At 56.1% G+C, this 136,944-nt stretch overlaps 6 protein-coding genes and 3 long non-coding RNA genes across 17 annotated transcripts in view; 4 read left to right on the top strand and 5 right to left on the bottom strand.

The window, feature by feature from the left end:
- The window catches only part of PIGM (phosphatidylinositol glycan anchor biosynthesis class M), a 3,346-nt gene extending 2,921 nt beyond the window's left edge, over positions 1 to 425 (bottom strand). The window contains exon 1 of the mRNA XM_036091458.2: positions 1 to 425. This exon is cut by the window's left edge and continues 2,921 nt beyond it. Within this exon, the coding sequence (XP_035947351.2) occupies positions 1 to 12 (12 nt within the window). The 5' untranslated portion in view covers positions 13 to 425.
- Positions 426 to 7,554: 7,129 nt separating this feature from the next.
- KCNJ10 (potassium inwardly rectifying channel subfamily J member 10) lies at positions 7,555 to 36,389 on the bottom strand. 2 transcript variants are annotated; one of them, XM_036091460.2, is made up of 2 exons: positions 36,209 to 36,389; positions 7,555 to 10,471 (listed from the first exon to the last, which is right to left on the bottom strand). In XM_036091460.2, the coding sequence occupies exon 2, from the start codon at positions 10,469 to 10,471 to the stop codon at positions 9,332 to 9,334; it is 1,140 nt and encodes a 379-aa protein (XP_035947353.1). In that variant the 5' UTR covers positions 36,209 to 36,389; the 3' UTR covers positions 7,555 to 9,331. The 2 variants fall into 2 exon arrangements, with proteins under 2 accessions (XP_035947353.1, XP_077934601.1); XM_078078475.1 differs by lacking the exon at positions 36,209 to 36,389 and adding an exon at positions 11,402 to 11,421.
- A 2,976-nt stretch (positions 36,390 to 39,365) lies between these two features.
- On the bottom strand, positions 39,366 to 46,691 carry LOC144382633 (uncharacterized). The gene is made up of 3 exons (XR_013449997.1): positions 45,344 to 46,691; positions 43,333 to 43,425; positions 39,366 to 39,499 (listed from the first exon to the last, which is right to left on the bottom strand). It is a non-coding gene; the product is annotated as an uncharacterized LOC144382633 (long non-coding RNA).
- On the top strand, positions 44,851 to 51,305 carry KCNJ9 (potassium inwardly rectifying channel subfamily J member 9). Of its 2 annotated transcripts, XM_036091464.2 has the most exons (4): positions 44,851 to 44,985; positions 47,284 to 48,149; positions 48,384 to 48,499; positions 50,974 to 51,155. In XM_036091464.2, exons 2-4 carry the CDS (start codon positions 47,303 to 47,305, stop codon positions 50,977 to 50,979), a joined length of 969 nt encoding a protein of 322 aa, XP_035947357.1. In that variant the 5' UTR covers positions 44,851 to 44,985; positions 47,284 to 47,302; the 3' UTR covers positions 50,980 to 51,155. The 2 variants fall into 2 exon arrangements, with proteins under 2 accessions (XP_035947357.1, XP_035947356.1); XM_036091463.2 differs by lacking the exon at positions 48,384 to 48,499 and having other exon boundaries at positions 50,974 to 51,305.
- On the bottom strand, positions 50,950 to 62,356 carry IGSF8 (immunoglobulin superfamily member 8). Of its 3 annotated transcripts, none has more exons than XM_078078474.1 (7): positions 62,078 to 62,356; positions 58,669 to 59,046; positions 57,524 to 57,985; positions 56,753 to 57,160; positions 56,122 to 56,535; positions 55,687 to 55,817; positions 50,950 to 51,602 (listed from the first exon to the last, which is right to left on the bottom strand). In XM_078078474.1, exons 1-6 carry the CDS (start codon positions 62,133 to 62,135, stop codon positions 55,702 to 55,704), a joined length of 1,836 nt encoding a protein of 611 aa, XP_077934600.1. In that variant the 5' UTR covers positions 62,136 to 62,356; the 3' UTR covers positions 50,950 to 51,602; positions 55,687 to 55,701. The 3 variants fall into 3 exon arrangements, with proteins under 3 accessions (XP_077934600.1, XP_035947341.1, XP_035947342.1); XM_036091448.2 differs by lacking the exon at positions 50,950 to 51,602 and adding an exon at positions 55,295 to 55,556; XM_036091449.2 differs by lacking the exon at positions 50,950 to 51,602 and adding an exon at positions 55,295 to 55,547.
- A 478-nt stretch (positions 62,357 to 62,834) lies between these two features.
- LOC144382634 (uncharacterized) lies at positions 62,835 to 65,334 on the top strand. Its single transcript, XR_013449998.1, has 2 exons — positions 62,835 to 63,349; positions 63,648 to 65,334. It is a non-coding gene; the product is annotated as an uncharacterized LOC144382634 (long non-coding RNA).
- A 9,627-nt stretch (positions 65,335 to 74,961) lies between these two features.
- Positions 74,962 to 98,678, top strand: LOC118535180 (sodium/potassium-transporting ATPase subunit alpha-2). 3 transcript variants are annotated; one of them, XM_036091445.2, is made up of 23 exons: positions 74,962 to 75,110; positions 79,595 to 79,699; positions 79,881 to 79,940; positions 81,281 to 81,484; positions 81,967 to 82,080; positions 82,339 to 82,473; positions 83,165 to 83,282; positions 85,053 to 85,321; positions 86,162 to 86,360; positions 86,463 to 86,572; positions 86,718 to 86,852; positions 87,502 to 87,691; positions 87,816 to 87,991; positions 91,212 to 91,348; positions 91,815 to 91,965; positions 92,051 to 92,219; positions 92,431 to 92,585; positions 92,825 to 92,948; positions 93,123 to 93,268; positions 93,468 to 93,598; positions 95,583 to 95,684; positions 95,782 to 95,873; positions 96,744 to 98,678. In XM_036091445.2, exons 1-23 carry the CDS (start codon positions 75,099 to 75,101, stop codon positions 96,770 to 96,772), a joined length of 3,063 nt encoding a protein of 1,020 aa, XP_035947338.1. In that variant the 5' UTR covers positions 74,962 to 75,098; the 3' UTR covers positions 96,773 to 98,678. The 3 variants fall into 3 exon arrangements, with proteins under 3 accessions (XP_035947338.1, XP_035947340.1, XP_035947339.1); XM_036091447.2 differs by lacking the exons at positions 74,962 to 75,110; positions 79,595 to 79,699; positions 79,881 to 79,940; ... (2 more) ...; positions 82,339 to 82,473; positions 83,165 to 83,282 and adding an exon at positions 84,686 to 84,801; XM_036091446.2 differs by lacking the exons at positions 74,962 to 75,110; positions 79,595 to 79,699; positions 79,881 to 79,940; ... (2 more) ...; positions 82,339 to 82,473; positions 83,165 to 83,282 and adding an exon at positions 84,714 to 84,858.
- Positions 98,679 to 105,302: 6,624 nt separating this feature from the next.
- On the top strand, positions 105,303 to 133,606 carry LOC118535179 (sodium/potassium-transporting ATPase subunit alpha-4). Its single transcript, XM_078078675.1, has 22 exons — positions 105,303 to 105,359; positions 105,518 to 105,577; positions 106,757 to 106,768; positions 107,008 to 107,211; positions 107,724 to 107,837; positions 109,669 to 109,803; positions 110,052 to 110,169; positions 112,474 to 112,742; positions 114,171 to 114,369; positions 114,559 to 114,668; positions 114,825 to 114,959; positions 118,238 to 118,427; positions 118,565 to 118,737; positions 122,636 to 122,772; positions 123,169 to 123,319; positions 123,816 to 123,984; positions 125,273 to 125,427; positions 125,587 to 125,710; positions 126,915 to 127,060; positions 129,885 to 130,015; positions 130,120 to 130,221; positions 133,382 to 133,606. The coding sequence occupies exons 1-22, from the start codon at positions 105,303 to 105,305 to the stop codon at positions 133,497 to 133,499; spliced, it is 3,009 nt and encodes a 1,002-aa protein (XP_077934801.1). The 3' UTR covers positions 133,500 to 133,606.
- On the bottom strand, positions 119,216 to 121,987 carry LOC144382514 (uncharacterized). Of its 3 annotated transcripts, none has more exons than XR_013449525.1 (4): positions 121,807 to 121,987; positions 120,415 to 120,881; positions 119,895 to 120,001; positions 119,216 to 119,746 (listed from the first exon to the last, which is right to left on the bottom strand). It is a non-coding gene; the product is annotated as an uncharacterized LOC144382514 (long non-coding RNA). The 3 variants fall into 3 exon arrangements; XR_013449526.1 differs by lacking the exon at positions 121,807 to 121,987 and adding an exon at positions 120,941 to 121,232 and having other exon boundaries at positions 120,415 to 120,659; XR_013449524.1 differs by lacking the exon at positions 121,807 to 121,987 and having other exon boundaries at positions 120,415 to 121,232.
- Positions 133,607 to 136,944: the final 3,338 nt, after the last annotated feature.

Raw genomic sequence — 136,944 nt, 5'->3', positions numbered from 1 at the left:
GCTCGGGCCCATGACCGCACGGCGCGTCAGCCGCTCGGCCCCAGCCCGGAGCCGCCCTCGGAGCCCCGACCCTCGCTCGCCGCCCGCGCCTCAGGCGGCCGGCGCATCTCCCACCCGCCCGCAGCCAACCGAAACGACCGCGGGTCGGTAGCTTCCGGCAGAACGCCCCGCCCCCGTCCCGCTTCCGGCGGGAGGCACCGCGCTCTCAGTGGCCCGGCCGAGGTTGCCTTCCTCCGGATTGGCTGCGTCGCTGCCGCTCCTTCCTCCGGCGGGGGCGGGACTTCCGGTCCTTGCGGGAGGTGTGGTCCACCGGCCCTGGAGGCCCGCGGCTCTCGTCGCGGAGCGGGGCGGCTGTTCTCTTCGCGTGACGCCCCTTCCCGCGCCGCAGCTCCGTTCCGCGGAGACGGAGCCAGAGACGGACGGAGCGTCCAGCCTCGTCCCCGGCCCCGAGCCGGAGACCCGAGAGTGAGATCGCTTGCCGGGCGTCCCACCGCCAGCTCGCCGGTAACCGGGGCTCGTGGGCCGGGCCGAGCATGCGTGTCGCGTGCGTGCCCGGGGCGTATCCTTGTTTTGAAACTGCACCTGTGTCCGCACTCGAAGCGAGCTGGGGGCCGGTGTCTTGTACGGCAGCCCCGGGTGGAGGGGGGGGGCGAGGCCGGAAGGGTGCCCCGGGGCCTCGCGGCTGCGGACTTCGCTCTTCCTTGTGGCCCGGTTGCCTTCCCGTCCCCAGCCAGCATTTGACCTTTCAGGCCTCAGCTCAGACGTTAACTCCTAAAAGCACCTCCTGGCTCCGCTGCCTCCTCCCCACCGAGGGTGGACAGACTGGGTGGCGGGGCTCCAAACTCTAGACGGTCATTCACCCAGAAGACCCTGCCCGCTACCTAAGCCCTGTCCAGTGCGGCCTGCCAGCCCAGTGCCCGGCCCTCTCTTCTGGAGTGGCCATTCTTTATTACAGCATTTGTCGCAGTGCCCTGTGACACCTGACTTTTTTTTAAGATTTTATTTATTTGAGAGAGAGCACGGGGTGGGGGGCGGGGGCAGCGGCAGAGGGAGGGGAGAAGCAGACTCCCGGCTGAGCAGGGAGCCCGACGCGGGGCTCAGTCCCAGAACCCTGAGATCACGACCTGAGCTGAAGTCCGACACTTAACCGACTGAGCCACCCAGGCGCCCCGACACCTGATTTTTTGTTTCCCTTTTCTCCTTTTCTGTCCGGACACTTTGAGGTCTTTGAGAACAGAGATTATCTTGTTCTTTTCTGAACCTCAGTGTCTAACACATTAGCAGACTTACAGTAGGCACTAGGTAGAAGTTGAATTGATTTTGGATGTCCCTCTCAGGCCAGAGTCCCTCCAGAGTGGCATCCTGGGAGTGCTCCCAACTCCCAGTCCTTTTGTCTTTCCAATATCCTTCACCTATCTCAAGTTCTGCCCCCTTCCCCCGCCAGCTCCAACCGCTGCTTCTCTGAATTTCTCACCGAGCACTCCTGCCCGTTAGCTCTTTCCCTTCTGTGGGTATGTGTTGCTCTTAGTCTGCAGAATTACAAATGCCATAATTCATTCTAAGTAATATTCACAACCTTTTCAATGAGATTGTGGGGTTTTTGAGTTAGGGATTATATTTTACCTTAGTTTTTTTTCCAGTTACTCATAATAATTTATTGCAGTCTTAGGCACATTATAAATGTTCAGCAAATACTGACTTCATTTTACAGATTGATCTGGCTTCCTAGGGGAAGTTTTCTTGACTAGAATAAAGAGAGTAGATGACTCCCTTCAGCCTCAACATGCAGCTCCCAGGATTACACCACCCCCCCCCACCCCCCAGCCCCTGCCTCATCCATCATACAATTTACATTAATCCTTTGGATGAACCATGTTAATCATATATGTTCCATATTCATATTCTGATATCTCTTTCTCCTTTTATGTGCCTTAGTGTAATTATATGCCTCATGTTGGTAGGTAGTTTTTCTTTTCTTTGTTTTTTAAGATTTTATTTATTTATCAGAGAGAGAGAGAGCACAAGCAGGGGGAGCGGCAGGCAGGGGGAGAAGCAGGCTCCCCGCTGAGCAGAGAGCCCGACAGGACCCTGAGATCATGACCTGAGCCGAAGTCAGATGCCCAACCAACTGAGCCACCCAGGCGGCCCGGTAGTTACTTTTAACTATGTTTTTTTTGCAGCACACTAGCTCCACATAGAGTGGTAGCACGTCACCATGCTGATGGTGATGATTCCCAACAGCTAGCTCTGTTGGAAACTTCTTTGCAGTGTGTCAGGCATTGTGCTAAATACTTACAGGTAAGGTGGATACGCTACCTTCACAGATGAAGAAATCAAGACTTCCGGAGGTGACATAATTTTCCTAAATCACATCATCAACTAATGGCAGAGCTAGAACACAAAAGCAGTTCTCTTTCTAACTACTGTGTGGCTAACCTGTAAATAAAATGTTGATGATGAATTTTTATTTCTTTCTCTGCCTCCTCTCCTTTGGTCTCGTCTGAATCTTTCAGATATTTGCTCTCACTGTGACTCTAGCTCTGATCATTCTCTCTGCCAGTGATAGCTAAGTGAGGCTTAGTCCCAGAGAGTAGGGGATATGGAAGGTCCGTGTCTGAGGATTAACTAAGTAACGGCTCCTCTGGCGGCGTTGGTTTAGGTAGCGTGGCAGAACGGCCTCAACCCATTGGACCCTACAGAGCTTACCCATTAAATAGGTGGGAGGCACCAAATTGGGCAGATAAGGAAACAAGAAACAGTTAATGAAACGAAACTCCACTGGGGTCACTGAAGTCAAAGGCGTGAGATACAGATAGGAGTTGTGGGACTGAAGAAGGGACTGGGGTCCAGGAAAATAACTTGGACAGGGAGGTCCGACTTCCCTTGCAGTTTCTAGGTGGGACAGAAGTATTCCAGGCTCTAAGGAGCCCGTACTGAGCCTTGTGCACTGGGCTCAGGGATTCTCTTTCTTACCTCTTTCCAAAAGAGCTCCAGTTTTTTAGATGCTCAGCGGTTCATTACCTCTTGAGCTATTACGTCCAGTCCTTCGATTACCCCTTTCACTGGCTGCCTCCAGGCTTCTGCCCTGGTACGGCCAGCTACACACGTGCGTAGCTTGTCCCCAGCATCCTTAGCCAGGGCCTTGAGCTTGGTCACTGTACTGTTTTGCTCTCTTTAGCTTTCCAGATCTATTCTCCATCTTTTTTGCCCTGTTCTGGGCAGCATCACCCCGTCTTCCCTGCCGTCTGGCTCCCCATGAGAATGAGCCAGTGGGAGACGCTAGCAGATCTTTGGCAGCGGCTGAGTCTTGCTGCCTAAGGCCACGGCTTCCACTGGAGCCACAGCCCCCTCCCTTGGCTACAGTTCTCACCAGTTTCCAGTCACCATCCCGCCAGGTTTAAGACTGGTAAAGGCTTTCCTGCTGTGGGGAGGCCCTGGGTGCTTCACCATCCCTTGTGGGCTTATTAGCCCTGCCTACATCTTTGTAAATAATCCCTCCATTAGATCCCATCCGTATTAGCTCTTTGAGTATACCCTCTGTTTTCTGTGGGGTACCGGCTGATTCAGTCACTGTCCTGGTTTTGTTTTTTATAGGTCTTGCTTATATTTCCTGCTTTGTAATTTCTTTGGAATCTATTCCTAATTCTTTTCATGCTCAGTGTCCTGTACCTTAGTCCAGACCTTCAACAGCTCCATTTAATAATATGTACCGACCACCTCCACTACACTAGGATCTCTGGCAATTACCTTTCCCCCAAGCTTTTGAAAGTCTCATAACTGGTTTAGTGTCTCCTGTCTCTCAATTCTCCCGCTAGGTTGATATTCATAAGCAGTACTTTAATTAGATTCTTTCCTTCCTCAAATATCTTCAATGGCTCCCACTGCCTATTGAAAAAAAATAATAGACCATTTAGCCTGATATTCAGTCCCTCCATGACACTGCCTTTTCAGTCTGTTCACCTTTATAAAGCCCTCTCTTCTAGGTTTATAACCCATCCTTTACATAGTATGCCTGTGCTTTCTTCCTACAGTACTTTTCCTCGTACCGCCTACAGAGAATCCTGTTTCTCTCACTTACCTAAATACTATTTGTCCTGTGGTGCTGGACTCTAACCTCAACTCCTCGAAACTCTCCCTAGACCTTAACGAGTGGAAATTCTCTCTCCCCTTGCAAAACAGTGGAGCTTTTTGTCTGTTCTCTTTTTTTTGACAATCATGTCATGCCTTGTGAAATATGATACCTAAATCTTCTATGGGTATTTAACAAATATACGAGCTGCACTGTGTACTAGCTGTGTGAACTTGAGACATATTTCTTCCCTCCCTCTTCCCTTGCTTCTGCTACATTTATTGAGCAACATACATGCAGGTCCCGGGCGAAGTGCCAGGCTCTGCTGGTGACCGAATGCTGACGTGAGTCCCATTCACGTGGCACTTAAAGTCTAGCGAGTGAGACAGACATTAGTCCAGTAAATTCACAAGTACAATTGCTGCTCTGGTAAGTGCTATGAATGATGGGTATGCAGTGCAACCATAGCTTTTAACAGCGTTTTGGTCTGAGATGGGCGTAGTAAGAGTGAGCAAGGCTGGGGTGGGCAAGCGGTAAGGAGTTCCACAGAAGAATAGCAGGTGCAAAGCCCTTATGGTGTGCATCGTATCCTCCTTCTTTCTTAGTTGAGTGGTACCTTCCACATAATAGGAACTCAGTATTTGCTGATTTTTTCTTGAATCTTAGGTCAAATGTATTCTAACTAGATCTCATAGATCGATACCTTCCCTTGCCTAGTGCCTGTCCCCGTGAGGAATTTCCACGGGCGTCTCACTCTTAGAACGTGTCGTTGATGGTATACCTGGCCCTTAGTGTGTGCGACTTGTAATATACCTTGTTTTCCTCACAAGTTTGCAAGTTTCTTCAAAGTATAAGGGACTGTATATTTCATGTATCCTGTATCTCGTATGTCTTATGACCCATCCCTAAACTAGTGTTTCCTAAACATGTTAGATCAGTATCTGTTGATGATGATAAGAGACCCCGTTTTCTCCCCCCTCCTCCCTCCATCCTTCCATTTCTGGGGAACAGGAGTCAGTGACTCTGGGATGTGTTACCTCCTGTCAGAGAGGGTTCAGGACTGGATATTGACAACAGATCTTTTTCAGGTAAGCGATGGATAAGAGTAGAAGAGAAATCCATTTCTTTGAATGTTGGGGCAAAGTGCCCAACAATGAAACAAATAGGCTCATAGAGGCTCGAAGATATATAAGGAATGTCTGCACAGTAGCATGGAAGGGAAATTGGGCACGTGAATCACTGGCTGAAAGGGACGAAGCCCAGGATTCAGAGCAACTTGACTTCCGGGATTGAGCTGAACCAATACTCAGATTTCTGAGTTTTAACTTTTTTTTTTTTTTTTTTAAATCCTTTAAAAACAGTGTGAAAAGGTATTTGCTAAAGGATCCTAAGGTTGATGATGGAGCTACGGGAATGAGGGAGGGAGTGGATGATGGCAATGAAGGGGGAGGGCCTGGCCATGTGCTCAGTCCTCCCAGCTCAGCCTCACTCGACCCTCCATTCTTAGGTAGGCCTGTGGATTCAGGCCCCAATACTAGGATTGGCTTCTATTTCTAAAAGATGCTGGAGTAAAGAACAGAGATTCGTCCATTTTATTCAGCAGCTTATTCTGAAGAGACTAAAATTAAGTAAAATAAACCAAACAAGCTCACGTCTTTTTTTACTAGGTAAATTTGACCTGGTTTAGTCTTTAATGTGGTGACTGGAAAAGCTGTCCCCGGGCACTCGTGCTTCGGTCGAGCTAGCCATGACCGAGCTGTTTATCTACAGCAAGGGTGGCGTGTTACCTGTTACAAAGAAACTAGGTTAACCAGCAGGGGAAAGGACCAGGGTAGCAGCCTTGGGGAGGGGGCAGTATCCCCGACTTGTAGCAATATTATAGCTGGCTTCTTTGCTCAGGTTTCATGGGGAAATCCTTGGATGGTCTTATTAGCTGGCAGAGATGGGTGGTGGATAACGAGGCGGAGCAGAGTCAGGATTTCCAAAGCCTCTCATGGAGCCGCACCCTCCCCCGGGGCAGCTGATAACCCCCCACCTCCTGTTTGCCATGCCCCCCCACACACACAAACCCAGTGCCAGGACTGGGACTCTTCTGGCACAGAGAGCTTTTGGGCTGCTTGCAGCCATGTAGTGGGCCGGGCCTCGGCCTTGGGCCCATCGTGAGCCCCACACCTCTACAGTCCTGGTGTTTGGAAGCTAGGGTCGGGGCGTCCCATCAGTGCCCCCCACACACCGAAGCACTCAGCTCCTGGACAGCCTTCCCCCAGCGAGCTGGAGCTGCCATGGCCCCCAGCCCTGTGGAGGAAGGAGACATACAGTGTACTTCAAGAAAAGGACACAGAAGGTGCTTTTATTTTAAAAACCAAAAAAAAAAAAAAAGTGCTACAGTGACAGGACGCCGCGGGGGTGGAACACGCAGCGGAAGTGGGTTCTAGATGCCCGTGGCCCCAGCGGCCGCCCGCTGCGTTCTCCTCCCGTCTCCCTCCTCCTGGGCCTCAGCCCGCATTATCGGAAGCCTCAGTGGGCGTCTCCTCACTTAGGAAGAGCAGCTTCCATGCCTCCCTCTCCCGTCATCAAACCCGAAAGCCTCCTCAGCTATCTCGCTTCCACCTTGAAACCAGGATCACTGGTCAAAAGTCTGGAAATCCGGGGAGTCCTGCCCCAAAACCAGAGCAAGATGCCTGCCCCCACGCTAACATCTCCCTTCTGTACATTCAGTGTATTTGGTCCTATACACATCTATATACATCTCTCTACATATATATTATCTCTGTCTCTTTCTCCTTAGGTCAACCTTCCATATGTACCATGTCCTACTTCCCGAGCCTCCACCTACGTCTCATCCGCTGGTCCAAGGGAGACTCGGGTTTCATCGATTTCACTGGGTCCCTCAGCAGCACCCTTTGTCATCGTCACACCCTGAGTACCCTCCCCCATCGGTTGTTTTGCCCATCTGGCATCTCCCCGTTAACATCGGTGCCTAGCGCCCTCCTGACAGTCCAAGTCTGCAGGGCCCATTTCTCACCAGACCTGGCTGATTTTCAAGCTTGTCCGACAGCCCGAAGAAGGATTTCAGCTCCGAGGAAGAGGCCATAGTGTAAAGAGCCGGTTGGGGAGGGGGGGGGGGCGCTGTTCTCGGGAGGATTAAGGGAGGGTCAGCCAGGCTGTATTAAAAGGACAGAATGACTTAAAGTGCAGCTTAGAGCAAAGTCTGGGGTCATGGAGGAGAATCAAAAAGGTTAAGTCGGAAAATGTCCTCATCCTGTTATGTGAGAATCTGAGCAGTCTGGGGGCCTAGAGTCGACAGCAGGGGACTAGGGAGAAAGGATTTCCCTCGGGAGGGACGCAGTTGTGCGCAGAAGAAGCTAGTGGAGGATGGCTTGCTAATGGATAAGAAGGTACGCGCACGCACGCACACACTCTCACTCCAGTACTTTGGGCCTTTACACATGGGAAAAAATCAGGTAAGTCTCATGTTGAATAAAGTTGAGAGCCCAGAAACTGGCTTCTGTTCTCTGTGTCGGATTTTCAAGTTTTTCTGGTTCTTGTTTTCTTGAGAGCTAGGGAGTGTTGGTGGGGTTTGCGGTCAGTGAAGAATGAAGGGTCTTCCTTTTGAAGTCGTAGTTAGCCAAGTTCAAGGAAAGAGGCACATAAGAGGATCTTATGTGGATCTTGTGGTGACCATGGGTCCATCCTCAGAACCGTGAGAGTTTCTCTGTAAAGCTCCGCACGCAGACGCACGTACACATTCTGGGTAAGTGTGTAGCTTGTAACAAGCGACTGAGTCCACCTGAACAACCCGCCACTTGATTCATGCACGGACTCTCCACCGAGCCACTGTGGGGGCGAGGGGGACAGTTCCTTGGTACCTAAATGAGACCAGGAGGCACTCTTGGGATTTGGGGCTTTAGAGAAAGTTCTGGTGCCCGTATGCCCTTCTTGGCCCCTCCCACAGCCCCCACCGGGGAACAAGGAACAGCCTGAAGTTGATCTCCCGAAGTGTGCCCTTTAACACACCTGAAGGTGGCTTCGTGGCAGAGGAGAGTGGAGATGGGGCTGGCACCCACTTTATCCCAAGTGTCAGGAATGGCTAAGGGAGACCCAGGTTATTTGGCCAGGAGGCGTGGTCCCCTCCCCTCCCAGCACTGACTAATGAAATAGCCTGCACCGTCAGAGGGGCACAGGTAGGGGTGACAGCCTGTGTCTGCCGGCCACAGAGTTCTGCCCTGGCCCAAACCCTAATAAAGCACCCCCAATTCCCAGAGGCTCCACACGGCAGTCTGGAAATCTGAGAATTTGCTCATCCTGCATGGTAGGGTTGATGTCACTTTCCTAGGGATTCTGGGCCCTGTAAGTATCTGGAACATCATTTCCAGACCTTTCTGTGGGGCCTGGGAACATACTGGCAAGGCTCATCCCATCCACAGGTCACCAGGAAACGAATCCTCCCAGGGCTGTGTGCAGAATAGGGTCAGGTTTTGGACAAAAGCTCTGCATTAGTCACTCCACGCTGAGGAGTTCGGATTCCAGGATGGGTGCAGGTGTAGTGGTTGTGACTTTCAGATTTCCTGGGTCAGCCTCAATTCTCTGGGAGCAGAGGCAGCGATGAGAGAACTGGGTATCTGAAGAGAGGGTCCACTTGAGAAAATAGAAAGAGGAAAACTGGAGACCAGGATTCTAGGTTATAGTCCGAATTTGCCAGCAGAAATGAACCACACTATGAAAAACTCGGACTTCTTTCAACAGGGGTTGGTAGAGAACCCAGGATAAATGAATTCCAGATTCCCATATTTCTAAGGGCACAGACCCCAAAAGGACTGTCAGAGTCTTGCCTTAGGGAACTAGCTGTGTGGGAAATTAGAGGCGGGTGGGGGCTCCAGCCTCACGTCACCGAACTTGGTGGTGGTGGTGGTGGTGGCGGGAGGTGGGGGGAGTCTATCCATCCAACTGCAGTGATCCTCCTAATGTGAGTCTCCAAGCATGGCTGAGGCGTTCTAAGTCACTTCAGCCTAATCTTCCCTCTCCTTCCCCCATCCTGGTGTAAGGGAGTTGTGCATCAGGTGGAAGTGGGGTGAGGTGAAGGGGACAATGGAAGGAAAGCTCGGACTCCAGTTGGCCTCGCCTAGCCACAGGCCACCAGGTTGAAGCAGAGGGAGTGGAGGATGGGTGCTTCTGGGACTCCCCATAAGCCTGGGTAACAGCCCTCACCCAGGATGCCAAAGAGGGGAGACCAGAGGGATGGGGAGGTGGGACACCAGGCCATCAGACGTTGCTGATGCGCACGCTAAGGGCAGCGCCCTCCTTCTCAGCTTGCTCCCGTAAGGACTCCTCCAACTTGAGCTTCTCGGGGTCTCCGTAGCGAACAGTGCTGTCGCGGAGGCCACTAGGAAGGGCCACTTTCACAACTTGGTCAAAAAGGCTGAAGTCAGCTATGTATTTGCCACTGGCAGACAGCGAGATGGCAGGTGTGAACTCATAGCCCCAGAGGATCTCCTCCGGCAGGTAGGAAGTGCGCACTTGGCAGGTGGCACTGGTGGATTCCACCGTCCCGCTGAGGATCAGCACCAGCTCGAAGTCACCCTCGCCACTGCGGAGGGGCAGGTCTTTCAGGGGACTGGTCTCATCCACCACATGGTAGAACGTGAGGGGTAGAATGAGGAAGGGGCTGTCAGAGGCCGTGTCGACTTGGAAAGCCACATTGACCTGGTTGAGCCGGATGTTCTCACCCTCTTTGGTCTGGTGGGTCTGAAGCAGTTTGCCTGTCACCTGGCAGCCAATGAGGAGGCTCTTACGCATGTTGGCAACTCGGATCATGAGGCAGGGCTTCCCGTCGTGCGCAGCAACGACCGCGTGCTGGCTGAAGCGGATGGTCTCCGCCCGCTTCTTGGGCCGGGCGATCTTGGCCAGGAAGGTGCCCGTGATGAAGATCTCCAGGATGGTGGTGAGCACCAGCTGGGCGATCAGGAGCACGATGGCCAGTGGGCACTCCTCACTGATGTAGCGGAAGCCATAGCCAATGGTGGTCTGGGATTCGAGGGAGAAGAGGAAGGCCCCGGTGAGCGTGTGCACCTGGACCACACAGGGGGTGTGGTTGGCGGGGGGGCCCAGCTCCAGCAGGTCCCCGTGGGCCACCGCGACCAGATACCACACCACACCAAAGAGGAACCAGGTGCCTGCAAAGGTTGCCGAGAAGAGCAGTAGCTTGTAACGCCACTGCATGTCGATGAAGGTGGTCCACAGGTCCTTGAGGTAGAGGAAGCGCTTGTCAGCGATGTGCTCCATTCGCACGTTGCTGCGGCCGTCCTTGGTCAGCACTCGGCGCCGTCGGACCACCGGGCCCACGAGGGGCCGGCTCTCCGTCTGGGTGGTCTGACTGTAATACACCTTGGCGACTGACGTCATCTGCAGGGAGCAAGACAGCATAATGGAGGTTACTGCAGAAATCCGGCCAACGCCTAGCCACCCCCCGATGCGAAGGAGGAAGTCACATCCGTTTGGTGCCGCGGACTTGTTCTTAGCATTATCCAGTGTTTATGAGCGCTTGCTCTCTGCCAGGCGCTGTGCAAGACCTGGTGAGTCAACAAGAAAAAGGACATCATCCTTGCGCCCCAAGGACTCACAGCCTAGTGAGCGAGACACATTCAGTGAGCAAATAACCACAATGCAGTCTGATACTTGCAATTCTTGGGAGACACAGAAAAGAAAGAGTCATAAGCTCACAGTTCTTTGAAGGTGGGGCAAGAAGAGAGGGCTCTACTGGTCTCTATTCCCCGCAAAACCAGTTCTGGGAAGATCACTCACTCTGAAATAGGATCCCTCCCCTCCCTCATGAATGGCAGAGCAAGAAAGACTATCCTGTTGAAATCTTTCCAGGCCAACCCCCCCTTAAAACACACAAACCCTTAATTTCACCACCTTTCCCCCAGCCCCAAGTCAGTACTCACTAGTGATGCCAAGATACTCATCTGGCTCAGGAAACAGCAGAAACCACCCATCCTTCTACCTTTCAAGATGCCCTCTGAGCCCCCAGACCATTTCACTATGTCTTATTATGATTACTATTATTCCTTTATCATCACCATCACTATCATCATCTATTTGCATCATGTGGGGGAAACTCAGTCTGGGCCGGTGGTGGGGTGAGGGTGGGAAGAGCACAGACAGGACCCGAGCAAAAACAGCTGAGCCATGGTGAAGGAGAACCATCACGCCGAGGCCTCCTGGCGGTGCGGGAACGTTTCCCCAAGGACTGGGGGAAATGCCAGGTCGCCGTGGCAAAGTCACCTTGACCGAGTGAAGTAGGAGAGTTCGTGTATATTAGTTAGCACTTACGTCTGCACGTGCTCAAATTCAGGATTGCTGTTCGTCCTGATAGAAGAAAGAGGGACGAGTCTCTGAAATAGGAGACAGCTCGCTTCCTACAAGGTGCCATCACTCCTGCCCAAGGAGTAACTTGTACTTTTCCAGCAGAGAAAGGATTTCAGTCACTGGAGCCCTTGGACTCTGGATCTGGTGGCCAGACCTTCTGGGAAGAAGGAGGGTGATCTCGGGGGGCAGGGGGCGGGTGGTTGGTCCTTGTAGAACAAAGAGGCTCATCACATTCTCTGTTCCAAAAAAATCTGAACCATTGCATTTTATCATTCTTCACACTGCTCCCTTACCCCATCTTCCCCACGATCTGACACCTGGAACACGAAACCCTTTGGGCCCATTCAAACACCCACCCAAGTAGGCACTAGGCTGGTGATCACCAATGGATGAGAATCCCGGAATGTTCAGAAGCAATCAGGAGCCCGTTTTGCCAGCCTCCACCCACTTGGAACTTTTGTCTGAGACCACTCAGCCAGACCTGGATGCCATCCACTTCCCAAAACCCTTAGCTGCTTGGGAGCAAAGGAAAGCTCTATAATTCTGAAGTTTGAAGAATTATTATGTAGAGCCCAAGTAAAGCCCCATTCAGTGCTCTGCAGTAGCAATCATATTAAAAACAACGACATGCACAGCACCTACACCTCTCTACCATTTCACAGTCTACAGATCAGCACGCCTTCTCATCCGATCCGCAAACTGGACAAGATGTGAAACCTCCAAGAGATTCTGAGGAACTATTAGTGGACAGAGAAAATGCTGCAAAGCTGTGGATGAGTGAACATAATTTTAATTTTCAAAAAGAAAAACAAGATACATTTCACAAACTACAAACAGGTAGATATTGACCCAAGGCAAGAGTCTAGAATAGAGCATTAAGACTGTGAGTACGTGGTGGCTCAGTCGTTTAAACGTCTGACGCTTGATTTCAGCTCAGGTCAGTCATGATCTCAGGGTCATGAGATTGGACTCCATGCTCAGCTGGGAGTCCGCTTGAGCTTCTCTCTCTCCCTCCCCCTCTGCCCCTCTCTCTCTGTCTCTGTCTCTCTCTCTCTCTTTCTCTCTCAAATAAATAAATCTTTTTTTCTTTTTAAGATTTTATTTATGGGCGCCTGGGTGGCTCAGTTGGTTAAGCGACTGCCTTCGGCTCAGGTCATGATCCTGGAGTCCCTGGATCGAGTCCCGCATAGGGCTCCCTGCTCGGCAGGGAGCCTGCTTCTCCCTCTGACCCTCCCCCTTCTCATGTGCTCTCTCTCTCATTCTCTCTGTCTCAAATAAATAAATAAAATCTTTAAAAAAAAAAAAGATTTTATTTATTTATTTGACAGAGAGAGACACAGCGAGAAAGGGAGCACAAGCAGGGGGAGTGGGAGAAGGAGAAGCAGGCTCCCCGCTGAGCAGGGAGCCCGATGTGGGGCTCGATCCCAGGACTCTGGGATCATGACCTGAGCTGAAGGCAGACGCTTAACGACTGAGCCACCCAGGCGCCCCTCAAATAAATAAATCTTTAAAAAAAAGAAAAAAAGATTGTGAGTATGTGAGTACTTGGGCAGGTTGGGGGAAGGGCAGTTATCGGTAGGACCCAGCATGGGGGTTACCAAGAACAAGTCACATCAACTAAACTAACTTCCTTCCAGGACAAGGTTACTAGATAAACAAGTCAGAGAAATGCAATAGATAAAGTGTATCTATGCAAGGTTTTTGACAAGATCTCTCATTATGTCCTTGGGGATAAGACCGAGAAAAACGTACAGAATGCTACTCTGATTTGGGGGACTAAAACATACAAAAATCAGTGGTATTCGTGAGTGGATCATGATAGCCTGGCATCTATTTTCTAGTGATGTACCAGAGAGCTTTATCTTTGGCCTTACCCTATTCAATGTTCGTAACATTAATTTTATTCAAAACTATAGGACACATGGCCATCAGTTATGTGGATGACACAAAGCAGGGATGGATTGCAAATACAAGGTCTGGGCAGAATTAGGATCCAAAAGGAGTCAGAGGGGTGAGCCAATTCTAACAAAAAAGATAGTTATTGTGTATGTGTGTATGTATTGGGGTCCAAATATTACCTGAGCAATTCTGGATCAGAAAGGTGTGATGCATTTTGGTTGCCAAAAAAGCAATGCTATTTTAAGCTACTTTAGGCAAATTAAAGTATGTAGAATAAGGAGGTTGTTGATTCTGCTCTGATCTGCTTATCCTGTACCTGCAGTTTTGAGTCTCAAAGGACAATCAGGATATGAGAGGATTCAGAACCAGATCATGTAAGAAACGGCTAAAGGAAATGGGGAAGTTAGTTGGGAGAAGAGACGCTCTGAGGGATACGAGTGGCTGCATGCAAATATTTGGTTTGAAGGGCTGTCGTGTGAACAAGGGTTTGGACTTGTTCTTTGAGATCTAAGAGGAACCACCAGGACCAATGAGCTCACACCACAGGAAGAAAGATTCCATATTGATATGACAAAGAACAATGTAACAATCGGGACATCCAAATGTGGAAAGAGCTTCTCCAAAGGTAGAGTGTGCTCTGTCCCTGGAGGGGTTCACGGGCAGGATGGACAAGCACTTTGCCAAGATTCTGTAGAGGGAACTAAAGCTTGGGACGGAGGTTAAGGACTGTCTGTAAGCTTTCACCCGCACTCATGGACGATCGGGATGCCTGCCCCCTCCGCGCCATCTCCACTCCACACTTCCTGTGGTGACATTCGGGGATCCGTCATCAAAGTCCCAGCTTTGTTCGTGCAGAGGAAAGATTCCACATATCTTGAGGAATGGAAGCTCTTGGGGCCCAAGGGAAGGCTTGCTTATCATTCCCAAAACGATAGTCTATGATTATATATCACATGGCAGTTCTTAAAATATGTAATTTGACCCTCACACCATGAGCTAAGTACGAAAGTCATCATTAGAATCAGGTTCGGAGATTTGCCCCAAGCAGATTAGTGGTAGAGTTGGACCAGAACCTGGTCTTCCAGCTCCTGGTCCAGAACCTTTTTTTTTTTCTTTTCTTTTTTTTTTAAGTAGGCTCCACACCCAGCGTGGGGCCCGAATTCACAACCCTGAGATCAAGGATCGCACGCTCCACTGACTGAGCCAGCCAGGCGCCCCCAGAACTTTTGAATTACAGCAACTGCTTCTGGGTCCCCCAGGTTCCTCCCCATGGGTCTCATGGTCTCAGGAAGTGCCTTGCGGTGCCCTGTAGGGAGGATCACAGCCGAGCCACAGAAGACAGCCTGGAGCTTCCAGAGCCCCGCATGGGGCTGCAGATTCGTGGCGCTGGAGATTTGGGCTCCCGGCTAGAACTCTCTGTTGTGATTGCCGCCTCCAGCTGGGCACCTGCTGGTGTGCCATCTCCCAGAGCCAGGCAGCTTTGCTCTCCGCGGTGGCCGAGTCGGAGCCATCCACCCCCCGCTGCGCCCCGCCCCCAAGCTGGCCGGGCTCCTGGGAAGGGAGCGGCCCCAGCCCCGGACACCGGCCGGCCGCGCTGCCCCACCTGGAACACACACACGCCTCCCTCTGGAGGGTGCTGTTTCCCCCGAAACGGCCCCAGCCCCACAGCAGGGACAGTGTCTGAAGACACAACCAGCCCCCGCGTGGCAAAAAGACAGAAACAGAGACCATCCGCTTCATGCTCTAAGAATTGTACGAATGACTATTTCTCGGAAACAAAGGCCGGTCATGCCCACAGGGGCGTCCGGCCTGCGTCCTCTACAAACAGCACTCTCACCTCCTGCTTCGTGGCTGTAGACGGGCCTAGCTTCCCCTGAGGGCCCACGAGTCATTTATTCTCCAGGTCGAACGGGTCTTCAGAGCCCTTCTGGCGTACAGCTCTGCGCTGGAGCAAGGACACGCTGCTCTTGGGACTCTCGTGACTAAATTGATCCATGGCTCCCCACTGCTTTTAGGAGAAGCTGCAAGCCTCTGAGCACAGCCTTCAAGGCCCTTCATGGTTTGGTCTCTGCCTACTCATTGGCTTTGTTCCTGCCGCTTTTCTACACGCCCCCTGGACCCCAGCTCTGCAGAGCCTGCTATTTCATCCTCCCTGCCTTTGGACCTGCTCTCACACTGCTCCGTGCCTACCCGCCGACCTCCTGCTCAGCTTTCAGAACGCAACTCAAGTGTTAGTTGCCCCCTTTGAAGCCTTCCCGGACCATCCAAGAAATAGCAGGTGTCCTGTGTCTCCCTGGCCTCACCCCAGCGTGGCTTTATGAAGCCCGGTCTTGTACACATTCCTATTTTAGAACATCAGAGTGCTTTGCAATGGCGTGTTCACCATTGTGTGTCGCCTGTGAGCCCTTCACTTGAGGCCCCGGCCTGGGACTTCCACTGTCTCCCCAGTATCGGGGACAGTTAGTTACTAAAGCCTGAGTGTGCAGGAATGACGCCCGCAGGCCCATCTGGACCGAGGCTCGGGAGCCGGCGATGCCGCGCTTCTGGAGACCTCCAGGGGGAGCCACGGCGCCGTGGGAGGGAGCCAGGCTCCAGGCGGCCCCACTACGGCGGCAGCCGGTTACAAACACTTCCTTCGAAGGCGAGAGAAAGCAAGTCCCTGGGGCATCAGCCCGGCTCTCCTCTGGGTCAGCGGCAGGATGGAGAGAGAGAAAATGAGCTCGTAAATGGTTGTGGGCATTGGGGTGGACCACGCCAGGTAAGGGGCTGGAAAGGATGCTTCGACCCCCTCCCAGGAGCCGTGAGGAGGCATCTTCTCCAAACTGTCAGGCTGGAGGGGCAGGGAACACACCCTGAGCAAAGAGCAACTAGCCTGAAAGGAGCTCTGCGTCCTGATTCTCACTGCCTTCATTCTCGAACGTGAACGAATCCTCCCTCCTCCCTGCTGTCCCTCTGGTTTCCTAAATAGTTAACGGGGCCACCAGCCTCTGGGTTACCACGCTCACACTCCCGGGGCCACCAGGCTCTCCTTCCTCGTGTCAACATCCATCTGATGCCGGGAGCTGTGCCTCTTCCCTTAGTCTCCTGGCCTGACGTCGGGTCCTTTCCTCCTTTTGGCTGAATCACCGCACCAGCCTCCACGCAGCTCCTGCCCGATCTTTCCCGCCTCAAATCCTTGCGACACTGCGACCGCCACTCTTCTCATGTCACGACCCCACGAGGCTTTATCCAGTTTCAACGCCTACGAGGTATTCAGAGGAGAATCCTTATTTCCTGACTGAGGAAGCCGAGGCTGGGAGAGGTGATGGGACTCCGTGAAGTGTCCCTCTCAGGTCCTCCATCTTCCAACCCTCCACTTTTCATTACACTGTCACCATCTCGGCACCTTCCCCGGCTCAAAACATGCTAACGTCGCTGCACCATCGATCAAGGATCGGGCATAAATGGCCTTCCCTGATCTGCTTCCAAACCCTCTTCCAGCCTTATTTCCCACCTCTTCTCTCCTATGGTGAGCTTCTGGCAAACCAACTGCTCCCTGGTCCCTGCGGAACGCACCCATGCGTTCGCGCTCCTCTCCCTCCCTGGGCTCCCCTCTCTCCTTATCCCTACATACCCAAGATATCCTCCAGAGCCCAGTTCAAATGACCCCTCTTCCGTGAAGCCTCTGATCCCCACAGCCTTAAGTAGCACCTCCCTCTTCTGAGTCTACACACACACACACACACACACACACACACATCACCATCTGTATGTTTTATGGGACATCGATCTGGCACATGACCTCTCTTCTACTACAAATATGCTTACTGAACTAAGGATTCAGGCATAATACATTTTCATGGCCCTGACATGTGATTAGCAGAATGTATGACACATAGTAGGTGCTCCAGAAGTATTTCAGGAGTGAAGGAATGAGCAGAAGGGAGAGAACTGGGAACAGACTGCACCTCCCGCAGGGTGGGGGCTCTCATCCTGCCCGGACAGCACTTCACTCTGGTCCAGAGCCTCTCCTCTGAGGCCTTCACATCCGTCCTTCTTGTCTGTGTCTTCTCTCGATTTTTTACATGTTTTCTCTTTTTCCTGAACACATGGAAACCCCCCAAACTAGTTAGCAACACTAACAGACGTGCAAACCAGCAGAGATGTCCTGGTCTGTGGTGATGTTGCCACCGTAGGAAGATCCGTGCAGTTTCAGCTGTGGGATCACGCATTTACATGACACTTTCTTTAGCATCTCCTGGGTGCCAGATTCTAAATAAGACCCTAGAGTTGGGGCGTTGAGTTAGATGTAGATTCTGGCCTGGAGGACCTTCCAAGCCAGTAAGGGAGGCAACCATAACAGAGGCAGAAAGTGGCAAGTACCCTAGACAAGGTATCCTGGAGGTCCTAGGGGAATCTGCAAAGGGAAAGGTGACGTTTAGCTCCAGGGAGCAACCCCATAAGAATGGTATTATCCCCATTTAGAGCAGGAAACAAGTTCAGTAACGAACAACCAGGGGTTGCTGCATACCTGGCTGTCTGACTCAAGAGAAAGACTTTACAGAGAAAGGTGACATTGAGACTGGGCCTGAAGGTTAGGCAAGATTGAGACACATGGAGACGGGGACCTGGGGGGTCAGAGAGAAGGCGCTTCCAGGGAAGGGAAGGGAGCAGTATGAGCAGAAGCTGTAAGCCTGAAGAAAATCCAGAGCCAGCCAGGGAGCAGGAACCGTTCATTTTGGCTGAAGTGTTGGGAGCACAAGAAAGACCCTTAATAGGACAAATTGGGACAACAGTGATGTGCTCCCATCCCCCAACACCTCTGCTTTGTGGCCAGCCTCCTGTGTTTAAAGGTTGGGTCCCCAGATGAGGGGGACTGGCAGCAGTCACAGTGTAGGGTGTGGGCGGGGCATCCTAGGCTCCTGCAGGGATGAGGGGCGGGGCCTTGCCTCCCCCCATGGGGCCCTAGCTGGTGATTTTCCTTTTTTGGCTGTAGACTTGTTTCCTCTTCCTAACCTTCCGTTCAGGGAAAGGGGAGGAGACAGAGGGGGCGGGCCTCCCCCCCCCCCCCCCCCAGCACTTCACATTTCATCGTCGGGATGAGTCTATAGAAGAGTTTCTGCCTTCACAATTCCCGACGAACCCGGGGTTCGGGGAGCCCGGGCCACACAACTGACCAGCAGCAGAGCCCAGATCAGTACCCTTTGGCTGGATTCCAAAGTCCTTTCTCCTCGAGCTTCAGGCTAATACTACAGTGAATTTGCCTTCACTGAGCAAATTCCACACTCAGCCACCAGAGAAGGTGACACCTCGACCTGCTGGGAGGTTAGCCGGGGCCGGCCGGGCTGGACATGTCACCAGCACTGACGCCCAGAGAGCATCTCATGACTGGCAGTGATGCTCTTGTTGTGTGTTTGCTTTATCCCCTTGTCCCCTCTCCTAGGTTTGCGTGGCATGTCCCTCCTGTCCCCATTTCCTTCTCGGACTCTGTCCCCAGCTGTCTTCCCACCTCTTCCTCCGTCTGCGCTGCCTGCTTGCCCCCCTCGTACTTGGTGCTGGCCCACACTAACGCACGTTACCCCCTCCGTCCTTGTCCCCTTCCTCGTGGCCTGCTCACTCCCCCACGTCTGAATGGATTGTCCTTCAGCCTCCCGGATCCCGCTCTGTGAAGACGGTGATACGCAGGCAGAGCGTGCTGTCCCGCTCATCACAGCGCTGACCTTTGAACTCCCTCTCACACTCTGCCCTCCTGTCCTCCGTCTACACCCCCAGGCCCAGGGGTCTGCATCGGTGGAGGCATCCTAAGCCCCCCAGCCTCCTGTTCGCCCCCTTCTTCCCTCCGGAAAAGAGCCTTTTGATTTAGGGGTTTGGAAATGGGATCAGTTTCCTCCCGGACCGGAGGGGCTCCCACTCTCGCTGTGAACCAGTCCACTCGGGTGAGGCTTGGAGGCGGTCCTCAACCAGCCACTGCGGCGTGTGCGTAAATGACTAGATGGACAGAAACAGGCAGTCGTGGGGCCAGCTGGCTCTGTGCCGGTCACTGCCCACCGCACCCCGGTGCTATGTGTCGGGGAAGCCCTGTGCACAAAAGGAGGGCTTTGAGCACTATCAGCCCCGGAACCCGAGGCCAGGCCCATCAGAGAGCAGCATTCTGGAGACGGCGTTCGCGAATCGGCCACCTGGACCTCTTAAGACCCTGCCAGGAACTAAGAGGCAGTGTTACCTGCTGGGAAGGGGGCCGGACGGGGAAGCAGGAGACTTAGGTGCGAGACTCAGCTGGGCCACTGACCAGCAGTGACCTCGAGCAACGTCTCAGCCCATCAGGCCGCTATTTCCTTAATGGTGGCATAAGGGCGTTGTATTCGGTCCACTTCTCAAACGAGTGTGCCAGGAGGGACTCCAAGCCACAGGATTCAGGGTAATGTATTTTTCCTGTGATATCAATTTTCCTCAAAGACTTTGAGGGAAGATCTTATTTTCATGTGAAACAAACAACATATGAGAGAGTAGAATGAAAACAAAACCGATTTCAAGGATGTCCACTGTGTGACCCATTACGGCTCATCGCTGTATCTTCTTGGGTAGCTCTCCCTCCCCTCTGCCTTTCAGGACCAGTTGTGGGGTGGGTTTAGGGGGCCCTGTGTTGGAGGATTATCAAGGTCCCTTCCCACTTTAAGACCCCATGTGCAGCCCTCCCCCTCCCTTGGGGGAGAGAGGAAATGGCCACTCAGCCTCCTGTCCCCAAACATATCATCTCTTCTTTGGACACTAACTCCAACTTGAATAGTGACCCTGGAGGCTTCCAAGGAGATCTGCTGCTTTGGGGCCTGAAAAGAAACTTTTCTGGGCTTCCGGGTGTTCTTAAGGAGACAGGGGGAGAGGACAAGGGGGCCGGGTAGGAGAGGGAGGCCAGTAAGAAAAGTGTCCCGGGTTATGTAAGCCCTCCAAGGCTGGAAGAAGAATGGAGTTGGGTTTGGGGTTCTTTCAGACAGGATGCCTTTATTCATTAATCTCCCTCCCGTCCTGCCCCAGAGAAAATAAACAAATAGAAAGAGAGCCAGATGCACACAAATCTTGAGGTGGGGAAAGGAGGGCAGTGTGTGTGTGTCCGGGGGCCTGCTTTTCCAGCTGAGTCACTGTTGCCTCTGTCTGCCACCCCTCGGGCTCCTTCCCCATCCCTCCCATCCTCTGGCCTCGGCCTGACACCAAGGCCCTGGCCCAGGGAAGAATAGGCTTTTCTTCCCTTGTGTCAACGTTTGGAAAGTTCTCATAGTCTGATCAAAAGAAAGGATAAAAGCCTTCAAAGCATTTCCTGGGAGCCTGTGACCCCTGTCTGGCCCTTCTGACCCCTCTGTGTGTTTTCCGGTCAAGAGAGGGAGGGACACAGAGATGGGGCCATGTCAGCTGCTCTCCTCGGTCCAGGCAGCACCCCTGCGTGTCAGAGTGCGCTGATCAGGAGCACTGCCCCTTCCTCTGCCCCGATCCCCAGGCAGCGTCTCCTGTTCCCCTACAAGAAGGAAACCATATTCCTGCAGAGAACTGCCCAGGGGGTGGGATCTCGGGGGTCCCCTCTCTCCCCAGCTAGAGCAAGGATGACTTCCTGGTGCGTGCCACAGATGGGCACCGACTCTTTGATGCACCTGCCTCCCCACCCTTCGCCCCACTCGGAGCACACTCCCTCCCCCCGTCACCCCCCCCCCCCCACCAGGGTCTGCTCCTACCCAGCGTCTGGGGCAGCAAGGCTGCGCATCCTGATTCTGGCTGAGGAACCCGGCTCTGTGCAGAGTTCAGCTGAGGACAAAGGATGCACCGCTGCCCCCTCAGCCCCAGCTCCGGCCATCCCCAGAGCCTCCTGGCCTGGCCCCATCCGGGTCCTCACCTCCGAAGAACAACTGCCCCCAGATGTCAACCCACCCCTCCTCGCCTCAACTGATGTGCCAAAAAAAGTCAGAAGCAATGACATCAATATGAATAATGTATTGTTTGTTATCTATTGTTATCAGTAAGACATGAGATACTGAAGAGGCTCCCAAGGACACTGGGGGACATCTCTGAGGGTCTGGGCGGGTGGTGTAGAAACAGGGCGAGGACCAAGATGTCCACTCGAGATGTCTGCTTCATGTGGCAGCCGGCCCTGAGTCCCCAGCCAGCCCTCACCTGGCCGGGGCTCCTGAGCGTCTCCTTACGGGAATCTACACCCAGCTGATCCCCCAAGATACCGGTTGAGGGCATCATCCTAGTTGAGAGATTGTGTTCTTCCAGACAGACCCCATGCTACGCCACCGGCAGAGGGGCAGAGGGGCAGAGGGGCAGAGGGGCGTCCAGAGAGCAGACAGCTGGAGGGGAGGGAAGGAGAAGAGGGGGTCTCGGGATCCGCCCCTCAGCCGGGAACAGGAGATGACCTCCCCGCCGCCAGGGGGCAGGGCTCCCCAGCCCTGGGCGCTCTCCTTCCCGCGCACCCCCCCCCCCCCCCGCAATGCCCCTTCCCAGCCCACTCCTTTTAACTACTAGGTTGAACCATAAGAAATTGCCAACCAGGGGCGCCTGGGTGGCTCAGTGGGCTGAGTATCCGACTCTTGGTCTCGGCTCAAGTCAGGATCTCAGGGTCCTGAGACTGAGCTGCGTTGGGCTCCCAGCTCAGTGGGGAGTCCGCTTGAGAGTCCCCCTCTGCCCCTCCCCCCCACTCTTTCTCTCTAAAAAAAATTGCCTATCAAAAGAAAAAAAAACAGGTCCCATGTCAACAATATCAAATGGTTCAATCAAATATTTAATAGCAATAAAAATAAGATCAGTCTGCGCGGACTACAAAGCACATGGAAGCCACTGCACGTGGTCGCGGGGCCGTGCGGGGGCAGTTAGCGCTGCAGGGGGCGCTCTCAAGGGCACAGCTGACCTTCGCGTCCTCACAGCCAAGGCCGTTCCTCAGCCTCGACCCCAGCCGCCTGCAGCCCTTCGCGACCCCCTCTCACGGCCCTGTCTCCCTTCCTCTGGGGCTCCAGCCCTCCCTCCTCACCTCTGCCCTCGGTCTGGAGCATTCCAGCATCTGTGTGCTCAGATTCCTGTCCTCTGGCCTCCAGAGGGAGTCTCCTCTGGGGGTCCCCCCTTCACAGGGTCGCCCCTGGCTTCCCTCCAGCCCCGCGTCCGGGTGGGTGCTGGGCCTCATCGGTTCTGCCTTTGTGGGCGTCTCTCAGTCTCCCTCAAGGCTGCCTTAGTCCAGCCTCGGATTCTCCTTCACCTCCGTGACGCGCTGCGGTGACCTGGTCTCCCTGCCCGCCCCCCACCCCACCCCCCCGCCGCTCCCCTGCCTCCCCTGCGCCCCTCAGCTGCCCCGGGGCCTTCTACAACCGCTGCGTCCCACCGCTCAGCCCGAAATCCCTGAGGGGGTTCCACAGCTTTGCTAACTTTCCGACAACCTTCAAGCCCCCCCTTTCCGCCCCCATTCTACCCTGATGGTCACGGCCGCAGCTTCTGGCGCTTGTCCCTGAGCTCCCCCTTCTGGGGGTAGAGCGCCACCATTCACCCTTGACCGTGGCCGGCATCCCGGCCGCTGGTGCCCACGGGGGGCTCCGGTTGTTCCTCTGCCACATCCTCAGTGAAGCACCTCCGGCCCGACCGCCCGCGAGCGCCTGGAAGGCGGGACCGCCTTAGTTCTCTGTCAAGCTGCCCGCCCCGCACTTCACCTCACGGACTGGCAGAGAGGAAGGACCCAGAGCGGAGATGACAGAGACCAGGGTCTGACTCGGGGCTGGGGCTGTCACCCACGCAGCCTGCGGGCCATCGCGCTCCCCGTCCCTCGCCCCTAACACGTCGTTCATCGCCTCTTCTCACTGAGCCTCGGAATGTTTCTCAACATGGTGACAACAGAGAGCCATTTTCAACCAAACGGAGTTAGCCTAACCGATGAAGCCTGTTTGTTATCGTGGCATGTCTGGGTCACGGCCAAGTCCCTCTCTGTTCTTCTTCCGCACTAGGGCCATCCTGGTCTGTGTCGCTCACCAGCTGTGGGAGCTTCAGTCAATCTCTTAACCTCGTAGGGCTCAGCTTCCTCACCGAAGGAGGCAATAAACCCTTCCATTGTATGGTCGGGATTACATGAGATAAAGCGGGTGAAATCTCTAAGGGCCTTATGCAAATAGAAGATATTACTACTATCCTACTTTGCAGGTGAAGGGAAGTATCTCCTGAATTAGACAAAGCAGGGCTCAGTGAGGCAAACTATCTTAGGACGTTTAACGGCTAAGCCTGAACCTCTGTCTCTCAGCCCCGTGGCCCTTCACTCTCCATGTGCCGGTGAGCTTGATGACACGCAAGCTCAGCCCTGCCCTTCATTCTCCTCTTCCAGGCTGACAGTGACTTGTGGGGTACGACTGACTATAGCCCCAGAATCAGAAGATGCTTCCAACCCACTCTTCTTCGTCCCCCTTCTTTGTCATTCCCAAGATGAGGCTCCCTCCAAAACCCTTCCAACCTGCCAGGAGGGAGGAAGGTGTGCAGGGAAGAATGCTGAAGAGCCACGTTCCTCAGTGACTCCCTCCTTGTCCCCAGCCTTGGTGGCTCCAGGCAACTGGCAAGCTTCTCGAAGCCCAGGATGGCCGGGCCCCAGGAGATAAGGGTTTGGGTGCAGAGGCCAGCGGGCCACTGAGCTGTCACCAGATCCACAGCAGTCTGAGAAACTAGTCAGGGGCCAAGCTGGTGGGACCTGCTCCTTAGGGTCCCGGGGACCAGTGGGGCTCCCAACCTGAAAGATGACGGGTGTCGGGGGGAGCTGACTAGACCCCATCCGAGGGCCCCACTTTCTAGTCTGGGGTCTTAGAAGTTGTGCCGGCTGTGGTGAGGAGGGAGGCTGGGCCCTGGGTGGTGGAGGGTCCGAGAGGGAAGGGGGCAGGGAGGCAGAAGAGAAACTCCCCCGAGTGGAGGCACGCTCAGGAGCAGCTCCTATAAGGGTCATGGTATCTGCCCCACTCCTTCCAGGAAGGACCATGCCCACCTTCCCAAACAGGAGACTTTTTTCTGAATTGATTCTTGACCTGTATTCTGTTCATCTTTGTGTCCTCCACAGTGCCTAGAATAGAGCTTGGCTAAGTATTTCTTTCTTTCCTTCTTTCTTTCTTTCTTTTTTTTTTTTTTAAGATTTTATTTATTTATTTGACAGAGAGAGACACAGCGAGAGAGGGAACACAAGCAGGGGGAGTGAGAGAGGGAGAAGCAGGCTCTCCACCGAGCAGGGAGCCCTATGTGGGTCTCGATCCCAGGACCCCGGGATCATGACCTGAGCCAAAGGCAGACACCCAACAACTAAGCCACCCAGGCACCCCTTGGCTAAGTACTTCTTAAAAGAACCCATAGGATTGCTATTCCACGTGACCTTTTCCTCCCTGAGGTCCCTTCCCTGTGTGTGACATGCTTCATCCCTGGAAGTCCTTCCTCCGAGCTTCCCATCAAAGTTTTGACTTTGTAACAACTGGGGGCACTGACCCTGTCTCCCCATCAGCCTTTACTCTAGGTGAAGAGCTGCCTTTTCCGTAGCTTCCCTCAGCTCTCCTCCATCACACTCCCTAGATGCTCTCTAGTGAGGGACCAGATGGGGAAACTGAGGCCAACAGTGGGGGCACAACGCTCAGCAGGAGAGCGCCCATGCCAGAAATCCAGAATCTCCTGTGGGAGGTAGATCCTTCTTCCACAGTTCCCGGTCAAACAACTCTGGACTTGAGCTTCTCCCTGGACCGAACAAGTCCCCCTGGTGAGCCCAGCGCTTCTTGTGCCCATGTGACCAAGGACAAGAGGGCTGAGCTTGGGAGAATGGGAGGACAAGCCGGAAAGGGAGGATGTGGGGGAGTGGAAGCAGATGACCCACCTCTGAAGTCCCAGAATTACAGCTGGGAGAGTCTGGGATAACCCGTCCCTGCTGACCTCCCCAGCATCAGCGTCCTCTGGCCTGTCTCCGCCCTCACAGTGTCCTCTGTCCAGTCACATCAAGCTCCTCTCAGGTCTTGGACAGGCCATGCCTCCTCTCACCAACAGCTCTTGGCAAACAATGCGGCCTCCTCCGGGAAGCTCTGTCCCCCTCCCCACTACCCTTCTCCCAGGCCTCAGCTCACACGCCACTTTGTCCCGGAAGCCTCTGCAGAAGTGCCCCCTCAACCCCGTATGGGTTGCCCCCTCCTTGCAATGAGCCAGGCTTTGCCCGCAGCACATCATCCTGTCCTCCCAAGAGGTTGGTAATGTCACTGCCCGCGAATGGTTTGCAGACCAGACTCAGAAGGTTAGCCGACTGGCTCAGGAGGACCACTAAGGCTGAACCCCGGTCTGTTTTCGGTGAAGTACATGCTTTCCATCTTGCCTCCGTAGGGTCACAGAGTGCGCATGTGGGGAGGCCCTTGGGTCATCGCAATCGATTCCCTGGTTTCACCAAAGAGGAAGCCATGGCCTGGGAAAGGCCAGTAACTGGCCAGTAGCACGTGTGAGTTTTGATCAGAATCAGAGCAAGAACCCTGACTTCTTCCTCGTCCCAACTCCCCCTCCTACAAGATCCTTTCTTGACCCTGGGGTCCTGAAGGGCCAGCTGGCGTGGAGCCAACCTTGGAACATCACCCACTGAGCTCTTCCCTGTCCAGTCACGGCCATAGCCCCTCCCATCCTCAGGTCTCCAGAATCCCCTCGGCCTCGCAGCTGCTGGCCCGGAATTAGGCCAACAAGGAGAGCTAGAAGAAACTGCGAAGTGCGGGCCCATAGGGAGGGGACGGATTCAGTGGTGCTCTCTGCTGGGGCCTGAGAAATATTCCAGAAAGCTGGAAATCCCACGGCCCCCAGGAGCTCTGAGTGTCATGGGAACTACCTCCCAGGCCACCCAGCCTCTGTTCAACGAGAGACCAAAGGTGGACCCCTCCCTCTCCTCAGGGAGAGTGAGCACTCCACTTCTTTCATCCTTCCCCTTGGCCTGGTCATACCTTATACCCAGGAAATGCTTCCTGTTACATCTAAATGTACTTACTGCTGTCTAAGCAATCTATTCTTATCTTTACCCTTGGTGGAGACGGAGACCTAGGGTACCCTGTTCTTATGATGCAGATTTAGGGAACTGAGCCACCTTTCCAGACAGGTCTCAATCTCCTTTCGTCCTCATGGCTCCTGGTTCCATGTACAGAGAGCCACCCCTGACCCTCACACAGGGGAGTCTAAGGGGGCCCACCATCACCTGGGAGGGAGTCTCCCTGTCCACCCCCCATCATTCCACTTATTCCTATCCACCTCCCCCATTTGAAGACAAGAATGGGGCAGGGGTGGCATGAATACACAACCTAGACACGTGCAGGTTCTAGATGTATTTAGAACTAGACTCAGAAGTGGCTGCCCCCCATCCTCCCTCTTGCAATGGCTGACAGCCCAAGTGTAGTGGGGCGGGGCGGGGAGGGCTGATGTTGTGCTTCCGGCAGCCCTCGCTCTCCAACAGGGGACATGTGAAGGGACATCTGGAGGCCGAAGCACACACCAGAGCATAAGAGCTGGGGGGGGGGGGGTGCTCCTGCATGAAGAAGACGGATGCATGAGGTGGCTTAAGCAGAATCTGGCTGCCAGAGGGGCAGCCTTCGAGGGAGTGGGGGGGTTGAGGAGAAGGGTCCTGTGCAATTCTGACGGAAGGGAAACATCGTGGCGATCAATGTTCAAGGACCCTTGCAGAAGAGCCAACCAGTATCAGCGCCACCGTCCATCTAAGGGACTAGCTGCTGCCGTGACCCTGTCCACCGCCCCAGGTCTTGGGGTCCTGGTGGGCCCTCCATCTCTTCCCTTCTTGGACTGCCTGCTCCAGGCTTCCAAAAGATGCCTAGGGCCAGAACAGCGGGGCGGCCTGGACATCCCTGCAGATCCTTCCTCAGACAGAGGGTATCAGCAGGCAAGGTCAGAGCCAGGCATCACCAAAGGCTTGGAATCAACAGGGATCTCAAACTCCAAAGCCTAGCTACGGAGGTCCCGGGGTTTCTCTCTCTAGCCATGCAGAATCCGTGACAGGAGTGGGGCCAGCGTGAGGGCAGGGAATGAAAGGAGGTAGGCTCACCCTGCCTGGAAACAGTGGAAGGGTCAAGGTGACTTTCGGAGGTTCTTTCTAGACCCAGAGTCCCTTGGAAGGTCCCTGGGCCGGCTGTCCTGCCTACTCCCTGCCCTACCACTCCCCCAGCTCCTTCCCAGGGAGGGTGGGTACCAGACGGCTCTGTTAAAACTCCACGTGGGGGCGGGTCACCTAGTGAAGCCGAGAGACAGATGGTAACCCCCCCACCCACCCCAGGAGAAAACATACACCTAGAGGCCACACACCTCCCTTCCAGTCCTAGTCTTTTGTCACCCCTCAGGGCCTTTCTGTAAAATAGGCCGTGACATGGGGCGCCTGGGTGGCTCAGTCGTTAAGCGTCTGCCTTCGGCTCAGGTCATGATCCCAGGGTCCTGGGATCAAGCCCCACATCGGGCTCCTGGCTCAGCAGGGAGCTTGCTTCTCCCTCTGCCTCTCTCCCTGCTCATGTTCTCTCTCTGTGTGTCTCAAATGAATAAATAAAATCTTAAAAAAAAAAATTTCTTTAAAAAAAAAACCAAAACAGGCCGTGACAGGCTATGACACAGGGTGCACTGGGCAGATGAAGGGACAAGGGGCAGCCACACTGGGCCTGTGCCGGGCAGGCTGGCTTCCATCATCCTGCAGAGCACCCCGTCCCCCCGCGTGCCTGGCTCAGCTGTGGGCCGGGGGTGCTGGCCACTGAAACCCCGAGGTGGGGTGAGGCGGGAGCGGTGCTCAAGCGCTCAGCGGCGGAGGCCGTGCCCATGGTTAACGTGTAAGCGGTCCGGTCTGGGGCAGCGGGACATTACCCGCCCCAGGGCTACATTCTTGAGGTCACAACAAGTGCAAACTTGTTATAACCTGTGTTGGAGCAGCAGGGGGCAGCGAGGGCAAGGGGGGTGGAGGCTTGGAGCCGCCAGCGGCCAGCCGAGGGGTGCCCAGGGGAGGCGCGGGGTGGGGCCCGGCGCGGCCGTGCAGGTGCATATGCTCGCGGACGGCGGGAGGACTGCGGGTCCGGGCCGCGGCTTGGCCTGCCGTGTCTGAGCACATCCGCCGCAGCGTGCGTGTGGGGTCCGTGTGGGTGGTTGCACAGGTGAGCGCGTGCCTGTGTGTCTGCATATATGAGCCCGTGGAGGAGGAGCAGAAGTGGCAGCCACGGGCCCAGGCCGGGCATGTGGAACGGAGGAGTGGGCGCTGTGAGCGCCCCTTCCCCTTCGCTGGCCTCGCGGAACCTGCATTCCAGCTCCATCCACAGACGGCACCCCCATCCCCACCCCCTGTGAGCTGGGGCCTCTCCCCACCAGTGCCCATCTCCCCAGCCTGCCCTGGGAGTGGGGGGGGTCACCTCCTGGCCCCGGGCCCACTCCCCCACACTCTCTTGGCCCTCCGGACACTGGGGCGGGTCAGGGTGGGGGCGGGGGGAGGCTTTGAAAGCAGGTGACTGTTTGGGGGAACTCAGGGACAGAGCCCCCATTGTGCCCGCCCCAGAGCCGCCTCAATGGAGCTCTCTGGCACAAAGGGGCTTTGACAATGGGCAGGCCATTAGTATGCAGAGCCAGCCCCTCAACCCTCTCCCTGTCCCACAGCCCAGAGGAGGGAGCCGGGGCTGCCGGCCCTGCGGCCCTGCCTGTGGAGGCAGGGGGGTGGGGCAGGGCTGAGACTGGAGAGATCTTAGCCCATAGGGGCTCCCCTAGGGAGACAGCAGAGGGAGACTAGCCTAGGGCCCCCAGACCAGCCCCTGGCCACAAAGACCCTGGCAAGTGGAAAAAGCCACAGGGACTGGTAACGATGGGGGAAGGCAGGCTGTGGGGACCAGGCCGGGGCCTGGAAAGAAGCAGGTGGACAGTCTGAGCCCACCCACTTTTTGCCTCAGCTTAACCATCCATTGCAGGGAATTGTGTGGGCAGGGGAGGAGAACGGAACAACGGACAGCTAGGTCTCAAACCTAAGCCCGCCAGGTCTCTTGGGGGCTGCAGGTGGGATCTGAACCACCACGGGATGCAAAATTAGAGTGTGCTCAGGGTCTGGGGCATCCGGGGTATCTGGGCTTCTGACGAAGGTGGTGCCCGCAGCCCGGCTCACGGGCCTATGGCTGAAGGGCCAAAGAGCCAGGACTAGCTCACCTGCAGGGTGTGGGGAAGAGGCTTCTCTCCTCCTGCCCAGTGGACCCCAGCACCCCCCACCACCCACCACTCGCTGGGCGCCAGGTACTGCCCCAGGGCACCGCGGCTCAGCGGGCAGGGTGGGGTGGCCAGGGCAGGGGCTGAGGAGGCCGGGACCCGGGAAGGGGCTGCGGGCAGCGAGCAGGGAAGAGGCGCCCCGTGAGAAGCAGTGTTGCCCAATCAAGACTTTCTCTGCCCCGTGCCAGAAACCCCCAGCGAGGGCTGAGGCCACTTTACAGAACTGCCCCCCACGAGGCAGGACAGAGGGATCTTCTGGGCTTAGGCACCTCTTCTCGGGCTCCCTTCCTCCACTTCTCAGTTGTTTGATGGCAGGAGGTCCTCCCTGCAATCTGCCCTCAAGGCTTCCTGCTGTACCGGCCTGGGCCCTGGATGGCTCGCTTGCTTCCTTCTCCCTGTCAGGACTTTGGTTCTGCACCCCACCCCCGCTCCCAGAAGAGTCCGGTCGGGGGGACGTAGGGCTAGCAGTTAGAGCTCCTGGGTTCAGGGCCAGCAATCCTATTAACCTTCCCAGGACCCGGCACAGGTCCCTTTCCCACCCTGGGCTGGGAGCCCCCCTCAGCTACGCGAGAAGGGCCGCCTGCGCCGCCTCACACCTTCGGGGCCCCGGGGATTCAGGGGCAAGGCTGTGGGAGTGAGTAAGAGCTCACGTTATGTAGCCCCGCTCTAAGCCCTTTTCTAGAATTATGTCAGGTAATTTTCAACAACTCTAAAAAAAGTAGGCACTTTCTTAAAGCCCCATTTTATAGATGAGAAAACAGAGATGTGGATGATTTGCCCAAGGTCACATAGCTAGGGAGCATAGAACTGGGCCCCACAGGCTAAACCACCCCATCCTGCCCCCCGCACCCCCCCACCCCCTGAGTGAGCACGCTTAGCGGAGCCTGGGCAGCCGACGGAGATCAGCCAGGACACTCTGCTTGCCCGGGGGTTTTTTGAAACTGTTTTCTCAAGTTCCTCTAGACTAGCCATTCTCAAAGTGCGGTCCAGGGACCCGGGGGTTCCTGAGACTCTCTCAGAGGCTCTGTGAGGTCAAAATTGTCTTCATAACAATGCTAAATGTTATTTGCTTCCTTCGCTCTCATTGTCTCATGAGTGTCCAGTGGAGTTTTCCAGAAGCTAGGTGACACATGATATGGCAACAAATTGAATGCAGAAGCAGATACGAGGCATCATCTGTCTGCCGTGCAGACACACGTTCAAAAGATCTGTCAAAACGTGAGACACCGCCACTCTTCTCACAAAACTTTTTGTTTCTTTGTTTTTCTATTTTTCATTAAAAAGACATCATTTATGTGGACATGCGATGGGTTTGGGGTTGCTTTTAAAGGAACTAATAAATATTTTAAGCCTCCTCAGTCTTCATTTCTAACACACCAATAGATGTACCCCAAGAAACCAAAGCTCTCTGAAGCCTGCAGTAATTTTTAAGAGTGAAAAGGGGTCCTGAGATGAAGAGGCTTGGGAAGCAGTGCCCTGGACGCCATCAGACTCTCTCTCTCCTCTTGCCAGTTGTCTGTGCCCTTGTTCATCAGAGGGCCAACCGGGGAGGGTTAGACGTGGGAAGAAGGTATGTGCCTGGGTCTCCCGTTTGGGACGAGGGTGGAGGATGGAGCTCAGGGACAGTCCCAGGGAGAATGCAACGCTAAGAGGTCAGGCCTGTGCCCCCCTCCAGGAGGTGTCCCCACAGGTCTGCCAGCCTACAAGCCCCTGCCCAGAGGTGTGCTCAAGACAACAGGGTGCACCAGGCTGGGCTCTGACCTTCGCCCTTTCTCCACCCTGGAGGCCGGCCAACAAGCCCGGCATCAGGCGGGGGCAGACCTCCCTGGTGAGAAGAGAAAGTCTCAGTGGATCCCCACATGCGTTTTTGTGTTTGGGCCAAATGTGCTTAAAGGACTGGAAATGGGGGTTCTGGGGTCTGCTGCTTAAAATCTTAGGGTTAAGCCGTCTCCACAGATGGGCCCGTTGGCAGAGGGGGGCTTTTCTTGAAGTTCCCTAGAGAGTTGAATAATAGGGTCTTACATACATACATCCCACTCCCAGACACTCATAAACCTCTAACGTCAGGGTCCTCCCCCCAGAATTAGCATCCAGGAAGGTTTCCTACCTAGAGTCAAGCTGGTCGGAGGGCACTCTGTTCCTAGGAGCTGAGGGGTCCAGGGAGGGAAGAGATGCCTTTGCTTCAGGGGGTTGGAAATGTGCAGGGGTGCCGGGGCACAGCCCCATCCCAGAGGAGCCCCCGTGTAATGAAGGAGACAGAACGTCCCCTCCCAACATTACCATTGCGTTGAGCATCTGGGCAAAGTAACAGACACAGGGACAAAGGACAAGCAGAATGCTGAGGAACAAGGGGTACAAGATGACAGGGCAGCTGGGGAAATGGGGACGGGGATGTGTGGGAGGGGTGGACCCTGGAATGGGAAGGCCCCTGTGAGGGCCCAGAGGGAAAGAAGAGGTGTAGCTCAGGGACTGCCAGTGGACTCACCCGCCCCCCAGAACAAGGTCTGAAGAGGGCAGTCCCAAAAGGTAGGTTGCTGGAGGGGGGGTGAGGAAAGGCTTCTATAAAGTATCTTGAAGACCGTGATTGGGAGTTTCCATGAACAGGGATGTCTGGGTAGGAAAGGGACAAGATGGAATGGGTGCTTCGTGGTGATAGTTCTAGTGGAGGGAACAGTAAAGGGAGGGAGCCAAGGAGAGAGAGGGGCTGGAGTCAGGGAGGCCATTAGGGAGGCTGCTGTGGGCACCCAGGCTGCCCGGGGGACAGAGGAAGGGGCGGGCACATAAGCCTGAGAGGAAGGGAACGTGGGTGCAAGAGGGACAGGCAGGGTCACGCGGGATGGGGGAGATGTGGGGTGGGGGCAGAGAAGCTGGGTTCGGGCTGGAAGGGAGAAGTTGCTCCCGACGGGCACACAGACTGTTTTAGGGAAGCGCAACAGCTCAGTTCACACTTCTTGGACCTCAGTTAAAGACGGAACACATCCGCCCAGTGCAAACAGGGAAAGGAGCCACGGGTGAGGAGACCCAGCCCACACGATGGCCCATCTGTGGGAATGAAGACAGGAATCCTCCCGCCTTCCCAAACTCTGGAAGGGTGGAGGTACCGAAGCCCGGACTTGATGGCCGGACCGCAGAAGAACCAGGGAGTGGGCAAGGCCCAGGAGCCAGGAAGGGTGGAGGTACCGAAGCCCGGACTTGATGGCCGGACCGCAGAAGAACCAGGGGGTGGGCAAGGCCCGGGAGCCAGGAGAGCCCACAGAGTCGGCTCAGAGAGGGGGGCCCCACAGCAGCAAGCGCGCTTTTTAGGAGCCAAGCATCCCAGGCCCTTCACGAAGTCTGACTCTTTTAATCCCCAACTATGATCGGCCCCATGGTAAGGACGAGGAGCCTGGGGGGGGGGGGGGGCTGCAAAGTGGCGGAGGCAGGACTGAAGGCCAGCAAGTCTGACTGCAAGGCGGTGCTCTTCATGGCTCCACCGCGGCCTCCCAGGCAGGGTCCGAGCAGGAAGGAGCCCGGGGACAGTGTGTCCGAGTGGCCGGCCTTCCAGGAGCCCCCCCGCCCCCGACAGCTGCCGGGTCATCCCTGTGCCGATTGCTGATCGGAGCTTCCCAGCTCCCCTCAGAAGCCTTAATGATGGGCTTGGGGGCTTAGGAGTTTGGTTTTTTTGCTCCAGAGGTGGTCTCCTGTTCTTTCCCAATCTCCATTTCAGATTTCTTTCCTTTAGCGGGATGTGCTTCCTGAAGTCTAACCTAAGTCCTTCCAGCTGCAGCGCCACCCCTGTCCCGGGCCTTCTGCCCCTGGAAGCAGAACAGAATGGCCTTACGCTTTGACATGAGGTCTTGAGAGACCAGAAATGCTCCTGCCCCGCTCTCAGCCCCTGCTTCTCCCGGCCACACCGGTCGGTTCCTACTTCTCCTCACATTCCAGAGCCAGCCTCTCCTTTCTCCCCACCGCCTCAAATCCAGAAGCTGGCAGACACCCACGGGAGAGTTTTTCCCACAATCCCTTTCTCTTTGCCCTTTCAAGGTTCTGGTGGGGGAGGAGGTGAAGAGGGGCTGCACTGTGGTCACACACGGCAGCAACACGCATGTGAAACCGGGATGAAGGAAGAAAAGCACTGAACTCAGCCTGTGGGAGAGACGGGGGGACGGGGCAAACTCACGCACGAAGCTCAGAGTCCAGGAGCCGCCCCCCCCGACTACCCTTCACTGGGCACTAAACACTTGGAGTCCAAATCTGCCTGCTCTCCATCCTTCTGCGGTTCCATCTCAGTGGCCTCTCTGCCCCTTCCAGGGCCTCACCACGACCCCGGACAGCTTGGCCTCAGCCTGGACAGTGGCACTGACCAGTCAGGCAAGAGAAGAATCTAGGCCGGAAAGGGGAGGGAGAGTGGAAGTTTTTTCCTTCCGTCCTACATAACCCTTGGCAGGAAAGTTGGGGGCGCCATTGCCCAATGCCTCTTTCTCTCCCCACCAACGCCAGGGGGCTCAGCCTATCTTCCACGTGGTGTGCAGAAACCAAGCATCCTGCCAGGAGGCCCAAGAGGCCTTTTCTCCTCTGAGGAAGTGGGTCTTTCTGTATGACTCACCCCAGGGCCCTAAACCTCTCATCCCACCAGTCCCAGGATGACCCCAGAGGACGCCGTCTGAGCCCACCCAGATCCCAGTGTCCCAGCCTCTTCAGTCCCTAGGGAGGACAAGGGAAGGAGGCCCCTGGGTCTTCTGCCAGGCCCTTCCCTTCTAGCCCCAGCCAGAGAAGCGGGAGCTATAAACGAGCTCGTGAGTGGAGGTGCAGGGAGGGGCAACACGCACCATTCCGTGGGGCACAGGGAAGAGGTGGGGAATGCCAGTGGGCAGCCAACTAACCCTCCCATGCAGACATGAGTGACCGTAGCCCAGATGTTGGGAAGATAGGGTTTTTTTTCTTCTCGGGGTAGGGGGCAGCAGTGGGATTCTGCATTAGAACCACAGAAGGAACGGGCCCATAACCCTGCCCACCCCCACCCCTCCATTCCGTGGAGTCATTGCCATTTGATACCCACTGAGACAAGTTGGCTGCTCCGGCTCCGGCTGGGGGGGGGTGGGGGTGGGGGACAGCTCAGAAAACAGCAGCTCCTTTCAGGACCCAGGCTGGCAAGGGCTTGGGGAGGCTGGACTGGCCCAGATCACCCCCCAACACCCCCTCTCTCCCTCCCTCGCCACCACCACCAAAGGACAGAGGGGCGGGGAAAAGGGAGTTGGCACTGCCCGGGCCATGCCTATTCCCCCACAGAGCAGCCCTGGCCCCTCTCCCTGGCATGATGCCGTCCCTCCCCCTCCCTCACTTCCTGCTCCCTGAGGAACTAGCTAGGAGCCAGGACACCTGCTTCCTTCTACACGGAGCCCCCCATACCCAGCCTACACCCTGAGGAGGCAGACCCTACCCCTCGGCCCAGGATGGTGCCCACCATTGTGAGAACATGTTCAGAAAGTCCTAGAGATTAGGGAGAGGTTTGGAGACGGAACCCAGTGGAACTCAGTAGCCACCGCTGCCCCTCCTCAGGCTGATTTCTTGACCCTCCAGGCCCTGCTGAGCACCCCTAAACAAATGGCCCTCCGTCTCCTTCTTCCTCCTGCCTGGAACTCCCTAAAGCAGTCCCCGTGGGGAAAAAAGGTCAAACACCACAGCCAAGAAAGACTGGCCAAAAATTTTTTAGCTAGAATTTGTGTGGATAAGCAACATAATCAGGCTTTGAGCTTTGGCCTCCTTTTGGGTCCAGATTTGTACCCTGGCTTCTCCGCCACCCCCACTTCCCATCTGCCTCACTCTGGGGTGCTTTGGTAATAGGAATGAAATCTTAAGTGACCAGAGGCCCGACTCCCACCTTGTCCCAGTTTTGTCCTTCTACCCATTCTACCCATCCCAGGACTCAGCTCTCTGCCCCCAAATCAGGAAGCTCCAACACTCGTCTCTCTCCTAAGGCTGCTGCCCTTGGTCAGTTGCTGGCGGGAAGAAGGAGCAGGATGGGGAAGTCATCTCCACCTGGCCTTGTACTCCAGTAGGAGCTGCCCTGCTGTGCTCTTCCTAGGGATCTTCCTGACACAGCTGGGAGGACAGGGGCGAGAAGTGGGGAGGGGGAGCTCAAAGAGCCAGGCAAGTGGGAGTGGAGGGAAGGGGCGGGGTGGGCAGGGGTCCCAGGCACACCAGGCTCTCGGGGCTTCCTAATCCAAGCTGTATGTGTCTTTCTTCCCTTGTGTGAACTTGTGATCAATGGGTGTCACTATGGGAGTGTCACTGTGTGGGGAGGGGGGACGGGGCTGGCCTGGGAGTGGGAGTAACCTGATGATCCTGGGAAGAGGGGGCGCTGTCTGGGGTGCCCGTGTGGGGGATGCGGTGGTCACTGTATTCCTTGAGAAGGCTGTGATGAGATGCCAGGCCTGCCTCCAGGAAAGCCCCTTCCTCAGCTTAATGCGCGTGAGGTGACCAGCTTGGGTAAAGTTTCCTCCTCCGGGAGTCCTTCCCAGGAGGGTCCGTTTGGGGTAGCCAGAGGTGGGAGGCTGGGGAACAAGCTTGTACCAATGAGGCCAGACACGGTAAGGACCGAAGGGCTAGGGGGCCCGATATCTCTGGGAGTGAGGTGGACAGGGGCCGGCCGGGGGGGCAGCACTCCTCCATCACGGCCAGGGGGCTTACCTTGGGTCCGGGGTGGAGTGGCCCCTCGGATGCGCAGTGGGACGGCCGGCCAGACAGACCGACGGGGCGGGCACGAGCGAGGAACCGAGCTGAGCGACGGGCAGAGCCGGGACTCTTAAACCCGGAGCTGGGATCAGATAAGGGCTGGTCCGGGGGCCAGGGCCGGGGTCGGGCCGGCCGGGGGCAGAGCTGGGCCGGGCCGGGCCGCCCCCTCCCTCCGCAGCGCCGGAGCCAAACTTTGTGTGAATGGAGGGGCCCGGAGGGGGCCGGCGCGCGGGGGCGGGGGGCTGCGGCAGGGCCAATGGGGACGTGGAGCGCCAGGCCCGGGCTGCCGGGATTGGAGGGGCCGGGCCGGGCGGGCGGGGCGCAGGGGGCGAGGACGCGGAGCCCCAGACGGATGGAGGCGCAGGGCAGAGAGCCGCGCCCGAAGAGCGGGACCCAGACAGACTCCGGGAGGAAGCGGGACGCGAGACGATGGGCGAAGCGATAGGGGCTGCGCTGGCACGATGACAGGGGGGAGAGGAGGAGGCGGCGGTGGCCGTGTCAGCTTCGGGGAGCGGGCGCGGCGCGGCGGGGCGGGCCGGGTTAATGAGCTGGAAACGACCTCGGGACGGCCGGGTGGCCCTATGCGCCGCGCGCAGGGGCGGGCCGCCTGGGCTCCGGGGCTCCGGCGCTCTGTCCCTCAGCACCACTGCCTGGCCGGTCACCGCCCCCTAAGCACTGCGTGCGGTCCCGGCGCCAAGTGCGCGGAACAGCCTCCCCCGTCTGCAGCCGGCTCGGTCCCGGTACGGGAGGGCCGATGGGGCGGGGCGCGCAGCGCAGGTGCGGAGGCGCGGAGGCCGCAGAGAGGGCGAGGTCGCTCTACTTAGGGGGTCCTGGCACGTGTGGGGCCTCTGATAAGGGCCCTGAAGAGTGCTGAGGATTCAGGTCCCGGGAGATGGTGGGGAGGGCGTTTGAGGCAGAGGGACCGGCAGTCACAACGTCCTGGGGTGGGGTGGGGAGACTCAGAAGTACAAGGCTGCGTGGGAAAGAGGCCCACACTGGCCCCCTGGACTAGACAGAACTCAGGTGGTGGTTCTCAACCTTTTCATCCCCAAGGACTTCTTTCAGTATCTGAGTGCGCATTTTGCGAGGTTCTCATCCACAGTCTCCCACCCTTGGCATTTATTAAGGAAAGAATTATTTCCCCATTTTTGTTCACCATCGATATTTAGATATTTAACTACTAATCAGTAACCAGTATTACCATATTGAGTAGATATATATCTTGCAAGAAAACAAAGAAACTTGACATTGTTAGTTTAGTTCTGCCTCTAAAAGCCATAGGATGGGTAAATGTACCTTGCACATAGACCCCCCCTGGGGGAGGGTAGCAGGCCATGGTGGGGGGGACCACAGGCAGAGTGTTTGTGTTGGGGAAAGACCTGGAGTAAAGAGAGAACTATGCCAGTTCAGGGTCAGCTCTGAGTTCCTGGAGGCGAAGGAGGGCCACGGAGGCTCTTGAGCAGAGGACAAAGTCATAGCAGAATTTCAGGAAGATAAATCTGGAGGTGAGCCAGAGGGTTTGAATGAAGGGGAAACCAGACAGCAATCCCAGAATCTTCATCCTCCCTCACCTCATCTTATCTAATCAGTGCATCAACATTGTAAAGCCCCTCGGGCCTGCCCCCCTTCCTCTCTGCCGCATCACTGGGCTGTGGTCCAGGACACTGGGCACCTCTCACCAGGATTCCCAGCAGTTGCCTTCAAACTAGTCTTCCGACCTCCAGTTTCTTCCACTCAAATAATCCTGCAGATCATGAAGTCCTGTGTTTAGGAGTAAACACAATAACGTACATCTCTCTGAAACACAAATCTGACCGTGCCACTTCCCCATGTAAAAGCCTTCAGTGACTGCCCACTGTCTAGAAGGAAAATCCAAATTCCTCTCCATGGAACAGAAGGCCTTCCATGGTCTGGTCCTGGGGCCGTTCCAGCCTCATCCTGCACCACTGGCCTGCACGCCCGAACCTACAGCTGCTCCCTCCTCCAATACGGAAGCTTCAGTCTTCTGTTCTCCTTGTGTCCTTGTTCTTCCTGTGTCTGGTGCGCAGCCTTGATCACTGACATCGCCCCGGCTACCATCTCCGAGTTACACCAAGCCTCTATCTTCAGCCTGAGGCTTTCTCTAGAGCCTCACAGTCCCAGCTGCTGGCAGGGGATTTCCACGTCCGCTGGACAGGCCCCAAACTGAACTCATCATCTTCCTCCCCAAGCCTGGCAATCCTCGTGACTTCTTTATTTCTGTGTTTCTCCTGGTCAAACAGATTTAAAAACGAAGTGATCTCTCCTCTTCACCCTTCCCTCTGCTCTATCCCTTGCCATGTCAACTAAGCCACCAAATCCTGCCAGGTCTCCCTTTGCTGTATTTCTCTTGGATGTCCCTTTCTATTTCAAGGCCACTACCAGAATCAGGAAGGTCACTAACAGCCCAGGACCTGGACCCACCCTTCACCCTCTCCTCCATTCTCAAAGGAAGAGGCAGCTTGTCTTCATCATGTCGGTCCCTGTGTTCTTCTATCAAACCCCAAACAGGGTGCCCCTTGCTTACTAGGCACAGTCCAAGCTCCTCGACACTTAGGGCACTCCTCTGAGAGGACCGGGAGGAAAGAATCCAAGGGTAAGAGCAGAAGAGAAACCTTGTGGTAAGGGAGAAGTCTCTGGAGAAGTTCCTTCCAAATGGTCTTTGCCTTTCCTGTGTAGCAGAAGAGCCATTTGCTAAAAATCAGGGTGCGGGTGGGACTGGGCAATTGAAAAGAGGTTAGAATTTCTACAACAGGCGGGGTGCAAGACTGTGGAAAATACAGAAAGCTGGAATGGAACTGTAGGTTTCTAACTTAAAAAGAGTGATTTAGGGGCGCCTGGGTGGCTCAGTCGGTTAAGCGTCTGACTCTTGATTTCAGCTCAGGTCATGATCTCGGGGTGTTGGGATGGAGCCCCGCGCTCAGGGGAGTCTGCTTGGAGATGCTCTCCCTCTGCCCCTCCCCCCACACTCTCTCTTTCTCAAATAAATAATCTTTTTTAAAAAAGAGTGATTTATTTATTTATTTTAAAAGATTTTATTTATTTATTTGACAGACAGAGACACAGCAAGAGAGGGAACACAAGCAGGGGGAGTGGGAGAGGGAGAAGCAGACTCCCTGCTGAGCAGGGAGCCCGATGCGGGGCTCGATGCGGGGCTCGATCCCAGGACCCTGGGATCATGACCCGAGCCGAAGGCAGATGCTTAACAACTGAGCCACCCAGGCACCCCTAAAAAAAGAGTGATTTAAATGGAGTTTTGTTCTTATGTTCTATAACATATATACGTATATCCACCATGTATATTCCTTTGTACACATTGTCAAATGACTGTTTTTAATTTTTAAACCTTTTTACAAAAAAAAAAAGTCCTAAGTACACTTGGCTGGCTCAGTTGGTAGAGCATGCGACTCTTGATCTTGGGGTCAGGTCATGAGTTCAAGCCCCACGTTGGGCATAGAGCTTATATGTATAAAAAAGAAAATCAAAAGGAAGTTCTAAAATAGTCACTAGGAGCCCAATAGGGAACCAGTGACAAAGGGCATGGGACATTAGTATTTGTGAGTGTTTATGATGCAAGATAGTTGTATTACTGAGATGGGAAAGCAAGCTCCTGAGAGGCTGAGTGGCTTGCCTGTGGAAACATAGCTAGAAGGTGTTAGTTTTGGAACTTGACTCCACATGTGTTTGACTCCAAAGCTTGTCTCAGGGTAACACTAGAGTGAATCTACGTGGGTTAAATAGAATCTTAATCGTCAACATGCGCACAGGTTAGTATGAAAAATTGGCCAGGGTTGTGAAGTCCATGCCCACCACATAAGATCATCTCCTGGGACCCACGCCGCAGCCATGCAGTGAGGACCCGTTCTGGACCACCTCTGAATGGTAGTTAGGAGAACCATCTCTCTTTGAAGACCTCCCTCTTCTGTCAGCTTAGCAAATTGTGTCTTTCTTATTCTCAATTGCTCCTTTTGGACCCACTCCTTCCAACTTTGGCCTCATGTCTTCTTTGACCTTGTTCTGGAAAGGGTAGAGATGACTCTATCCGTGTTCACTACAAGATTCCGAGCAACATTTTAGCTGAGCAATTTCCATGAGTAGTGGGTACCTCGTAGCGGGATGATTCAGACCACAGATGAGAGCTGCAAGAGAGGGACTGAGCTACAGTGCCCCAGTCACGAAAGGACTGTTACTTAGGTATACATACCCTCTGCCTTCAGTAAATGCAATATTCACAAACTCACCTTTACAAGACATAAGTTGGGGGATGCTCAATCACATTACTAAAGGATTCTTTCTAGAAGTTCTTTAACGAAGTGGTTCCTCTAGTATCTTTCCAACTGGGTCCAATGGATAAAAATTCCATTAATACCCAATACACTGTGGCAGTGGGAAGGCAACAGGGAATAAAGAAACAAGCAGAGACCAGGAGCTGTGATGCCTGGCTCTTCGTCCTGTCTGTTCTCTTAGGACCCATCCCTGACCTGGAAAGTGAGCACTAATTCTGGACCACCTCTAAATGCCATGACTTTTAAATCCTGGTCAACCTGCACCCAGTCCTATCAAGCAAGATAGACCTGTTTATGAGAAGACTCTGATCGGGGTGCCTGGGTGGCTCAGTTGGTTGGGCGTCTGCCTTTGGCTCAGGTCATGATCCCAGGGTCCTGGGATCAAGTCCCACAACAGTGTTCCCTGCTCTGCAGGGGGGCTGCTTCTCCCTCTTCCTCTGCCTCCCGCTCCCCCTGCTTGTGCTCTCTGTCAAATAAATAAGTAAAATCTCAAAAAAAAAAAAAAAGAAGAAGAAGAAGGAGGAGGAGGAGGAGGAGGAGAAGGCGGCTCTGATAAGAAGAAGAAGAAGAAGGCTCTGATCCTCCAGCTGTGCTGGAAAGAGCCAGAAGGCCAGCAAGTGCCTCAGACTCAGGTGCCCAGTGGGATCCCACCTGTCCTGGTGCTAAGCTCGGCTTCTCCCCATGTCGCTCTAACCTCCGGCTGCATCCACTGCTTCAACCATATCCTCTCTCTGCTCTGAGTTTTCTAGGGCCCCAACTCCCTTGAATTTGTGAAAATTGTTACCGTTTCTGCCAGATTGGCCTCGCCTGCTCCATTAAACTCATATCCTCAACCATCTCCTGTTTTCCCATCATACTTCCTCTCCCACCTCCAAGATTTTACCCAAGAAGTCTCATGATCTTGCTCAAAGAAACCTTCCCAGATTGGTTGGTCCCAGGGCTCCCACGTACAGCTGCATAGTTTGTGGACTGCACAAAGGCACTCACTGAGGGGGCAAGCTGAGAACTGAACTGCATCAGCTTGCCAATCCTTGCACCCTGGCTCAGAGCTGTGCCTACTAGAGGGATTCCCCTTTTTATTTCTGCCCCAAAGGAGCACTTGCTCTCCAAGCTACATGCCATAAGGAATGCACCTGCCCAGAGCCGGCTCCTTTTTCTACTTGGTAACAAGGTTCTTTATGGACCACCGACGTGGCTCCAGCCATGCCCCTCCCGCCCTCAACATTCTCAGGTTCCAAACCCAATCTCCCACCATGACCACTGTACTGGTATGTTTTACTAATTCCTTGTAAAGTTGCTTTCTCTGTCACAATACCTGAAAGCTGGGATCTTGCCTATTTTTCTGTACCCTGGAACCTAAGAAAACTTTTTTTCCCCTCCCTCTCTTCAAGCTCAATGATAAACAAGGAACGGAAGTTAGAGACCGGGTGAAGTCCAGGACCTGCAGGGGTGGGTAAATCAGGGGCGGGGTGGTGGTCAGCCAGACTGAGGCAGGGGGCTGGCTGGCACCCTCTCGATGGCCCTGCCAGCCCCATCACCCCCCCTCAAGAAATGGGGCCAGCTCTATGCAAATGTGCTCTTGCCCAGGGGTCCGGTTTCGTCTCTCCGAGCTCCTGGCACAGCAGAACCAACGTGAGCAGCCGCTTGGCAGGACAGAGAAGGGCAGGCTAGCAGTCCCAAGGCTCAGGTGACAGGGCCAGGCCCAGGAGACGGGGATGGTTACTGGGGCTTTAACAGCCCTCCTGATGCCAATCTCGGGCTGAAAACTCGGTATTTCCACTTGGAACAAGAAACATGGGCAAGAGGGCTGGGGACAGCAGGGCACTGTACCAGGAGTGCCCCCTGCAGGTCTCACTGGGCGGCGCCAGAACAGAAGAACGCAGCACGGGGTGGGTGGGGATCTCAGGAGTCGCCCGGGAGGAGGATGACAAGGAGGAGAAGGAAGATCTAGCTAGCATTTACCGAGTACTCGCAGTGTGCCAGGGATTGCCTCATGTAAGCCTCATGACAACCCGCAAGAGAGGGACAATACAGTTATTCTCATTTCTTGGTTGAAGAAACTGTTCAGAGAGGTTAAGCAACCTGCTCAAAGTCACCCAGCTAACAGTGGACATGATGTGGGAAACAAAGGCAGAAGAAAAATTATTAAATTTCTTTACTACCTAGAGCCCACTGACAAGTCCTCGAAACAGACACAGTGACCTTCCCCTAGGGACTCAACTGCCTCGATGTTAATACTTTGCTAAGGGCAAAAGGCGATTCTAGTCTGAGCCCCGCCCCCAATCCTGTAAGTCTACTTTAATGTATAAGAATTCCTTTGGAAACTTCCTTTATCTCTAAACCCTCCAAGATATGTGTTGGCAATCATCCCCCAAGCATACGGCCCACCGATACACATCTGAAGGGTCTCATGCCTCAGGTTTTATTAGATGGTAACAAATGACCTTTTCCCAACAATAGCTAGCCCTCTCAAGGTCCTGGAAACCTTGCTTCCAAAATTCCTTAGAGACTTACACTATCCCTAACCCCCTCCCAACTTGAAAGTATATAATGGGCCACTCCTCATGACCCCATTGCAGTCCTTTCTGCCCAGGGGTCCTGTCCCCGTGCTTTAATAAAATCACCTTTTTGCACCAAAGACGTCTCAAGAATTCTTTCTTGGCCGTCGGCTTCGAACCCTAATAAGGTCTTTCCTACATCAGACAGAGTTGAGACTTGAACCCAGATCACTGCCTCCTGAGATTATATTACTCAGTACTACCTTTTCCACCTTACCAGGTCATTCCAGCAACTTCTAACCCTCCGGTGTCGATTTCTACATCTCCCTGCTCCTCTGGCTCATATCTTCTTATTCCAGCTTAAAGGAATCTGGAGAAGAACAGATCAATATCTTGGGTATAATGGCACTAATAATAACACCTGCCATTTGTATACCACTCTCTGCTTTTAATTATTTCCCTGGGGAAAATGAGCTTTGAAATATTTGTATTTCTCCAAATTTTGTTCTGATTTTTATCCATGTTCCTACACCTATTTCCATAGTTATGATCAACTTATAAGAATATTTGTACGTGCTGCTTTTTCATGCAAGAGTGTGCCTCCACGCCCATTTACATATATGAACGTAGTAACCGATTATGTTCCTATGTCACAGCTATTCCATTACTGAGGCCCGGTGGCTTTGTGAAGAGCACGCAGTGAGGCAGGGACACCCATGGGTGAGTCTGACTACGATCTCTGCCTCTGCGACATTTGGCAAATCGTCTTTCTCTGTTTTAGTTTCTCATCTATAAATGGAGAAGATCATACCCATCTCATGGGGCCCCTCCCTGGGCTGTTAGATGAGTCCTCTAGTTCATAGCTGCTGCTCGAGGAATTATCAGCGGTAACATTAGCATTATGTGTTTGCGTGTCTTTCTCCCCCACTAGACCACGAGCTCCACGTGGGCAGAGACCAAGTCATTTCTGTAACCACCCCCACCCAGCACATTGCCCGGCACTTGGGCTCCACCGAAGTTCGTTGCATGAACAGTTTTAAGCCCTAATCCAGGCTTTTCTCTCTGTAGGACGTTTGGGTTGTTTCTAGACTTTTCGCTGTTAACAAAATACACTTTAAAGCCCTTCTATTTATGTTGCCTCATTTGATCTGCACACCCCGTGAAGCCGGCTGAAAGGGGATATTTGCACGTATCCATGCCCTGTGTAAAACAGAACAACTGTGGTTCAAGGAAACGAAACAAATCCTTTGGGTCACGTTACAAATCAGTGACAAAGATTAGAACCCCTGACCCCACCTCCTTTCCTTGGGTGAATCTCTTCTCTCTCTAGCTACGTCCTTCTGGATCAGGGCGCCCTCTTCAAAAATGGGAGACATGCTGGTGTCTGCCTGAGAGCAGTACTGCACCCAGAGGCCCCTGCTGGAGGTCATGAGCTGCCAGCTCCCAGGTGGCCCTCTGAATCCCCAGGAGACCGAAGGCCTTATTCCCAAACACATCAGGGCCCGCATTTTCTCAGAGCAAGAAGCTTCTCAGGGAAGAGCGTGCTGGCTTTTCTTTTCTTTTCTTTTTATTTTTTTTTCCTGAGGGGGTAAGGAGGCGAGCTCTGAGTTGTCCAGGAGGAGGGACTTGGGCTAAAAATAGCTATGGCGTGTGGCTCAGCCTCTAGTGGTACCCAGGACTGGGGAGGGGAGGGGATGCTCTAGAGCTGTCGCCAGACTGGTTGCTGTGGAAACAAGAGAGGAGCAGGGGAGCCTGGGAAGTGCGGATGACACAGATAGCAAGTCCTGGTCAGAGCTGCCGCTACATTTAGGAGAAACGGCGGTGTCTGTGGCTCCCACCCTCCAAGGGGGCCGGGGAAGGGGTGGTGTCAGGGGCATGGACGCTACCCCCCAGGGGTCTCTGCTGCCGGCTCCTCTCCTCTCCACACGCTGTGAGTTGAGTTGCGGGGGACTTGGGTTTGGGCCCCTAAATCCAAGGCAAGTGGGGGCTTGGGAACGGCTCGTTCCTGAGGGAGTTTTCACCAGATCCCCTTCCAAAAAATAAACCCTCTTGCTGGCCAGCACTCCCTAGGGGGAGAAAGGGCGATCCAGGAAAATGTGGCACTGGGGTCTTCTGGAGAGGGGTCACAGCATGCACAAGAACGAAGAAGGAGTAGGCTGGAGGAACAGGGATCTTTGGAGGGAAGGTGCAGAAATCAAGTCTATTTCACACCTTTACTTCCCCGTTGAGAAATATGCAGCCTCCACTCAGGAAGACAGGAGAGGGGACACAATCAAAGTAAGGCTCACCTAGATCCCCGGGGCAATGGAGAGCAAGAGAGATCTGGCGGTGATCAGACCGTGGGGTTCCTTCCCGCCCCTGGGCAGAGAGATCTGTCTAAGCAGGCAGATTGGGAGTCAGATTACCTAAGACCCTGGGCAAACATCTGGAAGCCCACCTGGGGCTGACGCTAGGATAAGTGGGACCCAGGTACTCTTCTGCATGACTTGGGGTGTCTGAGCAGTCCGTGCTTAGAACTTCTAGAGGACATCCCTGGCTGCAGGGAGGGAAAGGGAAGCCCACTGTTGTGGGAGGGGAAGACCCTAATCTGCATTGGACCCTGTGTCCCCTGACTCCTCTTGGAAAATAAATGTGGGGGGCGTCCCTAAGCTCCAAGCTATCTTTTTTGGGTTTTCCTCCTGTCCTCTCCCCCAGTATACACACACACACACACACACACAGATCCTCCCAAGGTCTGGCTGCCCAGCACCTCATTCCAGAACTTAAATTCTGGAGACCCGGGTTTGGAGTTGCATATCCAGGCGGTCTCTCCCCAGGACCTGGTCAAACATCCAGGCCATCTGTGATCCTTGTCACATTCCTCCCAGCCATTCAGCCCTCCCCCACCCCAGCCAACCCAGGTTTCCCTGGAATGGGAGGACAGAACAATTCCCAGGAAGAGGGGAAGGCTGAAGAGAACCAAGTCCTTCCTCTGAACCTTTCCTTGTAGGGGTCTGGGGCCTAGGGAGGGGCTCTGGACCTCTCTCTCAGGGCACATTGTAGCTCAGGTCGCTCCTCTGGGGGAAGAATTTGAAGCAAAATCAGGTGGGCTTCCCTTGGAATGTGAGCTCTGGGGCATATGGTGGGGGGGATGCTGTGCTTAGGGTAGTCAGAGGGAAGTGGGAGGCTGCAGGCAAAGAACCGGAGGGAGTGGGGAGATAAATGTGGGTGCTTAGTGCTTCACTTGCTCTGATGGAGGAGGGCTCGTGAGGAACAGACTAGACGGGTATACAAGCCTGACTCCTGGTGAACTTTGTGCTTCCTCTACCTGGGCTGTCCGTGTTGATCTCCTACCTCGCAGCCCTCCTGCCCCCTTTCAGGCTGCTTCTACGGTGGAAAGAACCCAGGGGACAGGGGGCAGACACCCAACAGCGACTGGGGGGGTCCTAGTGCTCCGGGAGGACTTGGAGTGGGCACGTCCTAGGGTGGGAATGTTCAGCCCTTGCCCACTGGGTACGTTGCGCTGCCCTTCCGCCCCCTGCACGTCTTCTCCGTCAGCTGGCGGAGAGCGGACAGCTGTGGGAGGGGGCCGAGCGAGCGAGGGGCGCGGGGAGCAAGGAAGAGGACTGCGTGCGGGTGTCGCGGTGAAGTTCGGGGTAGGGGGGAGCGGGTCCGGGGACGGCGCAGGCCGCAGCCGGGGTGCGCGCGGGGGCCCTCGGGCGGGGTCGGGGGGGGGTGGTCTGTGTCCCGGGGCGGGGGAAGGGAGGGGAGGGGAGGGGAAGGGAGGGGAGGGGAGGGGACGGGAGGGGAGAGGAGGGGAGTGGACGGGGGGGGGGACGGGAGGGGAGGGGACGGGAGGGGAGAGGAGGGTAGTGGACGGGGGGGGGGACGGGAGGGTAGTGGACGGGGGGGACGGGAGGGGAGAGGAGGGTAGTGGACGGGGGGGGACGGGAGGGTAGTGGACGGGGGGGACGGGAGGGGAGAGGAGGGTAGTGGACGGGGGGGGACGGGAGGGGACGGGAGGGGAGGGGACGGAACGGAACGGGACGGGAGGGGAGGGGAGGGGGAGGGCAGCGGGCGGCCTCCGCGGCGCCCCCGGCTCGGGGAGTGAGGGAAGCCCCCCCCGCCGCGCCCCGGGGTGGGGGTGGGGGTGGGGGGCCGGGGGCGGCGGCCGCACGGGGCGCCCCCCGGTGGTCGTGGCGGCTGGGGGCGAGCCGGGGCTGACGCGCCGCGCGCTCCGGTCCCGCAGGCCCCCTGCGGCCGCCGCCATGGCGCGGGCCGGCGCCCCCCGCTCGCCGGGCCCCGAGCCGCCGCGCCGCCGCGGCCGCCAGCGCTACGTGGAGAAGGACGGCCGGTGCAACGTGCAGCAGGGCAACGTGCGCGAGCCGGGCCGCTACCTGACCGACCTGTTCACCACGCTGGCCGACCTGCAGTGGCGCCTCAGCCTGCTCTTCTTCGTGCTCGCCTACGCGCTCACCTGGCTCTTCTTCGGCGCCATCTGGTGGCTGGTGGCCTACGGCCGCGGCGACCTGGAGCACCTGGGCGACGCGGCGTGGACGCCGTGCGTCAACAACCTCAACGGCTTCGTGGCCGCCTTCCTGTTCTCCATCGAGACGGAGACCACCATCGGCTACGGGCACCGCGTCATCACCGACCAGTGCCCCGAGGGCATCGCGCTGCTGCTGCTGCAGGCCATCCTGGGCTCCATGGTGAACGCCTTCATGGTGGGCTGCATGTTCGTCAAGATCTCGCAGCCCAACAAGCGCGCCGCCACGCTCGTCTTCTCGTCGCACGCCGTGGTGTCGCTGCGCGACGGCCGCCTGTGCCTCATGTTCCGCGTGGGCGACCTGCGCTCGTCGCACATCGTGGAGGCTTCCATCCGCGCCAAGCTCATCCGCTCGCGCCAGACGCTCGAGGGCGAGTTCATCCCGCTGCACCAGACCGACCTCAGCGTGGGCTTCGACACGGGCGACGACCGCCTCTTCCTCGTGTCGCCGCTCGTCATCAGCCACGAGATCGACGCCGCCAGCCCCTTCTGGGAGGCGTCGCGCCGCGCCCTGGAGAGGGACGACTTCGAGATCGTCGTCATCCTCGAGGGCATGGTGGAAGCCACGGGTGCGGATGGGGTGGGGGGGGGTGGGGGCGGGGGGCGGGGGGGGGTGAGGATGGCGTGGGGCGGGGCGGCGTCCCCCCGGGGGCCGCGAAGTCGGGGTCCCCGGGAGCGGGACCGCCCCGGAGCTCACACGCAGCCAGAGCTCGCTGCGGGGCCCACACGGACCCGAAGCGTGGTGCCTCCGAGTTCATCTGGTCCTAGCGAAGGCCACTTCTTGTGATCGTGCTCGTTTCCAGACAGGAGACTGCCCCGAGGAGAGGTTAAGACAGCTGTCCCTGGTCGCCGGGGAAATAGGTGGATAAGGAGGGGCAGTCCGGCTGCGGGGTTTGGGGTTCCGGGGCTGGAAGAAGGGGTAGGTTCACGGGTTTTCCACTGCTGAGAGGTCCAGGCCCCTGAACTTGGTGGTGAGGGTCTTCCATGGCTCAAATTATTCCTAGCCTGGACCTTAGGAACAGGTGGACAGCCGGTCTTTCTTCCGCCTCAGTTTCCCCACCCATCAAAAGACTCTCAACTTCCACTGACAAAGGAAGTGGATGGTCTTAGCATTTCTGGGCCCGTTTCCAGAAGGAGCTGTCAGCACCCCTGTGATGTCAGTAACTCAGGCCTACACAGTGAAGGGTCTGGGAGCAGGTCGGAGAGGCCAAGGCACGGGCACAGATGCGGTGCTCTGACACTGGACATCTGGACGCGGGGGGAGGACAAGAAAACCGCAGTGGGTGACCACAGGGCCATGAGGTGTGGCCTGCGCTGTGGCCTCTGCTGGCTTCCCAGGCCGGTGCCCTCAAACGCCTTTCCTGGCCCTGCCTGCCGAGCCTCTCTTTCACCACCCTCTGCCCCAGTGCTCCCCATTGCTTCTTTACCACCCCCCGCCCCCGGCTCCTTCTAGTTCCTGCTCTTTCCCCTAGTCACCTGGTCACCTGGGCCCTTTCCTTGCTGTCTAGCCAGTTGTCACTCTCCTGCCAGGCCCCGAGGCAGCTGCTGTCCTTGCGGAGAGGTCCCTGCCCAGCCCGCTTCTCCTGATACCCCAGCACCTCCCTCTGTTCCTCACAGACCTCTCTCCCCAGTGTCCCTTCCTCCTCTCCTGCCCTTCCCCCACTGGACACTTCCTATTCCAGCCTTCACACCCATGTCCCCAAGATGTGTCAGGGCAGGGCTTGCAATGCCGAGAGCCAGTCTCTGGTTAGCTAATGTTCAGTCTTCATTCTCCCTTGTTCTGAGGTGGGTGTGGGCTGGGGGAGAGACCCGGGGGGTAGAAGGAGGATCGCCTGCCCTGGTGGGTGTGCGCACCCAACAGGGTGCAGACGACTGGGGAGGGGGTGTGGAGGAGATAGGGATGGGAGCTCATCTGACTTTTCTAAGGGACAAAGTTGGAAAGGATGGCAATATTTTGGGTGAGAGAGTCAGGATTCAAAATGCTTTTGAAAAGCAAGGATAATGAGCCAAAACCCAACAAGATGACATTTAAAAGGAATAAATATAAAATTCTACATTTAGGCTTTAAAAAAATCACTTATGTAAGCACCACATTGAAAAGCTCTGGTGAAAAAAAGCACCGGGGGTTTTAGTTGGCCACAGGCTTGATGTCGCAGTGCTGCGATACAGCTTCCAGAAATGTTTACGTAACGTCATCTTGGGCCCTATTAGCTAAAGCCTCATGGCCAGGAGAGGAGGTGGTGAGCCCTCTCCTGTGCATGGATCAGGCCACAGCTGGAGATTTATCATTTTATTTATCATATATATATTTTTTAATCATACTGAAAGTGCTGAAAGGGTCCTCCTTGGCCATTCAGGTTTGCAATCGAGAAAGTAAAATTTCTGGAAGCCAGGTCACATAAGGAATGGGGGAGCCAGGGATGTTCAGCCTGAAGAAGAGAAGACATGACGGGCCCTGAGGTTCCTGAATGGGTGTCAAATGGCACTGAGGAGGAGCAAAAGCAAGGGGTGGAAATCCTGGGGAGGCAGATTTTTGCTCTTTTTTTTTTTTTTTAAGATTTTATTTATTTGTCATATATAGAGAGAGAGCACATAAGCAGGGAGAGAGGCAGGCAGAGGAAGAAGCAGGCTCCTTGGGGCGCCTGGGTGGCTCAGTCGTTAAGCGTCTGCCTTCGGCTCAGGTCATGATCCCAGGGTCCTGGGATGGAGCCCCGCATCGGGCTCTCTGCTCCTCGGGAAGCCTGCTTTTCCCTCTCCCACCCCCCCTGCTTGTGTTCCCTCTCTCGCTGTGCCTCTCTCTGTCAAATAAATAAATAAAATCTTTAAAAAAAAAAAAAAGAAGAAGAAGCAGGCTCCTTGCCGAGCAGGGAGCCCAATAGGGGACTCAATCCCAGGACCCTGGGATCATGACCTGAGCCGAAGGCAGACGCTTAACCGACTGAGCCACCCAGGTGTCCCCAGATTTTAGCTCTTATTTAAGAACAACCGATTAGAGGTGTCACACTTGTGAGGTGGTGAGCTCTCCATCCTGGGTGGTGATAAGTACCAGCTCGATGCCCATTAGTGGGATGCTCCAATGGGAAGCCCTGTGTGGAAAGGGAAGTTGGACTAGATGATCCCTAAGGTCAGTTTCAAGGTTAAGCTTCTCTGATGGGCAGAGGAGGGGAGAGATGGGCTGGAGGTTGACAGAGTTAGGACGAATGCAGAAGAGAGGGAGCTGGGCAGGTATAGGAAGGAGTTGAGAAGGGGGAGAAGACGGGCTGGACCAAAGGGGGGTGGGGGACCCTTGGGGAGGGAGAGAGGGAGGGGTGTGGGAATAGGGTTGTGGAATGAGAGCCAGGAGAGGGAAGCCTGGGGCTGGGATCCCCCCCTGACCCGTGCCCCTCCCCCCAGGAATGACATGCCAAGCTCGGAGCTCCTACCTGGTGGATGAGGTGCTGTGGGGCCACCGCTTCACATCAGTGCTCACCCTGGAGGATGGCTTCTATGAGGTGGACTATGCCAGCTTCCACCAGACCTTTGAGGTGCCCACACCCTCGTGCAGCGCCCGGGAGCTGGCCGAAGCCGCTGCCCGCCTTGACGCCCATCTTTACTGGTCCATCCCCAGCCGGCTGGATGAGAAGGTGGAGGAGGAGGGGGCCGGGGAGGGGGCAGGGGGAGAGGCTGGTGCTGACAAGGAGCAGAACGGCTGCCTGCCGCCCCCAGAGAGCGAGTCCAAGGTGTGACCCGTTTCCTCCAGACCCCTGTGGCAGGGCCAGACACGGGTACCTGGGAGCTGCATGTCAGAGGTGGAGGAGGCAGGCAAGAGCCCTGGGAATGTGCTGAAGCTGGAGCAGCCCCTCAGATTCTCAAGCCTAGAATCCAGTGGAAGGGAGGGGTCCGATTTCAGGGAGCGTGGGGACAGGTGAACATACCAGCCTGTGTTTGACCTTCACATCTGTTCAGGGGTGGATGGATGGACAGAAGGATGGACTGCTGTGGGCCGGATGGGGAGGTGGTAGCAGACAGAGGGACGCTGGGGGCTAGGTAAACGGACAGACAGAGGCGGTGCACTCGGGACTGCTGCTAACCCATACAGCATCTTTGTGCAAATTCTAAAAAGGCACCCTTTACCTCCAGGCCGATGCCACCCCAAACCAGAGTGCACGGCTTGGGGAGCAGAGTGTGGGCTGGACTTTAGTCCCCACTCATCTCCTCAGCCAGCCTCCCCGTGTATGGCATACCTGTCTCAGTGGACACAGTGGCCCGAGCTGACCCAGAGGAGAGAAGGCTGGATGGAGAGGTGGGCCGAGACGAGGGTGCCCTCCCTGCTCCACCCCTACCACGGTGACGGGAGAGCAGGAGGATGGAAGCCTGCAGGGGTGGCCCAGCAGGGTGTGAATGACCTTGCCCCCCCTGAGTGCAGGAAAACAGGTGGTGTGGCCCCAGAGCGGGGCCTGGGAAAGGAGAACCAGGGATGGCTATTCTCTGAGAGTGGAATGAGACCTCGTAAATAGCACTGCAGAGGCAGGAGGGGGAGAGGGACATTCTGAGGAGGAAGACGGGCCAGGGGAGAGACCCAGAAAGTGAGTTCACTAGAGCTGGGAGACGGGGGCCCGCCGGAAAGCAGAATTTGTCTGGGGGCACGGTGAGAGGGCCTTCCCAGCATTCACTGGATGCACACCGAGTACAGAACACGGACCCCACATAGGTGGGGTGGGCATTCAGAGGCCCCTGTCCCTATCCTCAGAATGCAGTGCACCTGGGAAAACAGAGGAATAAGCCCCTGTGGCAACTGAACAAGATATGGTTCAGACGGAGCCTGAGCCATCTCTCGGAGCAGAGGGCAGGAGGGTTTGGCGATCAGAAATCTAGGGAGTAAGGCACAGAGAATGAGTAAGCCAGCAGTTATCAAACTGGTGTGTGCGTCAGAGTCACCTGGATGGCTTGCAAAAGCAGACTGCTGGGCCCCACTCCCAGAGCTTCTGACTCAGTAGGTCTGGGGTAGAGATCAAAAATTTGCATTTCTAGCAAGTTCTCAGGTCATGCTGATGCTGCTGGAATGGGGGCCACACTTTAAGAACCACTGCTCTACACAAAGACTTGGGAGTCGTATCAGAAGTAGCTGAGGGGGAACTGAGGGAAAGCTGAGGAGCAGCTGAGAAGCTGAGGAGTAGCTGAGGGGGAGTGAGGGGTAGATGAGGAGAAGCTGAGGGGTAGATGAGGAATAGCTGAGAAGCTGAGGAGTTGCTGAGGAGAAGCTGAAGAGAAGCTGAGGAATAGCTCAGGGGTAGATGAAGAGAAGCTGATGGTAGCTAAGGAATAGCTGAAAAGCCGAAGCTGAGGAGTAACTGAGGGGGAGCTGAGGAGAAGCTGAGGGTAGCTAAGGAATAGCTGAGAAGCTGAAGGGAAGCTGAGGAGGAGCTGAGGGGGAGCTGAAGAGAAGCTGAGGGGGAAGGAGGAGGAGCTGAGGAGAAGCTGAGAGGGAACTGAGGAGGAGCTGAAGAGAAGCTGAGGAATAGCTCAGGGTAGATGAGGAGAAGCTGAGGGTAGCTAAGGACTGGCTGAGAAGCTGAAGGGGAGCTGAGGGGGAACCGAGGAGGAGCTAAGGAGAAGCTGAGAGGGAACTGAGGAGGAGCTGAAGAGAAGCTGAGGAATAGCTCAGGGTAGATGAGAAGCTGAGGGTAGCTAAGGAATAGCTGAGAAGCTGAAGGGAAGCTGAGGAGGAGCTGAGGGGGAGCTGAGGGGGAGCTGAAGAGAAGCTGAGGAGCTGAGGGGGAGCTGAAGAGAAGCTGAGGGGGAAGGAGGAGGAGCTGAGGAGGAGCTAAGGGGGAACTGAGAAGCTGAGGAGGAACTGAGGAGTAGCTGAGGGGAAAGCTGAGGAACAGCTGGGGGTGGGGGAGCTGAGGAGAAGCAGAGGATTGCTGGGGGAGGAGACTGAACTATAAAGGGTGGACTATCATGAGTGGGAAAGGGGACCCTGAAACCCAGGCTGCCGAGTTTAACTCTGGGCCTGAGAACTCACCCATCAGGGGAAATAGTGCAGTGATAAGCTGGAGATGGTGTTTGGGGAAGATGAATAGGCAAGATAGGGAAACCGAAGCAGTCAGGAGTCCTCGAGGGGGCTCCTGGGCAGGGGCTGGGGGCTGGAGCAGGAAGGGCATCAGCGGCCCAAGATGGAATCCCTTGTGGGACTTAAGAGGCAGGACTGAATATGGGTGACACGCGAGGGAGAAGCAGGGAGGCCAAACATCTGGCTGCGTCTGTGGCCTGTTGTCCGCCCAGCCGGGCCAGCAGGCCCTGGAGACGCTATTCCCGTCCTACCTCCACCCCCTCCCTGGTCATCGGAACCACCAGGGGCAGCCCCCCAGGACGGTGAGGGGAGAGCAATGACAGGCTGGGATAGGACTGAGGCCAGCGTCAGGCCTCCTGGGAGGAAAGCGATTGTCCAGGCAAGCGCGTACTCCCACAGCACTGGCCCAGCAGTGACCTCCACTTCCGGGTCCTGGCCACAGCCTGCTCCTGTCCTTTAATAAAAGACTGAGCCCCTCGGGGGGAAGCAGCCCTGTCTGCTCCATTCCAGGCTGGGAAGCCACGGTCCTGGGGGTCCCTGGGCCTCCTGAAAGCAGGAAAGGGGGTCAGAGGGGGCTGCCAGCACGGGTCCCCCCAGAGAAACATCTTTGCCTCATGTCACAGGGCTACCTGGGTCACCATCAGTCAAAGATGAGGTCACTGAACCCCCGCATCGGCTGTTCCCTCAAGAACAAATAGTGTGGGGCAGGGTCATTAGGCTTAATTCAGTGAAACAGGTGAGTCTGGACAGGAGGGGTGGCTGTTTGTATCCATGCCACCCAGTTACCGCTCGGGGCACCACTGGGTACAGTGCAAGGAGTCGGGAGCCCTGGGGTGTGCTCCTGACACTGTCACTAATTAGCTCTATGACTCTGGGCGAGGTACACCACTGCTCTGGGCCTCAGTTTCCCCTTCTGTAAAAAGAACACTTAGCACACTAGTAATGCTCAATAAATGTTTAAATAACTGAATTAAAAGAGGTCAACTGGGTGCCCCTTAAGGTGCAGAGCAACTAAGAATTCTCAGATCAGAGAATCTTGAAGCAAAGACAAATTCAGGGGACCCCTGGGGCACTGGAGGGGAGGGGAGCCAAGACCTGGGGGGCGCATGCCGGCTGCGGGGGTGGGGACACCTAGGCAGGGGCTCTGTGGACACACAGGCCCTCCCCGACTGCTGTCCTCGCCGCCACCCAGGGGGCCGTGCTCTGGGGCTTCTTTTCCCCGGCTGTCAGACAGAATAATGAAGATCAGGAGGAAAAAGGCTGAGGCCCCAGGGCCTGGGAGGCGTCAGGTCCAAGAGGAGGAGGACCAAGAATGAGAAGGCAGAGTGGTGTGGGCAACTAGAAAAGGCCTCACCCAGAGGCCCCTGCCCTGCAACATGGGAGAGGGCTGGGAGAGGGGGCCGGGCTCAGTGAACTCACCCCCTCTCTGTGCTCCCCTCCCCGAGCAGAAGTCCCAACAGGGATTGGCAAGGCACCGACAGCTCGGGCAGCAGATGGGACCCAGGTGTCCCCTCCTGGGTGGGTGGCACGGCCCACAGAGGCCAGATGGTGTTTGTGGTGGGAAGGGAGGCCTGGGTCATGCAGAATAGGTTGTCAAGCCCCCAAGAGCCGCCCTGCCACACACCTCAGCCCCAGGGCAGGGAAGACACGGCTAGCCCTGGATTTTATAAAACAAGTTTATTCACATTTTAGAAAAACTAAATCTAGGACAGGGAATGGCCTCCCTATGGGCTGGGCATGAGATCAAGAACAGAAGGCCAGAGGGAGGAGTCAGGAAGGAAGGAGTGGGGGGTGGGGGCCATGTCCCCCACTCTGGGTGGGGGAGGTCAAATAAATTAAAGGAAGGGGGACAGAGGGAGCAGGTAGCCAGGCAACCAGAGGCAGTCTTGGAGCTGGGCGGGCAGACAGTCAACACCTGCAAGAACTGGACAGTGTGGGTGCGCTGAGGACAGAGCCCCGACGTCTGCTCCTTCCCCGGCTGGGGTGGGGAGGGGCAGCTCACCTCAGGACTCGGGGGGGGGGGTGGAGACGAGGTTGGGCTTCTTCTCTCTCACCTGCGCAGCGAGGGATCACCGTTTTCGCAGCCTCTTCATGAAGCAGCAGGTGATGGTGCCAAGGACGGTGGCGCCGGTGACTAGGGCGACCCCAGCACCCACCAGCAGGGGCACAAACAGGGTGTCCAGGGCTGGGTGAGAGTGGACGGCTCGGTTCAGCCTGGGGGCCTCCGCCCTGCCTACTGCCACACCTGTTCCCCGCGCCTTCCCTGCTGGGTTGTGGGCCCCACGTCCATGCACAGACAGCCCGCCCCTGCCCCTCGGCCCTGACTCCGGTCAGTGGGGATGCTGGGGCCGGAAAGGGCTGAAGGCGGGTGTCCGAGACTCTTGGTATGGAGTGATGTGGAGGAGAAGGGGGACAGGAGCAGGAGAAGCACGGGGAAAGGGCAGCAGAAGGGCCCGGGCTGAACGGGGGGGCGTGGAGGGGTCACTCACCGTGCGTGTAGGGGTAGACCGTGACGGGCCCCGAGCGGGCACTGCCCGCCTGGTACCAGCTATAGTCAGCGTGCTGCACCCAGGCGCTGGGGGCGCAGTGGTACACGCCTTCGTCCTCGGGCCCCAAGTCGTGCAGCCGCAGCCGATGGCTTCGGGGCCCCACCAGCTCCACGCTGACAGGGCCTCCTCCAGGCCGGACCCCCAGCTCCGCCACACCGTCCTGGCCCACGCCGCCCACCAGCTGGGCGGGGCCAGAGCTCAGCTCCCCGTCCTTGGGCCGCTCCACCCACCAGCTGGCAGCCAGCCGCAGCCCTGGGGGGCCGCCCTGCACCGAGATGTTGCAGAGCAGGGAGGCCGTCTCCCCACGGTACACGGTGCCTCCCGCCAGCCACGCCGCGGCCTCCAGCACCACGCCTGCGGAACAAGGACGTGGGGCCAGGGGGGCGTGGGGTTAGGACCGCTGGCCAAGCAGCACCCCAGGGAGCTCAAGGGGCTCCCAGAACCCCGAAGAAGAGGAGCGGGAGAGAGGGCGTGGTGGCAGCGGATGCGGAGGGAGAGAGGCCCAGAAACAGAAGGAAAAGGTTCCGCAAGCCCCGACCCCGGGACAGGCCCCAGCCACCGCCCCCCTCACCTTCCTCCCGCACGTGCACGGGGAGCGGCCGGGAGCGGGCACTGGCTGCTTCTCGAAGCCGAGCCCCAGACCCTCGGACGTAGGCCTTGGCGAGGCAGCGGTAGGTGCCCGCATCACCGGGCCTGGCAGCCCCCAGCCGGAGGCGGTAGGTTCTGGACGCCACCTTCTCCATGGCAATGTGCCGGCCCTCGTAGCCAGGGCCCAGGCTGCCCACACCCTCTGTGTCCAGCTGGGCTACCAGGCGGCCAGGCCCTGGCGCCCCCGCGGGGGCCATCTCCCAGCCCACGGAGTAGGCGGCGTGGCGGCCCGGCGGGGGCAGGGCCCCTGACACGTTGCACAGCAGTTCCAAGGGTTCCCCTGGGCCGATCCGACGCTCCCCAGGCCCCACTGCCACTGCCAGCTGGCTGGCTGAAACACAGGACAGGGAAGGGGTGTCACGGAGGCGGGAGGGGGCACGGAGCATGACTGCCGCGCTGTAGTTCCTTCCCCCCGCCCCAGCAGCACCGCGAGGTGGCCCTCTGCCCCTCACGGGGTACGGCCATCCCCACCACCCAGGGCCTCTCGCCTCTCAGCCATGGCCCTCCTCTCTCCACACCCAACTTCTGAGCAGAGAGAACCCGCCAGGGGAGGGAAGGGACGCTAACAGGACCGGCTCCCTCGGGAAGACGGGCTCCCTGGAGTCAGGCAGTGACCATCGGTGCCCCCCTCGGCCACAGCCCCCCCCCGAATACCAGGGCTCCCAGCTCCCACCGTGGGGGGTGTGGCACTCACACAGCGTCTGCACGTCCACGTGGGCCAGGACCGCTCTCTTCTCCGCGATCTGGGCCCAGCTGCCATCGGGGTCCTGAATCCACTCGGCCGCCGTGCAGTGGTAGGTGCCCGCGTCCTCCGCCTGGGCGCCCCCCACCACCATGCGGTACCGCTCGGCCCCCTCCTTGCTCAGCCGCAGCTCCCCTGCGGCCAGCCGCTCGGCATAGGGAGCCCCGGCCTCCACGGCCAAGTCCGGCCGGAGCCCCACCACTTCCTGCAGAGTGGCTCGCCCCACTGGCGCCTCGGGCACCGCTCTCCCGAAGGACACCGCCAGGTGTGTGTGTTCCTGCGTGCTGGTCCGCGCCACGCAGCCCAGGGCCAGCTCCTGCCCCTCGTGCACTGTCAGCCGGGGGGGCGACGTCGGGGCCTGGCGGCCTCGGGGCCCCGGGGGGGTAGCAGACACCTGCAGCGCATCTGGAAGAACTGCACAGAACAGCCGCAGTGAGGGAGGGCTGCGAGCTGGTGGCCCTCGTCACCCCTCCCTGTGCACAAGCTGATTCCCTAAATGGACCGCGGTTAGCTCCTACCGGGCAGAGTTCATCTTGTGTTATCTCTTCTGTGACCCAGTGGTGCCGGGCACACACCAGGCGCTCAATAAATGCTTGCAGAAGTTCACAGCCCAGCCCATCGCCTACTCACCCATATGTTTGGAACTAACCCCTGTCAGGACCACAGAAAAGTGGCTCTGTCTGCCTTCTCAGAAGACAAAGAAACAAAAGAGAGCAAGAATGTCACATGGCCTCACTCCTCCTACCCTACCTCTGCTTCGTCCCCCGCCACCCCCAGTTCTGCATCCCGGAGTCTCTAGGAACGGAGGCCCTTCACCCTAGCGGGCTCCCCCCAGCAGCGAATGCAGGGGACCGGCTCCCCCTTTCCCAGGAGGTAGCCCCACAGAAGAGGAAGGCCGATGGGCTGGAATGAAGAGACCTTGGTTAGAGTCCCGGACTGGCCCCTAACTTGTTGGGTGATTTTGTGCGAGCCACACAACCTCTCTGGGCCTCAGCTTCCTCCGCCACAAAACCTGAGGGGCGGTTAGGCAGGTCCCTCCAGGCCCTGACTCTGGGCCTTTGGGGCGCATGGGCCTGCGCCCACCTCAGGGCCGGTACCTCTGAGCTCCACCTTGCCGCTGTAGCTGCCCAGGTAACGGGCGTCCGTGGAGGGCGTGTAGCACTCGTAAATGCCCGCATCCTGGGCCTGCAGGCGGGCAATCTTGAGCGCCACGGCGTCCCCTTGCAGACGCTGCACCCGCACCTCGCCGGCTGCCACGCGGGGCCCGAAGACGGCGTACGAGAAGCCGGTATCCCTGGTACTGACGATGCCCAGCGCAGCCTCGGGGGCCTCGGGCCTGTAGAAGAACCACTCGAAGTTCTGCTGGGCAGGGCCCTCGTAGCTGCTCACATTGCAGGAGATGGAGATGGCCGTGCCAGCCACGCGGTACAGGGGCCCCTGGGGGACCAGCACCTCCCGGGCAAAGCACTGCGCTCCTGTAGGGGAGGACAGGAGAAGCTGGAGTTGCCTGGGTCCCCACTGTATCCCCCGCTCCCAGCACCACTCTGGCTGCCTGCCCGATAAAGGAGAGCAAACCTGGGGAAGGTGGGGACCCAACCGGGGCCCTGCCCTGGGGACAGGGAAAGGATGCTGCTGGGAGGTAAGACACCTGGACCCCGAGTGGGTTATAGACCCGGCTTTGCCTCAGAACCCAGAAACATCCCATTTCTGGCAGGCCAGAAGTAAGGCACCTACTGGCAGAAAGAGGCCCATCTGCTCTGCCTCCTTGATTTCAGCTGTACCTTGATTGCCTCCCACATCGCCCCCCTCCCAGCCGTTCTGGGCCCGGTCAGTGGGGCCTTCCAGCTAAGGGATTCTGAGGCCACATGGCCCTCTCCTTTGTTTGAGGGGAGTTGGCAAACTCTTGCACAGAAGGGCTGGTCGGCTCAGCTGTGTCACCTGGACCAGGGGACTCCAGACAATAGAGCCAGTGGCCCGAGCAGGACAGGGCACAGACCCAGCCAGTTCTCACCACACAATGCCCTCCCCCCTCCAGCTGTGCCATGAGCTCACTGCTGCTCCCACCCCACGGGGCTGCAGAGGCAGCTGAGCCTTATGGGGCAAGAACCAGCCTCTGCCCTGGCCTCTGGAGGCAGAAGGTCCCCACCCCTCCCCCCAGGGCCTGCCAATCCTCCTGGCTGGCCCAGCTGATGCACAGTGCCCCCGTCCCAACTCCCTAACAAAAGCCTTCATTTGCATATGGTGTGCGTTCACTTACATAAGGTTCCCTCTCTGTTGAGAGGTGCAAACCCCAGCTGTCCCTTCCCATCTTTCTCTCCTCAGAGAGGCCAAAATTCTCTCCTTCATCCTGCCCCAGCAGATACTCCTGAGTCCCTCGGAGGGCCCTGCTTCTTCCTTCTCTCCTTCCACCCTTCCATAGCCCCACTGGATAAGATCCCAGAACTCCAGGCCATAGGAAGGAGGGCTGGGCCAGCCCCCTGCCTCCATTTTACAGATGAGAGACGTAAGGCAAGAGAAGTATAATGTCTTGACTGAGATCCTACTATCCTTAGATGGCTTCCGCAGGCCCCCGCGGAGGGACAAAGCCAGGGAGGAAGATGGGAAACTCCCAGGGGAGGCCGGAGGGGACTGACCTCACCAACCAGAATGTCTGTCACTCCCAGGGGCATACCCAGGGCCTTTCTGCAGAGGCTGGAGGAAAACACGAAGTATGTGGTCAAACTCTGTCCTCCAGCCCCTCCAGACATGCTTCCCTCGACCTTCCCACCTGAGCTGGGCTCTCAGCCCCTTCTTCCTGTAGCTGAGTCCAGGGAGGAGGGAGGCACCTGTGGTCGCTTGGTTAAAGCACATGCTGGGCCTCCGGAGGTTGGGTCCCAGCCACATCCTCATGCCCAGCTGCACTGACACATCTCTCCCTCTCCCAAGACAGTCTCCACTCTGACAGCGAGTGAGTGTGTGACTCAGGAGGGCCCTGCCCCAGGGCATTTCATAATCTAGGCGATGGTGGAGACAGATGAGCTGACACCTTTGGGCCTCCGGGCAGACTCTGCTCAGAAGGGCCCCCTCCCACCTTCCTGGCTCCAGAGCTGCTGATGCTTGGAGATCCCCATGGGAAAGTCGGCCAGCCAGGCCGCCCCAGGAAACCAGCTGCCAGGCAGCTCTCTCCCCAGCCAGAGAGGGGAGGTGGGGCAGAGACCTGCTTTGGAGTCAAACGGATCTGGGTTCAAATCCAAGCCCCAACGCTCACGAGATGGGCGCTCTGGAGCAAATCACTTCACCTTCCTCCTCTTCAGAATGAACCTAAGCGCCTGCACGCAGTGGGCACTCAGATCTCCGCGGGCTCTTCCATGTCTGCGCACCACACTCTCCCACCTCCCCTGGGCTCCTCCACGCCACGCTGCCCACTGGGGACAACCGGCTACCTGCTAGGCAACCGGGCCCCACAGCAACTTCCTCCTGCCTCCCACCCAGGGCCCCGAGGAGAGGCCTCGTTCTAGTTCCCCAGGGCCCATGGACCTATGGAGTGGGGGGGAGGCTCTGCTTGGAGCTGCCCTGGAGCTCTGGTCTAGAAACAGGCCGCTGGGGTGACGTCAGCCTGTGCCTTGACGATGGCAGCTCCGAATCCGGGTGGCAAGGCCACCCCCACTCTGCACTCTTACCGCGAGGGCTTCAGTCTCCCAAACATCTTGTACAGGCAGCCTCCTGTCTCGAAGCCGTACTCCTCCCCGGGCCAGCCCCGAAGGAACCCTCCAGTTCAGACCAGAAGCAGCTGCACTGCCAGGTGCTCTCTCACGCATCCATGCAGCGGTGACCAGAACACCTCACCAGGAACACCCACCCCCACAGACCCAAGGTGCTTGGAGATCCCAGTATCAGTCTCCATGGAGCTTGGTTTCTCCTGAGGCAGGGAGCGGGGAATAAGGGGGTGTGACGAGCACTAAGAGGCTACAGAGCCCAGTGCGACCTGAGAGAGGGAAAGTGGGCAAAGGGAGACCCGGCCCAGGGTGGAGATGGGGGTGACAGGGGGAACTGCCCCAAACCTCAGATGATGAGGTCTGGGGGGAGGGGAACCATCTGGGGAGACTGAACTTCAAAGATCACGGGCAGAACCGGCCCCTGGGCCTCCAGCCAACTCCGGGCAATTATGAAGACGGGCCAGCGCTGCCCACGCAGGGCGGGCACCCAGCGCTGGGCCTCAAGCTCAGTGTGAGGCAAAGGGAGTCGCAGCATTTGGGCGCAGCGACCCCAGGACCTGAGTATGCCGGCTGAGAAGTGGGGCTGGCCCGGCGGCCTGGAGGTGGCACCTCGGTGGGTCCTCACTGGGCCCCAGCCGGGGGCAGCCACTCAGGGTCGCTGGGCGCTGAGCCCGGGGAGGGAGGCTCCAGGCGCCCCTGACGGAGTAGCGGGTGCTAGGGGCTCCGAAACGCTGGGGAGGCGGGCCGGGCTGGGCGCCAGGTGGCAGGCACCTGCCGGCGGGGTGGGGGGCCGTGGCGGGGGCCGGCTTACCCAGCATTAGCAGCAGCAGCGGCGGCGGCAGCCGCGGCAAGGGACCGAGGGCGCCCATCCTGCGCGGCCGGCTTTGGGGAGGCTCCGGGGGTCGGCGCGGGCTCTGGGTGGACGAGGACTGGGGGGGCGCATGCCCGGGAAGGGGGCACGAAGCGGAGCAGCGAGGCGTGGGTGCACGGAGCCGAGGCGAGCGGCGCGGGAGCTTCCAAGTCCCCCCCTTCCCCCTTCTCTTCCTACCGCTTTCCCTCCTTCCGCGGCGACTCGGGAGACCGTTCGCGCCCCGCCCCAAGCCCCGCCCCGGCCCCGCCTGACCCTGGCCTCGCCCCTGGCGCCCCGGCTCCGCCCCGCCCCGCCCCGATCTCGGTCCCAGCCCCGCCCCAACCCCCCCAACCCCCGGACGCCGGACCCACAGCGACCTCTGTTCTGTCTCCGCCCCGCTCCCCGACCCCGGCCCGCTCAGACCCCGGGCCCCGGGCCCCGGATCCCGGATCCGATCTGACTCCGGCCCCGGGCCCCGACCCGCTCCGACCCCGGACCTGCCCCGCCTCCAGACCCCGGCCCTGCTCCGCCCACCTCGGTCCGGGCTCCGCCCCAACCCCGGCTTCAGCCCCGCCCCAACCCCGGACCCCGGCCCCGCCCCGCCCCCACCTCGGTCCCGGCTCCGCCCCTACCCCGGCCGACGCAAAGGGGCGGCACCTGGGCTCCGCCAAACCCCTAGCCAGCCCCCCACCCCCACCCTGCACCTGCCGGCCTTTCTCTCTGAGAGTTGGGTGCAGGGGCCTCGGGGTCGGTCAGGTGACCGGCCACGCACTTAGGATCCAGTCGTTTGCCCCGGGCCGCTAGGCCTCGCCGCAAGCCCCGCTCGAGTGGGGATGGGCGGGACCCAGGAGTTCCGGAATGCGGAGGGCCTGGGCTGAAGGGCGCCGCTGGGCCTCGCCAGGTCCCGGGAGACCGGTTTGCCACCCCTCCGGCAGAACCAGAGGGAGCGGGTCGGGGGAGGGCGCGCAGTCACTTCTTGGTTGGGGATCCCGTCAAGTTGGCTAACCCTTCAACCTGCTTTCTTGTCGGCACCTTGAGGTGGGATGACATCCATCCCGAAGGGCTTTTGTGACCATTAATTGAGATAATGTACGTGAGGTTCTTGGCACGGGATAACACGGAATAGGAGATAGGGAATTACGGGGTTTTGTTTGTGTTTTTGAATGATTCTTTGAACTGCTTCCTGAGACGTTCTGTTCAGCCTTAGGAGCAGTGAAGCGATTACGTGAAGAGGTGTGTTTCCCATGAGGAGAGACAGACATCCCTGGCACTGGGCAGAGTGGGGCGTGCCCTGGAGGTGGGAGGCTGGGAGAGCTCTCTCTCCCCTCGGCCCGAGAAGGTGGGGAGTGGGGAGGCGCAGGAAGGGTGGGCCCAGATAGGAGAAGGGACAGCCAGGTCTGCAAAGCTGTCTGCCAATGGGGCGTCCCTGGGAAGCGACCCCAGAGCTCATGTAGCACCTTCGCCCTCCAACCCCCTACCCGCCTGGGCTCCTACTCTCCCCCTCTCACTCCCTCCCCGCCCCCTTTTGCAGAGGAGGAAACTGAGGCTCCAAGAGGAAAAGTGGCAGAGGCCAGACCAGATCTTCCTTGGATGCAACCGTGCCTGGCTCACAGGAGGTGCTCATCTGAAGCCACATTCAGAGACCAGAGAAACTCTGAAGCAGAATGCTAGTTTGGGCAAAGGACAGCCCTCCCAGTACTTCCAGGACTGGCCCAGGAACAGGGCAGCAAGATGTCTTCCTCCCACTTGGACATATTCACAGCCTGATTTCTCCGGTCCATTTCACCTAAATCTATCCACAGGTCAGACTGAGCTATGTGAAAGCGGAAAGGCATAGGGCAGCTTTGGAGGAAAACTACTCTTCCTTTATTTGGGAGTGGAGTGGACTTACTGCTTTCTGATGCTTGAGAGATGGGAGATGTTGCCATTCATCATCATCCCGATAGATGCCTACATAGTAAGGCCCTTTTGGATATTATTTCTAGTCTTTACAGCACATTTTACCAGATGGTGTCATTTAACAGATGAGAAACTGAAGGTTCAGAGACGTTAAGCATTTTCTCCAAGGCCACACAGCTTTTAAGTGGCCAATGTCTGATGAGCTCAGGCCTGTCTGTCCCCAGAGCCCCAAATCTTCCCACATCCCACTGTCTCTCTTCCCAAGCTTCTTCGCCCTATACACGTGGTCATTCAACAAACACTGATTAGGCCAGGCCTGGTACCGGACACTGGAGATGCTGTGGTAAGCATGGCCGGCATGGTCCCCTGCCTTCAGGGAACACACGGTTGTTCCCCGGGGGGCCATACCATAAGCGAGTAATAACCAACCTCCCAGTATGGGCGTTATGAGAGGGGACACTCAGGTTGCTGAGAACACCCTACGGCTTGGGGCTGGGCGGGAGCTGGGGCAGGTAGGTGTTGAGGGCTGGGCTGGTGTTTCGGGTGGGGCTGAGGCCCTGGGAGAACCAGATTCTTCCACACGCCCCTCCCCAGACTGGGAGTTCTGGAGGCTGCCAGCAGGGGGAGCCCGCAGCCCAGGCCTGAGTCCAGCTCAGAAGCTTACGTAACTGGGACCGCTGCGGGGAGGAGATGAAAGCCCAGGCACCAGGCGTCACGCAACGGACAGACGACAGACGCATGTACCCACCATAACACAGAGCAACCCCGTACAGAGAGACGTCACTCACACGTCCCAACAGAGAGACGCGCACACACGCACGCACTCCGCAGAGGAGGGCCGTAGCCTGCAGACTGGACAGTGCTCCTGTCCCCTCCCCAGCTGACCCATAAAAAGCCACACAGGCGTGCCCGGCACCGTGGCTGATGCTTGTGGAGGGGTGAGCTGAGAAAGGAGGAAGCGGCCTGAGACAGGAGGGAGGGACCTGGGATGGCGGAGAGACACCCGTGCGGGCTCCAGCCGTGGCCATGGGGGCTGTCATCACGGTGCCATCACCAGCTGCCCAGTCACCCGCTAGGTACCCCCAGGGGGGGCATACATCAGACATCAGGCCTCTGTTCCACGGGCTTACGTAATTCCCCTTCAAGAGGACGGATGCGCAAGACACCGAGGTGGCCGTGAGGTGTCCTGAGTGTCGCTGAAGATCATTACGACCTATGCCTCAAGGCAGCTCCTACTCTGACGGCAGCATCACACATTACGGTCACAACCATGAAGACACGGTTCTCTGAGAGGCACATTCAAAGGCAGGACCGTTAACGTATTCGGACCTGTGTCAGGTGCGTATTTTCATCTCACTTAAACCCTGGCCAGAACCTGGTGCGGTTAGTGCTGTTTTTATCCCCGTGAGGAAACAGGTGTGTGGAAGCTTCCGAGCACGTCCAAGGTGAATGGACCGGCTCCTGTCCAAACTTGGACTTGAGCGTCGGATCGTCTCGGTGTGGAGGGGCCCGTGCTCCTGCCCCCGGTACGTGGCTTCTTGGAGACACGTGTGGACCCAGCTGGGGACACAGGCGGTGCCTTGAAGATAGTGACACACGCATCGAAGACACAGACGCACGTACGCACCAGGCATCAGACACGCGGAAACGCCAGATGCACACGAAGAGTACTCAGCACTCTCTCTCTTAAATGTGTATAAATCCCAGCTCGGTGCAGCTAAGGGTCACACAGAAGGACGTCCTGTGATCTGCGTGTGTTTGTAAGGCCCTGACCCATACCGTCTGATGAGCCCTATTTTCCCACCGTCCCGAAAGGGAAAATTCTCTGCCGATCTGCTGAGAGGCTCGGGTGAGAGGCTCGGGCAAAGAGATAAGGCAGAGGTAGAGCCAAAACCTAGCTCACCTCAGCTCACGTGGAAACAGACAGCCACCCGGGGACCCTGGCGCACACTCGAGAACCACAGAGCCGTCTCCCGCACCCACACACACACACACTGGACTCTCTCCCTCCTTCCTCCCCAGCCGGGCACTGCGCCCTCATGGTGCACCCCCCAGGTAGCTTGCGTGTGTGTGTGTGTGTGTGTGTGTGTGTGTGTGTCTACTCCCTGAACCCTCCTCTTGTCTGGCTGAGCCCACACTCCTTCCCCACGTCTCAAACCCCACGTGGAGAGCTGTTCAAGAACAGAGGAGCCCCAATACCACTGCTGGCCTCTGCACGACCTGGCCCGAACTCCCAGGGAGGCCCCGCCATTTCTCTACCCAGGATTAGCGCCAGCCGCCACCCACGCCTGAATGCCAAGGATGGATCCCTCTGAGCTGGAATCCCCTTCACCCTCCCTCCCTGACAAGTCCCTGGTTCCCCAGTCCCAGAGTGTTGGGTGCCTGGGCTCCACCCCAGAGGCTCCCCCATCCGGCTCCTCCTCTCCCAGCCAGCTGATGGAGCAGACACCTGTGTGGAGGGTAGCCTTGAGCTGAGGCAGCCCCCCTGTGTGTATCTCTTCTTCCCCAAACCAGCAGCCTGGGGTGGGGGGGGGAATGGGGGAGCGATCCAGGGCAGAAGAGGGCAGCGGTGTTTGTGGGCTGCGTCTTACAGATGAGCCCCAGGGGACAGGAGGTGGTTAGCGCCAGGTGGCTGCCTCTGAGTCACTGAGGTTGAGCCAGGGCCAGATTGGGAGAAGGGGTCATTTATGAGTTTGCGCACACCCAGCTCTGAGCGAGATGAGGCGGAGGCCCCAGTTGTTGCAAATACTTCCCGTGCACCTGCTTTTTGCTGGGCTCCACACTAAGCACCCTGCGCTCACTCAGTCCCCCAGCACCCCATGGGGTGAGTGCTCTTGTGGCCCGTTTTGCAGATGGGAGAGGGGGGCCCAGAGAGGTTATGTAAGTTACCCAAGGTCACCTGGCTAAATGGCAGCACTGAGATTCAAATGCAAACTGCTTGACTCTGGAACATTCTTCTTCCTCCTGCTTCCCTAGCCTGCGCGCACTTATTCATATACACACATGCATGAGTGCATGTGTGTGTGCGTGTGTGCGCACACACACACACACACACACACCGGGTGCCTATACAACCTTTTGAAAGAACTTTTCCACCAGTATAATCTCCAGCTCCTAGCACACCGTGGATGCTCCATAAATATTTGTTGAATAAATGGGTGTGATGCTGGAGGCCCAGGTAAAGGGGACTCAGCAAGAGAGTGTGTGTGTGTGTGTGTGTGTGTGTGTGTGTGTGTGTGGTGGCCCCAGGGGTTTTCACACACACACAGCCCTCTAGAGCTGGAATGGTATTGAAGGCTCCCTCTGACTCTTTAACGGTCCTAGCCCGTTAAAGCACCCTGGGTGGGGAAAGAGAATGGAACCAGGGTTCGTGGGATTCCCTGAGGTGGAAAGGGGTCTTCACTTTTCCGTCTCGTCAGAGGATGGGGGACACGAGGAGAGGCCTGGGAAGAGCATATGGGGACACACAGCCACTGAGCCACGTGAGCCCTCTCAGCTCCCGCTCGTCCCATGCTCTCCCCAGGCCCCCTCCTGACAGCCCCCGGCTCCTGCGCTGCGCACACCTGGACTCTCCAGGAGCCTGGCACCCCTTGGCCACCCTGGCCCAAGAACGGACAATTCCCCTTTTTCCCTAGTCCAACTGAAACAAGGGTGGAATTTTTCCAAAGGCTCTTTATTGGGAAAACAAACCCTGAAATAAAAACTACAAAAACAAAGCAGCAGATGGGCCAGCAGGGGCGAAGGCGTGGGCCATGGGAGAGCGGGACCCGGAGTCCTGATGCTGACATGACCCTCCCCTGGCTCCCAGCACCCTGTCCTCAGCTCTTGGGTGGCGTTTCCCACTCTGCCTCGCCATTCCAGGCCTTGTTTGTATCTGCCTCTCCATCAAGGCCACGGCTGGCTCTTCTTGGCTCTGCCCCCACGCCCAGCACAGAGCCTCACAAGGAGGGGAAGCTCCATGGACATTGGCCAAGTGATTGAGCAAATGAGTGAGCAAGTGGTGAGTGAGAGGGAGGGAAGCCAGGTGCTTCCTCTTGGGTGGCCGGATCACCTCCAGGGAGGGCGAGGGCGCTGTTCCTGCCTCTGGAGTTTGTCTTACCCTTGAAAAGCAAGGGCACCAGCACTGAGCATGTGCATCCTCAACACCCCCCTGGGAGTTAGGGCTGTTAAGGAAACAAGCTCAGAGAAGCGAAAACTCTTGCCTAGTGAGCGGCAGCTCCAGGCGTTCTAGACCATGCTGCCATGCTCCTCTGCCCAGGACGGACCATCCTTCCGCAAAGGAGCTGGTGTCTGGGGGAGCGACAAGGGTGCAGGTCCAGCCAGATGGCAGGACGGGGTGACGGGGTGACAGCTCGCTCCAGGTGGGCACTCAGGCACAGGGCGCTGGTGCTGAGGAGGCTGAACCTCCTGAACCAGATGTCCCAGAGCGAACGTGGGACTTCTCTACCAAACAATTGCCTTCCTTCCGGAACCTGAGTTTAGTTACCTTTGCACCCACGTCCATCCTCCCCTTTCCAATCCTTTCTCCCTCACCATGACATACGATCAGATGCCAAATCCTGAAAGTCTACCTCCCAAAGATCTTTCTCATCTGCCCTTTCTCCTCATCGTATGGCCACTGTCTTGTTGCGGGCCATCACCTCTGGGCTGAATTACTGCCAGAGCCGCCTACCTGTCTCTTCCTTTCAGTGTGACACCCCCCCCCCACCACCCATGCACACACACCTGCAATCAAGTGAGCCTTCCTAGAGCATTCCGCCCCTGCTCAAAATGTGGAAATGGCTCCATACTGCTAAGAGCAATATTTCTCAAACTTTCTGGTGGTAAAAATACAGATTCCCACGCCCCACCACTGCCCCCGGGTATCAGAATTTCCAGGAGATGTGCCTCCTCTTCTGTATTGTTAACGAGCTCCCCAGGTGACTGTTACCACCAGAGCCCTGTAGGAATCACTGGTATTTAGAATGGCCCCCGTGAAATGGCTCGCACACCCATTTCCAGTGTGGGCTCTCGTGTTTCTTCTTTGCCCACTGGGTGCCCCACGCCTCTGTGCCTGAGCCCACGCGGTTCCCTCTACCTGGCACGTGCTCTAACAGCACAGAAGTTCCATGTGCAGTTTCTGGAACCAGCCTGCCTGGGCTTGAGTCCCAGCTCCCCTGGTTGGGTAAGCTCAGGATCATTGTGCCTCAGTTTCTTTATCTAGAAAAGAGACTTGTTATGAGGACACAATTAAGTAATGCGTGGAAATGGCCTAAGCGCTAACCTGGTGCTTCAGTAACTGTCACTCTGATGAGCTAGAGATCCTGGGGGCAGTCTGGCTCTGTGGCTCTCACCCCTGCGTGCACATGGAATCCTCTGGGGAGCTTTTGGGGACACTGATGCCTGGGCCCCACCTCTGACCAGTTACAGTGTGGCCGTGGGGGGTGAGGCTCAGGCGTGAGACCGTAAGACACAGGCAGGGGTGAGAGCCCCTACCCAGTCACCCAGCCAGCCCCTCACTTTATTGATGGGAGTCCGAGGACTACTCAGGTTCACAGCAGTTAATGGCAGAGTTAGTCCCACATGGCCAACCCCTGCCCTCGCCGCAGTTCAGCCCATGGCCCACCTTGGCTCCTGCTTTTTTGGGGTGGGGGAACGCCAAGGTGGGAGATAGAGCCCAGGCCCACCCAATCCCGCTTGGCAGACACGGAGGTGAGGAAGTGAGGGAGCTGGAGGAAATGAGGAGTCGTCCCAAGGGCTAGGGCCTGGCCTTGGGGAGACCCGGTCAAGGGGCAGGGTAGCAGGAGAAAACCAGGGTGACTAAGTGGCATGGGACTTGGACAGAAGGAATGTGAGGGTGGGAGCCTTGTTTGCCTTGCCTGGAATAGTCTCTGCAGCACTCCACACGGAATCGGGCAGCCAGCGCTCAGCCGGCCCTCAGCAAACACTGGAAGAACGTCGGAATGACACAGCACCCCAAAAACGAGCAAGGTCTACCGACTGAGTCATGGGCAGCACTCACATTCCCCCAGAGGCAGCGCTGAGAGCACCCAGGCAGGAGCACAAGAGTGAAAGCGTCCGGGACTTGCAGAGAAACCAAGGCACAGAGGAGGCCAAACTCCCTGAAGCCCCTAGGAGGGCTCCTTATGTGGGAACAAGGCTGGGCCCCCTGTGCCAGATGTTTGCAGGGCATCCTATCCTGGCCAGGCGTCCGGAACACCAGCGGGGACAGGCAGACCCACAGAGCCGCATCCTGGGCCAAGTGGAGGGGGCCTGGTAGGGGAAGCAGGAGGTAGGAAGGGGGAGGCTGGGCGCCAGGCTGCCTCTCGAGAGGGGGAACAGGGAGGCGGGGTGCTCTGGGCCAGTGGCTGGGTCAGATCTCTGGCCAAAGCAAACCTGCCTCAGGGGGGCTGGAGGGCCTCTCCCTCCCTGCCCGGATGGAATCAAAGGAAACAGGAACCCTAGAGGGCCCAGCTGTGACCCCTGACCCCCAAACTCAGCAAGGTCCATTAACCCCATGCACCCCATCACCCCGAACATATTTTTCCAGCCCAAAGAATCTCTGGAAACAGACTAATCTGGTATTTGCTGATCAAATGCCAGCCAAGAAATGTCAGGTTTCTGCAGCCTCACCCCTAGCCCTGCCCTCCTCCCTGTCCCACCTCGCACAGGGGCTCTTGGTAAGAAACAAGGTAATCCGTGTGCAACCCTGAGCCCCTCCCTGCTTCCGTGCCAAGAGTCAAACTGATCACACTCATTTCTGTGGGTCACGCTGATCAACAAAATAGGGGTACCTGTCCCCTCAGCTCCCCCTCTGAGCCCCGGTCTCCAGACGGTGAGTTATGGCACAGATAGAACTACACGTAATTTCTCCCATTCACCTGAGCTCAGCCGCGAGCTGAAGAGAAGGTAACCTGCAATTGGGGGGCTGTCAGGTTTTCCAGTCCTGCTCCTTGTTCTTCAGAGGAAGGAGAAGGCTAGAGTAGGGGCGCCTCTGATCCCAGGTCACTCCACAGCTTGGGCCCAGCAGGACCAGCTTCAGGGACCGCAGGCAGGACATGTGGGAGGACAGAGTGTGCCTGGGCCCCTGTGCTCAGGGAGGAGGGCTGGCTCGGGCACCCCGAGCTATCCAAACCCAGACAGTAGGGCAGAGGGCAAAAAGAGGTGGGACGGGAGCCGAGGCAGAGAGATGGAGGAAAATTCTGGGTGTTCTTACCTCCATTTTCTTTCTTTATAATACGGTGTTAACAATAAAAAGGATAATAAAAATCATCTGGGGGAAAGATTAAAGATGACCGAAGCAAGGAGAGCCCGAGAAAGAGGGTCTTAGAATCTATTTCGAGTTGATTGGAAAGGAAGACCAGAAAGAACACAGAGGAGCAGGCAATAAGGGAGGGACGGAGAGAAAATCCAACACTGGCTTTGTGGTCCAGTGGGGAAACTGAGGCAGCAGCAGGCCTCAGACAGGCACTCTGTGGCTCTGAGCCCACCCATTCTACCACAAGGTCGCTGCCACCTGCCGGAAGTGGGAGGAGAGGCCCGGACAGGAAGGGAAGTGAAAGGGACTTTTTTTGGACGCTTGTCATGGCCACCCCAGGCCTTTCCAGGTTTCCCATCCATGCTGCACCACCCCCCAGGCCTGTCTCCCCTTAGAAGGAGAAAATTCCTTCCGTTCCCAAGAAGGCCCCGGAAGCCTGGTGGGGGGGACAAGAGCCCAGGCCCTGAAAAAGGGAGGAAGAATCTTTCAGGGGATGGAAGAGGGAGAAAAAAGGAGGTCCCTGGAGAGGGCTGGCCTCAGGAGGACTGCTGAGCTGGGCCTAAAATGGGGACTGGGGCTGAGAAGTGGAGTGAGGGGCGGAGGAGGGACAGTGCGGGGGGACAGGGCCTCCCGAGCGTCCCTCCATCTCCCCTCCCTTCCCCACTCCCTTTCATGATCTTGAAACAACCTTCAAGTCTGGGCTGAAGGCCCCAGGAGGCTAGTCACTTAGGAAACAAAACTGTTTCTGGGCGACCTTGACAGCCCATCTGCAGCCCAGCGGCCTCCCCACCCCCTCGTGCACACACTTTCTCCCAGGGACGCTCACGTACACCGCGCTGGCCCTGCCCGCGCACGCACGCTCACACGACCCGACACGCCGGGACCCAGACGCTCCGTCTTTACTAGATGGACCGCACGTCCAAACCAGTGTTGGCCTCCCCAGTGCGCAGAGCTCCTCCTTCTGAATTTCCATGTGGTACACTCCCACCGCCCCTTCCCCACACACGGGTGCCCCCACAGTCATGCCCCTCAGTCATAACGCACACACACGCACACGCACCCCTGCTTCCCACGTCTCCCCGTGCCAACCAAACACCTGACTCAGGACCACCCATCCTCACCGACCTCTGCCCTTCTCCCAAACCCACTCTCCAGCCAGGCCTGGCCCTCCACCTCCGGCTTCCAAGTCTTCCCTGCTCTCTGCTCTGTCCCTCTTACTTCCAGGCCCTTGATCCAAACCGGCCGCCGGCTGTCTTCACAGGCACTGGCCCAGCCCAGGCCCCAGATCGAGGGACCCGGAGTGTACACCCCACTGATGTCCTGGATCTGAGGTCCACGCTGGAGCAGAAGGAGGTAGACTCCCAGGGCCTCTCACCCAGGCGGGGAGGATGATCAGGGACGTTTGGGCAAGGAATGGGCCCCGGGGTGTCCTGTCCAGCCTTTCTTTTGTCTGAGCCCCAAATGTGTGCGCAGCATCGCCCTTGGGACCGCACTCCAGTCCCAGTGCCAGGTATGGCCAGAGCCGCCACCAGGCTGGATGCGCAGAGCGAGGGCACAGTCCTTTCCGGTATGGGCCTGGCCACGGGACCAGAGCCAGGGCCTTGGAAGGACTGGGCAGCACTGGGCAGTGCCGGTGGGGGTGAGGGTGGGGGAGCGAGAACTGAGGGCTGGGTGCCTGAGACCCACACGCCCGCGGGCTCTGGGCTGGCTTTCTCTCCCCATCTCACCTCGCACCCTGGAGATCGTGGGACACAGGGAAGAGATTCCAAGCCCGGAACTAAGGAACAGCAGTCCCCTACGCCCCAGGTGGCACTCTCACCCCCCCTCCAGTCCAGGGCAAGGCTGACCCTTGGGCTGCCCCGCTGCTGTGCGACCCAGCCACCTGCGGGCTATTCCTGCAGGGACTTCTTCCCTGGGCCGTCTCTCCTAATGTCCAACCACAAGCCTTCGTGCTGTGTCTTCGTCGGCTTCTCTCTCTCTCCTGTCCACACCAGGGCTTGGACTGGGATCTGCTTTTCCCTTATTGCTCCCCCCCACTGCCTGGTCTCCCCCAGGCTCAAATTCAAGGTCAGTCGAGGGGCCCAAGGACAGAAGGTGTCTGCCCCACCCTGCCCATCCCGCCAGCTGTAAACCCAAGAGGAGAAGGAGGGCGGAAGCGGGATGTGACCTTCCGGATCCCTGTAATGGAAAATCCCAAGCGCAGGAGGGGGCCAGTTATTTGGGGAATTCAGGCCTGAGCCCTGTGCCCTGAGAGTGGATTTGCTGGAGAGGTCGATAATCCCTCTGTAGGGAGTTCCCTCCGGGGCCCGAGAGGACCGGCCCAGTAAGCGGGCACCTCAGGCCTCATCTCCTCCTTCCTTTCCTCCTAGCTTCTTGGGGCTCAGGGATCTCAGACCTGCCCCCACTGCACTGGCTTTCCTCCACTCCATCTCTGTGCCCAGAGAAATGGGGACACTCCAGGAGAATCCTGTCCTCCTACTGCTCCCAGATGGCGGGGGCAGGAGTTTTCTTCTCTCTCTGCCCCTGCTGGTCTCCCCTTCCCCTCTTTGCCCCTCATGCTTTGGCTCTTTTATTAAATGGTCCTGTTCCAGCTCTTCTCTACCCCTGTTTCCAGCTGGTATAAGGTTACAGATGCCCCTTCCAGCCCTGAGGCCCCCTCCCCACTCCCAGGGACTTCTTCCAGCTTCTCCGGGGCTTCACTGCAGAGAGACCTCTCTTCGGTCTCACCTCGGACCTGCATCTATGGTCTAACCTCGGGCCTGCATGCTGCAGATTAGCTAGCCTTCCCCTCACCACTGGAAGAAGGAGGCAACCACCGCCTTTCTGGTTCCCGGGCCTGGCACTTGCTATAACGTTGACCTCCATATACCTCCGAGAACTGCAGTTTCCTCTCTGGCTTCTCCCCAGCCACCTGCCAGCCACACGCACGGAGCCAGCCTGGGGCCCCTCAACAGAGAGTACGGGAGTGGCGTGTCCACTCGGTAACAAGGGGTGAACACGACCAGAGCCACATCAGCATGGACCTCGGCTGGGCTGGCTCCAGGGCTGTCCCCCTGCTTGCCTGTCCCTCCCCCGGCTGCCTCCCGGGCCCCCCCGGAGTCATGTTCTCAAACTCAGGAAAGGCTTCTTCAGCTGGAGGGCTTGCGGAGACCCTTTCCCCCTCAGTCTCCAGACGTCGTGCTGTCTCCTGAGGCCCGCTCTGGGGCGCCTCTTATACAAGGGAGGCCCTGGGTTCCAAGGCTGACTACTTCCCCCGATTTCTGTGTCCCCACAATCTCTACATAGAGGGAACAGTCTCTGCTTCTTTCTCTGGGAGGTTGGGAGTCAGGAGCCCTGCATTCTGGTTCTGTTTTATCCATTCAAGTTGTTTGTCTCTCTGGGCCTCAGTTTCTCCAACAGGAAAACAAGAGAAAGAGTGGGACCACATGGCCCCCGGCATCCCGGGATGCTGTGAGGACTGTTCCCCCTCAGCCTGTCCCCAAGGGGCACAGTTCCAGCCCCAGCCTTGCTGCTCGCCTCTCTTAGTCGTGGCCGCCAGGGGCCAGGGGAGGATGGGGGGAGCCGAGGGGAACACACAGCAGGACAAATGGACTGTCCATGGTCCACCCGCCTGTTGCTTAAGGGGCGGGAGGGGAGGAGTCCTCAGGGATCCTGTTTCAACAAACGTTTCTTTCCCGAGGAGGGGAAGGCGGGGGAGAGGGGGAGAGGGACCTATTTAAAGCTACCCTGTTGCTTGCTGCCGGCTCTGTTTGCTGGGGTCTCTGGCCATCCCAGACCAGAGGTGTGGGCTGGGGATCCTCCCGGTGACCTGTCCAGTCCAGGTTCCCTCAGCCACTCTGCCCCAAGATGGGCCGTGGGGTGAGTATCCCAAAGAGAGGGGTCACTCTGTAGGGAGGAGGAGGGCTCTTTGGAGGGTGAGGGAGGCTGGGGGAGAGAAGGATGGGGTGGGGAGGGAGGGGCAGACAGAAGCCAGGCTATGGGGCAGCATGAACTTGGACTGATAGTCTCCCAGCTACAAACGCTTGCTCGGTCCACAGGTCCACGGCACTCAGGTGCCCACAGGCACTCTGCTTCCCCACTCCCCAGGACGAGCCCCACAGCCCTCCACCCTACCCTGCATCTCTGTCCCTGTGTCTCCCACATCCTAGACAGACCCTCCCTCACCGCACCTCCGAGCGTGCCAGCTGAAGGGAGCTTGGCACTATTAATGCCCCCCGCCTGTGCCACCCCCCTGAAAAATCCATTCCTGCGGCAGTCCCAGCCCGAGAAGATGGGGGTCCAGTTTAAGGTTGGAGAGGCCACGGGGCATGGCTCCCAAGTCACCAAGCAGTTCTGACACCAGCTTTCGGGTCCCTGAGTGCCGGCAGCCGGGAGGGCTGTGGGGCAGAAGAGCAATGTGCCCCCGCAGCCCCAGCCCAGCACCTCTCCCCATGCCCTGGCAGCATTGCCATCCTCCTTGGCCCTGGGCTGTGAGCACTTTCCCAGAGGCTGGTGAGAGCTGTCTGCACCCCCTCAGGCCACCCCTGCCCGTGGCATTCTGCAGCCCTGGGAATGCCAAGGGGAAGATTAACAACCGTGGATTGGGGGGGTGGGGAAGGGAGGGCAGGGACAGGCTCCGAATTCTTGGAAATGAAATTTCCATATGGAGAAAAGTCACCCAAGCCCTTACACACTGCGCCTGATTGCTTTCCTTTTGTGGAATGCTGGCTGAGGCAAAGGGTCTGGGGAGCGCCGGGAGGGTGCTGAGGAAAGGGGGTGCCTGTGGGGAGCTGTGGGGGAGCTTCTGGGCCCAGGAAGGGGTCAGGCAGGGACGTGTTATTGCACTGTGTTTAGCAGCTGGGAAAACTCTGAGCTTGGACACCAGGGTTCTGCGCTGTGGTAGAAGCTATAAATAGAACCGGTGTGTGTGTGTGTGTGTGTGTGCGCGCGCGCGCGCGCGCTCATGTGCCTGCGACACACGTGTTCTCCACAGGCCGGAGCCGATACAGATGCTCCTGGGTGAGCGCCTGGGTGTGCCTGGGCAGGCACATCTGGGAGCATCCAGGCCCTCCAGCATGGGTGAGACAGATGTCCCTGCGTGTGGGTGAGTGAGGTCTGCGTGTGGGCTTCACGAAGGAAGAAGTCACACCCATGGGAAGACAGACCATCTTAGGACCCTCAGCTGAACCCTGGCATCTCTTATTCTGCTGTGCGGGACTCGGAGGAGAGGCCAGGCTGCCCTCCACCAGCCCCCACCCCGAGTCCCGAGAACCAGGGGTTCTGCTCCACCTCAGAACTGGGGAGGCCCAGCTCACGAGGTCCTGCTTGGGAAGCAAATTGACCTTTACTTCTTTGAGGGACCCCAGCTGCCTGGGTCTCGTCTTCTCCGCCCAGCAGCCCTGAAGCCCCCTGACCCCCACCCCAGTGGCTGTGTGCAAGCAACGGCAGGTTAGGGAGCGGATCTGGTTCTGCTTGGATGGAGAGGCTGGGGGAAATTAGGGGTCTTAGGGTCGGAGCTTGGAGTTCGACCTACCAGGAGAGCCCTGGAAAGGGAAAGCACCCCCCGCTGCACCCCCGCGAGGGTTCATTCCATCTCTGTCTCTTTCCCCTACATCTGCACTACAAAGCTCGGCCCAACTGTCACCCTGCACCCTGTGGCCGCGAAGGGCAGCGTGGGAGCTGGGGGAAGGGACGGCTGTGGTGGGAGGGAGCCCAACCCGCTCCAGCTGCCACCACGAGGCTGTGGTGGGGGGAGCGTGGCTGATTTCCAGCTGCCCCCCCCCCGCCCCGTTCCCAGCCTCTGGCTCTCTCAGAAAGAACTCTCTGTTCTCCTTCAGCATTCAAGACCCGGAGAGGGGGACTCGTGGTTTGGGGGGGCCGCGGAGGGGGGGTCCTTGCTTCCTCTCTTTCTTTCTTGCCTGGGCAGCGCGCTCGCCCCAAATCTCCGCAGGCTCCTGGCTGCAGAGCCTGAGATCCTTGCCAGGACAAGAGGGGGAAGGGGCAGTGTGTCCCGAGCTCTGCGCCCGCCTTGGGGAGAACAGGGTGGGTGCTCAGGGGAAGGGATGCTGTGTGGAGCTGCTCAGTCGGCCACAATGCAACCTTCCCCAAGCACACGGGCTGGCGATTTGGTTCTAATTTTCACAAACTTTAGTTCATGTCGGAATGTACAGAAATTCTCTGGGCTCTGCTCCTCTGCCCCAGCCCCAGCCGCCCCCTGCCTCTGTATGCCCAGGCCCCGTTCCTGCCCCTGAAGCTCTGGAGGGTCACCTTGGAGCCGGTCTGGCCTGATTTCTTGCCTCTGGTCCCTTTGGGGCTTTTCATCCGTTCCGCAGTTCTGTTCCACCAACGAGAGACTTGGTGAACCCAAAGCATTTCAATCTATCTGATTAAAGGAGCCTTCTTAGGTCTCCTGGCCGGGGGGAGATGGAGACCTTCCCGTGAGCCCTCCTCCATTCCTTCAGTTGGGCTACTTCAGTCTCCCCAAGATGATCAGCCTTCAGGAAGCCAAAGGTATACTTGATTCGTGGGTGCTCCCTAGGGAACAAATGCAAGGTTTAGTGTCTAGGGGACAACGGTGTCCAACTCTCACTGAGTCCCCCGCCCTGTTCCCGATCTCACTGGTCGGACCTCTCCAGGTGCTGGACTCATGATCTCGTAAGATGAGGGCAACTGCCACATTCCTGGGATTGCGCCTGACTCTTTGATGGGAAAAAAATGCATTATCCCAGAGCACAGATTTCTATGGCAGTGAAACCACTTTGGATGGTGTCATAATAGATACGAGCCAGTATGCGTGTGTTTGTCTAAACCCGTGGAGTGGACACCACCACGAGGGAGCCCTTAAGGCAACTACGGACTTCGGGTGATAATGATGCATCAGTGTAGGTTCATGATTGCAACCAATGCACCACTCTGGAGGGGATGTTGACAGTGGGATTGACATATGAGGGCGGGGGGGGTATGAGAACTCTGTACTTTCTGCTCAATTTTGCTGTGAGCCTAAAACCGTCTTTAAAAGAAAAGTCTACTTTTAAAAAATGCACACTATCCTGTAAAAAAGGACAAACACGTTGGCTGTAGATCCCATCCAGGTGTCCAGTCTTTTTTTTTTTTTTTAAGGTTTATGGATTGATTTTAGGGGGGGAGCGGCAGAGGGAGAGAGAGTCTTAAGTAGACTCCACGCTAAGTGTGGAGCCCCGAGTGGGGCTCGATCTCACGACCCTGAGATCACGACCTGAGCCGAAACCAAGAGTCCGACACTTAACCGACTGCACCCCCCGGGCGCCCCCAGGTGTCCAGTCTTCATGAAAAACTGAATCACCCCACAGTATGGAGAAGCTGGCTCTTGAAAGCCGCACACGGCCTTAGGGACAGAAATCCAGCCCATCGCTGACAAGGACGCGACGCCCTGAGGGGGTGGGGGCGGAGAGGGAGTGAGAAGGCTCTGTCGTGGCCCCCCAGGCCCTCTCCAGCCCCTCCTCCCGCAGCACCCCAGCCAGCAGCACCCCCACCCCGTGGAAGGAGGAATTTCCCACCCTGCTCCCCAGAGGTCCCCTGTGGCCCCTGGCAGCCTGGCGGTGGTGGGAGACCACAGGCTGAGGCGAGGAAGGGAATTGTAGGGCCTCACGAGGCTCCAGGGAAAATGTTCACCTGATTTCACCAGAGGCCCCAGGAATGCCAGGACCCGAGAAGACACACATCTTAGTATTCTCAGAGACATGTTCTTATGTTTCGGACAAATGGGGCCCAGTTGCCTTCTTACCCAGTTGTGCCTTGGGGCCTCAAGTTGTGCAAATCGCCCCTTGCCCGGGAGCAGGCAGGCTGGCCAACAAGAAGGGCACCCTTCCCTGACCCCTGACTCCCCAGAGACCCTTCCTCCCCCAGATTCCCAGCTCTCTCTACTCCTCTCTAAGTGGCCACGGTTTGGGGACAAAGCCATTCCTGCAGGTGCTTCTACCTCAAGCCGGCCCCCAACCCCGGCCCCACCGCCCTCCAGAATTCTAAATAGTGTAGGATGGTGGTTTTTAAAGTTTTTGTTCTGTTTAGTATTTAGCGGCAGGGTTTTCTCAACAAGCAAAATCTTAGCAGAAGCCCAACCGTAAATAGCCAAGAGTGGGGTCCTGAGTCCTGAGCCCCTTGGCCTTCCCTGACATTCCAACGTAGAGCCCGTGGCCCTGCGACTAGTTTGCAAACTGAGGGCGTGGAGTCCCCTCCGCCCTCCACCCTCTCCTCCCCTGGGACCATCACTGCCTTTGCATCCACCACCCCCAGCGCAGCGCCTGCCTTCCTGGCCTGTCCGTGGGAACAGAGGCTCCAGTCTCCAGCCTCCCTGACTCTCGGGTCCTCCCTTCCCACCCCTGCAGGCCGGCCGTGAGTACTCACCTGCAGCCACCACTGCAGAGAATGGGGGCGGCAAGAAGAAGCAAAAGGAGAAGGAACTGGATGAGCTGAAGAAGGAGGTGACCATGGTGAGGGCCACAGCCTGCCCAGCGGCTCATGGAAACGGGGTCCCCACAGCCCAGCACACTCGGAGAAGCCAGGCCGCCGCTCCCGTGCCCCTTGCCTCAGCCCATGCCCCTCGGCCCTCACACGCGTGCTAGAGGCAGCGCCCAGCCTCCCACCCCAGAGTAACTCGACTTCCCTCCCCAGGACGACCACAAGCTGTCCTTGGATGAGCTGGGCCGCAAATACCAAGTGGACCTATCCAAGGTGAGTGGAGGGGCCGTCAGGGAGGGTGCCTAAGACCTGAGAGAGCCCACGCAGCGCCTGGGTGGACAATCCCGCCCTCTGTGCCCGTGAGGAAACTGAGGCCCCCAGACCGTGACTAGCTGGGGCAGAGCCAGGACTAGAACCCAGATCCCCTGCTTCCTAGATGATAACTCTTCCTGTGTACCTGGACGCCAGGCCTGGGGGGGCTCCAGGCAGAGCTTTTCCCCTGCCCCAGGCAGCTCCAGTGATACACATCCCAGGGAAGTGACACCCGCAAAACGGTGGGGTAACCCCCCCGCTCTCACGGTAGCCCCACCGTGCGCGCTGTGCGGTGATGGGTGCTTTACGTGCACTTCCTGACCCTCACGAGACCTGCGACGTGGCTGTCGTACGCCTGTCCGTCACAGCAGGGAGCCTCGGCGAGGCGGATGAGCTTCCCAACGTCACAGAAATAAATAGGAAGTGGCACAGTCAGGTTACCAAGCCCATCGTTTCGAAAAATAAAGCAGCATCATGCAAAACCGTAGTGGGTGCACGCCTCCTCCTGCAGGCCCTCCCTGACTTCCCTTTTGAAATTTCTCTGCCCCCCATTCCTTCACCGTACTCTACCTTTCTTAGTGATCTGGCGGTGACATCTACGTATTGTGTGTCACATCACCAGGCCATAAGCTCCGGGAGGCGCGGACTTCGTGGGTCTTGTCCTCCTCTGGATCCCTAGAGCTGGCAACAGAGCCCAGCATGTAATAGGCATTCGATACACATTTATTAAATAAATGAGTGCACAGACAGAAAGATAATTAAGTGACCTCTGCCCTCGAGGAGCTCCACGTCTAGAAGAGAACGTGGTCCAGCATCCCCATGCGCCACGCGGAGTGTAGCTCTACCACCAGGTGTGGGCTCCGCGGGGACATCTGAACCACACCCAGGCCAGGCTCCCTGGGGAAGGTGACAGACGGTTACCAAAGCTGTGAGACACTGAAGGCCCATCGTGGTGGCCTCTTCTTGAATTCCTGCTGAAAAGAGGAATGTCTTTCCAGGGAGCCTTATCCAGGCTGCCACTGGGGGAGATCCCGTGGTCCTAACCCACAGGGGTCTCAACCCAAGGACGACCACAGGTCGGGTCACACTCTGCATCTTCCTCAGCCTTCAAGGCCCCCAACACCCGTGGCAAATGCCACCTCCTCTGTGTGGTCTCTCCCGATGGTCCCCCTACCCCTTCCTACCAGGTGGGGTTTTTCTCTCCGCATGGACATTGTTCCCCTGCCAAGGAGCTGGTGGGAAGCAGTGAGGAGCGGACAGCTCCAGAGACGCGCTCACGCTCCTCTCCCCGCCTCTCTCAGGGCCTCACCAACCAGCGGGCCCAGGACATTCTGGCTCGGGATGGGCCCAATGCCCTCACCCCGCCCCCGACAACCCCTGAGTGGGTCAAGTTCTGTCGCCAGCTTTTCGGGGGCTTCTCCATCCTGCTGTGGATCGGGGCCATCCTCTGCTTCCTGGCCTACGGCATCCAGGCCGCCATGGAGGATGAACCATCCAACGACAACGTGAGCAGCCGTGCCTGAGCCCGGCCCCGGCCCGCCACTCCGTCCTCCAACCCTGGATCCCAGTGCAGTGGGGGCAGCGGGCAGGAGCCTCCCGCCACAGCCCCACAGGCCCCTCTGCTCTTTAGGCTGTGAAGGGACGAGGCTTCTCTGTATGTCTATAAACACCTCCCAACACACGCACACACACACACACACACACACTCCCGAATGAGACAGACCCTCCCTGTCCCTTCACACCTAAGTGGGCTTGTCTGGATCTGTGGGGCTTCACGCCCTAAAGAAGTCCTAGTCCTGGGAACTCCCTGCGATTTCCCCTGCCCCTTCCCTTTCTCAGGACACTGAGAGGGAGGTTGGGGAGAAGGGCTCTCCTCTGCCACTGTCACCCCCAGTCCCAGACAAAGTCCCCGAATGCCCATCTGAGGGGCAGCCGCCCCTCCAAGGTTGGGAGAAGAGCGGGTGCCTCAACCCTTTCTCCTTCCCAGCTCTACCTGGGCGTGGTGCTGGCAGCTGTGGTCATCGTCACTGGCTGCTTCTCCTACTATCAGGAGGCCAAGAGCTCCAAGATCATGGATTCCTTCAAGAACATGGTGCCCCAGGTAGACAGTTGGGTGGGGCTCCGAGCCGGGGCACAAGGTTTCTGGGGGAGCCCAGCTCCTTCTCCTGAGCTCCTTGCGCTCTGAGATGGAGGCGTGGGCAGAAACGACCCTCCCGCTCTCCACGCCGGGACCTAGTTGTATTGCCTGGGGTGCACGGGGTCCCCCTGGAGCGTTGGGAGAGGTGGGAGGCCAGCCACGGAGGAAGGTGGCAAAAGGACGAGTCCTTCACGAAATGCCCGTCCCCCTCCCACCCCCCAGCAAGCCCTTGTGGTGCGGGAAGGAGAGAAGATGCAGATCAACGCAGAGGAGGTGGTGGTGGGAGATCTGGTGGAGGTGAAGGGAGGGGACCGCGTGCCGGCAGACCTCCGGATCATCTCTTCTCATGGCTGCAAGGTGAGTGGGCCATGCCAGAGCAGCCGGCCGGCCCTACAGAGCTGGGAGGGGCCCAGTGAGAGGGGGTCGTTTGGGAGCCCCAGGTCCTATATCAACGCCTGCCCCCACACCGCCCAGCCCAGCCTCGTCTCCCATGTAGTGTTTATGGATCGCCCCCTCGTGTCTGTGTGCTGGGCGTGCCCTGTGGCCCAGGACGTCTCTGATCGCCACTTCACGGCAATCGGTAGTGGGTGTCACCATGTGTCGGATGCTTGTCATGCATCCACATAGCTGTCTGATGTCACTCGGCAAGAACAGTGTCATTGTGCGGTGCTGTCATACGTGGTCACCGACGGCACCATGCGCAGCCTGAGACGGCACCGTTTCCTTAGGCTCTCGGGTTAGAGGCATCCCCCCACCCCCGGGGTTGTATAATGCTGAGATGCCCCTTACATTCCCCGTTTTACAGATGAGCAAATGGTGGTTGCACTGGTTAAGTAACCAGCCCAAGGTCACATAAGAAGTCGGTGAGAGCCAGGATGCCAAACTAGAACAGGGACAATAGCTGAGTAATGCTATAAATGCGTGATGAGCACAAGTGTAATTTTGTCCCTTATGTCATGGAGGTGGAGTGTGGTCGGAGCCGGGGGACAACTGTGTGTGCACCCATGTGACTGCCCATCTGGTGACCACACACCTGCTTCCTCCTCAGGTGGATAACTCATCCCTAACGGGCGAGTCAGAGCCCCAGACCCGCTCCCCCGAGTTCACCCATGAGAACCCCCTGGAGACCCGCAACATCTGCTTCTTCTCTACCAACTGTGTGGAAGGTGAGAAGCTGGCCGGTTGGGAGCTCCCCACCCCAGCCCCGACTGAAGGAAGAGTCTAAATCCTGGACCCCCAGACAGGACTGGGGGCTGTGGTTGTGCTAACTTGGGAGGGGACTGAGGGACCAGGGGGCCCTGAATACTACTGGCGGGGGCGGCCTGACTCTGCGGAAGTTACCTCCCCACAGGAAGATCTATTTTCTGTCCACGCCGAGACTGAGCAGATCCCAAAGCCTTCGGACCCTGGGCCAAGACCTCCGTACACACACATGCACAAACACAATGCACAAAACACACAACACATAGGCACACAGACACAAACACACACGATAGACAACACACACATGCGTCTTGACTCCTAGAAGTCCCTGGTTTGACTGATTCCTCCCATGTCTTCTGATTCTGGGACTAGCTGCTTCCCTGTCCCACCCTTGCTTTGACCAGTGACCAGGCTGGGGAGGCTCAGGCCAGGTGAACACGGGGGCCCCCCCCTTCAGGCTGCCCAGTGCACTCCATCTCTGTTCTGGGTTCTGGAGATGAGCGAGGGCCATCAAGAGCTCCCCGAGCTGCCACCATGTAAGCGCAGGATACCAAGACCACCCGAAATCCGTGCCCTCTGTGGCCGGGCCTCCTTGGGAGGGGCTCACAGAGAGAGCTGGTGGGGAGAGAGGTCTGGCTAAACCTCGGGACTGGGACCGGGGCCGGAGGAGGCCACATGCCCCACCTCCACGACTTTCCCTTCCCAATTCCCATTTCTCCTCGGCGTATTATGTCTCTGTGAGCATTTTTTTAAAGGTTTATTTATTTATTTTAGAGAGAAAGAGCATGTGGGGAGGGAAGGGCCAGAGGGAGAGAGGGAGAGAATCTCAAGTAGACTCCACACTGAGCATGGAGCCGGACACGGGGCTCGATCCCACGACCCAAAGATCATGACCTGAGTGGAAATCAAGAGTCAGATGCTCAACCGACTGAGCCACCCAGGCGCCCCTCACCCAGGTGTTCCTCTCCTCTAGCAAGTTGGAGTTACAATGAAAATCACCACACATTAGATATCTTAAATTTGTAATGTACTGAGATTCTGAAATTTGCTCTACATTTCCCACAATTGGTAAAAACGCCTAGTAAAATACTCACATTGCGTTCTCTGAAATTGGCTTTGGAGAAAGGAGAAGCAATGAATAGAACGGACATTTGTTGGGCAGTTAATACGCGCCAGGCGCCACTCCAGCATGCCACAGCCCTCCCTCGTTTCCCGATGAAAGCCTTCCCAGGCGGGAATCCAAACAAGGGTGCAAACCCAGGTTTGCCTGGCTCCCCCACCCGTGCTCTTTCCCTCATCCCACACCCCGCCCCCACCGCCCCGAGTGTCTGCATAAGGCTCGGCAATTGCCTGGCTTCTTCTGAGGAGTCTCCAGGCCCAACGCTGAGAAAGAAAATCTTAAGACCACACGGAAAATCCGTAACATCAGATGCTTTTGGATCCTAACAAGCAGGAGACGGATTTTACTGAGCTCCTCAGGCGGTACTTGGATTTCACTGCCTGCATCTCCTCGATTTGAATTCCGAGTTTATTTGCAAGGTCTCTCCTGGGGCCCAAGTGTGAGGGGGGATGAGTCGTGGTTGCCCAGGTCCGGGCCTGGAGGTCTGCGCAGGGGGAGCCCTCCATGGCAGGTCCAGTCTCGGGAGGGTGGCCCGCAGGACCCCGGTCTGAGGCTCATCTACTCCGCGGTGGTTTTCCTCTTCCGAGCAGCCGGGCTGCCCTCTGTGTTGCAGGCACGGCCAGGGGCATCGTGATCGCCACAGGTGACCGGACGGTGATGGGCCGCATTGCCACCCTGGCCTCGGGCCTGGAGGTGGGGCGGACGCCCATCGCCATGGAGATCGAGCACTTCATCCAGCTGATCACAGGCGTGGCCGTGTTCCTGGGGGTCTCTTTCTTCGTGCTCTCCCTCATCCTGGGCTACAGCTGGCTGGAGGCTGTCATCTTCCTCATCGGTATCATCGTGGCCAATGTGCCCGAGGGGCTGCTGGCCACCGTCACCGTGAGTGGCTCAGGCCGAGGGGCCACCGGGGGAGGTCTTGCTACCCTTTCCTCAAAGGCAGTCGAGCCTTATTGTATCTCAGCAGTTTGTTCCCTTCAAGCCCCTACCATCTCCTGTCACATTCTCGTTTACTATACGGCTCTGAGTTTGAGCCTGGAAGTCTCAGGTAGGGCCACGCTTCGGCACGGGGTTTCTCTGCCCGAGCTCATCCCGGCCACCTTTCTCACCCCCCACGCACGGTCCACTGCGGTCTGCAGCTCGTCCCGGCCAACCTTGCTGCAAAGCCTCCCTCAAAGGTCACCGATGACTAACTGGCAAACCCAGTGACCTTTTCTCAGCTCCCCTCCTTAACTCTGCTGCAGAAACGGATACAGCTGTCCACCCTGCTAGAATTCTCTCCTCTGTCAATTACTGTGACATGTCACTCTTCTGGTTCTCCTCTGCTCCTGTCCCCTGCAGGGTCTCCTCCTCCTCCCCCGACCCCGATTCACAGGCCTCGCGCTCTGCTCCCCCCCACCCCCTGGAGTGAGCCCATCTCCCCCCAGTCTCATGCCCGGTCTAGGAGAGAGACTGGCACAGCCCTCCGCCCAGCTCTATGCTGGCCCTCTCTGGAGCTCTGGCCATGTATCTTCAAGTCCCTGTTGGACTTGTCACCTGAATACATACCCATGATCTCAGTTCAGCTTGTCTGAAATCGAACACATTTGCTGCCCACACATAGGTCCCACTCGGTGTTTGCGGACTGGGGTCGAGGAAGGCGGGGCAGAGCCCTGGTCCGGGGTGGGGTCACGGCACCTCCAGCTCCAGGCTTAGCCCTTCTTCCCCCCCTCTCTCTCCCAGGTGTGTCTGACCCTGACCGCCAAGCGCATGGCGCGGAAGAACTGCCTGGTGAAGAACCTGGAGGCGGTGGAGACGCTGGGCTCCACCTCCACCATCTGCTCGGACAAGACGGGCACCCTCACCCAGAACCGCATGACCGTGGCCCACATGTGGTTCGACAACCAGATCCACGAAGCTGACACCACGGAAGATCAGTCTGGTGACTGGGCACTCCAAGGGGGCCCCGGGGGACGGGGAGGCTGGGAGTAGACGGGGCTCTAACGGGGAGCCGCGCTCCTGGTTCTCCCCCACTGCCTCCCAGGGGCCACTTTCGACAAACGGTCTCCCACGTGGACGGCCCTGTCTCGGATCGCCGGTCTCTGCAACCGTGCTGTCTTCAAGGCCGGGCAGGAGAACATCTCTGTGTCTAAGGTAGGTGGTCAGCGGCGCCTCCATGGCCTGCCCGCCTTGCCGGGGCCCAGCTCCACCTCTCGCAGCCTCGGGGGCTTCGGGGCCCCCTCCCTCAGTCCTCCACACCCCCCACCGGCCCTCGTGACACTGAATTCTCCTCTGGCAGCGGGACACAGCCGGCGACGCCTCTGAGTCAGCTCTGCTCAAGTGCATCGAGCTGTCCTGCGGCTCCGTGAGGAAGATGAGGGACAGAAACCCCAAGGTGGCGGAGATTCCTTTCAATTCCACCAACAAGTACCAGGTCTGGTTGGGGTGCTGGGACAGGAGCAGGGGAAGGGGCCGAAATGAGGGGGGTGCACAAAACCTAGGAAGAGTGGGGGCATCTGAGGGCCATGCTCCTCGCCCTGCCTCATCCCCCAGGAAAACCGGGGTGACTACATGTCTGGTTGCAAGGACCCCCCAACTTCCAGACCTCTATTCCTCGCTATACCCCATCACCTTCCAGACTCTGGCCTCAGCCTCCCATCCCTTCCAGCTGTGGGGGTGAACCCCACCTCTGAAATTTCCTTAGGGTATCCGCCAGGCTGCAGGCGTCTGTTCAATGCCCGGAATGCAGTCTCAGCCGCGTCCTGTGTAAACACGCGGAGGCCAGCACGGTGGTGGGGCGCTGGTGAGAGAGCCAGCCAGCCCCTAGCACAGTGCCTGTCTTAACTGACCTTGGTAAATATTGGTGAGGTGGATGAATGTCCTATGGGCAGGTGACTCTCAGGTTACAGGGCTGGGCCTTCGAGGCCCCCACTCCCCTTCACACACACACACACACACACACACACACACACACACACACACGGTCTCTCCCTCTGTCAGCAGTAGCTGATGGACCGGGGGTTAGTGCATCAGGGGACGTCTCCTTGGCAGGCACCCTCCGTAACCGCCTGTCTTCTCTCCAGCTGTCCATCCATGAGCGAGAAGACAGCCCCCAGAGCCACGTGCTGGTGATGAAGGGGGCCCCGGAGCGCATCCTGGACCGCTGCTCCACCATCCTGGTGCAGGGCAAGGAGATCCCTCTGGACAAGGAGATGCAAGACGCCTTTCAGAACGCCTACATGGAGCTGGGCGGGCTGGGGGAGCGCGTGCTGGGTGAGAGGCAGGGAGTGGGGCTGAGCAGGGGCTCTGGGCCTCAGCGGCTGCCCCAGGACAGGGACGTTGGGGGCACCCAGGCAGCCCCCATGCTGGGCTCACTCTTCTCTCCTGCCCGCGTCAGGGTTTTGTCAACTGAATCTGCCCTCTGGGAAGTTTCCTCGGGGCTTCAAGTTTGACACGGACGAGCTGAACTTCCCCACGGAGAAGCTCTGCTTCGTGGGGCTCATGTCCATGATCGACCCTCCCCGGGCTGCCGTGCCGGACGCCGTGGGCAAGTGCCGGAGTGCTGGCATCAAGGTACGGGCCTGGCCTCCCCCGCTCTCCCCCCCAACGCCCCTCAGCCTCCCATCTCTTCCAGCTGTGGGGTGTCCTATGGTTGAGGGACAGCGGGGGGCTGTTGCGTTGCAGATGCCCAGGCCCCTTGTGGCCGCCTCCCTCTGCAAGGAAAGCTCGGCCCTGCCTGGAGCTCTCGCCTGGTCCCTTTCGGTCGGCGACCAGGCACATCCTCTCCCCGACTCATTCTCTTCTGATCTCGAGCCCACCTGGCGCTTGGGTCTTGGAGAGCTGGTTGCCCTACCTTCCCGACCAGTGCCCACTCTCTCTACCACTGGGGGTGGGATGAGCAGCCTCTTGTCCGCGCCCACTCGCTCCCCACACCCCCCGTCAACGGGCTCCGGTCCACCCCACCCCCCAAGCACACCTCTCCGAGGTCCTTGTGTCCACGTGCAGTTGCTCCTCGGGGACAGCTCCTGCCACACTTGTCCTTCACCCTGCAAGTACCTATTATTTACGGCCTGTGGACCAAACACTGTTCAAGGTGCCCGAGTTCAACAAACAAACGTAAACCCTGTCCATCCTGGAGCCTACTTTCCTGTTTCCAAGACGCCCTCTGCACCAGCCCCTTGCCCCATCTCATGGCCAGGCACGGTGCCGTGGCTGGCTCTTCTTTTCCCAGCATCTCAGCTAATACCACATCAGCTCGAGCTGCCCGCCCACTGAGGGCCAGGGCACACTCAGACGAAGGAGACGTGGTGCCTGGCCTCCGGAGCTCAGGGGCTCTCTACACTCAATCACAGAACCACCTGATAGCTAGGGTCGTGAGCACCTGCTGCGGGCCAGACGCTGTCATAATACAAACAGCCGGTCGTAGGAATCAGGCACTATGCTCAGCACTTCACCTCTATGAGCTCCTGTAATCTCCACAACAGCCTGAGGAGTAAGCACTGGTATTGTCCCTTTTAACAGAAGAGGGAAACTGAGGCACAAAGGTTAACAGGCTCGTAAGTGGTAGGGCCGGGATTTGAACGAAGGCAGCCTGCCATTTCCTATCACACTAAAGCACGTGTGTGGAGACGTGTGGACGTAAGGGATTTCTCAATCCCAATCACTCTGTCGCTGAGGTAGGCGTCATCAACCCCATTTAAAAATAAAACCAGCTGAGACTCGGAGTGGGTAAGTCGCTATCCCAAAATAGACCTGCCAGGAAGGGGTGGGTCAGGTATGTGAAGCCTGGCCCGCTGTGTGGAAAGCCGTGCTCCTGCCCGGCAGGCTGCCTCTTGCCATGATCAGAGTCCTTGCGGAGGCCGGCGGACAGTACCCCAGGGATCTCAGAGCAGGGAGCAGTTAATGCTGCCTCAGAGAACTGGACAACGTTTTACCGAGCACGTGATATTTGACCTGGGCCTCGAAGGCCGGAGTGTTTTGTAAGGCAGGGCGAGGAAGACTGTCAAGGTCAGGGACAGTGCGTGTCCTGACGTGGTGAGGCGGCACGTGGGGTGCAGGTGCGTGGGGGGCGGGTGGCTCAGCAGCACTGGGGATGGAGACTGGGACGTTGGGCCAGGGCCAGCTGGAAGGGCTTGGCCTAAATGCCTGACTTGGGCTTCATCCTGTGGCTCTCTGGGAGCCAGTTTTCAGGAGGCCACCCTGGTGGAGGAGGGCCTGGATCTGGAGAAGGCCTGGAGGCGAGGAGGCAGGGAGAGAGTCCGTGGGGCGCTAGTCCAGGCAAGGACCTGAACCAGGGCGGCGACAGAGGGATGGAGGCGAGGAGTCGCGTCTGAGAAACACTTTGAGAACATGGTGACCAAGCTGGACATGGTCAGCGAGGGAGATGCAGAGACAAAGGGACAGAAGGCAGAGGACAGTGTCGAGCTGGGGGCAGAGGGCAGGCTTGGTGGGGTGATGGGAGCGCATGATGAGCTCAGCTTTGACCTTCAGTTGGAAGCACCTGCTGGACACCCAGGGAGAGACACCCCAGCTGGCATAAGCACAGAGCCCAGGACAGAGGGCCAGGACCGGAGAGAGCGAGGCTCATCAGCACACGAGTGCCGTTCAAGACCCACTAGTGAACCTGGGTCAGGGAGGGGGGCCAGGATGAAGCCGGGGCCACCAGTCCTGGGGCAAGTAGAGAGAGAAGAGCCCGGGAATGGGGGGGTCACGTTTACTGAGTGTCCCCCTAGTGCCATTTACTCCTCACGACAACCTTGGAAGGTGGGGCTTGTGCCCTCCTGGGGCCGAGACTCGGTGAAAAGACTTGTCTGAGGTGCTATAGCTGGGGAGGGCCGGTGTTCAAGCTTAGGTCCACCATCTGACTCCTCAGCCGCCCCTTCCACCTGGCGGCCACCTGGAGGAGGCAGGAAAGAGCAGGAATAAGCCGGGAACCGGGAATAATGGAGTCCCTGCAGACCAGGTGGGGCCAGGTTTCAAGGAGGGGCTGGTGGACAGTGCCAAGTACTCAGACGGGTCAAGCAGGATGAGGACTGCAAAGATGCTTTTGTCTTCAACTGGGGGGCCAAGCGGCCTTTGGGGGGCAGGTTCAGTGGCGTGGTGGGGCTGGAAGAGAAGGCAGTGGGCCTTGAAGGGGCTTCTCCTCAGTATCCGTGAGATTTGCCCACAGACCCACACGTGCAAATGCTTCTTCCTCTGCCTCCGATCCACCCCCGCTCATGACAGACAGCCTTGTAACCCACCTCTCAGATGCCAGCCATCCCCCCACCCCACCAAACTCCATCCATTCTGCAAGAATCACCTTCTTCCCACATGGAGAAGGGATGTCAGAGGCAGCGAAACAGGAGGTGGAAGGCTGGGGGGCGGGGGGCCATGTCCCCTTCCTCCCTACTCTGACCGGCTGGATGGCCCGCAGCAACCAGCGTGGACACTAAGAAAATGCGTCCTACTCCTGGCTCCAGTAACCTTGAGGGAGTCATGGGCCCTTTCTAAGCCTTCGTCCCTCATTGGTAAGTGAGGGGTCTTCCCAGCTCAGAAGCCCCGTAGCCCATGAAATCCAATCTCTGAGGATCCTCTTTCAAGAGGCCCTTGTTGATTTGTTCTTCATCATGGAGGCTTTCCTCCATGGAAGCAAAGTATCTCTGACTCCCTAAGGACAACTTGTCACCCCCTCAAACACACACACACACACCCGGTGCCACCATTTTGGCTGGGATCTCTGACTCTGGGAAAGGAATGGATTGGGAGGGGGTGTTAATACTGCTTTTCTTTTCTCTCATCTCCTTGCTACCAGGTCATCATGGTGACCGGGGACCACCCCATCACAGCCAAGGCCATCGCCAAGGGTGTGGGCATTATATCAGAAGGCAACGAGACCGTGGAGGACATTGCAGCCCGGCTCAACATTCCCGTCAGCCAGGTCAACCCCAGGTGAGGCGTCCATGGGACAGCCCCGTCTCCGATCAACCCGTCCTGTCCCACAGAATGCTCCAGGGCCCCGGGGGGTGTTTGGGTTCGCTCCTCTGGGACCTTCGCAGGCCTTACCCGTGACGCCTCAGCGGCCGGCTCCTCAGTCCTGAGTGTGTCCAGGCCGTGCCCCCAACTCACTGTGCAAACTCAGAGATGTCCCATTACTGTCCTGAGCCACCGTTCTCTCCACTACAAATTTAGGGAAGCAGCTACACTGCAGGGTGGCTACGGGGGTGAGGTGTGTGTAAGAAAACTAGCACGTTGCCTAGCAACGACCGTGCTGGGTGAAGATGTCGCCTCACTTCCTCAAAGAGAGAGATGGGACACACAGGCCACGGAGGGAGGGCGAGGAGGACCACAGCCCCGGGGACCCTGCGGGCCGGCGGGCGGGCGGCGGGGAGTCAGCCCCTCTGCCCCCACCGTCCAGAGAAGCCAAGGCGTGCGTGGTGCACGGCTCCGACCTGAAGGACATGACGGCGGAGCAGCTGGACGAGATCCTCAAGAACCACACGGAGATCGTGTTCGCGCGGACGTCCCCACAGCAGAAGCTCATCATCGTGGAGGGCTGTCAGAGGCAGGTGAGCGAAGCAGGGCCGGGCGGCGGGGTGGGCCGGGCGGGGCCTCGCCGGGCTTCCTCCCCCGCTCTGGCTGTGCTTCGTCCAGGGGGCCATTGTGGCGGTGACCGGGGACGGCGTGAACGACTCCCCCGCTCTGAAGAAGGCTGACATTGGCATCGCCATGGGCATCTCGGGCTCCGACGTGTCGAAGCAGGCCGCCGACATGATCCTGCTGGACGACAACTTTGCCTCCATCGTCACGGGCGTGGAGGAGGGTGAGGGGCCACGCGGGCCGGGGTGGCATTCCGCTTCCCGGGCCTTTGCCCCAAGGCAGGGCCACCTCGGGATCCCAGGCACCTGCAGCCCGCTCTGGCTTCCTTCAAACACAGAGTCTCCCTCTCTGGAGAATACGGGCAGCCACGCTCCAGGGGCTTGGGCTGGGGCAGGGGGCTCCCATGTCCCTGATGTCCCCGGACCTCCCCCCAGGCCGCCTCATCTTCGACAACCTGAAGAAATCCATCGCGTACACCCTGACCAGCAACATCCCCGAGATCACCCCCTTCCTGCTCTTCATCATCGCCAACATCCCCCTGCCTCTGGGCACCGTGACCATCCTCTGCATTGACCTGGGCACTGACATGGTGAGGCCAGGGGTCGGAGAGGTGCAGGGGGTGGAGGCGGGCGGCCGAGGCAAGGAGAGGAGCCCCAGGGCAGCTGGCTAGCCTGCGACAGTTGAGGGAACAGAAGCCCAAGACCTGGGCCATAATAGGGTCTTGGTAATGAGTGCTGGATTGCATCACAGATTCCTTCCCACTGACCGTCCTCTGCACCTGTCGGCTCCCTTCCCCTGCCCTCCTCCCCCCACTCACCCTGCACACAGGTCCCTGCCATCTCCTTGGCCTACGAGGCAGCAGAGAGTGACATCATGAAGCGACAGCCAAGGAACCCCCAGACGGACAAGCTGGTGAATGAGAGGCTCATCAGCATGGCCTACGGACAGATCGGTGCGGCGGGGCCCTGGGGCTCGGGGGGACCCCACGAGAAGTCCCTGCCCAGCTGATGGAGGGATGAGCCTCAGTGGCCCCCCCGAGGGGCCAGGACATCCATCTCCGGCCGAGTGGCTGGTCCCACCCTGCTGCCTCCTCTGACCCAGGCCGGCCTTTTGCCCACCCCCCCAGGGATGATCCAGGCGCTGGGGGGCTTCTTCACCTACTTCGTCATCCTGGCGGAGAATGGTTTCCTGCCGTCGAGGCTGCTGGGAATCCGCCTGGACTGGGATGACCGGTCCATGAACGATCTGGAGGACAGCTACGGGCAAGAGTGGGTGCGTGGGGCCTCGAGGGGGGATGCCCGGGCCTGAGGGGGTGGGTTGGGTGCCTGTGGGAGTGGCCGGGGGGCCAGCTGGGGCGGGGGACTAAGGGCGCCCCGTGCCCAGGGTTTGACGAGTTCCCCCAGCGCGCTGCCCCCGCCCCTCCCCTCGCCTCTCATGCTGCCCTCCCTGCCCCCCCCCCCGGCCCCCGCAGACCTACGAGCAGCGGAAGGTGGTGGAGTTCACCTGCCACACGGCCTTCTTTGCCAGCATTGTGGTCGTGCAGTGGGCCGACCTCATCATCTGCAAGACCCGGCGCAACTCAGTCTTCCAGCAGGGCATGAAGTGAGCGCCCCCCCGCCCCCCCACCCCTGGCAGAGAGCGCTCTGGGAGCCCGCACCCCCCCCACGGGCCCCCTCGCCCTGGCCCACATCTGGGAGGAGAGAGCATCAGATTGCACCTGCCTGGCCGTCTGAAATAGGTGTCTGAAGAGGAAGGGGTCATATCACCATTTCTGACGAGTTTTAATTTTGCTCCTGATCTACTGCTTTAAGGTTTCCTTCCCTGTCCCTTCCTTTTCATCTTTCCACACCTCTCCCATTTTTTCCCTCTTTGCTCCCCTCCTCCCTTCCCTCCTCCATCTCACACTCCAACAACACCCACCCCACCCTCTGCCGAGCCCTAAGTGCAGGTGCCTCGTGCCCCCCCACCATGTGCAGGTAGCTCTAGTTTAACAGCACTGCCCCCCGCCCCGTGGCGGTGTGTTCTCCTCGTGGGGGCTGGGAGCTGCTCAGGGGCAGGCTCGTGCCTTCTTAGAGTGTGAGTCACCACGGGCCAGTCATCGTGCTGTGATTCAAACACACCTTTGAACCTCACAATAGCTCCATGAGGTAGGTGCTACTTTCCTTTTATGGACCAGAGACCCCAGAAAGGTTATATGAGGTGCCTGAGGTCACCCAGCTGCAAGGGTTCACCCAGGCCTGCTTCTAGCGCCCAAGCTCTTGGTGACCCCACGGGGCGGCTGGCCGGTCAGGGTGTGGGCCCCGTCGGTTCAGCAATGGCTCGGTGACCGCAACGCGGACAACTGTTAGTGCTAGAACAATCCCCAGTGCTGCTAACCCCAGGCCTCTGCAGAGCCAGTGGAAAAGGAAAGGGGTCCTGAGGACCCCAGCAGCGGCGGCCCCACCTGGGGCCCGGGACGGGGCACTCAGAGATGCTGTTTGCAAGGTGCCAAAGCTTTATGGAAATCAGCCCCGTAGCAGAGGGCCACTAGGCTTACTAACGTGTCCCTCTGAGGCAGAAGCATAGGTGTGAAGGACTGCGATCGCACGCTAACACGCAGCTCTGGTGGAAAGTATTTATTTCCAATTTTAAATGGGGAAGTGATATTCATTACTTATTAACAAATAGAGCACCATCAATTAAAATGGGGTCTTTATCGAAGACGAATAGGAGGCATCCTTTAGTGAGCGGCAAGTTTGGGAGCTACTGGCACAAACCATAAAGCCGTGCACCGTGTGGGGTTGTAACAGGTGGAGTAATAATCCCACCGAGCACTTTGCACATTCCAGAGCTTTCCACGCTTTGTCTCCCGTCCTATTCCCAGCAACCCCATGACATACAGTAGTATCCCCCCTCACAGGGAAGGACCACGAGGCTCAGAGAGGTGCAGAAGCCGTGCTTACCACCAAAAGCTAGTAAGTGGCGCAGCTCCCACTAGACTCTGCCTGTCTGACTCCACAACTGCTCTCAGAACCTTGCTCTGTCCTGCTTTTCGGTTCTGAGGTCACGGACACACAGCCAGCATTTACCTTCCAGGGAGTGGACAGCTCCCTCTTTGCTAAGTGCTTTACAAACATTCTCCTCTTTATTCAATATCTACGACCAACAACGACCAGAGCCAGGGAGACACTGAGAATGTGTAGGACACGCACGGGCTCTCCGAGCACCTTGCTGGGCAGGTGACGCGGACTGACACCGACCACGTGCCGGGAGCCGTAGCAAGAGCATGCCCTGCGTGAGGGCAGCCCCACAACTCGGGAAGGCAGCCTGTGTTGACCACAGAGCACATCAGCCGGCACGTTAGAAACATTTACGTAATAGATGAATATGTGTGTTATAGGCAGCGATCGGAGGTGAGATCAGTGAGCAGAAAAAGTAAAGAAATCTACTTTGGTTACGCGTAGCAGGAGAAGAGGGTGTTTGAAGACGGAGGGTGGAGGGCGGAGGGCGGTGTCTATAACCGTCCCCGGGTATCTTCCGCCACCAGGGGTCTCCCTGGATCTCCCCCCGTTCAACACCACCTACCCTCCTTTCTTTGCCTTTCCAGGAACAAGATTCTGATTTTTGGGCTGCTGGAGGAGACGGCCCTGGCGGCCTTCCTGTCCTACTGCCCCGGCATGGGGGTGGCCCTCCGCATGTACCCGCTCAAGTGAGTGTGTCAGGCCCCGGGTTCTGGTCTTCAGATCCTACTTTTTGTGACCACCCTGGGGTGCCCCCGACACGCTCCCTGTTTCTGTTCGGTGCAGGGTCACCTGGTGGTTCTGCGCCTTCCCCTACAGCCTCCTCATCTTCCTCTATGACGAGGTCCGGAAGCTCATCCTGCGACGGTACCCCGGCGGTAAGCACCCCTGCCCCCCAGCGCCCCACCAGTGCACCCCACTCCTGGCCACCCCCCAGGGCTCCCCACCCAAACCGTTCCTACTGTGGCTCCTTTCTCCTTCTCCTCATGCCCCCAGGTCCTCAGAGCCCTGACCCTGCCTCTTCCCCACAGACCTGGGACCCCCAACACACAGGTGGTGCTCAGGCCCCTCCTCCCACCCCGATCACAGGACACAGAATTAGGAGGGCCCAGGTCACCTAGTCCCCCTGCCACGTTTTATAGAAACGGAGAAGTGCAGAGGTGAATTTATTTGCTTGGGGTCATAAAGCAAGGAAGAGCAGAGCTGCCTCTAGAACCCAGGCTTCCTGATTCCCGGGCAATGACCAAGTTTGGCTTTTTTTTTTCCAACAAGTATTTTTGACCCCTTACTGGACGTTGAAAACGAACGGCCTACAAGCCAAATACGGCCCGTGGATATTGTTTGGTTTGGTCCGCCCTTTATTGTGTGGCTGTGTTTTGTAACTGGCCCAATAGCTACAGCTTAGGGGCTTTCACATAAAATCCGTATTTCTGACTTCTGAAAAATCATGAGCTGTCAACCCCACGCACGTCTCGGCACGGCCACCACGGGCGGTTTGCCCCTTTACAGAGCCATCTGTCACCTGCCTAGCCCCTGCCTCTCCCCACCCAGCCCACCCTGTGCCCCTAACCTGTGGCCCCAGCTCCCCGACTTCCTCCCCTCCCTCTCACCCTGATTTCGCCCTCCTCGGGACTTCCCTGGGCCCCTGCACCAGGCCTGGGCTGCACACATGGCCCAGCCCAAGGGGTCGGATCTCTGCCCCCTCCCCCCACCGTGAGCTCACGACATGCCCCCCATCTCTCCCACAGGCTGGGTGGAGAAGGAGACGTACTACTGAGCTGTCCGAGGAAGGACCAGGCTCGGGGCTGGGGCGCCTCAGGTGGTGCGGGGATGGTGATGCGGAGAAGACTGGGGGTGCTGCGGGAGGGTCCGGGGAGGGACGGTGAGGCCACTCAGCAGGCTAAGTTGGGGGGGAGTGGGTAAATAAGCTCAGAGTGATTGCCTTGCAGACCCAACTATGAACAATCAGATTACACACCACATGCTAGGGTCCTTCCCAGGTCCTGCTCCACCTGCTCCGTCCTGTTGTCCACTTTTTCTGAAGAATTGAGGGTTACCCCAGACTCCCCCCCCCACTGTCTGCCCTTGCACACCCACCTCCCACTAGAACAGATCAACACCCAAAGGCAGGGACCTGTCTCTACCGGGAGGAAGGGACCGCCTCAGATCTCACCCATGTCCATCTCTCCGGCCTTACCCCACTGTCCATCCCACCCCTCCTTTGCTTCCTGCCCGACTCTGACCTCGCTCCCCCTCAGGATCAGACACAGTTCCTCCTGGTGAGTGCCAGGCGTCGGGCCAGAAAGGGAAGCTGGTTGCAGAAGCCACGCATCCCCAGGCAAGGCTGGTTAAGAACCTCTAGAGGAGAGAGGGCAGGGGGGTGGGAGGCCGAGGACGGACACGGCAACGGGAGCCGGGGAGGAGCGTGCCAAGGACAGGACAGCTGATGTGTGGTCTCCAGCCCTGGGTCCTACCCTTTTAGAACTTCCTGCCAGCAGACCAAATTCAAATGTCATCAGAGTAGCAACAAAGGCAGGCCAGAGCGACCCAGGAGCTCCACGGGGACCCCACACCCCTGCAGCAGGCAGTCCCCACGACCCTGCTTTGTGTCCTCTGGGCCACGAGGCCCAGGTGTCACAGAGGCTCCAGCGCTCTTGGTCCCTTGCGCCTGGTGACACCCGGCCCTCCAGAATGCTAAGTCCTCGAAGTCTCAACTTGTTCCCAGAGGGATGGGTGCCAGTTCATTCCCTGGTCCTGCCACCCCTTTCTCCTTTATGCCCATCCTGATGAACCGGCGTCATTCCAGGAATTGCCTGGCCATCGGCTGGAACCAAGGTGGAGGAAGTCCCTGGAACCTTTCTGTCGCCCATGGACATGCAGAATCAGCTTAGGTCAGGAGACTGGTCAGACCCTCTGGACAATGAGAGAGCGGACGTTAGGAGGGCTGTTCCTCCCAGGCAAACGCCCTTCACATTAGTGATTGTCCCCCCGCCTTCCCGCTTTCCAAGACTGGGAGTTGGTTTCAGGTTCCTAGGGGAGATGCTTTGCCTTCCCTTACGCGCTCCCCACCTAACAGTTTTGCTCTGCAGGCAGCTCTGCCCCTTCTCTAAGCCTGGCCTAGAAGGCAACTGGGAAGTTCCTGTAGAGACCCCCAGATGGGCCAAGCGAGAGCCCTACCTAAGGAAACCCGAAGACCTAAGGCAGAAAAGAAGGAGGCCCGTGAACGAGCTCCCGCGGACTCTCACTTCCCTACACTGGAACTTTACTTTATCAGAAGTACCTTAAAAATAAGTGAGTCGTTGCTTTGGGCTCGGAAACCTAAATGGGAAACCATATTAATTTGGACCTGATTAATTTGAGACTTGTTGACTGTGGACAAAGCCTATCTTTGCCCAATCAATAAAAAAACAGCATTCATTTAGCAAATTAAAAGCATAAACCACATTGCTAGGGATGGCATATGTAGTCTACCTAAAACAATACTTTTGAAGCACTTTAGGAATATCTATGTAGAAGTAGCATATGCATGGGCTAATCATCGTCAGTTCTCATGTGTTTGTTAAAGAAACATTCGCAAGACCTTTACCTGGTGACCTTTTGTAAGACATTAGTTTGAGGTACTACCTATGTACTTGAAAATAATAAAGTTGCCTTTCTTTATGAAAAAGAAAGCCCTTCCATAATTCAGATTTCTAGACTGAATACTTACCTGCCTCCCAGACTGTGGTATTGAGAGTATGCTATGGCAAGACTCGGCTCGTGGAGCAAGCAGCAAAGAGCGGCAAGGAGATGGGGAGAGGTTGGGAACAATCTGGGGGCAGACGATGTCGGGGGAGAAACCCAGAGGGCAAGAAGTGAGTCTGCAAAATGATCTGGAAGAAGATAGAGTAGAGGCCTCCTTCCTCATGGGGGAGCCTACCCCCGAGAGCCACAAAGGTCTGTTCAGAACAGAGAAGGACCAATGAGCCTATTTGAGCCCAAATCCTCAAGGCCACTTCTGCTTTTTCTGTTCCAGACCAAAATCAGGCCACTCTCAATCTGAGGGGTGGGGAAAGGAGACGGTGGGCTGAGTCCCGCTCCCGCCCCAAGGTCAACACCAACTAAGAGTCTACACTGTAGGCAGAGCGCTGTTCTGGGTGCTGGTTAAGGGACGGAGGGAAAAGTAGCTGCAATCCTTGAAATTCCCCTAATTAGAAGACTCTGGAAGCCTTCACGGGCGGGTGGGGTGCAATGGGCAGGCGTGGGCTGCAGATGCAGGGCTGGCTGGGTGCTGTGCATTCCCCCCGGGGCCCCGGGGAATGGGATCTGGGAATAGCAGTCAGAAGTCTGTGCCTGGCACCTTTACTTCAGCTCTGAGGGCATGGTGACGGTGACCATGGCAGGAACTGTGCAAGCATTAACCCCAACTGTCGGACCCTTGTCTGCATAATCTCATTTAATCCTACCTCAGGCCCTTTCTTCTTGATCATGCTGCTGCCAGACACACATGCCCAGCTCCCTCACCCCGTTCAGAGGGCTCCTCCACCAGTCCCTCCTCAGAAAGGCCCGCACAGACACACCAATAAAATCGCACTTCCGGCGCGCCTGGGTGGCTCAGTCGGTTCGGCTCAGGTCGTGATCCCAGGGTCCTGGGATCGAGCCCCGCATCAGGCTCCCTGCTCATCGGGGAGCCTGCTTCTCCCTGTCCCTCTGCTGCTCCCCCTGCTTCTGCTCTCTTGCTCGCACTCTCTTGCAAATAAATAAAATCTTAAAAAATAAAATAAAATTGCACTTACAGCAGCTCGTCCACCATTCTCTTTGTTTTTATTCGTAAATGCTTATTACCTCAAGTTTAGAGAGAAAATATATATACAATTCAAGTATACATAGAGTTGTTTGTACTTTTTTTGTTTGTTTGCCTGACTCCTTCTGCAACATAAGTTCCATGCACACAGGGATTTTTTTTTTCTTTTATTCACCACCTTAATCTTTAACTATCTAAAACAATGCCGGATACATACTGGGCTATTAATAAAGATGGGCCGGATGACTGAAAGAATCCTCGGGATCCGGGAAGATGGACACTACTGTTGTCTTTAATTTACAGAGGAGAAGACTTCAGCTTGGAAGGGTCCTTTACTTATTTTTAAGAAGGCTCCAGGTCTAGCATGGAGCCCAACACGAGGCTTGAACTCACAACCCCGAGATCAAGAGCCCAAGAACCGGACCTCAACTGACTGAGCCACCCAGGTGCCCCCTGCTTGGAAGGGTTAAATTATGTTGTCAAAGTTCCCAGGATGTTGTGCATCAGAATCAGGCTCTGACTCTCCATCCGCGTGGCTCCAGGGCCAGCCTCTTAGCCACACTCACGCTCACTGCAGCCCCAGGGACAGCCAGCCTGTGGGCCCAGGGGGAACCTGGTCAGCCCAGTGGTTTAGTGAACTGGGGGGCGGTTTCGGGGAGGGAGCCAGGAATCTGTGGGAAATGAACGGTGGAGCCGGAGGGGCTGGGCAGACCCAGGTGATTAGAGCCAGGCAAAGGGAGAGGATTGCAGCTTAAAGATGCTGCAGCGGGGTAAGAAAAATGATACAAAGAGATTCATCAATCTGCTAGGGGATTTAGCCCAAGGTGGAGGTAGTGCCAGAGGTTAAGGCCAACCTTTGATCCAGGCAGAAATGCTTTCCATGGCCTTTCGTTTTTATCTACGGAATAGGAAACGTGATGACTCATCAGAGACAGATGACAAGCTAAATATTCATAACGCTAAGAATGTAGCAAAAAATAGGAAAAAATGAGTAGATCACTATCAAGAGAAGACATCTGATACAAAATGAAATCAGAGAGGGAGACAAACCATAAGAGACTCCTAATCATAGGAAACAAAGTGAGGGCTGCTGGAGGGGAGGGGGGTGATGGGCATTAAGGAGGGCACGTGATGTCATGGGCACTGCGTGTTCTATGCAACTGATGAATCACTGAGCTCTACCTCTGAAACTAATAACACACTATATGTTAACTAAACGATATATTTTTAGAGATATTATTTATTTGACGAGAGAGAGAGTGAGACCAGAAACACAAGCAGGGCCAGAGGCAGAGGGAGAAGCAGACTCCCCTCAGAGCAGGGAGCATGATGTGGGCCTCGGTCCCAGGACCCTGGGATCATGACCTGAGCTGAAGGCAGACGCTTAACGACCGAGCCACTCAGGCGCCCCCACTAATTGATTTTTTTTTTTTAATGAGTCTTTTTTTTTTTTTAAATGAGTCTTTCAAAAACATCCTCAGCTCCATTGAATTCAGTGGAGGATTTTTTTTCCAAATTCCTCAAAGACATCCTTATATTATTTCAACTGTACCAGAATACAGAAAAAAAAACTGTATTGCCCAGCCTATTTTATGAGACAAATACAGTTTTGATAAAATTTAATGAAATATATCTATAATGATGACCAGTACCTCACGGAATGCAAGTACAATATATTATATGGAAAACTAACAACTAACGTTTACTAGAAAAAATGATTAGTCATTTCAAAAAAATGTTGAGAAAGTAATCAGTAAAATTCAACATCTATTCTGGATTAAAATGTGGGAAGAAAATGCATATAGGAAGAGCCGTCGTGCTCAGAGAAGAGAGGAGGAGATGCAGTACATCAGGAGAACTATCATAACAACCACAACAAAAGCACCAGCAACATTTCAAATCCCGAATTAGGACTTTATATTTAAGTGGTCTAAATAAAGGGACAAAGGAGATGTTAAATACCTAAAAAAATCCAAGGAAGTCCTCCAAAACAAAGCAACAGCAAGAACAACAACAACAACAAAGCCTAGAAGCAATGAGTTCAAAGCCGCAGGGTAGGAGATAACAGTTCTTCCAAACATCACACGTATCCCTAAAATCAGTGAGACAGAAAATACAGTACAAACAGCTTCCATTTACAACAGAACCAAAGCCGATTGCACTCAAGATTTCGTGTGCGTGACATATGGCACTTACTAAAGAAACTTTAAAAGCGCAACGAGGGTAACGAAGACAAACAGGAACACGGGGATTGCTGATCCCGACTGCTGTCTGGGAGACAGAATGTAGGAAAGAGAAACAGAAGTTCCTCTCAAGACTCAATCCAATATCAAAATCCTCAGTGTTTTTACAAAACATCACATGTTGGTTGTGACATTTGGCTGCAAGAGGGGTCAGGCAAGAACATCAGAGTTTGTTATAAGTGGTTATGAAACCCAAGAGCCGACAACTGTGGGGCTGCCATAGTGACCTTAACAGATTTTAAACCATGGCAGACCAAAGTGGCAATCAACAAAACCTTGAACATTGAGATAAAACCTGAAAGTTCATCATTCATTCAACATATTCTTAGGAACTATTTGTGGACCAGCCACTCTGAGCTATTCTGGGAACTGGGTACACAGCCGTGAATAAGCCAGGAAAAGTCCCCACCGTCACAGTCATGGAGAAACAATTAACAAGTCAACAGATAAGTGGACGGATGATTTCAGAAGGTGGGGAGTAGAGCGAAGGTCACAGGGATGGATTGAGGGCTGCATGTTGGGGTGTGGGGGCAGTGAGGGGTGGGGCTGTGGAGGGTGGGGGGCATGAGGGGTGGGAATTGGGGGTGGAGGGTGGGGGGGTGAAGGGTGGGGATGGGGGTGGAGTTGGGGGGGCAGCTATATTGGGTTTGGCAATCAGAGGCCTCTCTAAAGAGGGAGATTTTTGAGCTAAGATCTGTGGAACAGAATGGGGTTTCTGAAAATAATTTCAATTGATTCTATGTCAGTCAAGTTGCTTGGTGTTGGGGGGGGACCTCCCATGTGCAAGGCTGGGCTGAGGGCTGTGCTCACATAGATGTGAGCTTGGCGGTTTTAACTTTAATTCGATCCTTGCTCTCAAGGGCTTCATGATTACACACGAACACTGGGGGGAAATCCATAAGAATAAGAGAACAGTGGGAAACTGGAAAAAGTATAAGAACAATTCACAGAAAGAAAAATGAAGTCCAGAAAGCCCATTAGCTATAAGGGAAAAAATGCTCACCTAGACAGTAAAGAAATGCAAATTAAAACTATAAGATACCAAATTTCAACAATTATAATGGTGGAAATAAGAAAGATCACAGTCATCCGATGCAATCACACACTTGCCTCTCGTCGCTGGGACGCATATAGGAAGAGCCCTTTCCAAGAGCAATCTGGCAGAATCTTCTAAAACTTTAGATGAGAGGATCCTATGATTCAGCAACGGAAATCGATTCCACGGAAACTGAAGCTCAGGGACCTAAAGGGAACTCTGTAGGAAGTTGCTACTGCAGCGATGTTTCTAATGACTCAAAAGAAAAGGAAATTATCCTATAAATCCATCAAGAGCGGGAATGACTGAACAGCTCACGGTCACGGCAGAATCTGGAACACATCGCAGACGTTACACACAGAGCCGCTCAAACACAACAGACTGACAACCAAAGGGGACGTGGGCGATTCTATACAGATTAAGAAGGTATTTTCTTCGAGATTCTATGTGTATACACAGAGAAAAGACTGGAAGGATGTACACACACTGTCAACAGCAGTAACAGTGGAGAAGTGAGATTCGCAGTTTTTATTTTGTACATTTTTAATAGAGAAGAAAAACCCAATCTGATCTAGGGAAGAAACAGATCATCATTGTCCCAGCGGGGAGGGAGAATCTCTATTTCTGAAGAGAGAAGGAGCATTGCGTCAGCACCAAGATGATGTTTTCTGATGTAGTCGTATTTTTTTTTTTTTTTGGTGCAGTCATATTTTTAAAAAGCATGCCATACTCAAATGCAGTAAAACAAATATCAGACAAGATCAGAAAGGGAAAATGTCTGCAGCATGCATAACGGAGAAAATCTATAAATGATAGAAATATACAGCTGCTTCAGAGATCCTTTTTGGAAGGAGGTATTTAGACATAAAACATAAATAAAATTAACTTTATCAAAGTACTTACCGAGATGTCAAAGAAGGAGAACAGAAAAGAAAAATATGTCCTATTAAAATGAGGAAATACAAGGCTGTCATGCAGAAAAGAATAGTTTTATTCACACTAAGAAGAGCTGCACATTGGGGCGCCTGGGTGGCTCAGTCGTTAAGCGTCTGCCTTCGGCTCAGGTCATGATCCCAGGGTCCTGGGATCAAGCCCCGCATCGGGCTCGCTGCTCGGCGGGAAGCCTGCTTCTCCCTCTCCCACTCACCCTGCTTGTGTTCCTGCTCTCGCTGTGTCTCTCTCTGTCAAATAAATAAATAAAATCTTAAAAAAAAAAAAAAAAGAAGAAGAGCTGCACATTAAGCCACAAGTGAAACTAAAAATAGTTAATTCAAGCTATTTCTTGAGCACATACTACGTATATGAGACGTTGTGCTTTACACAGAGCACCTCAATTTAATCCTGACTTTTGCCACCTTAGGTAGACAGTATCCCCCTTACAGACGAGGAAAGAGAGACACAAAGAGGTTAGGGAACTTGCTCAAAGCCACACAGCTGGTGAGCAGAGGAGTCAGGATTCAAACCCAGCACTGATTCAAATGCCCAAGATCTGACCTATTCTGCTGTAATCTCCTAAAACTAAAAGCTCGAGGTCAAGGAGGGCGGAGAAGCAGGCCTCGGTAAGAACATGCTCACACACAGGGCCTGCTTTATTTTTTTTTTGTCAGCTGCCAAGGGTCCGGGTGAGCCCCGGAAGCCGGCAGGACCCAGCTGGGACCTGGGTCCAGTCTGGCGCTCACGCTGACGTTCTCCCTGAGGCGGGTCCTGCTCCTGTCGCCCTCCAGCCCGGAGACGGGACTTCTGGACTCTGGGCCAGAACTGTTCTGAGGCCTTTGTGACCACAGACCCGGGGGTTGCCACGGCACCCACAGGGCCTGGGCCAGGGGCCACCTCCCCCGACCCACCTGCTTGGCGCCCTCAGCATCTGCACTTCCTCGCCGAGGCCCGGGGCTGCCCCCACAGTGTCCCCAGCCCTGGCCTGCCGCCTGCCGCCCGCCTCCTGCTTGGCCTCCCCTTCCCTGGAGCCCACCTCCGGCCTCTGCTCTCCCCGGGCGGTGTTCCCCCTGCCCTCTCCTCCTCACTCCCCTGGCCCTCCCCGTCCTCGGTCCCCCCCCACCCCCCGCTTCTCCCTGTGCCTCCCCACTTCTTCTCCTCGCCCTTGGCTTCCTCCCCACCAGCTGAGCTGGGTCAGCCATATCTAGGGAGGACAATGGGGCGCGGGGGGAAGAAGGGGACCGTGACCCCTCACGAGCAGAACCCAAGCCCAAGACCTAAAAGGGGGTCTAAAACGGGGAAGAGAAGAAAAATGAAGAGGAAAAAAAAGAAGACTGAATTGGAGGAGCTGAAGAAGGAAGTGGTCCTGGTGAGAACCCCCCAGCTGCTCTCCTCAGCCCCGCAGCCCGGCCCCACCCGCCCTGACGGCACCCCCCAGGCCGGGCCCTCTGCTCCAGGGGCTTCTCTCCCCCCCCCGAAATGACCCGGGTCACCACCCATCCCCCAACGACTCCACTGTCCCCTCAGGAGGATCACAAATTAACCTTGGAAGAGCTGAGCTCCAAGTACTCCGTGGACCTAACGATGGTGAGCAAAGGAAGCCCCTGATGGAGGCGGAGGGTCTCCTTCCTATGCAGAGCCCCCACCCCATCCCCGGGGTGGAGCTGCAGGTCGGGGCCCTAACTTCCAGGTCAATGTTGTTACCCCTCCCTCCTCCCAGCCAAGTTCCCCGGCACACACACTGGGGAAAGCCCAGCACAGTAATGCCCCGAGAGTTCAGGGTCAGATGAGAGAAAGGAGAATACACTTCTCCAATCCTTGTCCCCGGGGCCCCCTCTCTGCTCTCATAAATTCTCAAGACCCTAAAGAGCTTTTGTTTTTGTGGGTTACATCTATCCATAGCTATCATCTTCAACATTAAAATTGAGAAAATTAAAAAATACTTCCTAATTCATTTAAAAAACAAGAGTAAATCCATTATATATTAGTATAAATAATATTTGTATGACAACTATTTTCCCAAACAAAAATTTAGTGGCGTTTGACATTTCTGCAAACCTCTTTAATGTCTAGCTTTTTTTTTAAATGTCTAGTTTTTTAATAGAAGGCAGCTGGATTCCCATATATTTTCAGTATTAAGTCTGTTGTGATATGTGACCATACGCTCAAGAGCAGGAGTGGAAAAAGGCGAACCATGATTTAGCACTATTGTGAAAATCATCTGATCGCCGGACCCCATGGGCCCCCCAGACCACACTTTAACAGTAAAACCACATATCCTATTACCCTTAGTACTGCTACCACTAATACGAGGACCACAAATAAAAACTTAAAGGCCCTCAAAACGTAAGTTCTTAGTTCTAGAATTTCTTCACTGAAGGGGCTTTGTCTGGTAACCAGGGAGGCACGAATGAGGCTTGTCCTGCTTTCATTCAAGTCGTACGTTTTTCAGGGGAAGCTGGGGTGTCCAGTGGGGATGAAGGAGAGTTTGTTTCCTGATCCTCTGGTGGGTTCTGCTATTACTCTCAGAAGGAGAGGCGCACAAGGCTCCAGTGGGAATCTATACCTGCATGTGTTTGGTTGGCGTTTTCCCCCATGTCTAAGAGTCAAAGTGTAAATGTCCTTATGTTGTTGACATAAGGTATTGTGCCCCATCATTGCATTAGCCTTGCTCGTTATATCGTGAACAGTTGACCGTTACCTCCCACTAGGGTGGCGCTCCGTAAGGTAGGGACCGTTCCCACTCATTCTGCTGTCCCACCACAGTACCAGCCCAAGGTAGGTGTTCAAAAGGTTTGTGAATCAGTCCACCAACTACAAATCCTTCCTGTGTAACCATGCTAAACAGGGGAGGTCTCCTCTGTACTGCAAATTCTAGGAAGAACTTCCAGGGTGACCTTCAGAGAGCTCCACTGGTCTGTAGACACAGCCGGGGCCATAAATGGCACTTCTGAGCTTCCCTGCAGCTGCTGCTCTGCTCATGGCTCTCTGTCCTTTCCTATTTCCTCTCCACACAGGGCCTTAGCCCCAGAAGGGCACAGGAAATCTTAAGACAAGATGGACCCAATACACTTACCGCACCCCCCACCGCTTCAAAATGGGTCAAATTCTGTAAACAGCTGTTCGGTGGCTTCTCGATCCCACTATGGATTGGTGCCATTCTCTGCTTCGTGGCTTATGGCATCCAGTTACATTACAAGGAGGAGCTTACCAAAGACAACGTGAGTCTGTTCAGCTGCTCGTGCCCAGCCCAGTCTCTGCTTAGCCCTGACACTCTTCTGCTCAGCAGCCTTGCACTCCCGAAGGCCTCTGGCCCAAATCCCTAGTACTCCCAGGATTTGCCAAGGGAGGCCTTGGTCCCTCCTGGTTTCCCTAGCCTTTTACCTAGCAAGCTACTGATTCAGCTCCCTGAGAGCCATGGTTTCGCCCAGAAACTTGCTCTCCTTTGATTATCTTCCTGACTGGTCATCAAAGCGCTCTGCAGCCCCTTTCTCTTTGCCAGAATTTTCATTTCTTGGAGCTCCCACCCTGGCTCCCCCCCCACCTCCCCCAAGCCCATGAATAGCCTTCCTGGGTGTTTGCTGCATCCTGCTGGCCCTCACCCAAACTCAGGGCTCCGAGTGAGGCACCTGCCTCGGACGCTTCCTTAGCTGTTGCCCTTGCAAGCTGATTTTCTGAGGGTGAAGAGGAAGGAAAAGACCTCCTGATGAACCCTTTGTTTCCCCGCCCGCAGCTCTACCTGGGCATCGTGCTGGCAGCTGTGGTCATCATCACCGGCTGCTTCTCCTACTACCAGGAGGCCAAGAGCTCCAAGATCATGGAGTCTTTCAGAAACATGGTCCCTCAGGTAGGACTGGTGTGGAGTCCTAGTGAGAGAGGAGCAGAATGTGGCCAAACACACAGTTTTTGAGTCCCCAGAAAATTATACCCTACACTGTGTGAACTGAGTGAGGGTGGTGATGAGGATGAGGGTCCTTCAGATTTACTCGATCATGCCTAGAAGTACCCTGAGAAAGACACAGGAACACCTATGAAGCAGTCTGGCCTGGAATGCATAATCTGAATGTGACGAGCATAATCTGAAGCCCCAAATGAGAACATTCTAGTGAAAGTGGGGGAGGTACAAAGGAGGTTGGAGAGGCTGGGTTCTCCAAATGTCAATGGCTTTGAAGACAAAGAACAAGGGCGCCTGGGCGGCTCAGTCAGTTAAGCATCCGACTCCTGATTTTGGCTCAGGTCGTGATCTCAGGATCATGAGATCGAGCCCTGCCTTGGGCTCCGCACTGGGAGTGGAGTCTGCTTGGGATTCTCTTTCTCCCTCTCCCTCTGCAACCCCCCGCCCCACCTCATGCAAGCTCTCTCTCTCTCTCTCAAAAAAAAAAAAAAAAAAAAGACAAACAACAGCTGTGAGAATGTTCCAGATTACAGGGGGCTAAAGGGGCATGACAACTAAATGCAATACCTGACTGAGACTGAATCCTATGCCTAAGGAGGAAATAATGTGGCAAAGAACATACGGGGTCCTGACAAAGCTGGATTACAAACAGTAGAGGACAGTACGGTGTCAAAGTGAAATCTAGTGAAATCGACAACCACGTTGTGGGTATTAACGCACTAGTTCTTGGGACGCGTGCACTGAAGTACGCAGGATAGAAGATCGTCATGTATGTGACTTACCCTCAGAGGGTGCAGGCAAAGAAGTGTTCACATACATACATGTGTGCAGACAGTGACCAAAGGACAAAGCAAATGGGGTACAATGTCAACAGGTGAATCTGGGTAAAGGTCATTACAAGTATTCTTGGTACAATTTTTATGCTTGCCACTTTTCTGAAAGTTCAGATTATTTTCTAATATGTTTAAGCATCTGGAAATAATATGACAGCAGAAAGAGGTTTCTAGGCACAGAGCTGGAAACTTGGAAAGAAACAGGCTCCAGAATTTCCCGACAGCACAGTCATGTTCTAGTGTTATAGCCCAGAATCTCTTCCCTTTGGTGTCAACATAAATTAATTCCTCCCTTGGGTGAGAGTTCAGGCAGGGGATGATGCTTTGGTAAAATGAAGTAGGAGTTGGGGGACCATTCATTAGCTTTTGCTGCCTAACAAGCCATCCCAAACTTAGTGGCTCAGAACAACAAAAATAGCAGTTCCCACACTTCTGTGGCAGGGCTGTTCTGATCTGGGCTGGGCTGAGGGGTGCTGGACGGTCGCAGATGACCTCATCCCCGTGTCCGGGGATGGCTGAGATGGCTGTGACCGCTGGAGCCTTTCTCCTTATGACCTCTCTTCCTCCAGGAGGCCAGCACAGGCTTGCTCGATACGGTGGCAGAGGGGTTCCCAGTGACGACAGGGCAAGCCCCCACTTTTTAAGCCCCTGCTTGCATTATGCTTGTAACGTCTTATGAGCCGAAGCAAGCCGTGTAGCCAAGCCTAAGTGTAAGGACGGAGAGACAGACCCCCATCTCTTAGAGAGAGGGTCATCAGAGTCATGCTGCGAAGGACAGGGATGGTAAGAATTTGCAATCTGCCAAAGAGACCTTCAAGGGTGGTGCGGTGAGTGACAGCGTAAGGAAGGGAGTCAGAAGGAGGGAGACCAGGAACAGGAGCTTATAGGCCAGGAGCGGGTATGGGGGAAGCAGAAAGCTTTGGAAATAACCCTGCACTCTCTTCTCACAGCAAGCTCTGGTGATTCGAGGCGGAGAGAAGATTCAGATCAACGTGGAGGATGTGGTGGTAGGAGATCTGGTAGAAGTGAAGGGCGGAGACCGAATCCCAGCTGACCTCCGGCTCATCTCCTCACAAGGATGTAAGGTGAGAGGATGCGGGAAGCTATGGGAGGGGGCCAAGCACTGTAGTGATCTGGACTCAGTGAAAGAAAGCATGATCTTATTATTCAGAACCTCAAGAAGTTACAGGTGCAAATTTGAGGTTGGAGCCAACAGGGCTGGTGTCTGCACACCAGTAATGATGGTGTTGGTGGCAGATGAAGACGTGTCATCTTTATGAAGGAACTTTTCTTCCCATGTTCACTTTACGTCCCATCCTCCTGCCCATCCCAGGTGGACAACTCATCCTTGACGGGAGAGTCAGAGCCCCAGACCCGCTCCCCCGAGTTCACCCACGAGAACCCTCTGGAGACCCACAACATCTGCTTCTTCTCCACCAACTGTGTGGAAGGTGAGCATCACATCATAAATAGCCTAGTTTCAAAAGCAGAGATTCAAATAAAGATTTTAGGAACTCTCTACCTTCGAAAGGTCATTGGGTAGGTAAGAGCTGGTGAACAGTCTAGGTCTTCCATCACTCATGAGCTGTATGACCTTTGGTGAAAGTTCAAAGCCACCATTTCCACATTTGCACCCTGATGATACTAAGAGTCGCTATCCTGTAGATTTTCATGTGGATTCAATGAGATCATGCATATACAATGCTTAGCACAAAACCTACCATGTTGGAAGTGCCCTGCAATCGTCAGCTCCGTATTATTCTGGCTGGTGAATGGACTATGCTCTAGAAGTTGAAAATAGCACAGGAGGGCAGAAAGTTACTCAGCCCTGCTAGGTCAGTCTTCTTCTGAGAGGAGCCGCAACTTCTCACTATTCCAGGGAGGCGTTGGCATTGGAAACTGGAGTTACCAGAGGTGCCACTCACACTCTGGCTTTGCTCCTAGAATGTAAGACACCCTTGAACTGGGGGGCAGTTCTGGCCAAGGTGGTAACAACGGACTCAGTCTCATGTCAACCTTCCCCCTTAAGGAGGCCTGCAAGACTCTCTGGGACACACGTGAAAGCCATTACTCGTGCTTAAGAATAAATGTTTGGGTATCTAAGAAACAGCTATTTTTTTTAATTGAACGCCTGGCGTGTGCCAAGTGTTACAGATGGGTCTGACTCTCAGGACACTACACAACAGACCTGCACTCTATTTTGCATATGAAGAGCTCAAAGAAATGAAATGCAGTGTCCAAGAGCACAAGCCCGTAGGAAAGCGGAGACTCGAGGATCATACTCCACCCCCGCCCCCAACCCCACACCCTCCCAGCACCTCTCGTTACTGTAGTGTCTTCGACAAGGCTCTGTGAACACGCCCAGCAGGCAGCCCTCCGGCGGGCGGCCGCTGTGGAGCCCATCTGCAGAGGCCTCGTACCGGAGCCACTCTTCCCCCGGACACCACGACCACCCCCCTTGTGGCCATCTGGGCGGGACCCCGCTCTCAGGCTCCCTCAGCGGAGGCCACCCCGGACATGCAGCAGCCGCTCTGTGCAGGGAGTTTGTGGGAGTTGCCGGAGTAGAATCACCCCTACTCAGTCCCACGCATGATTCTGTATCAGTCCTTCTCAAGACCCCAAATCCATCTAGACGAAGAAAGAAACCAACATTTGCGTGCCTCCACTGCGCCCAGTCCTGTCCTAGGCTCCTGGAATAACCTTTACTCCTCGCAGCTTCGTGGACGCTTCCATCCCCTCTTAGAGCTGAGGCAGCCCGAGGGTCGGCGGGTACGGAGCTGGCCCCGGGCCAACAGCTGCCCCGCTGGAAAGCTGAACTCCCAGCCGGAGTCCTTCTGATCCTAAAACAAGTGATATTTCTAGAGTACGTGGCTTTTCTGGGTGATTCTGACCGTGACTTGGAAGGGAAGGAATTTCAGCCACTGTGTTTATAAAGCCGGAAAATTGTTCTGAGCCAAGAACCTTGTCAGGCCCCTCATTTCAAGCCACGTAGGTGAGTGGCCGGCATCCCGTGCGTGTAAAGCCCAACAGGACGTCCAAGTCCCCCTTCTGACTCGGGGGGCGGCGCCAGGAGCGAGAGGCCCAGAGCTGCTACGGCTTCGCTCCCCGGCAGGGGTCAGGCTGGCTCCAGCAGGCGGAACAGGGAGGGGCTCGGTTCCCCAGCCTCCATACTATCACCATTAGGGCAGCATAATTCTTCCTTGTGGGTGGGTGGGGGGGCGCTCCGGTCATTTGCAGGATGTGTAGCTGCAACCCTGCCCTCTACCCGCCAGATGCCAGGAGCAGCCCGTCCCACCCCAGCTGGGACAACCAAGATGCCTCCAGCCATTGCCCAATGTCTGCTGGGTGGGCAAATGGCCACCCACGGAGAACCACTGGGGTAGTGGATAACCAGATGTTGGGAGGGAGGACTCTAGCTGAAGGGCGACCCCGACTCCTGGGGGTCTAGAAACTATTCAGCCGCTGAGGGCAAAGTAAGAAACATACAGGCAATAGAAGACATTTAGATTAAGTGTAATGAAGACCTTCTTGACGGGGAAGGCAATGAGTCAATGAAAGTGGAGAACTGTGAAATCTCAGAGATTTTTCGGGCGAGGAGAACCTTACTTGTATAAACTAAATATGAGGAGCATAGACTACAAGAGCCTCTCGGACGGTGTTGAGTGTCCACCTTGCTTGTGACCACTGACAGCGTTCTCCTTGTAGGAACGAAAGCCAGCAGCGCCCCCACCTCAGACCTCCCCGTTGCTCCGCAGGAACAGCTCGGGGCATTGTGATCGCTACGGGAGACTCCACGGTGATGGGCCGCATCGCCTCTCTGACGTCAGGCCTGGGGGTCAGCAAGACCCCCATTGCTGTAGAGATCGAGCACTTCATCCACCTGATCACAGCGGTGGCCATCTTCCTTGGTGTCTCTTTCTTCGGGTTCTCGCTGATCTTGGGCTATGGCTGGCTGGAGGCTGTCATTTTTCTCATCGGCATCATCGTGGCCAATGTGCCCGAGGGGCTGCTGGCCACCGTCACCGTGAGTAGCCAAGGTGGAGGGTGGCCTCTGGGCAGACACACCGCCCCAGGGGATGAAATCGTTTGTATCTCTTTTGCTAGTGAATCTCTCAAGTGTCAACCACTTAGCTCCCACAGGACCTTGACTTCCTCCATCCATATTTTCTGGTGCCTTCTCTTTCTTCTCCATGAGTTGCAGTGCAGGAAGCACTTAGATTCTGTCACCAGCAGTGAGTTAGTCTAGCCTGTACCAGCCAGTGAACTTGGCCAAATCACGGAACATCTCCAGGCGTCAATTTAATTAATCATCGGTTTCTAGAGGAAGATTAATTCAGAATTACAGAATCTTATTGGAAAGGACTTCAAAGCCCTTAGAAATCCAACCTTTCCACCAATGCTGAATATCTTGTGCACAATCCATGGGAGATGATGATTATTTCTAGTCCTGGGAAGCCCGCCCCTTTCGGTCTCCGCTCATTTCACCGCTGGGTTGCTCTAGCTGGATTTCATTGTGTTGAGCAGAAATACGACTTCCTGTTTGGTCCCAGTTTTCCCATCTGAAGAAACACAAAACAAGTCATTTCTCTCTCTTTTACAAACTACGCTTTTGATTGACGGGAGCCATCATGTCTCCTCAAACTCCCCGGCGGGAGGTGAAATTGTCCCCTTTCCTCTAGTTGTTCTTCACAGGACACAGTCTTCTGACCCCTTGGCTTACTGATCACCTGTTGGGGCTATGCTCTAGATTATCAATATCCTTCTTAAAATAGAAATGAGAATAATACTCAGGGTGTGGTTGGTTAGCACAAAAACCTCAGGACTAGTGATAATATGTAAATAAATCATAACCCCACGATTAGAATTCTGTATTAATATAACCATAGCCTAAGAACTGATTAGTTTTTAAAACAACCCTGCCACACCTGATGTTCACTGAACGTATGGTCCGCATAATTAATGTCAACAAAAATGTCCCAGTCTAAATAATTTCTCAAGTCCTTTCCAATGGTGCAATATTCCTTCTCGACTTCATGATTCTCCCGTTTTCTTCTTTTTTTCTAACTATTGGTACCAGCCCCCTTACCCCACAATGAAAGGTTAGCTATTGACATGGTCCCTGAACTTGACCGGAAAGGGGCTGCTGAACAGAAAAGACGAAAGGATCCTGGGGGAGCAGAGTATTCCAGGGACAAGGTCACACGCTATGTTCCCCTGGTGAAGGAAGATGCGCTTTTTTCCGAGCTGTGCTGTGAAGCACGAACACCATCACTCTCCTGATTTCCTTCCTGTGGCCGGACGTGGAATCGCTAAAGACTAGGTGGACACAAAAGGGAAAGAAGTTCCAAAAATTACAATAGCAATACGAACGATCCGATTTCCCAAACACAAAGTGGTGTGAGCAGCCGAGCACTTCGTCGCCATTAATTCTCAGCCCCCTTCATGGCCTTAGGTGTCTCTGACCCTGACCGCCAAGCGCATGGCACGGAAGAACTGCCTGGTGAAGAACCTGGAGGCGGTGGAGACGCTGGGCTCCACCTCCACCATCTGCTCGGACAAGACGGGCACCCTCACCCAGAACCGCATGACCGTGGCCCACATGTGGTTCGACAAGACCATATACGAGGCTGACACCAGCGAAGAGCAGACTGGTGATTCGAGTGGTGTGGGTGAGCCACGCGTGGAGGGGCCGGGGGGGGTGCGGACACGGGAGATGGCTGGGCCCTGAGTGCAGACGAGGGTTTCCTCTGTCAAGTGCTGGGGGACAGAGCAGGATGTGAGTAAGTCCCTGCTTTAAACTCCCGACCCCCATCCTGCTCACAGCCTCTCCTTCTCCCTAGGGAAAACGTTTGCCAAGGGCTCTGCGACCTGGTTCATCCTGGCCCGAATCGCCGGCCTCTGCAACCGAGCTGACTTTAAGGCTCACCAGGAGACCCTTCCCATTGCTAAGGTATCAGGCCTGCGGGGGAAGACGATGCCTCCGTGTCAAGGGCATGCCCCGCCCTCTCCCTGGAAATCTCTATCCTGGCGCTTAGGGTCCTCCCCATTGCACCCCTCGCCCTGTGCCGTATCCCTCGGGCTCACCCTACAAACCCCGTCCCGGCAGCGGGCAACAGCAGGGGATGCTTCCGACTCAGCCCTCCTCAAGTTCATCGAGCAGTCATGCAGCTCTGTGAAGGAAATGAGAGAGAAAAACCCCAAGGTGGCAGAGATCCCCTTTAATTCCACCAACAAGTACCAGGTACAGAACCCACAAGGGTAGAATGGTGGTCGGGGGTGGGCTCGTCGTTTGGGGAAATGGGAGCTTTGCCTTCGCCTTCAGCCTCCCCTCTGAACAACAGAATGGAGACGGTGGATACCCAGCATCCCCATTAAGAGGAAGGCTCACCTCAAGGGAAAGTGACCAGCAGGGAAAGGGAGGAGCAGGTGGTAAAGGAAGAGGCGTTCGACCCCAAGCAGAGAGCGAGGCTCCGTCTCTTGTGGAGAGAGCACGTGGGAAGTGTCCTGCGGGTGGGACAGGCTGGTTGGTGACACTCACGGTAGAGCCTGGGCGGCCCTCGGAGGCATCTCTGTGGCTCCTGGAAGGTTTGCCCCTGCAGGATAAGGCTGGGTTTGCAAGGCACTCCCCGGAAGCGCCTGATTGCATTCCGCGCCTGGATTCTAGCACCTGCCATCAGGTAGGTGGCGGGGCGAGCGCTCCAGCACATTTGCGAAGGTTTTCGTCTCTCAGGGGCATTTTACCCGCTACCCAGAGAGGCGTGACAAGGGAAGGAGATACGCGGGCTGAGGGGCGGTGGTGGGCACTAACCCCGAGTGCAGGGGACAGCCAGCAAGCCAGTGGGACCCTCCCATGGGAGGTCCCGCACACCTGGAAGAGGGGGCTGTGGGGGGGGCGCCCCCACAACTGGAGCGCCACCAGTCAGGTTTGGGGCCCGCAGGACAGTCACAGTTTGCTCAGGGGAGGGGAATCCTCCAAGTTCATGGGCTACCATGAAGGGCAGACGTTTAGGTGTAGGTAACAGAGAAGAAACGAGACTCCCAAAAAGTCAGTTTTGTTTTCCTGTCTTAGAAACCGCAGAAGAGTGCTCGCTTTAGCAGCACGGTGCTAACATCAGAACAACACACAGGAGGTTAGCAAGGCCTGTGCGCAGGCGAACTCATCAAGGGTTGTATTTGGAAGTTGCTAAGAGAGTAGTAGATCCCCCAAATTTTCCTCACAAGGGAAAAAAATCATAACTAAAAAAACAATAATAAAATGACAAAAGCTATATAGAGTTTTGAGTTTTTAAAGCCCAATTGCCTTTTCATATTGAACACTGAACAAGTAAGAGTTAAAGAAATAGATCCCGAATTTTTTTGTCTCAGCTGACTTTCAGTCCGTGTAATAAGATAGGTCTCCTAAGCCCACACTGCAAACTTATTTCACTTTTTTTTCTGACGTTCAGTGGCCTCACAACCCAGACAAGAATTCTGTGCTTGGCAGGACCGGATTAAAGCCTGTGCCTGCAAAGAAGTAGATACTTCTTCCTTCATGTGATTTAAAATAAAAGCAAAACATATCCATGACACTTGTTGGGATGGCCAACAAAATAGCAACTTTCCCCAAAACGACTAGATTAGTGTGTTTTCTGAGTATCACGTGCAAAGGGCACGATCCTCCTCCGTGACGCCCCCACCAGTGAGCTCGGCCAGCCGGGCGTTGCCCTCAGGGGTGGGCTCTGGGTGCGGCTGGAGCCCCGGGCTCTGCGAGGCTGTCCCAGCACTCGGTCACCTGCAGGCTTCATCTCTTCCTTGCTCTCAGACTGAAATGAAAGGAAGGGTCTCTGTCCTGATATTCCCAGATTTCTCCACTTTTTTTTTTAAAGATTTTATTTATTCATTTGACAAGGAGAGGGAGAAAGCACAAGCAGGGGGAGAGGCAGGGAGAGGGAGAGGGAGAAGCAGGCTCCCCGCGGAGCAGGGAGCCCGACATGGGGCTCGATCCCAGGACCCTGAGATCATGACCTGAGCTGAAGGCAGACGCTTAACGACTGAGCCACCCAGGCGCCCCCTCCCACCTTTTTATCTGTAATTTTCTATCAAGATGTGATTTTTTTGTGACCAAGTTACTGACTTATAAGTAGGTCTTGCTGCCACCTCCGATAATCTCCAGTAAATAGGGAACAAATACGTATTAAGCACTCAGGAAATCAAGCTTTTTAAACCTCTTACAGCTTTCTGCTTCAACAAGTTAAGATTTTTCCTCTTAACTGCTTAGGCATATTTTGAATATAACTGAGAGTTATAGGAAATATTTGAAGGTTTCTCCTGGGACGGTTTTAACAGCACTTTACACACAGGCTTCCCACCTTGGTTACCCTCTGGGCAGTGTGGTCCGGCCTCTCTGCACCTGCTCCTTTCAGGTGCTGGTTTGGTGACCAAACAGGCTTCATAACGGGAAGTTCCTGGCTCAAAGAGGAACCCTATCATAGTTCCTGTTCACAGATCAAGGATCCAGGGAAAACGCAAAACCGAAATGCATCTCATTCCTCTCTCCTCCTGGCCTCTGGTCTCCTGAGATTCACTGTGAATCTGGCCTTCCCTGCCCCCAGCCCACCAGGCTGACCCTGACCCCGACCCCAACCCCAACCCCACCACTGGCCCCTGGCACTGTCGGGAGAGTGGCAAAGGGATTACGATGACGTAATCTGGATTGTGCTTCGTAGTTTTCAAAGTACTTTTTAACAACTAATCTGACCCTCAAACAGCACGGTGTGAACCTCGTAGGTCCAGTTAAACACCAATGTTTTTCAATAAACACAGTACAGTCAGTGGATTTTCTCTTCCTTGTGATTTTTCTTAACATTTTCTTTTCTTGAGCTCACTTTACTATAAGAACACAGCATATAATACACAACATACAGAATATGTGTTAATTGACTGTTGATGTCATTGGTAAGGTTTTGGGTCACCAGCAAACTGTATTAGTAGTTAGGTTTTGGGGGAGTCAAAAGATATATGCGGATTTTTGACTGTATTGTGTCCCATAAAAACCCAATGAAGTCGGAAACACAGAATCTTTTGCATCGTATCAAAGGAACTAAGGTTTTGAGAGGTTCGGTGGATTGACCTGAGGTCACAAAGCATTCCTGCTGGGGGGACACAGGACTGTGGCCCCTACCTTCTCTTCCCGTCTACCCAGCTGCCTCTGCCCGGCCCACACTTCTGCTTTCCAGACAGAGAGGAAGCAGAGAAAGTGAGAGTCCTGCTTCTGCTCTCAGCTCCTGCAGAGATAGCAGGGACTCCTGTGCAAATAACACCGGGCTGGGATCCCGGGACAGGAGGGCGGGTGGGCTTGACCCTGAGTCAGATTTGCCTGGAGGGAGGGGGCTGCACTGGGGTTAGGGGACAAAGGAAATGGGGAGGGGGATATGAAACGGGTTGCCTGTTGTTTTACCCTCAAAAACCTTTCCCCTGCTTTTCTGCCCCAACCCTTGCTCCCTCCTCCTGCCACAAGGATTCTTCCTCTCTCCTCCCTAGATGTCCATCCACCTGCAGGACGACAGCTCCCAGACCCACGTACTGATGATGAAGGGGGCTCCGGAGAGGATCTTAGAGTTTTGCTCTTCTTACCTTCTGAAGGGGGTGGAGTACCCCATGGACGATGAGATGAGGAAAGACTTCCAGAAAGCCTACATGGAACTGGGAGGCCTGGGGGAACGCGTGCTAGGTGAGGGGCTTCGGAAGAAACCCAGAAAGAATGACACCCAAATGGTTATTTGTGGGGTGAAATTTCGAAGATGTTGGGGTGAGCGAGACAGGGACGTAGGCCGCTGAATGACTACTGGTCCCTCTGTCTCTCCCCAGGGTTCTGCTTCTTGAATCTGCCTAGCACTTTCTCCAAAGGATTCAAGTTTAATACAGATGAAATCAATTTTCCCATGGATAACCTTTGTTTTGTGGGACTCATATCCATGATTGACCCTCCCCGAGCTGCAGTGCCTGATGCTGTGGGCAAGTGTCGTAGCGCAGGGATTAAGGTAAACTCCTGACCATATCCCGGAAGCCCCCCGACCCGTCACAACTTGCAGCAACAGCAGGAAGCCTTGCCTAGAGTAGGTTCTTCATAATCTTGGTTTAATGGATGTCTGTTTCCTTGAGCTTACGATTTTTAGTCTTAAGAGACTACCTAATAGGAAATAGTAAGTTTCTTCTGTAGTTAGAATCCTGTCTTGCGTTGAACATTACAATCACCAGGGGACCTTTAAAAGTCTGATGCCTAGGGCCCCCCCGGGCCCCCCCAGCAGGCTCATTCGGTAAAGCATGCGACTCTTGATCTTGGGGTTATGAGTTCAAGCCCACATTGGGTATAAAGATTACTTAAATAAATAAATAAACTTAAAACAGAATCTGATGCTTAGGCCACACCCCAGACCCATTAAATTGGAAACTCTCAGGGCAGGATGTAGACATTTGTACTCTTCAAACTTTTTTTTTTTAAGATTTTTATTTATTGATTATTCATTTAAGAGAGAGAGAGAGAGCACACAAGCAGGGGGGAGGAGCAGAGGGAGAGGGAGAAGCAGACTCCCCACTGAGCAGGGAGCCCGATGCAGGGCTCGATCCCAGGACCCAGAGATCATTACCTGAGCCGAAGGTGGACGCTTAACCGACTGAGCCACCAGGCGCCCCCTTTCTTAAAACTTTCTTAGAGATTTCACTAGGCAGGTAAGTTTGAGAACCAGTGTCCTAGGGTTTGTGCACGTGACTCATCTAGGGGTTTTGTCGGAATGCACAATCTTGATTCTGCAGGTCTAAGACCCTGAGATTCTGCATTTGTAACAAGCTCCCAGGTGATGCCCTTGCCGCCGGTCTGCAGACCACAGCAGGAGTAGCAAAGGGCTAGAAGATGTCAGGGAAAGGTGCTCCTGGGAAGGGGCTGGGTCTGGAGTGGATGACAGAGAGGCTGAGCCACAGAGAGCTGAACCCTGGTTGCACCTGACTCGGGGCAAACAGCTACACCAACAGGCACTCGTCCAGGCGTCAAAGCTAGAAACCAAAAAGAGTGAAACACAGTTGCAGAGCACACTCCCAGAGGTGGGAACTCCTCCTTGGCCGGGGGGGCTCGGACTGCATGGGATTCCTCTAGTTCTGAGACGTTCTGTACCCCGCTTCCAGGTCAGATTCTAAGACTCACCTACATCCTCACAGGTCAGAGACTGACGCCTTTCCGGCTCATGCCTGATATTCTGGATCCCAGGCCTGGGGGACAGCAGGTTGGAGGGTGGGGGGCGCTGGAGGTATCTAGGGAGAACGAGATGCTATCTGTTGGAGCTGGCTTTATCTTAGAACTTTGACTGTCGGCAGTTTGTCTGGGGGCAGCTGGGCCATGCCAAGTTCAATGATTGTGGCTGGAGTGAGAACCGAGGGACGGATGGAGGAACTATTCAGAGTGAGTTCCTTAATCACCACACGCTGTTTGGGCGGTTGGTTCTCTGCAGAAGCAGCACGTCTGCACATGCATAGGATGGCCAACGTCTCGACCTCCCCCGGCTCTCGAAGCCCCCACACCACATCATGGGAGCTAGCTGGAGAAGGGCCCATTTGAGTTTCCTGAGCATTGAGGTGGCTGTTGGAATGGGGAATTATACTGGGGATGTGAAATGCATCTCATCTGGGGATTTGTGGGTCCCTTACAGCAAGAAGAAGAGACTTACAATTGCCCCCGAGGTGAGGAGGCCCGAACGGGGCCGAAGGGCTGAGTTAGCCTGGGTGTCGTGACCGCCCGAGGCAGGCGAGTCCGAGGCTGGCTGCTGAAGCAGGAGGCCCGGGGGCTTTCTGGGCCAGTCCGTGTTCTGGGCATAGGCTTACAGTTCGCATTATCATTTCTCACTTCTTCTGGACCCGAAGCTGGCAGAAGTTTGGCAGACTCGGTGAGAAATTCTGAATCAGCCCCCTTTCCCTATAGGGGAGTGTAAAACACACACATGATGCCATCCTTCGAGGAAGACAAATGTGATAGACATAGGCGGGTTGTCGCGTAGGGTAGACCCTTCCAGGGCCAACACCAAAGTGGCCTTGATGCGGAGCCGATCGGAGAGCCCTGGGGTCACAGGGCAGCAAAGTTCTTACAAGGAGGTGATCGCAGGGCTGGTACTTCCCAGGTAGAGCCGCGTGCTCGGGCCTTTGGAATAAATGTAATTAAAAAAATAAATACAAGTATCCATTATATTTGCCACTCACTGAGGCTGTGGGGGCCGTGAAGGTGTTTGGGCCTCGCCCTGAACCCGGCTCCTCCGAGAACCGCAGTCTGGCCGTGAGACCTACGGCTGTGTCACCAACACCGGACTCCGTCGCTCCGATGGGCCCCACACGGGAAGAGAAGGGACGAGGGAACAAGAGGGCAGCTCGCAAGACTACGTGGGGACAGCGGAGGTACGCCAACACCCACAAGCTGGAAATGAGAGTCCTTCAGTCCCTGACGAATCCCAGAAACCAGGAGACGTCCTTCACCTCAGAGGGAGCCGCTCTGCAGGACCGCACATCTGTTGGGCGCTGCGAAATCGCGTCCTGGGGACTCAGTAGGGGCGGGGGTGGGGGTGGGGAAGGGGGTACTTTGTGTTTTTCTTTCTCCAGCCTGGCCTGGAGGTGGGACTGCCAGAAACTACTACAGAACAGCCCCTTTGAGCCAGAGTGCTCGGGGTGGGCGGGGGGGGCATCAGGATGACGGCGCACCTGCCCTCTGGGCCCCCCGGTCACCACGGATGAGCCGCTGCGGGGCTGTCCGGGCGCAGGGAGCCTGAAGGGCAGCACGGAGGGCTCGGCCTGCGTCACATCGGGAACGTTGTGAGCTCGCATGCAGCTCCCTCCCAGACCCTCCCCGGGTACCCCGTGGGGCCGCGTTGGTGAGATGGGGACACTCGCCGTCCATGCTGTGGGCACAGTGGCCGTGCTGGTCTCTGGTGGCCACACGGACTTCTGCGTCACCACCTCCCTCCAGGAAGCCGGGCTTGGAGTCACGCTGCTCTCAGGCCAGCGCACAGCGAGGCGGGCTCTGGGAAACACTCCCTACAGCCTTGTTTCCATGCTCTGAAAGCAAACAGACGGACCTTTCCAGGACCTTCCCAGGACAGTTCAGTCACAGCCTCGCAGCTGCCTTTCCCTCCGTCGGAGCCAGGGAAAGCCGTGCGCCCGGAGGGCACTCGGGAGCCTGGCGCCGTGACTCTCAAGAAGCCGTCCTTCTTTCATTCCTGCATCTGATGGCTGTTTGTGGAACGGCAGCTATGGGCTAGGCTTTGCGCAAGAGCAAAGCTTCACGAGGAGCCTGGACTCGGCCCATTCTTGCAGAGCGCTCGGGCCAGCAGACAGAGACAAGCCCTCCCCACCCGGAGCAGGAGGAGTGCGGACACGCAGAAGGAACAGAATGCTAGGACAGCTCGGAGCCAGGCACCTGACCTTTGGGGAGCCAGGGGACAGGGCATCAGCAACAGGGCTGGAACCCAGGGGAGGCCACGGGGGGAAGGTGAGGAAGAGTGAGGGTCAGAACGCACCTGGGCCTAGAGGATATTTTGCTAGGCAGATGGATTATTCCAGATGTCCCTTTATTACCATTTGGTCTATGTGTAGGTGTTTGTCTTTTGAGCTTAAAGAAACAGAACAGCTTCTGGAACAATTCAGTGAAAATCGGAATATAGTAATACACCCAAATCCCCAATTTATGCCCGGGAAATCTAGAACCCAAACTGTTCTATGTGTTATGGTCTGGTGGTCCTGACCCAGTCCCGGGGGATGAAGCCACCATAGCAGAAGTCCTTGGGGACTACTACGAATAGCCCTGTGGAATGAAGGTAGTGATCCATTAGGTCCTGGAGAGAAAGACAAAGCGTCCAGGACCCCCTGAAGATGATTCTGCTCCCCTTCCTTCCCTTCCCAACCCAGGTTATCATGGTGACCGGGGACCACCCCATCACAGCCAAGGCCATCGCCAAAGGTGTGGGCATCATATCAGAAGGCAACGAGACAGCAGAGGACATGGCTGCGCAGCTCCAGGTCCCTATCAGCCAGATCAACACCAGGTGGGGCACCTAAAGAACTCAGATCTGCAGTGTTTGCCCTCCATCCTCAGCCGCCCCACCCCGACCCCCCTCGCTACAGTTCCTAGAGGCTCCTGTAGTAGGTCGGATGTGTAGGGTTTACTTATTGCAAAGTAAAATGTAATAGGAAAATGACCCAGTGACTATGTCAGTGGGTTTTCAGAGGAAGTGGGTGGAAGGACGCAGAGCAAAAGGAGGAGCGGGTTGGAGGCGGGGAGGGGTGCAGCGTGTCCGTCCGGGGACAGTGGGTGGCTGGGGACAAGCGAGGAGCCGGGCTGAAGGCAGAAACAGGATGGTATGGCGGAGGCTGGACAGAGGCACCAGGACCTCTGGGGAACTCTGAGCACTCTGCAGGGGCTTTTGACCTCCTTCCCTCAGGGAAGCCAAGGCGTGCGTGGTGCACGGCTCCGACCTGAAGGACATGACGGCGGAGCAGCTGGACGAGATCCTCACGAACCACACGGAGATCGTGTTCGCGCGGACGTCCCCACAGCAGAAGCTCATCATCGTGGAGGGCTGTCAGAGGCTGGTGAGGGGACGGGGGCGACTTGGGGGGGCCCGGCCCAGCTCTGCCCCAAACCTCCTCGGGCTGGCGGGGCGGGGGGACCCCAAAGAGCACCCTGTCTCAAGTCCCGAGACGGGCTTCAGTTGGGGGCCCCCTGAGAGTTTTCACATCTCAGGAGGAGCAGAAGAAGGAAGGGCCAAGCACGAGGACTTTGAGAAACAAGGGATGAGGGGCGCCTGGGTGGCTCAGTCGTTAAGCGTCTGCCTTTGGCTCAGGTCATGATCCCAGGGTCCTGGGATCGAGCCCCGCATCGGGCTCCTTGCTCCGCGGGAAGCCTGCTTCTCCCTCTCCCACCCCCCTGCTTGTGTTCCCTCTCTCGCTGTGCCTCTCTCTGTCAAATAAATAAATAAAATCTTTAAAAAAAAAAAAAAGAAACAAGGGATGATGGGATCAGAGTGACCTCTGGGACTGGTCTCGATCCGACATAGTGATGACTTCACTCCTTCTGTGCTTCGTCCAGGGGGCCGTTGTAGCAGTGACCGGGGACGGCGTGAACGACTCCCCCGCGCTGAAGAAGGCTGACATCGGCATCGCCATGGGCATCACGGGCTCCGACGTGTCGAAGCAGGCCGCCGACATGATCCTGCTGGACGACAACTTCGCCTCCATCGTCACGGGCGTGGAGGAGGGTGAGGGGGCAGGGTGCCCATCAACTCAGGTGACAGGCGGGAGCTGGTGTGCGTTCTGTCATTCCCTTTGCCCATCATTCCACCTCCGTGACCCCGTACAGACTGGGAATAATCAGTGTAAGACGAAATTCTGTAAATTAGACTTGGCCGTAGTTGGAACATCACTGCCAGGAGCCCTTTTGTATGAGGTGGGAGGCAAGTGCAGATTTGTGAAGGAGACGGGGACTCTGGTCTAGAGAGTATCCCCTGGTCCCTCACACACATTCCAGTGGGTCTGCAGCAGGTTCCAGGATGTAGCCCTTCCCTGGGACGACTCCATCCGCCACAATCTCCGGGGTCCCCAGGAACCTGTTGCCTGAATGATGTTGATACAATGAGATCAGCTGCAGGCTGATCTAGGAACTGACTACATGAGCCGAATCAAGCACCCACTTTCCCAGAGAGTTCTGAAGACCACACCCACTGGTGAGCAGGAGAGCCCCAGATTCCTGCTTCCTGGGCTCCCTGCTTTCTGCCTGCAGTCATCTTGCTGAACCCTATGACAAGCCACATAAGAATAATAGTTATACCGTTTTACTGAAACCTAGTATGATCCTGACACTTTGCTCAGTATTTGGTATCCATTCAATTCAATTCATTTTTTGAGCACCAACCATGTACCAGGTTCTATTCTAGATCCTGGGATGTAACAATGGGAAATAAAAAGGCACAAATCCCTGCCCTCATGCTCCTTAATTTCTAGTGGAGCAAGACAGACAGTAAAATAAATTGCATAGTATATTACAAGATCAGTGCAATGGGGCTGGGGTTACAGTTTTTGAAAGGGTCATCAGGGAAGGACTCAAGCCATCTTGCAAGGCAGGAGGAATGAGGCTTGGGGAGCTGCCCAACGTCACTAGCTCTTGCGGCAGAGAATGGGATTGGAACCCAAGTCCGGACTCTCTCCACTTCAGCCTTCAACCTCTAATGGCTTTTATGTTGGCGTTCTCAGACATCTCTAAGTAGCAGCCCAGCCCAGCCCTGTTTCATTCTCAGGGATCAGGTGCTATTAGCCCCACGGAATCCAAGAACAAGGAGCACTCAGACATGGCATGCTCATAGAGCACGGCACTAATGAAGAGTCACGTGATTCGGGAAAAAGCTGAGAGCGAGGACTGGGTCGAGGTCTCGGACCTCCAGACCTTTCCATGGGCTGTGACTCTGCTTTGTAGCATTCTCTGTCCAGGAGCCGGTGTGTGGGTGGTGTCCTCTCTGCGCTTGTCACAGAAGAGTGGCCTTCCTCCCCCAGGCCGCCTCATCTTCGACAACCTAAAGAAATCCATCGCGTACACCCTGACCAGCAACATCCCCGAGATCACCCCCTTCCTGCTTTTCATCATCCTCAGTATCCCCCTGCCTCTGGGCACCGTAACCATCCTCTGTATCGACCTGGGCACTGACATGGTGAGCCCCAAACTGGGACCCTGCTCGCAGAGCTGCCACGAGAGGACTGGGGAGCAGGAAAAGTCTGTGTCCAGGGGGAGGGACAGAGCTCAACCGAGTTACTTCTGTGTTTCCTTCTCAATTTTGTGTCCCTTGTCACCCCCACCCTCCATCCTCCAGGTCCCGGCCATCTCCTTGGCTTACGAGTCAGCTGAAAGTGACATCATGAAGAGGGCCCCACGGAATCCAAAGAGTGATAATCTGGTGAACCACCGCCTCATCGGCATGGCCTATGGACAGACTGGTGCGGCCAGAGATATGGGGGGCTGGGGTGTGGGGAGAGGCTGCACCTGCCAGGCCATTGGAGTCAGGGAGATATTTTCATGACGACAAACTCTGTGCTGGGCCCCCGGAACACAAAGAGCCACTGATGTGTGATCTGCCCTTGACTTAAGAGTCCAGCCGAGAAGGAACAGACATACATAAAATGATAGCATCTTTCCCAGTGCTGAGAAATGAGTGTGTACAGGACGTGCGAGAAGAGAACAGAGCAGGGGGCTCAGGAGCCAGGAGGACAGTCAGGGAGGCCCTGTGGAGGGAACAGGACTTGCGCCTGGTACTGGAAGATCGCAGATGTACGGTCAGCCAGAGGAGGGGAACTCACATGCCTGCTTGCAGAAGAGCCAATAACCAGTTTGGGGAGGCCTTTGCTCCTGAGAAAGGAGCAGGAGAGGATGAGGCTGTGGATACAGGTAGCATTTACCCCAGGCCAGCCTCGAAAGACACTGGAGACCCGTTAGAAGTCTTTGCTCTCGAATTGCCAGTGCAATGTTTCAGGGAGCAGGTGAGGGATGGACAGGGGAGATCACCCCAATATCTAGAGGAGGAAACACATAGAAAAAGCACAGATTTAGGAGCCAGACCTATGTTTGAATCCCAGTTTCACCACTTACTACCTGTATGACCTTGAATGAGGACTGAATCTTTTTTGTGCTTGTTTTCCGACCTCTGGAAGGTAAATAGTAGCTTACAATTGTTGTGAGAATCGACTTGGTGCACAGCTCAGCAGTTGGTAGGCAAACACTGGTGTCCGCCACCGCATGGCCAGACTTGGAGGCAGAGGTGCTGACTAAGGGACAGGCAAAGGGCAGTGGGGGAGGTGCGAGGAGAGGACAGGACCTGATGAGGGTCCACATGTAAGAGGAAGTGGACCCAGAAGAGTCCAGTGCTCGCTCAGGGAAAGAGAATAAATCCTCTCCAGGGTCCTTTCAGTTTTGATTATGTGACTCAAAGATGACTCTGGGTTAGAGCTCCAAAAGAAATGTCAGGGCTTGGAGACAAATCCTACAGAGATGAAGGGATCAGGTCGCTGATGGCAAGCATCTTCAGCACTAAAAGCTCAGACACACAGCAGCCCAGCTAGAACCTGGCCACAACCCCTTCCATGGTCTGCCTTTTGAGGTCCTTCTCTGAACCACATTCCTCTGTCCTGTGACTGTCATTCACAGGGATGATTCAGGCTCTGGCTGGATTCTTCACCTACTTTGTGATCCTGGCCGAGAATGGTTTCAAGCCTATTGACCTGCTAGGCATCCGCCTCAACTGGGAGGACCGGTTCTTCAATGACCTGGAGGACAGCTACGGACAACAGTGGGTGAGTTGAAGAGGTAACGCCTGAGACAGTGACCAGTAAGGGTGAAGAAGGGACAGGGAAGAGTGGAGAATACTGGAGAAGAGATGATACCTCATCTCCAGTCTTACGTGACCTCAATCTCCCATCACGTCGGCAAATACTCTTCAAATGAAGACTTTTCAAATGATGACTTCATTTCTGTTCATTCCTGCTGTCTGTCACCTGTCCTTACCTTGCTGGATCTTTCAGCTTCCTTGGACCTGGAGGTCTTCCTCATCATGTCAACTTTTGGGGGCTGATTTCTGTGTTTCCAGGTTCTAGGCATCATCGCCCCAAAAGTGAGTGCTGGGTCTTCTCTCTCTCTCTTCTCTCTACCTTCTAAATACCTCTTGCCATTAATTCCACTGATCACCACTCATTCATTCATGAAGCATCTCCTAGGTACCAAATACTCTTCTCTCTGTTTCGCTTCCTCCCTCCATGGGAGTTCAAATAATACGACTTCAAGTCTGAAAATCTATGTGCTTTGTATCTCCCTTTCTCACCTTTCTAAACTTGTTAAACCTAGAGGATGCCTCTCTGTAGTAGTCTTTTGTAAAACCCAAGATGAATGAGGTTCAAACTGAAGCCCTCTAGCCAACAGGATGTATTCAAGAATTTTAGTAAGTATGCTTTTTCCTACCTGTGAACATGCCTGTCCTAATTTCTAAAACAGTGGGTGATGTGACACCAATTATTGCTAGAATCATAGGACCACAGAGGATGCAAAGTCTATAGAAGACACGTGGTCTGTTATCATCACTTTGTAAACAAGGAAACCGAGTCTAGAAAGATTTTGCGGCTTGTTCCAAGTCCCACAGAGCATCTCTAGAAGGGCTTCACGGGAGCTCTGTACTGGTTCCTGCCCAACACCTTCCTCCTTCACCATGATGCCTCCAAACCAAGCTAACTGTAGGTTTCTCAAAAGTGTGTTAGAATCCTGGTTGTTGGAAAGGTGCCCCTTGTACACACCTGGCTTCCCCTAGCCGAGCCCCATGAAGCCATCAGGGGTCAATCTTCCCAGCCACCAACATTGCTCCAGGGCCCAATGATGCCCAAAGTCATTACATTGTCAGCATCTCCTCGATCCTCAACTCCAGCCTTTATTAGTTTTATATCTTGCTACCATCTCCCTGCTGCCAGGACGCAGCTTAACATGTATTTATTTGTAATAAATTAAAGGTAATTAAAATTAATTTGAAGTAACACCAAATTACATCAAAGACATCTGGAGGTATTGCAGAATGGGTTGAGAACAATCGCCCTGAGGAATAAAGTTCATAAAGGCAGGGTCTATGTCTCTTCCATTGCCGTAATCTTCAGATAATCGCATACAGAGCCATCCCCCACCCCCACAGACTGCTAGAAGCAGGGAGAGCTCTCTACCTTCTAAATACCTCTCGCCATTAATTCCACTGATCACCACTCATTCATTCGTGAAGCATCTTCTAGGTACCAGATACTCTTCTGGCCCTGGGGGTCTGGTATTGAACAAATATGGTCAAGTTATTGCTCTTGTGGACTTTATATTCTAGTGAGGGGCAGGGGGTGGGAGGGGAGACAGAAAACAACCAAATATGTAAGCTACAGGGTCAATGGAACTTAAGTCCGAGTAGAGTCCAGGAAGTGTTGGAATTGAGACACCAGAGTGGGCGGGATGGAGAGATCAAGTGGTGGTCAGAGGAGAAGAGATGCTTGAAATGGAAATCACAGAGAAACTAGCTATTGGCAAGGACAGATCCGGGGCGTGACATGGGCGCCAGCAAGCCAGGTGGGGAGTGGAGGGCCACACCGCTGGAGAGGGAGACTGAGGGACGCTGAAACCATGGTGGTGGAAGGATCATCCACATGGATGTTTGAATCCCCAGAATCCAGGACAGGAGCAGGGCTAGTCAGGGCGTCAGAGCTAAAATCTGCCAGCGACCACAGAGCACTGGGGTGCTGGTGGCTGGCCATAGGCCGACGGCGACGGCAGTGGCGGGAGCGACCTAACATCACAAATGGGCCCATGGGACTCACTCCCCGCGCAGCATGGGGCCCATCAACTTCCAGCCTTTGTGTTCCAATCACTTAAGGCGTTATTTTCCCTCCAAGTGCCACAGCCCATGAGGCTCGATACATCTTGTCGTCAGTCCTCCACATTCTCAAATTCTTTATTCAATCTACCAGTTAGAACCATGATGTTTTCATCATTGAAACATGGCCTTTTTTCTCCCATCTAAGGGAGATGCGTCTCTTCTCTATTCCCAAAGTCCTCTCTGACCTCTCTCAGGACCTCCTATGACGCTGGCTGGCCAGCCTACTTATCTTCCCCACTAGACTTAGGTTCCTTATGTGGAAACTATGGATGCAAGGAAGACCCAATGGGTGCATGAGCGCTCCTCTCCTGTGCCGCCCCCTCGGGCCTTCTCTTCACGGTGGATGCCCTCCGGCCCGCCCTCCCCTTCGGAGCTCTTTCCTCTGACTCTGCTCTCCGAGTCTGCCTTCCCCCTCACACCACCCTTCTTGTTCACCTGCTGAATACTTCGGAGCTGTACACCAGCCACCCCCTGAACTAAGCATGGGAGGGCGGCGCCAAGGTCAATGAGACAGGTGCTTACCTTTGAGTTGCTCTCGGTGGGTCAGGGAAGCATGTCAACCACTCACAACCCAACACGGGAAGTGCTGAGACGAGATGGTGGGAAGTGTGGGGGCCTAAGACCTAACTCGGCCTTGGGGTCCAGGAAGGCGGGAGAAGGAAGAAGCCTATGAGGTAGATCCAGATCCCTTCTGACACGGTCCGTCTCCACTCTGCCCGCCCCCGCAGACCTACGAGCAGCGGAAGGTGCTGGAGTTCACCTGCCACACGGCCTTCTTTGCCAGCATTGTGGTCGTGCAGTGGGCCGACCTCATCATCTGCAAGACCCGGCGCAACTCAGTCTTCCAGCAGGGCATGAAGTGAGCACCCCCCCACCCCGCCCCCCCTCACACCTCCACACGGGGCGCAGACTCCCCTACCTCTCCCTCCTTTCTCCAGCACACCCTTCAACATTTCTTCCCAGAAACAAGATCCTAATATTTGGGATCATGGAGGAGACCTTCCTGGCTGCTTTTCTGTCCTACACTCCAGGCATGGACATGGCCCTGCAGATGTACCCACTCAAGTGAGTAACGGAAGGGACGCAGGCTGGGGGGTCTCCAGCACGGGGAGAGCCTGGGAGGGGAAGCCGCGTGTCTGAACAGGGAAGCCACGAGCTGGGGGCTGCCTGGATGGACAGAGCTACCCTCGGTGATACGAGGAGAACCATCTGCGTTCCCACAAACATATCTTATTTAGGGAGGGACTGGGGCCTGTGCCAAGTGATGGCACCCCGCGAGACATGCAAATTTAGCAGACTTAACCGCACTCAACACAGGAGCATCTTTTTTACGGTGATGTGCGGCGTAGCTGTTCAAAGATACAAATTGCTTGGAGCAGAAGAAAACATAAAAATAGCCTAATCTACGCATGGCTAATTCTGTTGTACTTAGGCAAACATGTTCAAGGTGCATATGTGAGTGGGTGTGTAGGAATCCTTACTGTCTGGTATCTTGTTTTGTTCAAAATAGGCCCATGTTTTTGTTTTTTGGTTTGTATTGTTTTTTACATTAGTATATCCTTGTTGTGAAAAAATTTACAAGGAGGGGCTCCCGGGTGGCTCACTCTGGTGAACGTCTGACTCTTGGTTTCAGCTCAGCTCATGATCTCAGGGTCTTGAGATCAAGCCCCTTGGGGCTCTGCGCTCAGCGGCCAGTCTGCTTCCCCTCTCTGTCCCTCTACCCGTCCCCCAACCCGTTTGCATGAGGACAAGTGCTCTCTCTAAAATAAATAAATAAATCTTAAAAAAAAAAAAAAGAAAATTTTACAGGGAGTAAAGCAAAACCACCACGCCACCCCCTCATCGCCCCACCTGCAGAGGCCGCCTATTAATGACCCAGCGTGTGCGCTTCCAGCTCGTCCGCTATGAATTCACACACCTCGCTCACCTTTCTGTCCCTTGCAGTGTTTTACACAATGCTTTGTATACTGTAGGCGCCCAATTAATGTTTAAACAGACACTGGCGCTGCCCTTAGAGACCAGGCCCAGGTTCGCCTTTCAACTCTGCTGCGTATTATTCCGGACAGTGCGTAAGCAGGACCTGCGGTCTCCCTCATACCACCGGGCGGACCGGTGTGAGAACTACATGCAGAGCCGTGTACAGTGCGCCCGGCACGGTTGCGTGGGTCACGGCGGGAGCTTTGGTCACAGTCGACGCGGGGGACCATTAGCTGTGCTCCCAAACATTCTGCATGTCCTACCCCGACCATAACACACATCACCTAACACTGTACTTCAGTTGTTTTTCTCCCTTCGTCTCCCTGGCCACCTGAGCTCCTCGAGATCAAAGGCCATCATGTCATCAGTTTTAGTCCCTCACGACCCACACGGACACGGAGTGACACACGGTGGTTGCCGTGCGTGAGTCTGTGCTGTGTGCATGGATGGCAATGTGTGTGTGTGCGTGGGGGGGACCACGGCCGAGGCCCACGCTGGCCAATATGGCAGCCGCCGTCTGACGTAGGAAGGACGTTAGGGTTCAAAGCCGGCAGCCAAGAAGGAATTCTTGAGATGTCTTTGGTGCCAAAAGGTAGTTTTATTAAAGCACAGGGACAGGACCCATGGGCAGAAAGAACTGCCCTGGGGCTGATTATATACTTTCCTTTTTTTTTTTTAAGATTTTATTTATTTATTTGACACAGAGAGAGAGAGATGGTGAGAGAGAGAGAAAGAGCACAAGCACGGGTGAGAGGCAGAGGGAGGGGGAGAAGCAGGCTCCCGCTGAGCAAGGAGCCCGATGTGGGGCTCGATCCCAGGACCCTGGGACCATGACCTGAGCCGAAGGCAGACGCTTAACTGACTGAGCCACCCAGGCGCCCCTGATTATATACTTTCAAGTTGGGAGGGGGTTAGGGAGGCATCATCAGTCTCTAAGGAATTTTGGAAGCAAGGTTCCCAGGACCCTGAGGGGGCTAGCTATTGTTAGGAAAAGGTCATTTATTACCGTCTAATAAAACCTTAGTCATGAGACCCTTCAGATGTGTATCGCTGGGTCATATCCTTGGAGGATGACTGCCAACATGGATCTTGAGGGGTAGAGATAAAGGAAGTTTCCAAAGGAATTTCTATATGTTAAAGTAGACTTGCAGGGTCCTGGGAGTCGGGCTAAGACCGTCTTTTGCCCTTAGCAAAGTAACATCGAGGCAGCTGAGTCCCTAGAGGAAGGTCACTCTGCCTGTTTCGAGGACTTGTCAGTGGGCTGAAGGCAGTATGGAAATTTAATTTTTCTTTTGCCTTCGTTTCCCACATCACCCTCTTTCGGCTACTGAGCTCTTGAAATATGGCTAGTGAGACTGAGAAACTGAATTTGAAATTTTATCTAGTTAATGTAGAGTTACAAATTCAAGCAGTGTCAGATATTATTCTGCTAAATACAGCTTTCCTGTTTGGGTTGGACTACATTTTCTTGACCCTTTGAAAATAGTGTCTGATGTGTGATGCGCCATCAGCGTGAAGTCCTCCCTGGATCTCAAAGACTTAGGGTAAAAAGAAGAATGTAAAATATCTCCTTAATAATGTTTACATTGGTTCCGTGTTGAAATGATGATACTTTGGATATATTGGGTTAAATAAAAACCTATTATTAAAATTAACTGCCCCCGTTTCTTTTTACTTATTTTAATGCAGTTCCTGGAAAACAGTAGGCCTCACGAGTGGCTCTCAGTGTGTTGTTCTGGGACGGCACCGGTCTAGGCCACCTCCCTGTCACCCAAGGGAACAAACGTGCTTGTGATTTGACTCCTCCCCAGAGTCTCTCTCCCTGGCCTCTAATGACAGAAGAGGTTCCGGAAGAGAAACGTTCCCCATGTTTGCAACATGGACAAGTATGTCCATTCCTCGGTGAAATATCCCCACAGGTGTCATCTCAGGTAGACCCATCCTGCTCAGAGCACCTCCCCTTTGGGGGTGCAAGGCCCAGAAGATGTGAAAGGCAACAGGGGTCTCCCTGAGCGCCTGCAGAAGCAGGGACACCGCGTGTACCTCTAACGCGGCATTTATCACGTTCTGTTATCACCGGCTTCTTCTGTTTCTGTCTCCTCCCTCCCTCACTCGGCTCTGACCTCCCCAGAGCTTGGGCTCAACCCCGCACGCGATGACGAGACGCTCGGTTCTGCGCTGTTCTCTGCACCTGCCGTCCTCTGGCCCCTCTGGCCCCGCCCCGCTGACCAGCGCTTGCCCCCCACAGGCTGTCCTGGTGGTTCTGCGCCACTCCCTACAGCGTTCTTATCTTTATCTATGATGAAGTCCGAAAACTCATCATCCGACGTCATCCTGGCGGTGAGGCTCCCCACGCCCTGCTCTGAGGGGTCCCCAGCCTCCTAACTGGCTCTCCCCTCCTGCCTGTTCCCAGGGGCCGGGTCCGTCTCTCCCCACCCCACAGCCTGCATGTGCTGCCAGAAAGGTCCTGACTCCTGGCCTCCGCCATCCTGCTCCTTCCAGTCCTCGGGGCCCTGAGTTCTACCGCCGGCCTCCTACCTTGTCCTCACTCCCCTCCACCTTCCCCAGTTCACTCAGGTCTCCTCTCATCCACAGGCTGGCTGGAGAGAGAGACCTACTACTGAACTCAGCAGAAGAAGAGCTTCCCCTGCCGGGGGCATCCCAGGGCTGGGGGCGGGGGGGGGGGGGAGTTGGGGTTATGAGCTTGGCGCATCTGAAAGAAAATGAGTCGGGGCAGAGATGCTGGGATGAAGAGACAGGCAATCCTGGGGCTGGACTGAGGGCACAGGGGGGTGGGTGGAGGGCAAGCACAGGCTGTGTCCGGCTGGGGCCCAGTGGGAGAGGCGCTGTCCTGTTGAATCAGTAGCCAGTCTAGAGAATAAATGTTTGCAATAGCCCTCACCTGGCTGGATGTGTCCGTCTGGTTTCTGAAAAGAGGGGATTACTGTAACGGTGTCTCCATGGGAGCCGGGCAGGGTGGTCTTTCAGGGACCGAGTCGAGGCTGGGAGGGGGTCAAAATCAAGCATCCCTGCCCCTTGAGGGCTAACCCCCGACTTAAAGTCCGAAGACCCGAAGGAAAGCAAGGACAGGACAGGTGGAGCAGGATCAGAGGCACAGGAGAGGTGAGGGAGAGGCGGTAGAGGAGGCCACAGCACCCCTGTCCAGACTGGCACATGGACTCATCATGGAACTTCAGTGCTAGAAAAGACCTTAGTTCATCCACGAAGAACCCGAGGTCCAGACAGGACCTGGGAAGCGTCCCAGGGTGAGTGGCAAACGCAGGGCCGGCCACCGCCTTCCTCTGGGGACCGGAAGCTGGTCCTTGCCTCCACACCCTGCCCTCGGGCATCTTGACCCTGTCCCATCATTCGGGATCCCGTAGCCTTGACTTTAGGTGAAGCACCCTGCCCTTTTGCACCCAGGCTCTGCCCAAGATGACAGACATTCCCCAAGGTCCGGGGTGCGGAGCCTGAGAAGCTGGGCCCGGGCTCCCTGCTGCGTCTCAGGTGGAGGACTCGGAGGTGCCCTGGGCCCTCGCCCCTCCGGGCCACCATCACACGTGGCTCCTCCTTCCCCTTCGGCCCTGCGCGGGCTGTTGCTCTGTGAGCTGGTCCACTTTGCCCTGGAGGGCAGGGCATGGTCACACCCCTGCGGGGGCTGAGCCCAAAGCATGCAGAGCAGAGAGAAATGCTGAGGAAGCCTGTTGGAAATCACAGACGGTCATCAAAACCAAAGCGTGTGTGTTAAGGGACCGCACAGCGTGCCCCGCGGTGGGATGATCGCCCTGTGCACACCGTCCAGCAACTCACACAAGTAGCCTCTAAGCACCCAGCCTGTTTCGCCGATGAGGACGCCAAGGTCTGTCTAACTCCAACACTTATGCCCTTAACCACTTATGACCCAGTCCCGCAATGAGGGCTGCACCGAAAACACCCAACTACAAAACTGCAAAAGTGAAACCGGAACAATAGGGTCGTGAGCAGGGGGAGGTCCGCGGATGGCTCTGGAGGATGAGAGGCAGTGGGTTCTGTAAGGTGTAGCCAGCCACTCGGCCCTGCATCAGGCTCCTCCTAAGGTCCCTTCCACCCGCTGCCCTCCCTCCTCCAACAGCAGGTCCCCTAGGGACAGGGCTATATCGGTCTGGGGTCCTTCCCCCCGCTGCTGACACGGCTGAACCAGGCCTGGAAGATGGAGGGGCCAGGGCGTGGGGACTGAGTGGGGACGGGAAGCGCCGAGGGGCCAGCTCCTCGGGTTTCAGTAGCAGGAGCTTCGGGTGTCTGGTGGGTTAAAAATACAGAGGCCCCAACTCAGAGTCATTTGATACCTGCTGCTGAGGCCTATTAAGTCCAAGGGCCCGAAGGCAGGGGTCCAGAGGGAAGGGACGGAACAGAAAGTAGGAGGCAAAGCAGCAGGGAGAGTGGGGTGGGAAGCAGGAGGGTGCAGCTGCTGGGATGGACTGGGTGGGACTGGGGGGCCCAGGTCACCATTTAGCCCCATCTCACACCCTTGGGGGTGCCGAGGGGCAGGTCCAATGTTCCGGAGTTTCCCCCTCCCCCAGAGTGCAGCAGAAGTTGGAAATCCACACCCTCCCTCCTGCGGGCCTTCCGTCTGGCCGTGGCCGTGGGGCTGTGGGCCGCTCAGTGGCTCTCCTGGGAGCCCGGGAGATGTGTTCCGAGGCCCCTTTAGCTCCAACCGGCCCTGCTCAGGTTAGCTCTGGCCTCTCTTGCTCCAGGGACAGCTGTCTCTCTTAGACCCCCTCCTGCCACGTTCTTGAGATTTTCCGTGGCCTTCCTTGCTTGGCGGTGCAAGGCCCACCCCACAGGAGGGGGAAAAGTTATCCCTCTAACACAATTTCATGCCCCTGCCTGGGTGCAAAATAAACCCTGTCTCTCCAAAATCAGAGACAGCTCAGAGTGCGGATGGAGCGCTTTGATCTAACCTCTCCCATGGGCTCCCCTGTGCCTCAGTTTACCCGTGCCTGGTAAGAACGCTGGAGGGCCATGAGGAGGGTCCTCCCTTCCTAGGTACCCTGAGCTGAACTCATCCACAGCCCTCACCCCAGGACGGGGCCCAGGAAGTTAGAGCCCCTCCCCCGCACTCCACCTGGGCTCTCAAGTGCGCAGAACCAATCAACATCCTCAGCTCTGGTGCGGGGCCCACCTCTTCAGGTTTTCCCTGAGTTAACTTCTCCCCTGGCCTTTATACCTGATCCTTTTGGTCAGAATGCACTGCAGCAACTCTCCTTCCTTACAGTCATCCAGCCTGGGGGACCCTCCCTCCCCACTGTGCCCTAGAGAACCGAGTCCCCTCTGATCCGAGTACCGAGCACAAGCAGGAGGCAGAAGCTGCAGGACTTGCCCCTTCCCGTGGAGAGAAACCCCAAATCACATTTCTGCAGCGTGGATGTGGGCCAGCGCTTCTTGCCCCACGCCCCGTCCTTCCCCTGCGTCCCGACTTAGGGTGTTGAGTGAAGCACAGGAAAGTGGCTGGGGCTGAGCCAGGTCGCCCGTCCTGGCTGAGGCTCCATCTTTTATTCTGAGAATGACATCATCCTTGGTCCTTGTTCTTGAAAGGGAAGTGCAGGGGGTCTCTTCCTGCAGCCCGGGTGCTTTTTACCACCTTCTCCTCCGCTGGATGGAGGAAACAGGCCACATCCAGAGGACAGTCCCAGGTTTTAGGCATTTGTGCCCCCTTTGTCCTGTCGTAGGAATTGAATCTCTGACCCAGAATACCTCCTCTCCACCACCATTTCCCTGGGTCTGAGTACCCTTGCCCTCCCTGGACTCTCCCTAATGACCCCATGCCTCCCC

This window comes from Halichoerus grypus, chromosome 7 (assembly GCF_964656455.1).
Source record: "Halichoerus grypus chromosome 7, mHalGry1.hap1.1, whole genome shotgun sequence".
In the NCBI taxonomy this organism is placed as follows: domain Eukaryota; kingdom Metazoa; phylum Chordata; class Mammalia; order Carnivora; family Phocidae; genus Halichoerus; species Halichoerus grypus.
This window is presented reverse-complemented; position numbering and strand designations above follow the sequence as displayed.

What these genes read in the sequence shown, in the direction of transcription:
- IGSF8 (XM_078078474.1), bottom strand. Translation starts at nt 62,135, where the DNA reads ATGGGCGCCCTCGGTCCCTTGCCGCGGCTGCCGCCGCCGCTGCTGCTG. An exon ending in CGGCAAGGTGGAGCTCAGAG is followed by an intron (nt 57,986 to 58,668) that starts GTACCGGCCCTG and finishes TGTTCTGTGCAG; the next exon opens with TTCTTCCAGATGCGCTGCAG. An exon ending in CGTGGACGTGCAGACGCTGT is followed by an intron (nt 57,161 to 57,523) that starts GTGAGTGCCACA and finishes CCTGTGTTTCAG; the next exon opens with CCAGCCAGCTGGCAGTGGCA.
- KCNJ9 (XM_036091463.2), top strand. Translation starts at nt 47,303, where the DNA reads ATGGCGCGGGCCGGCGCCCCCCGCTCGCCGGGCCCCGAGCCGCCGCGC. An exon ending in GGGCATGGTGGAAGCCACGG is followed by an intron (nt 48,150 to 50,973) that starts GTGCGGATGGGG and finishes CCCTCCCCCCAG; the next exon opens with GAATGACATGCCAAGCTCGG.
- KCNJ10 (XM_036091460.2), bottom strand. Translation starts at nt 10,471, where the DNA reads ATGACGTCAGTCGCCAAGGTGTATTACAGTCAGACCACCCAGACGGAG.
- LOC118535180 (XM_036091445.2), top strand. An exon ending in ATGAACCATCCAACGACAAC is followed by an intron (nt 81,485 to 81,966) that starts GTGAGCAGCCGT and finishes TCTCCTTCCCAG; the next exon opens with CTCTACCTGGGCGTGGTGCT. An exon ending in CCTGCGACGGTACCCCGGCG is followed by an intron (nt 95,874 to 96,743) that starts GTAAGCACCCCT and finishes TCTCTCCCACAG; the next exon opens with GCTGGGTGGAGAAGGAGACG.
- LOC118535179 (XM_078078675.1), top strand. Translation starts at nt 105,303, where the DNA reads ATGAAGAGGAAAAAAAAGAAGACTGAATTGGAGGAGCTGAAGAAGGAA. An exon ending in TCTCCTCACAAGGATGTAAG is followed by an intron (nt 109,804 to 110,051) that starts GTGAGAGGATGC and finishes TGCCCATCCCAG; the next exon opens with GTGGACAACTCATCCTTGAC. An exon ending in TGGAGGGCTGTCAGAGGCTG is followed by an intron (nt 123,320 to 123,815) that starts GTGAGGGGACGG and finishes TGCTTCGTCCAG; the next exon opens with GGGGCCGTTGTAGCAGTGAC.